The 144,179-nt window shown below is 42.0% G+C and overlaps 1 protein-coding gene across 1 annotated transcript; it reads left to right on the top strand.

Annotated features, from left to right (window-relative positions):
* The first annotated feature begins 28,650 nt into the window (after positions 1-28,650).
* PAPSS1 (3'-phosphoadenosine 5'-phosphosulfate synthase 1) lies at positions 28,651-92,624 on the top strand. Its single transcript, XM_063135384.1, has 12 exons — positions 28,651-28,885; positions 36,832-36,946; positions 38,348-38,583; positions 42,172-42,310; positions 47,536-47,654; positions 56,576-56,689; positions 60,171-60,282; positions 63,454-63,659; positions 67,794-67,929; positions 70,270-70,538; positions 82,070-82,299; positions 91,977-92,624. The coding sequence occupies exons 1-12, from the start codon at positions 28,826-28,828 to the stop codon at positions 92,113-92,115; spliced, it is 1,875 nt and encodes a 624-aa protein (XP_062991454.1). The 5' UTR covers positions 28,651-28,825; the 3' UTR covers positions 92,116-92,624.
* The last annotated feature ends 51,555 nt before the right edge of the window (positions 92,625-144,179 follow it).

Below are 144,179 nucleotides of genomic sequence, written 5' to 3'. Positions count from 1 at the left end.
CCAAATAGGTATCTAGGCCACAATTATCATTTCATTCGGAGTGCTAATATTGCCAATTGTTAATTTATTCCACTCCTCACAGCAGGCCCTGTATCAACATATATATATATATATATATATATATATATATATATATATCTGTAAAGCAAACCGAAAAATATGAATAGAAGTTAAATGTACCAACCCTTGTCAATAATTTGATTAAATTCAATATATTTCTTTTTATCTATTTACTTCTTTTCTTTTTCATTCTTTTGGTTGATTTTGTTTTGGAAAATTAATAAAATTATTATTTTAATATATATATATTTAGATATTTAATCCAAATATGTTTTTAGGCCACAATTATCATTTCACTCAGAGTGCTAATGTTGCCAAAGCGTTAGTTTATTCCACCCCTCACAGAAAGCCCGGTATCAACATATGGGTCCCTTGGACAACTGCCATGGCCCCAGCACCCTGGCAGGACTATTGCTGCATGTCCGTCTTCCTTGTTCACAATGTGAACTTGTGTGTGTACACATTTAATGATTGACACAGGTCTAGGGAGACCTTAACTGGAAGTGTGGTGCGCACACAACATGTTTATGAAATTGCGGTCCCATGGCTTGGGACTGCAATACCTGATGGAACGCCTCTCCCGACATGAACCTACCTGTACACTGCGCTCAACATCTCCAAGGTCTTCCTCCAAGTGCATACTCCAAGGGAAGCTCGGAGGATGGCAACAAGGGAAAGGGCCTTTTCGGTTGGGGCCCCCCGACTGTGGAATGAGCTCCCTGGCGCCGACACTGTTATCTTTCAGGTGCCAGGTCAAGACCTTTCTCTTCCCCCAGGCATTTAACAGCATTTAACAACACTAAATTTGTTTTCTAACGGACCCCAGAACTATTGTTTTTAAATGGATACTGTTGTTTTGATACTGTTGTTTTTATGTTTTTGATGGTTTTTAAATTTTGTATACTTTTTTTTAATGTTTACTGTTTTTAACTTTTGTAAACCGCCCAGAGAGCTTCGGCTATGGGGCGGTATATAAAAGTAATAAATAAATAAATGAAATACACTGATAAAAATGAGGAACAGCTACTTTGAAAATGGGGAAAATAGCTCCCATTTTTGCTTGCAATCTCTTTTTCTTTTCTTTTTAACAGAAGAATTGTGCACTTCAGTAAGCATTTTTTGAAAGTGTGTTTCCCAACACGCAAGAATTCTGTTGTTATCATTGCATATCTGGCTTAAAATTACCATGTATATGAGAATTGCAGTTGGGAATAATGTGTTCCTTTTTACAAGACCAATTCTCCTTGAAATCCAAATATTTATCTGCTTACTCACATTTCAAGCCTGTTGGCTTGGAAAAGAAAGTTTGCTCATATTTCCCCTTTATTAGCCTTTTAAAATAATGTACTATGTTTCAGTCCCAGAAATAATCACTTAACTGTCCATCTCTTCTAATGAGATTCTTCTTTCCAGTATATAATCAGTCTGACTGGATATAAAGTTATTATTATTTCCCTTTTTATTGTGAATATCAACAAAACAGAACAGAAAATACATTGTGAAAAAGAAAACAGAAACACACACATTACATTTTCCCATCATGGGTACCGTTCATTAAAAAAGAAAAAGGTACCTTCACAGGGCCGGCTCAAAGACAATTTGCGGCCTGAGGTGGAGCAGCCAGTGGTACCTTCCCCCAAGTCAAGGTGCATAGTATCCGAAGCCAGCAAATTTATTTTGGCACAATCTCACAATTACTGCCCCCATCTGTCAGGGATAGTTTTGGCACTGCTGTGGGGTCTTGTTGTTATTAGCTAAGATTTAATTAGAAGTAGCTTGGAAGGGTTTGGGCTTATTTGGTTTCTGAATGTTAGAATCTGTGTGAGTTGATCTTTGTCAGCGTTCTTAGAGCAGGGATGGGTGAGTTGCTCTACTCTCTGCAGCTACCTGCTAGCTTCAGCTTTGGAAAGAAGAAGCTTTCGGTGAAAACCCAATAGAAAAAGGGTGCAGGTTTGCAGAAGGATCATTCAGACTGAAGCGTCATCTTGGTGGGCTGAGCAGTGCTGCTCTGTTTACTGAAAAGCCTCGGTTGGTCAAGTGGTCTGGAAGAGCCTTATGCTTCCCTTTTTCAGCTGATGCAAAGGTGCGGAGTACAAGCGTTTGCTCTCATTTGTGCTGGGGTAATGGAATGCAAAATTGACCGAACAAACTGTTATGAAAAGCCTATGTTGTATCTGTACTGTATGTGCAAGAACATACACTATTTTTCTTTCTTTCACTGAAGAACAATGTGGTCTCCTTTCATTATGCTAAGATAATCTATCTGAATGTGGGACTGCTAAACGCTCATTCTATTTTGCCTTTCGTTTTACTTTAATAGGAGGCAACATTACTAAATAATCCCATCAAAAACATGCAGCCTCTTGGATTGGAAAATCTGAAGGTGTTGGAGCTAGAACTCTTTGGATTATAACTGGTGCTGGCTCCAGGTCTTTGAGGGTCCTTGGGCAAGAAACCCTCAATGGCTCCCCTCCCCATGTGACTTCCTTAACAGGCAGTGGCATCTGCATCTCCTCCTTATCACCACCACTATTGTCTGGGCCAGAGCGAGAGGCAGGTGAACAAGCAAGTTGCATTGATGAAGAGCAGAAGCAACTGGGGGGAGGGGGCGGTACTGGGGGAGGCACAGATTACTCTAGCTTGAGGTCTGAATGGATGGCTTGCAGAAGGGTTTTGGGGATATCCCATGAAGCTGATTGGTGGGAGATTCAGGACAGATAAAAGGAAGTACTTCACACAGCGCAGAGTTGAACTATGGAATTCACTACCACAAAATGTGGTGAAGGCCATCAATTTGGATGGCTTTAAAAGGGGGTTGGATAAATTCCTGGAGGAGAAGGCTATCAATGGCTACTACTCCTGATGGCTCTATATTACCTCCTGTATCAGAGGCAGTAAGGCTATGTACACTATGTTGTGTTTCTCAGAAAGCTCCTGTTTTCGATGGGAGACAAATGATGAGGCCTGCTAGGTAATCCACAAAGCTTTTATTAAGCAGCAAACATCTCTTCTACTTGAAGAGAGTCTAATCTCTTGGAAACTTCCCCCTAGGCAAAACTATGCAAACTAAGCGAGACAATTGTCCGATCAAGGAGAACAGGAAGCCCCTTCCCAAACGCCTGTAACCTCAGAGAGCCTGGTGCGGAGGCAGGTTCTGGCACAATCTTAGTCGGACCAACTTTCTCACGCTTTCCTTCTGCTCTGTGCATTTTAGCTTCCGGTGGACCCTAGCATCAGCTAGCTTGACCGGATGCTCTCCTCCGGAAGAAAGCTCACTTCTCACTGAGTGTATAGGATTTGGTCTTGAGGAGATAAGCTCTGGAGAGGGCTGACTCTCAGCTGGTGAATCGCCTGTGAGAGCTTCCTCCCCCACTGGTACAGGCTGTCTGGTGCCTCTTCCTCAAGGTCCGAATCTGATTCTGATTGATTACCTGAAACACCTCCCAAAACAGGTTAGACATGATACACTAATTGCTGGGGAACATGGGTGGGAGGTTGCTGTTGCACCATGTCCTGCTTTGTTGGTCCCTGTCACTTGTATCTGCTGCCCAATTAACCAGGAACATGTTTTTAATTATTCAACAGATGTTACTGATTAATTGAATTGATTAAATGGGCAATCCTATAGACTGCATCCTTGCTGCTCAGATGCCCCTGAATTTGGAGTCTTCCGAGATTCCTAGGCCCTGCCAGGCGTAAGCAGGAGGAGTGGTGGAGGCTAACTTCCCATCTAGCAGTGGTGTTTCAGATGAGGAGGGAAAGAGACTGTAGGAGGCTCAGGATATCCTGGCTTCTCCAGTCTCCTCCCCTATCCACTCACCAGAAAATCCCCTTTCCTGCTCTTTCATTTTTCCAACCTCAAAGCAGCAGATGGTGAGGTCAGAGGTCAGATCTATGACTCCCCCTTCCGAGGTTGGAACACTGTCTCCGACCTCAGAGGTCTGCAACCAAAGACTATTTTAGCTTTTCGGGATGCTGAAGATGCTGGGTGCAGCCATATGGATAGTTGTAGTTGTTGTCATTTGCTTGTTATTTCTTAGGGAAAAATAAAACCTTCAGGGATTGTACCAAAATTAAAGACACATGGTCTGGTTTTCTTTGAAATGTAATGTCTTTTTCCATTTAAGGAAAAGATCAGAAGGTTGAAAATTGGAAGACTTGTGAATTTACTTGCAACCTCCCACAATGTAATGAATGGTGCAGTTATTTCAAAGGCTTCCCTGAAAGTGGGTAACATAAATTCTTGAAAAACTGAAGGAATGTATTACCAACGATTGAAAGGTCTTTGCTGGTTGTAAGTGAAAAAAAAAGCAGTCCAACATTTATAATAACACACCAGTCACGAAAGGGACCCTCAAGATGTGGCGATTGTTGTTTCTCTTTTGGTGGGGGGTAGGGGGATGAAGAAAGGGTAACTGTTGGCCCTATTCCTCCTCAATGTGTAGGCACAGTCGCTAATTCCTGCACATGGTGACCCTGTTTGGACTTCTGTCCACTGCCGTGAGTGAGGTCCCAAAAGAAGAAGTCATCAATGGGAAAGGACCTGCAAGGAAGCTTTTAATTTACATTGCAAAGTGAACAGTTCTTACTTAAAAGTTAACATTATAGAGGGCCTTGGACTTATAGAAGGGTATTGCTTGGCAGGATAATGCCATATTAAGTGCTGCTATCAGTAGAGCTCACTTACCTTGCACCTTGAGAGCACCTGTTCTCTTCTCCTGCTCCCAAGGGCCCACAAAGCTTACCAAGCCCAGGAGAAGGGGAAGACTACAAAGGTAGGTGCTCCAGTTCCCTGGCAGAGTGTCCATTCTTGCTAAGGACAAGACTCATACTACAATTCCCTGTATCCCTAGAGGGAACAGGATGCTCATACAGGGCCTTCAATAACATCTGTTGCAACTCCTATCCCTGACTCCTCACAATAGCTAAGTAAGCCATAAAAAAGCCAGCTTGTCATTTAAGCCTTGTCAGTATCGTTATTTATTTACCTACTAAGGATGCAATCTTCTGCATATTTAGACAGAAAATGTCCCACAACTCCCAGCATCCCCTATCCCCCCAAAAGTCCTCCAACTTCCATCATTCCCTAGCTAAAAAAAAGGTTCATCAGCTTTCAGCATTTCTCAGCCAAAAATCTGGGGAATGCTGGGAGCTGTAGGACCTTATTCTGTCAAAACATGCATAGGATTGTACCCTAACTAATTATATTTATATACCACCTTTCTGCCAAAACACTCAAGGTGATTTCTAGTTTATAACAATGACATACAATCTAAGACAGATGGTGCCAAAGGTGTGTGAGTGAGACGGGGAAGAATGATTTAAGGTAGAAGGGAAAGAAGGAAATTCAAGTATTCCAGTCTTTACACAATTGGTCTGTTCGGACAATATGTTAAGTCATGGTTAGGCCGCTAACCCTTTTGTAGCAATTGGTTAGTGAGTGTGTTTAAATTGTGGTTATGTAGCCATCATGGTTAGGAATGGTTCACATGACACACTAAGTCATAATGTTTAGCTCAAAATGTTTCACCACTGTGGCTTAGCGTGTCAGACAAGCAGGGTCACAGAAATTACAAATTACCAAGCGGTCTCTGCAGGAGGAAGTTCTGAGAGGGGAGAAGCTATGGAGGAAGCCTTATTGTTTCATCTTGGTCTCTCCTGCAACCAGGTGGAACAGCTGCTGATAGATACATTTGTAGGAAGGGAGGAACCAAATGGCAGTTGGTTGAGGGACAACATGGTTAGGGGTAGAACACATGCTTTGCATGCAGAAAGCACCAGGGTCAAGCCCAGATGTTTCCATTTAAAAGAAATTGGTAGCAGGTGATGGGAAAGACTGAAATGTCTGAGATCATCTCTACATTAAGGGAAATCATGTTGTTTACCTGGGGCTGTTATGCTTCCTAGTTCTTTGATGCGATTGATATGGGCTACATTACATGGGAGGAGAGGCGTAGCAAGGTAGAAGATCCTGCTGTTTCCCAGGGCTCCTTTAAACAGACACATTTGAACCAAGGGAGTGCCTCCATCCCTCCCTGACTTGTGGGCAAAGGAGCAGGGTTGGGTGGGGAGTCTAGTTTTTTCCCCTGCTGTTAGTCTGCAACTCTCAGCACACTTACTTGGGAGTAGGCCCCATTGAACACAATGAGACCTACTTCTGAGTAGACATAAGGGGAACTACTAGCACAAACCAACAGAAAGAAGAACAAAATTAAGAAGAATCACGTTGGATTTAAACCTAGCACAACTATAATCTAGCACAATGTTCTTGTGGCCTTATACGTCCCCACAGCACACTTACTTGGAAGTAAGCCCCATTAAACACAATGAGACATACTTCTGAGTAGACATACAATCACACTGTAAGTCTGTAACTCTCAGCACACTTACTTGGGAGTAAGCCCCATTGGACTTAAAGGGGTGCTCTTAGTTGGTTGGGGGATCAGATCTGTCTCCCTTTGTTCAGGGAGGCATTTCACCCTCTTCTCCCTCTGACCACAGACATCGAAAGTCCTTCCTTGGCAAATACATAGCACCACACAGCTTTACACACTGCCAATTTTGTACCATTATGGTTTTTTTTCCAACTCATCTCTGAGCCTTTTGAAAATGGGATAAGGGGGGATAGGGTGGAAGATGTCCTGGCTGTTGCCAACATCATTTAATCAACTGTGCTATAAATCGCTTGCTTAGAGAAGCCCTAAACCCCTGAGTGCCACTGCAAATCCGAGTAGAATACACAACACTTGGTTAGATAGAGAAATAGTCTGTCCTGGTTTAAGGAATCTTCCTATGTTCCTAGGCAGTTAGATCCATGCCAGTAAAACACACACACACACACACAAACTCATACACTGAAACAAGCCCTAACACTCTGTTCCATTTTGGGCTGTGCAAATATTTAAGCAACGTTCTAATTTTAACAAGGGTTGTTTAATCTAGTAAGAAGAACTGATTCATAGGGTCACCTTTTAGCAAGTCTTCACTGTACTGTTGCTAAAAGCCAGCAATTGAACGTTGGCTGCAGAAATATATTTTAAACACTCATCTGTACTCTATAGGGTGCGATTTGAAGGATACAAGCCTAGAAAAAGAGAACTCTGTGTTACACGTTGGATGCATCAAATAGCTCTGTATTCCCCCCCCCCCCCCCACTCACCAAGAAGTAGAAAACTATCTGGGGCAGTTGTGAAGGACAGTTAAATATTCTATGCTATGAAAATTGTTATAAAATCATCAATAATGAAAATACTGAGTGCTAGACATTAAACAGAAGTAGAACTTGCCTGGAAAATTAATAATGAGATGTTTTTATAGTAATATAAAATGAAATGATACAGGGAGTGAGCAAATGGAACTGCTATATACTAAGGATAGGAAAGAAATTGTAATTGTACAAAGTGCAATGAAGAAAAACACACATATCTCACAATCTGAACAGCCTTTATCAGCCATCCTCGACCAGTTGCCCTGCAGATGTGTTTGACTACCACTTCCATTATCCACTGCCAGCTTGCCTATCGAAGCTGGTTGGGGATGATGGTAGTTGTAAGCCAACACATCTGCAGGGCACCAAGAGCTTCTCTACACAAATCATTTATGGTGCGCTCATCATCCTCTGCTCACGGTTGCTTTCAGGTTTTTTAGACAGCATCATGACCCTCCAGTTTTGCTTTTATTTGGAAAGAGCATTTCTGCAAACGTTTTTAGGACAGGTAAAATGGGGTATTATTTCTAATGGTGAAAAAAGCACAATTTCCTTATTTGCATTTATTTGCATTGAAACAGCGGATTAACAGTTTCGTATAGAAAAGCCCCAAGTTTTGGAAAGTTGGTCTTGGTGCTACTTATATACTTTTCCACAACTCTGTAGCTAAAGTGTGAAAAGGTGTTCCCCTTTTCAACATTATGCAGCCAGCCTATTAATATTAAACTACACTGATGTCATACCCTGTCATGCTGTATCATTCAAACTGGAGCTGTGATCAAGATCACCATGAATGAAAGCATGTGGCTTTCATTGCCAGTCGTGAAAATAGAGCTCCATAAATGTGTATCAGTAGCAATGGGGAAGCCCCAAGTGCATTTATAGGTCTGCATTGTTGCATTGCATCCCACTATATAATAGCCTGCCTGAACCTGGTGCCCTCCAGATATTTTGGACTTCAACTTCCATTAGCCCCAGCTAGCATGGCTAATGGTCAAGAATGCTGGGAGTTGTAGTCCAAAACATCTGGAGGGCACCACATTGGTGAAAGCTGCCTTATAGGTTAGACTGATGATATACATGTTATAAACCAACATTATTCCAAAGGTACAAGCCTCCAGTCTGCTGCAGTTTGCAGTTTGCAACTTGAAGAGGAGAAGCAACTTAGCTCTCTGAGAAGCCATTGAGCAACATTGACTAACTGCCATTGTTCTGTTTGACTTGCAGCTTCTGCTCCTCCCCCCCTCCTTTTCAGGTACTTCAAGCCTCCAGTCTGCTGCAGTTTGCAGTTTGCAACTTGAAGAGGAGAAGCAACTTAGCTCTCTGAGAAGCCATTGAGCAACATTGACTAACTGCCATTGTTCTGTTTGAATTGCAGCTTCTGCTCCTCCCCCCCTCCTTTTCAGGTACTTCAAGCCTCCAGTCTGCTGGAGGCGCGAGCCTTCGGCGCGAGCCGAAGGGCGAGAGCACAAGGGCTCTCGGCCTGTGGCTCTCAGCCGTGGGGCGAAGCCGGTCAAGCGGATCCTCTACTCTGGAGGAAAAACCCCAGCCACGGTCCGGTCGCTGCCACTCTCTGATTCAGGTCACGATCTTCTCATTGTCTCCTCTCAGTTCTTTTCTCCTCATATCTGTTCCTTATGGCTCGTTCCAATCTCGTCTCTCCTAACTTAGTTCCTATCCGGTGTCTCCCCTCTTCTCAGCTGCCTTTTTCGTGTTCCTTATGGAACTGTCGCTCTCTTGCTTCTAAGGCCCCTGTCATCCAGGACTTGTTTATCTCTAGGTCCCTCCACCTCCTTGCTCTTACTGAAACCTGGCTTCCTGCCCATGATACCGCCATCTCTGCTGCCCTCTCTCTTGGAGGACTCTCTTTCTCTCACGCTAGTCGCCCAGAGGGTCGGGGTGGTGGTGTGGGTCTTTTATTATCTAGTTTGTGCCAGTTCCAGCCTCTTTCCATTCCACCTTCACATTGCTTCTCCTCCTTTGAGGTACATGTGGTGAGGCTCTTCGCTCCACTGCGACTGCGGGTTGCAGTTCTGTACCGCCCCCCAGGCTCGTCCTCAAAATTTATCTCTGATTTTGATTCGTGGCTGTCCTTTTTCCTCTCTGACAACTGTCCTACTCTTATCCTGGGTGATTTCAATATTCATGTGGATGACCCTCAAGATGCTGCAGCTCTACGATTTCGCTCATTATCTTCCTCTTATGATCTTAAGCTTTGGTCTGATGCCCCCACACATTCCCTTGGACACTGTCTGGATCTTGTTCTCACTCGGAATTGCTCTGTGTTGGACTTTTCTACTGCTCACTTTCCGCTGTCAGATCATCACCTAGTTTCTTTCAATATTACTCATAATCCTCCTCCTTCACGTCCCGCTTCTCGCTCTTGTCGTGACTTGCAATCTATCAATTACGAGGCTTTTTCCCAGTCTCTAGCCTCCTCCCTTCCTTCTGTCTGTTCGGCTGTCTCCTTGGACTCAGCTGTCTCCTTCTTTAATTCCTCCTTATCTTCAACTCTTGATAATCTTGCTCCATCTACAACTCGGATAGTTCGCCCTTCTCAACCCCAACCGTGGCTCACCTCTTCCCTCCGCTACCTTCGCTCTTGTTCCCGGGCAGCTGAACGCCTTTGGCGTAAGACCAGGGACCGGGCAGACTTTGTCCATTACAAATTTGTACTCTCCTCTTTCTCTTCTGCCATCTCACTGGCCAAACAGCAGTACTACTCAACGCTGATCCAGTCAAATGCTAGGCATCCTCAGCGGCTCTTTGCGTCCTTCAATTCTCTTCTGAAGCCTAATCCGCCATCTCTTCCCGCCTCTCTGTCTGCTAATAACTTTGCCTCTTTTTTCAATGCTAAAATCCAAACTATCCGCTCTGATCTGGCCAGCTCTGCTCCTCTTCCAGTTCCTGTTCCTCATCTGTCAGCTCCTCCTACAAATTTCTCTGCGTTTCCTTCGGTCTCTGCGGATGAACTGTCTACAATACTGCGCTCTTCGAAGCCTTCCACTTGTTCTCGTGATCCGATTCCTTCTCGCGTCTTTATTAATCTTATTCCTGCAATCCTCCCTTCCTTGGTACATATTATTAATCTTTCTCTGTCCTCTGGTTCATTTCCTTCTGCTTTTAAACATGCTACAGTCTCTCCCATTCTCAAGAAACCTACTCTTGATAGGCTATCTCTGTCTAACTACCGACCTGTCTCTTTGTTGCCGTTTGTTTCAAAGATCCTGGAGCGTGCGGTCTACTCTCGCTGTCTGGACTTTCTTTCTAGTAACTCTCCTTTGGATCCATTTCAATCTGGATTCCGTCCTCTGCATTCCACCGAAACAGCCCTTACTAAGATCACCAATGATCTCCTTACTGCCAAGTCTAAAGGCCATTATTCCGTTCTTATTCTCCTTGATCTAACTGCAGCCTTTGACACGGTTGATCATGATCTTCTCTTAGATTCCCTTCATGACCTTGGATTTTGTGGCTCTGTCTATAACTGGTTTGCCTCCTATCTAGCGGGTCGCTCTTTCAGCGTGTTGACTAATGGCAGCTCGTCTTCCTCCTTTCCCCTTTCAGTAGGGGTTCCGCAAGGCTCGGTGCTTGGCCCGTTGTTGTTTTCCTTATACATGTTGCCCTTGGGCAAGCTTATTCAATCTCATGGCCTCCAATATCATCTGTACGCCGATGATACACAACTATATCTGTCATCTCCGGAACTTTCTCCTGATGTTCACGATCGTATCTCGGCATGTCTTTCAGATATCTCAGCTTGGCTGCTTCATCGTCGCTTGAAGCTTAACATGGCAAAGACTGAATTGCTTGTTTTTCCTCCTAAACCTTCTCCTCATCTCTCATTCTCTCTTACTGTCAATGATGTTACGCTTACTCCGGTCAAGGAAGCTCGTAGCCTTGGCTTTATCTTCGACTCCTCGCTCTCCTTTATTCCTCATATTGAGGCAGTAGCTAAATCTTGTCGATTTTTCCTGTATAATATTGCCAGGATTCGATCATTTTTGTCTGTCTCTTCTGCCAAGACGCTTGTTCATGCACTGGTTATTTCACGGTTGGACTACTGCAACCTTCTTCTCTCTGGCCTTCCTTCTTCTCACATCAGTCCGTTGGTTTCTGTTCACCACTCTGCCGCAAAGATCATCTTCTTGGCTCGCCGCTCCGACCATGTTACTCCGCTTCTGAAATCTCTTCATTGGCTTCCAATTCACTTCAGAATCCAATATAAACTTCTCCTGTTAACCTTCAAAGCTTTTCACGGTCTAGCTCCTTCCTATCTCTCCTCTCTCATCTCACACTATTGCCCTGCTCGTGCTCTTCGCTCCTCTGATGCCATGTTTCTCGCCTGCCCAAGGGCCTCTACTTCCCTTGCTCGGCTTCGTCCATTTTCGTCTGCTGCCCCTTACGCCTGGAACGCTCTTCCAGAACATTTGAGAACTACAAGTTCAACCGCAGCTTTTAAAGCTCAGCTAAAAACTTTTCTTTTTCCTAAAGCTTTTAAAACTTGATGTTGTGCAGACTTCTACTGTTACTTTCTACTGTTAGTTTTTCCCTACCCTGTGCCTGCTTACCCTTCCCTGTACCTGTTTGCATTCTCTTCCCCTCCTTATTGTTTTACTATGATTTTATTAGATTGTAAGCCTATGCGGCAGGGTCTTGCTATTTACTGTTTTACTCTGTACAGCACCATGTACATTGATGGTGCTATATAAATAAATAATAATAATAATAATAATAATACATGATTAGTGCAAATATGGCTTAAATCAGCCTTCCTCAACCTGATGCCCTCCAGATATGTTGGACTGCAACTCCCATAATTGTTGGCTAGCATGGCCATTGGCTTAGATTTACCGGGGAGGAGCAGTTTATGGAGTGGTGATGCTTGAAATGGCAATCACCGGGTGAGTTCTCTTTATGTTCAGATTAAGGACATGTTGAAGCAAAAGGGCGAATAGAGGGAAAACGCTTGGGCACCTGTGTAATAGTGATTCTGCCAGGTGACACGTCCGGCCTCAAGCTTGCTTTGTTCTTTAATGTGTTTACTAACTTCTTTAATACCTCTTCACTTTCTCTTCTTACAAGTTACTGGCAAAATTAAATTTTTTTTTATTCTGCCCTAGCATTTTGAAACGTGATTCCACACTATAATTTTCTGGAGAACAAAAGCTCTCTATTGAAACATTCTTTTGCAATGTTCCCCTCTATTTTGGTGGAGTATTGCAAGCTAACTCAAGGTAGACATTGATTAAAAACTGATAGGTACATGCAGCATCACTTCCACAAAGCACAAATGATGTATTTGTGCACCTTTATTAACAACTAATTCATTGAGGGGATATGACTGAATCTGAAAGTATGTAGATAACTGAAAGAGGACATAGTTACAAGAGCAAAATGGGCAATTTAACCAGTGATGTGGATATACTACCCTTGCTTTGGGACACATAGAGCTGGAAAAGGGAATAAGGCACATTGGGGACACATATAAAATGCTAAAGCACCATTTATTTATTTAAAATATTTCTTGGCTGCCTTTTCAGGGCAGCTCCCCTCCCAACAATACCCGCCAACAATAAAAACACCACCAACATCAAAAGCAATAACAGCAAAAACAGCAGTCATATCAAGCGAAGGCCAAGGTAAAATAGTATGTTTTCAAGGCCTTCTTAAAAGCTTGCAGTGATGGAGAACAGCGGGCCTCCAATGGCAACTTGTTCCAAAGGGGCCACCACGGAGAAGGCCGTCTCACTTGTGGTGAACTCCCTCATAGGGCAAATGAGAAGGGCCTATCTTTCTGATCTTAAATTGTGGGCAAGCTGATATAGGTGACTTGGTCCTTCAAGATCAAAACCGGCATTTTGAACCGGGCTCAGAAATGCACGTTTAACCAGTGCAGCTGGTGCAGTATAGGCATTGTGTGATCCTCACCCTGCATTAATACTTGGGTTTGCACATTCTGCACCAGCTGAAGTTTCTGCCCTGACTGGGTGAAAAAATAGCTGGAGTTCTTCTAAACCATGTATTGCTCCTTTTATTGTGATTTTTGGCATACTTTTATTACTCCTATTCTACAAGGAATACCTGGGAGACCGGATGTGTTTTACACAGACTATCTTTTGGCTCACCAGAACTCTCAGATAACCTCCAAGGTGGCTAAATTTTGTGCTGCTGCAATTGCTTGTCGGCGTGGGATGATATCATCTGATTGTGATAATGTTTTAATCTCTTAAAATATTTGGGACATGCATTAATTAATTGTTATTGTCTACTGTTTTATTTATAGTCCCATTTTATCCTGTCAGTTTGGGAATATTATATGTGCTCACAGTGTTGTCCTGTTGTGCTGGTCTTCAAGTAATAAAATTAATTGAATTGAATTAAAAGAGTTGGGAAAGCTCAGGCAATCTTTGCCCATTAGTGTCGGAGAAAGATATGGGACCAAGAAAGGTGTGACTTGGAAGATACGAGGAAACAGAAGTGCTTGGCTGTGTTGTTGGAGAAAGTGATGGTCACCTAGTCTGTATAGAAAAGTTTAGACAAGATCGATCCCTCACCAATGTCAGAGGGTGAATGTGATGACATTTAGATCCTTTCCAGAGTCATGTTAGGTGTGCCTGCATTAACTCCTCCGGCCTTGCTGTTATCACTTTTCTTAGAGAGACGGATGTATCTCCAATCCTCTTTAAAAGGTCTATGGAATAAACTGTTTATCCCTCAGAGATAAATGGTTGTTCCAGAAGTGTTCTGTTTTGTATAAACAAGCATGGATGCCAGCAACGAGATGTTCCGAAGAGTGAAGGCAGCTCGCAAGGTGGATTAAGGAAAAACAGTGAAGAGAACAGCAGAAGGGAGAAGGAGAGAAAATCCAGACTGAAAGAAGGAATTATTGCAAGCTTTTTCTCAGCTTCAAAGTGGAGGATGGAAAAAAGAGAGGGGAAAAGATTTTGAAGAAGTATTCTATACTATAAATAACCAGTACCCTTTGTGCACATTCATCTTCCAGGAGGCATGATATATTATAAATTGCTTTTTCTTTTCTTTTTTGAAGGGACACGGAGCTCTCGTACTATCTCCCATTGCCTGATTCCCCTGTGACTAGTTATGGGCCAACACCTGGCAATTATTGTTGCCCATGGACTGTTTTTAAAAACAAACAAATGGTCTCTCTCCAGGGTCTTGTCCACCAGGCAGTTCCTATTATGTAGCCAGTAATCACCCCTGAGATCTGGTACTTAAAATCCAAACCCAAACAAGTTAGAGCGTCCATTGTTTTAGGAAGGACTGTGAGTGTAGTTTTGTAATTAGAAGTGTGTGTGTGTGTGTGTGTGTGTGTGTGTGTGTGTGTGTGTGTGAGAGAGAGAGAGAGAGAGAGAGAGAGAGAGAGAGAGAGAGAATATGTGTACGTGGAAGGCTTCACAGACCCCAGACACAAAAACAGATGAACCTGAAGAGCACACAATGTAAGGGCCATGCCCTTGGAGACTAGCAGGCCTTGTTCTATGCAGTGACAAATTATGTTACAGCAGATAGTGTTTTATATCTGTCCCAGTATGCCAAGAAATGCAGCACATCTAGTACTCGGTTTCCAGGTTGGTGATGCTTGTGGGTTTGATTTGGCATTTGCTTGTCTAATAAGGGAAACGTCACTATTCTTATTTCATAGATCCAAGCTTCCAGCCTGTACAATCCTGCATTTGTCTATTAACATAGAGACCATTTCTTGTTAATGCAGGGGCCCTCCAGGTGTTTTCACCTACAACTTCCATCAGTTAGGCTGACCATATGAAAAGGAGGACAGGGCTCCTCTATCTTTAACAGTTGTATTGAAAAGGGAATTTCAGCAGTTGTCCTTTGTATGCATGCAGCACCTGGTGAAATTCCCTCTTCCTCACAGCAGTTAAAGGTGCAGGAGACCTACTCTCTTGACCAGATACAAAAGTAGCGTGCAAAGTAACACCCTTTATTTCATTTTGCATCCCAGGCTGCCTCGCTTTCCCACTGCTGTCTCCCATCTCAGATCAGATGTAGCAGCAAGTATGATAGGTGTTGGGATGTAGGAATCGCTTGCGTGCAACGAAGAGTGGATACTCCCCTCCCCTCCCGTGCAGGTAAGTTGTTATTATTATTATTATTATTATTATTATTATTATTATTATTATTATTATTATTATTATTTATATAGCACCTTACCAGGGGATTGGGACCCACCTTTGGGGGGGATGGGGGAGAGTGTTTACTCTCCTCCCCTCTGCAGGCCAGTCAGCCTCAGACCACCCGGCATCCTCACTGCTATCGCCAATTGGTGATAAACAGCAGGTGTTCTGTTGCTGGTGCTTCGTGGCAGGGGAATTCCCGCAGTTATTGCAATCTAAGATTGGAGATAGTGTCCTGTTCAGCTTCTTGCTATGCAACCACACACACAGTTAATTGCAATGAGGGAGACAATTAAGCAGGCCAAGAGTAAAGTACAGTTTTTGCTGGCAAACAAGAATTGTCTAGAGGTAAGTCAGGGATATAGCCAAGGTCAAGTGCACAGTATAACAAGTAAGTATAACCAGAATTCAGATGAAACGGCACACAGAAGTCCAAGGTTGATAACACAGATGTCTAAATATGAGCTAAAGCTAGGGTGCGGAGCAGGTCAGATCACACCAAATTGGAGCTGAGAACTGGTGTTGTTTCCAGCAAAGTCCAAACAGAAAATACAGGCTTATATTTCCAGAGCCTCCTGAGCCTCACCCACAGCTCAGCTGTTGTATGTTACACAGTCTTTACCCCTGAGGAGTTCTTCCTTGGAGTTGGGCACTTCATCTTAAAGGAGCCTTATTGCTCTGCTTCTTAAAGTGATGGCAATCTCTGAGACTGGGTGGAGGCTTAGCCTCTGCCTCTGAAGCAGAACTCCCCTCTTCTGGCAGGAGCAGACTCGTGGGCCTCTCCCCTAAGGGCTCAGGCTTCCCAGTGTCTTCTGACAGAGGTGGCTCAATGGCTTCATCTGTCTCAGGGAGTACTAGATGGGAAGGATCCCTCCAGCAGGGGCATGACAGATAGCAAGAGGGATGCCCTCCTTGGAGTCTAAGCCCCACCCCCTGAAGGAACTCCAGTAGGTGGCATGGGCCAGATTATTCCCGAAGAGTGGAGATTTTCTATCATTTGAAGTGTTGTCCAATCTAAGTTCAGTTGAAACATCACGAACCATAAGGAGGAAGAGCAGCAAGGAACTTGAAGCGGCCCATGAACAGTTAGCACCTGGAACCAGGCTGAACAAGGCACACTGGGTCACCTGGTCACAGTTTTCCCCACCATGTACTGCATTTCTTTAAAATTATAACAATTATTTCTAAATGTTCTTAAATATGCAAATTGTATGCAAATCAATGTCCTCTTTTGGGTGATGCATTTCCTTTTTGTCCAAACATTGATGGCCACCCTAAGCCACCCAGTAGCCATCTTAACAAAACAAAACAAAACCCATTAGAAGTTTCTTTTCCCCACACTGTACTAGGATGCAGATGCCGAACGCCAAATATTTACTCTCTGTTCCTAACAAACCGTTGCATATTCTCTTACCATACACTGGAAGCAGACTCAGGGGCTCATCCACATGGATGCTTTTCGACTCTGCTTTTTGGCATAAGTGGTTTTGCTTTCTGTTGTCAGGGCCTATTTGTTTCAAGCATGGTCTGCTTTTATATTTATAAAAGAAACAAATATTTCTTCAGTACTCTCTTGTCTAAGAGAAACGAAATCCTGTAAATCTTTGGTTTGCAACTACTTGGGGGAAGTATAACAGAAAAGCATAACATTAGAAAAGATAGATGTTCTTATAAGAGTCACATAAATATATTATACATTGATTTCTGTTGATTTCTTCTTTGATAGAAAATAGAGCCTGTACATTGATAAATGATAATGGACTGGTGTTGAGTTTCACCTGATCAGTCCTTGGATTACAGTATCATAAATTATTGTCTAAGAAATGTTTGATTGCATCTTTCACCTTTGATACTTGGCTAAACTTCATTGCCATTCCTATCAAGTGTTCTGAATCTCAAAAGAAGATTATGAAAAACAACATGTTATTCTCAGTATTTCTACAAAATTGTCCATGCTGGGATCTTAGAACTATAAAGCAGGGGCAGGGAAACTTTCTTTCTTTTTCTATCAAGGACCACTGACCCACAGGTGGAAAAAAAATCAAAGGCCACACTTGAGTATCAATAAATCATTTGTATTATAGGTTCTTAATTGTATTATCAATTTCAAGAATAGATCAATAAATAAAAATATTGTAATACGTAAGAAAATAGTGCTGGGGGCCATCTCCTGAAGCTCTGGCTACTAAGGTTGCAATCCAATGAGTAAAAGGAACAATGCTATGCTATACATGGAGAGGCAGGCAGGTATAAACTAGGAGCTCCGCCAGACGAGCGTTTTATTGCAAGCTCGTTGCAATAAAACTCATGGATTTTCGCGGGTTCCCCTCATGACGTGCACATTTCTCCAAATTTATTTATTTATTTATTGCATTTATATACTGCCCCATAGCCGAAGCTCTCTGGGCGGTTTACAAAAAATATATGCATTTTTGCCTAATATGCACATTTCTGCAAGCTGTTATCCTAACATAATGCATATTAGATCTCCAAGGTATCTTCCAACTCTATGATTCTGTGACTGTAAAAATAAATAAATGAAAAACATATTTCACAATCATTACTTCTTCTTTCACTGTTCACAAGGTCACACTGGAGTATAAATAGACAAATGTCATAAGTGATCATCTGTTTTAATTCTGTCTTTTTTTTTTTTTTTTTAAATGCAAGTCACAGTTATATATAGTTAAACACACTGATGTCCATTAATGTCAATGAGCTAGTGGGCCTAAATGTGGTTGATTGAGCATTGCCATGTTTGTTTGAGACATGTGTCAGTATACATGTCTGAACCCTACTTTTCCATGTTAAGAGACTATGCTCTTCTGAAACACAAAAGGCTGGGGGAATTTAGCTCTAGAGATAGGGGGTGCACTCCCCTCTGGATTAATGCTATCTGTGGGAGCGGTAGGTAGCGGACTGTCCTCATAAAGTTCTTGAGTAGAAGCAACAGAGGCAAGATCAGAATTTTTCCAGAAAAGTTTTCATAGAATCACAGAATAGCAATCATAGAGTTGGAAGGGGCCTACAAGGCCATCGAGTCCAATCCCCTGCTCAATGCAGGAATCCACCCTAAAGCATCCCTGATAGATGGAACTAAACCAAAAGGCAATTCACAAGTTGTGGCTGGGGGTGGGGGGATAAAAAGTGAGAGGAGCAAAAGGAGGCTTTGTGACAATGCTTTGACATTAAGGGGGAACAGAGGGGTATTAAAGAAGTAAAAGCTGCAAAGAAGAAAAATGAGAAAGCAAGACCTATCTCTTCTTCTTTGTGATTTGTCCAAAACATGTCAAAAGGGAGAAATGAATTCAAAGGATCCGAAAAACCCAAACTTTCCCCAGCCAGTATTAGGGCATCATGAATCTGCACCAGCAAAATCAAAAGACCAAGGCAACAGATAGATCAGTTTAATTCTGGTTCACAAAAGCTTCACAGTTCTCAGTATTAAGTCTATTCTGTCCCATTTCTGCAGATTTTTAAATAAAGAAATTGGCACGAAATTCCATCCTACATCATATAACATACCAGCATGTTGTGCAGAAAAAGTGATGGCTGCCTCTATTGATCCATAACAGGAACCATCTCACCCCCCCCCCCCTGTACATCAAGGGCCAGGAACCTCTTTCAGCTTGAGGGCCAAATTCAATTTCAGAGAAGTTCACAGGGCCACAATCCAGTGGTGGGCGGGGCAAAAGGGGTGTGGCCAAAATAAAAAAAACCCACCAGCATATTTTACCTTTAAAGGCCTATAACTAAGACTTAGGAGAGGCATTTCAACCTTTTAGAATGGGGGGAAACAAGCAAAAGCTGGAAAACCACAAAAGATCAGCAGTCAGGGGAAAGGGAGAATGGCCGTCTGGAAAACCCCAGAAAGCAGGTTTTGACTCCCAGGAGGGCCATTTTTGACCCCCCCGGCCTGTGATTCCCACCTCTGCTGTATGATATTACAGCATGTCATTTCCTCCTGTTGTAACTCAGAGGCACTTGTTAGCTGCTACAAACAGCTGTTGATAACTAAAAAAGAAAAAGGAAGAAGTTTAAAAAGGCAGCCCTTCAACCACCTGGTTGCAGTGCAGATGTCTCAGGTGAACTGTGTTCTGATCTGCACATTAATCCATGATGGACTGATCAGTTGTATCTGCTTAGGAATGCAGACCCAATGAATTACTTGTCCAGCCCTTGGTAAAAGTTGCTTATAAACATTCTTGAAGATATTTTTCCACATTTCCTGCAACAGCACATTTTGTGCTTCTTTGGTTAAATAGCCCAATCTTGGAAAGTGTCTTGCATTTATTTATGTCTGAGATGGAAAATGTGTCAAAAACGGCTGAACATGGGAGTGGAAATGAGAGCACACGTAATTCTTTTTGGTTTTGTTCATATCAGTGGTCTCATTTTCAACCCACTGAGTGAATATATTTGAAAGTTATGACATTTAATAAACATCAACATGGAATGAAACTGCTTAAAGAATTTGAAAACAAATATATTCAAGATCAAGAGCCATTTTAAAAATAAAATCCATATACTTTTTAAAAAAATGCCTCTGAACTAAGAATAAATTATAAATGGCTTTCTCTAGGCATTGGAATGGATACATGTTGATATTACGAAATGGGGATCCACAAATGAGCATGGTGAATGTAGTGTAATGAGAATAAGATCATAATTTGATCTCATTTTTTGATCGGGTAACCTCCCTTGTGGACTGTGGGAATGCTGTGGATGTCATATATCTTGACTTCAGCAAAGCTTTTGACAAAGTGCCCCATGATATTCTGATTAACAAACTAGCTAAAAGTGGGCTAGATGGATCAACTATTAGGTGGATTCACAGTTGGCTACAGAATCGGACTCAAAGAGTACTTATCAATGGAACCTTCTCAAACTGGGGAGAGGCAACGAGTGGGGTACCGCAGGGCTCAGTACTGGGCCCAGTGCTCTTCAACATTTTTATTAATGATTTGGATGAGGAGGTGCAGGGAACGCTTATCAAATCTGCAGATGACACAAAATTGGGTGGGATAGCTAATAACCTGGAAGAGAGAAACAAACTTCAAAGTGATCTTGATAGGCTGGAGTGCTGGGCTGAAAAAACAGAATGAAATTTAATAGGGATAAATGCCAAGTTCTACATTTAGGAAATAGAAACCAAAGGCACAGTTACAAGATGGGGGATACTTGGCTCAGCAATACTACAAACGAGAAGGATCTTGGAATTGTTGTAGATCACAAGCTGAATATGAGCCAACAGTGCGATATGGCTGCAAGAAAGGCCAATGCTATTTTGGGCTGCATTAATAGAAGTATAGCTTCCAAATCACGTGAGGTACTGGTTCCTCTCTATTTGGCCCTGGTTAGGCCTCATCTAGAGTATTGCGTCCAGTTCTGGGCTCCACAATTCAAGAAGGACGCAGACAAGCTGGAGCGTGTTCAGAGGAGGGCAACCAGAATGATCAGGGGTCTGGAAACAAAGCCCTATGAAGAGAGACTGAAAGAACTGGGCATGTTTAGCCTGGAGAAGAGAAGATTGAGGGGAGACATGATAGCACTCTTCAAATCCTTAAAAGGTTGTCACACAGAGGAGGGCCAGGATCTCTTCTCGATCCTCCCAGAGTGCAGGTCACGGAAAAACGGGCTCAAGTTAAAGGAAGCCAGATTCCAGCTGGACATCAGGAAAAACTTCCTGACTGTTAGAGCAGTACGACAATGGAATCAGTTGCCTGGTGAGGTTGTGGGCTCTCCCACACTAGAGGCCTTCAAGAGGCAGCTGGACAACCGTCTGTCAGGGATGCTTTAGGGTGGATTCCTGCATTGAGCAGGGGGTTGGACTCGATGGCCTTGTAGGCCCCTTCCAACTCTGCTATTCTATGATTCTAAGAAGAGCCATGCTAGATCAGACCAAGAGTCCATCTAGACCAGCATTTTGTTCACAGAGTGGCCACCCTTCAAGCAACACATGAATGCAACAGCACCTACCTGACCATGTTCCCCAGCAATTGCTGTACATAGATTTACCACCTCAGATATTGGAGGTTACATATGGCCACCACGACTAGTAGCCATTGATAGCTGTCTACTCCATGAACTTGTGTAACCCTCTGCTCATTATCTATCTCTGTTTGCTTCTAAGCGTCACCCACACCTCCCTTCCTTTCTCCTTCCCACCCCTCACCCTGAAACCCACTAAGGGCATTTCCCCAAGCCAATCTGAGTGTTGGGAAAAGCTACCCACCCATTTGCTCCATCCCTGCTCATACACAAGTGAAAAGAGAAACTTTGTTGCATTCACTTGCATGTTGGTGGGCTCAATAGGAGTAAAATCTGAGGGGTGGGGAGGGGACCAGCACTTGGATTTAAACTTATCTATGCTAATTTTAACATTGTGCCGTTAAAATCTGTTTTTATATTGTACAAGAACATTAAAAGACATTGTTGTGATTGTTGGGTTTTATTTAATAGTACAAGAAACATTAAGAAACATTAGATATAAATAAATGAAGATAGAACTCAAGAGGCCAGTGTTATGAGGAATTAGACAATTAATTTTTTTTGTTTGAGTGACCCCTAGTGGAAAATAGGTACCAATACAGATCTGAAATTGCTGGAATCTGTCTGGCTCCAGGGATCTACACTACAGCTTTAAAGCGCTTTATAACAGTTTTGACAAATGTTGGAGCCCAGGGGGGGATCTACACTACTGCTTTTAAAGCGCTTTAAAGCACTTTGAAAACGTTTTGAAAACTGTATATGCAGTGCGTTCTGGGCCCCAACAGTTGTCAAAACTGTTATAAAGCGCTTTAAAGCGCTTAAAGCAGTAGTGTAGATCCCCCCAGGACACACTGCATATACAGTTTTCAAAACGTTTTCAAAGTGCTTTAAAGCGCTATAAAAGCAATAGTGTAGAACCCCCCTTATATTGGGATCTCTTCGATATTGGAAGCTCACTTGGTGAAACAATCATATAAAACATGCATATGTAAATAATAAATGCTTAAGGAAGCTCACATTCACAGAACTATAGATTCCAAGGGTGCCATGTAGATCTTCTAGTTCAACCGACTGCTTGAACATTCTCTTGTGTGGATAAAAAACGGGGACTGAGATCACACATTTGGAACCATTTACTTGTAAACTTAAAAACCAAGGATTGGGGGGGGGGGGGCGGTGTTAGCCATTTTCAGCCTGAGGGCCAAATTGGCTCCAGGTCAGCGTGTCTGGTGCCAAAAACCAGTTCTAGTAGTTTTCATCTCCATCAGGAGCAAGTCTTTTGTAAAACTTCTCCTCCTTCTTCTGGTTCCTTCTGCTATTGGAGGTTAGCTGTCATTACAGCTATTTTTGTTTTGACTCCGCTGCTCTAAATAATTGTATAGAAGTACAGCTATACTATTCCCTCAAGTTCTTTAGCCATAACGTTATTCTTCTTCCCACTGGTCTTTTCCCTTCAATTTCCCCTTGTATGGAGTATGGTGTATTTTTCTCCTTGAATAATATGACCCAAATATTCTAATTTTCTTCTTTTGATGGTATTCATTATTTCTGTTTGTTTACCCTACATAGTACATCCTCATTTGTAAAGCTGATGGGTCTTAATTACTCATTCAAGACTGAGACACCCCAAAACACTTTGCATCAAAACAGGAAACAATATATGTGAAGCCAACTGGACCGCAGCCTCCAGACCTATCGTTGATATTTTGAGGCCTCTGGTGGCCAAAAATAAAAACTGCAGATAAATTACCTATTGATTCCCCATCACTCAAAAGACAGACAAGTCTGCAACTGAAGGGCACCAATTCAGAAGCAGTGCAGCTTATTCTACAGAGCACGCAGTAGGCTGAGCTGCCATCTTAAGTGAAAACAACTCAGCCAATTGCCACCTTTTTTGGGGTCGCCTTTTAAGATGGGAGTTCAGGTTTTTCTTTAGGCTCTGAGGTTCCAGTGATAGTGCCAGTGCACTAAAAGAGTGCAAAAAAGAAATGGAAAGATTTGGAAGAGCTGTTGCCTGCTCGCCTCGGTGGATACGGCACTAGAACCTGCACAGTTGTAAGGTGGAGGAGCCTTGGACAAGCCTCTTACCTTTGTCGAGGAAATGAGTATGTGGGCTATTTTATCTGTGCCCACTCTGCTTTACTGTAAGCTCTTCTATTATAAATTAAATCTTCTGTAGCAATTTGATCAAAGCTGTAATTGAAAATATATTGAGTAACACTTGTTCAACCAACAAGAAGTGTTGACACATTGAGTGTGAGCTTCCCGGTGAGTACAGGAAGAGTAGTAACCACAAAGAAACAGATGTTCCAGGATTGCAATACCCATCAACGTCTTGTTTTCCTATCCTTGGAACTCTGCACATACATATCAATCCTTGCCTATCATTGGTTGAAAAGCTTACCTAGTACTGTACTATGATTGGTGAATTATATGAGGAAGTTCTGCTGTTGTTTCTGAGGATGTTACCCTATAAGTATGTTGCCACCTTGCAGTGCTGCTCATAATAAACTTTTTCTAAAATGAGAGAAACCGTGTCTTAGAGTTTTTGGCTGCCACTCAACTAATCCCAATTAGAGGGAACTTGCCTTTTCAGGGTTCCTCCACACCTCTCAGCCTCATTGGTTTTCAGTCTGTAAAATGGATGTTGCAGCAAAAAATGTGGGGTCAAAGAAGCTGGGCTGGTGCTTTGTCAGTGCTCAGACCTCACTTGTTTCCTTGTAGGCACAGATGAATCTGTTAATTTTGCTTTCTTTCGCTTTCTCATTTTTTCAATTTTCAGTTCATTTCAACTTGTTTCTGCCTCAGTTTGTGAATGTTTAAAAGAAGTTTGTATGAAAATTTGCATGTATTTTTATGTGCATTTCTCCCAATATATGCATTATTTTCCTATATTTTTCTGCTAGTATATTATTATTATTAATAATAAACTAATAATAATATTAACAATAATAATACATTTTAATTGAATATGTTTTAATCTTGTAAACCGCCTGAAGTCCCAACATGGGGGAAAAGGCAGGAAATATAATAATAATAATGTTTAAAAGAAGTTTGTATGAAAATTTGCATGTATTTTTATGTGCATTTCTCCCAATATATGCATTATTTTCCTATATTTTTCTGCTAGTATATTATTATTATTAATAAACTAATAATAATATTAACAATAATAATACATTTTAATTGAATATGTTTTAATCTTGTAAACCGCCTGAAGTCCCAACATGGGGGGAAAGGCAGGAAATATAATAATAATAATAATAATAACAATAATAATAATAATATCATCATTTCTGTGCCACTGTATAGCCAAAGCTTTCTCGGCGGTTTACAATAATTCATAAAAATACAAAATGCAACACAATAAAACAGTTAAAAACAATTTAAATAAATAATGTTTTCCCTAATAGACCTGTTCTAAAACAGCAGACATAGAAGTCTTTATGTGTTCACTTTCCCCATATATACACATTTTAAAATTTATTTATTTATTAAATTGGAGAACTGCATTGCAAAAGTAGAAGTGCAAATACTGAGGGATAACTGCATTTCGGTTTGCGTATTGGTTTAGGAAGTGTGAATTAGGTAGCTTTGCATTCAAATGTGACCTGAACAAATTTCCCCACCATCCCTCTCTCATTGTACTGTTTGTGGTTTAGGGTAAGTGACTTGCCCCAAACCCCCAGTGGCTTGCCAAAAGCCTCAGAGAAGATTGCAAGCAGAGCATGAGGGAAATAGGTACGGCTTGCTCTGTTCTTTGTCTGCAACAGTTCCTGTTTAGAAAATATTTAGCTGTCCTTGGTGATATGAGGCACTTTCCATGGGCGGAACTGGGGTAGAGTAGGTTGGAGGAGATATGGGAGGTAGAACTGAGCCAGTGTGGTGTAGTGGCTAAAGTGTTGGACTGGGAGTTGGGAGATCTGGGTTCTAGTCCCCACTCAGCCATGGAATCCCACTGGGTGACTTTGGGCCAGTCACAGACTCTCTCAGCCCAACCTACCTGACAGGGTTGTTGTTGTGAGGATAACATGGAGAGTAGGAGGATTATGTACGCCGCCTTGGGTTCCTTGGAGGAAAAAAGGTGAGATATAAATGTAATGAATAAATAAATAAAATAAAAGCCCCTCCAAAAATGTGGTTGTGTAAGGAAGCCCTGAGTGTCAAATCCCCATTATTTAATTTGGATCAGTTATCTTTAATATATTTTAATTACATTTCTCACAACTGGTAGTAAAAGGGTGGGAATATAAAGATATATTTAACTTAATATGTATTTAAAGACCTATTTAGCCTAATGGAATAAGTGCAGAGGTGAAAAAATATTAAATAATAATAAGTACTTTTTGAAAGTTTGCTTTTCACTGCTATTGAATTATTACTCATATAACGGTTTGAAAGGCATTAGGAAAGAACTTCCTATCTGTTAAAGAGTAATTGTGCAATGGAAGAGGTAATGTGGTGAAGTCTTGAATGCCCTTCACTGGAGGCTTTAAGAAAGAAAGTTGATCAGCGCAACAACGCTGAAAACGGCTGGTGAAACCTTAGGAAAAATCTCCCGTTCCATTCTGCTTCAGTGAAAACAGGTGAATATCTCTGATTTCACACAAATGTGTGATTTTTTGGGGGGAGAACTCCTATGCTTCTGTGGGGGAAAAATCTACTAGAAGGGCCAGTACTTGTAAGCCTCTGAACTCTGAGGCTTACGAGTATATCCAGTGTCGAGCATTTTACCTAGACGGGCATTTTCACCTGTCTAATGGAGGATTCTGGAAGGGGAAGGGACAGAGGCCTGGCATAGCTTGGATCCTTGCATCCCCCGGTCTCCTCCACTCCCCATTCACTGACACGCCCCCTTTCACCCCTCTACGATCTCATATTTGCAAGCTCATAGAAGCAAGAGGTGTGTTTCTCTCTGTGCTAGCTGTAAGGAGGTGGAAGAGTGGGCAGGGAGCTTGGTTTCTTGGCTTCAAGGTTGGAGCACTGTCTCTGGCCTTGGATCCAGGAATCCAAATTATCCTATGTCCCCCAGATTCTGTCTGGGAGCATAGGATTGCTCCCTAAGAATTGTAATGCATTTAGATGTCATGGACATCTTTGGTAACTCACAGATTTCTGCCACAATAACATATGTGATGTTTGAAGACCTTGAGTGACTTGCTGCTGTGTCTTGTTGCTTGGGGGAGTAGACAAAGCTCGAGAGTCAAAATAGCATCCTCAAAGTAGGGTGGACACTTGTGAATTGCCAAAAGAGAGGACATGCAGCAGAAACTAATTTGCATAAAATGTGCATATGTTAGTTTATATGTTCAGATGCAAATTTAGAAATAATTATTATAATATAAATCTAGAAAATATTATAATTTAAGTAGAAATGTCCCAATAATGGCAATCAAAAAATGAAGGAATGAGACCTCCCAGTAATGTGCGGCAATAATCTGAGGCAACTGGTGAAGGGATAAATAATGAGAGCATTCAAGTTCTAGCAAGTAATCGCTGCAATTACCACATAAAACCATAGCTAAATTTCTCAAGCTGAGAACACTGCATGACACCCCTGGGCAGTGTCTTCCATTAACCAAACAAGATTATCCAAGATAGAAAACAATTTGTGATGGCCCTTGTGAGTTCACCTTTATGTGCCTTTAATCAATGGCTTCTTGGAAAAAGATTAGAGAAGCAATTTTCCCTCTCTGTTTCTTTAATATACATTTAGGTTTTTTCAAATTTAACAAAGAACAAGAAATCAAGCTGGAAGATCTGCCTCCCCCTTTTCCTTATGCTGGCCAGGTGGAAGGTGGTGGGGATTGGGGTGCATGCATGTTTTTTATCCTTTTTCATTTCACTATTTAGGGTCTTTAAAAAAACTGTTTCAATTGCTTTCCGATAAGAAATAATACAAGCTAAAGGGTGGATGTAGTCCCCCCCTGGAACATGAGGACTTTGGATCCTGTGGATCCAATGCCCGCCCCGCCCCCCACAACATGCCCATGGAATGCCTCCTTTTTGCCCTCTCTAATGACAGAGGAGCACTGGCTATGAGCCACCTCAAAGCCTCATGAAGCAGGCTTACAAGGTCACACCTCCCACTCCAACGGTGGACCTCTTTCCACCCTCAGAGAGGGAGACCTGAAAAATGCTATGGTGCCTTGCACAACCTGCTAGGGACTAGATCGCATCCTATGTCTTCCACACCCATCAAGGTGGTTGCCTCAGGCAGCAGTTGCTGCGAGGTGGCACCAAGGTGTTGTGGGAGACAGCTGTGGGCCATGCTGGTTACTCTGTGTCCCCTAAGTTATCTTGTTACCTTGGAGGGTATTATCCCATCATTACTGTGGAAGACAGATTCATCTGCCAGTCCAGTCAGCTTTTGTACATGGAATGGGAAGGGGGTGCCATCTTGTTCATCATCTCAGGCACCAACATATCTTAGGCAAGCCCTGTTATTCATCATTTGCTTTTTGGTTGGTAACTAGGGGGCAGATTTGACCTGGATGCTTCTAGTTGCTGACATAATCAGTTGGACGGGTCCTAAAAGGTCATTTTGTGGTCTTTCCATGGGCCACAATACTAGACCAGATAGGCCTTTAGTCTGATCCAGCATGGCTCTTCTGACGTTCTTATCTAGTCCAAAATCCTGCTCACGCATGTTATTCACTACTGAATAAGTAGTATTCCTACCTACCTACTTACCCCTGGTAGGTGTCCATCCAGCATCTGGCTGGAGCATGCTGGGAACTGTAGGACTTTATTCTGACTAAATAGGCCTAGGATTGCACCCTTAGAAGCGGGTTGTCTGCGATAAGAACGTTGCTTCTTTATTGCTAAGACATCCGTGCCTATTTTCTGCAAAACCATCCGGAGACCTATCAGAGCAGAAGCTAATTTCCCACCCCGCCACCCTCAACCGGCCCCTTTCCCAGAGCCAGACCTACCCCCACCCCCGACTAAAGAGAGGAGCATCTGTGAGGCTAGAGCGGCAAACCCGGAAGCACTGGCCGACTCCTCTTTCTCTGTATGCTGGAGCCGTTTTGACGCCGCCCTTTTGCTGCTTGGCGTCAATGTATTGCAAGGCAGAGGTGTGGAGGGGGCGCGCCGGGTTGCGTGGCAGTAGAAGCCGCGGTCGCTCGCTGGCCCAGGGAAAAGGGAGCGCGCAGCAGCAGCTCCTCCTTCCCCCCCCCTTGCTCCTCCTTTTCGGTCCCACCTCCTCCCTTGACGAGCCGGGCTTGTGCGCAACCCAGTTAAGGATCTCCAGCGCCAAGCCGGCTTCTAAGCAAAGCACGCGCACCAAAGCGCATCTTTTCTTTCCTCTCTCTCTCTCTCTCTTCCTCCTCCTGCGCAGCGTCGACGCCTTGTGCCCGGCGCGTCTGCCCGCTGCTTTTCGCCTCTCCCTCCTCCGCGCTCGCTGCAAATGGATGTTCCCACCAGCCAGTGCAAAAAAGTCAAGCTGAGCAACAAAGTGCAGAGTTGGGTAAGTCCGAGCTGATGGTGATGGAGATTTTGGAGCTGCCAGTTGCAATTTTGGCAAATGCAGCCGTTGGGGGAGAAAGAGAACTGAAAATGGGGAGAGAGAGATGCTTTCCCGTCTGCCTGTCGTTTCTCTCTTGCTTTACTGAAGGAACCTTTGCGCGGGGGTTTGGTGGGTTCATGAAGGGGGTGGGGGGTCTCGCTTGCCCCCTCCCCTCTCTCTGTGCAGGCTGGCGAAGGGGCGGTGTCTGGGGGGGGGGGGATAATACAAGCTACTTGGGACGTCAACGCTTGTTCCCTTCAGCGGGAGGATTACATTTCAGTGGCCTCCACTGACGTCTCTGCATTTTTGCTTTGAAGAGGGAGAGAAAGTGTGTGTGGGGGGAGGAATATCTCAAATGTTTCTCCTGCTTGCCTGTCGCGTGTCGGCTTATACAGAGTCCGCCTCCATGAATGGGCTGCCTATCGTTGCGGTGGCCTTGAGGAACGTTTGCTTTAAAAGTTGTGGGTGGCAGAAAGGCTACGATGCGGAGGGAGGAACGCGCTCGCCTCCTCCTTCGGCATCGTTTCCCTTCCCGTCTATTGGAGGCAGGAAAGGATGGGGATCTCAAGTGTACAATGTGACCATTCATAAATCTTGGGCAGCCCGAGAGACTGAGGTTCTTTGTGGGCCTCTGGTTGAATGAGAGCACTGTCGGAGCAGGCAGGAACACACTTGGGTTTTCATTGCAAAGGTGCCGAAATGGGTCAATTTACAGTATAGGCCAAAGGCTAGGAAACTGCCAGGCGCAGCTAGAGAAGTCAGAGGCCTTTGCTAGAAAAGAGGTGGCGGCTTTAATGGTCTGTCATAGCTGCAGTTATCTGGAAACAAATGTATGCTGGTATCTAATATGTTTCTTTTCTAAAAGCTTATCTTGAGGCAGCTCAATTAAAAGGTCTGGCTTAGAGCTGGAGTTGAATTCTGCTCTGAATTGTCTTCCAAGAAACTTCTGCTTTCTTTTTGGAGAAAGGACAACACCACACGGTCCGACTTTTGCACCTCACAATGAACACTTAACACAAAGTTTTTGGATTTGATTACTCCTGACTACCGTGTGTTTCCTGTTTTCAGCAGAGGATAACAATGTTTTCCTTCTCTCTCTATTTGCAGAAAGTAGCATGTGCATGTATATATAGGAGCACAGGAAGCTGCCTTATACCGAGTCAGACCAATGGATTACCAAGCCCAGTATTGTCATCACTGACTGGCAGTAGCTCTTCAGGGTTTCAGGCAGGATTTTTTTAAAGCCCTACCAGGAGATGCCAGGGATCGGACCTGGGATTTTCTGAATGCAGAGCATGCGCTCTACCCCACCCACCCCACACAGTGGTGGCTGGTGGGGAGGGTGACAGGACAGCTGACTGCAGGCGGAGCCAGGATTAGAGTAGGTGGAGCCAATGGTAGGCTGAGTAAGGGGGTCATAATAGATGAAGGTTTGGAGGGGGGGAGTATGGTCCACACAACAAAAATCACTCTTTTGAACCCAGGTCTTTCTGCTCCAGAAGCGACCCATTGCATACAAAAGGCAAACATAGTCCAATAAATAGATCAAGGTCCTGTGTGGAAAGCAGAGAGGAGAAACTAGACAACAGAAAAGCACTCCTTTCAGAGTTACAACCTATGCATCAGCAGGGTTGGACAATAGATGTTCAAAGTTGAAAAATGATGCCTTTGTCTAGAAAAACGAAAGAAAACTACAGGAAAGAACAGGAAGAATTTTAACACCGTTTCTTACATTTTATGAAATGCCACAAATCTTAATGTTTTCCATCATAAATATGCATTTATATTAAAAGTAAAGGTAGAAAGATTTATAATAATAATAATAAACAAAAAAAGACTTAAATAAAAAAGCATTAAAACTTGCCATGGCTTGCTATTTTAGTCATGATGTTTTCCACATTTATTGATCAATAAATCAAAGAATGATAACTTCATGAAAGTCACAAATTTACTTAAGCTACTTCCAGCCTCCATTGCTTCTGAAAACATTTTTATTTTTTTTTAACAATGTCTCTATTCTGTTTCTTAGAACAGAGGTGGTGGACAGCAAAAATTCATACATTTTGAAGGACTCACCCTGAATGTTGAAAAGCCCATTGGCCCCTCAATGTCAAACATATTTACCAGGAATAAAAAGCCCCAGTGATTCTAACAGGACACACTGTGAGCTAGAATAACAACTTAAGGATCTGGAAAATGTGGGCTGAGGACAAAAATATTTTCTACTCGCATCTTTCCAATGCATCTTTCCAGGAGAGGGAGGAGGAGGGCAAAACTGTACATGTAAGAGACAAGGTAATTTCATCCTCCATCACGATAATGCAGCTATTCCTGTCTGGGCTTATTTGGAAAGAGCAGGTTTCTCTTTCACGACTGGACAGATTATCGCCAACGCTACTAGCACCTTAAACTTAAAGACAGAATGGCAGGGTCATACGGATACCTAGGAAGGACGACAGACCAAGAGAAGTGCGCCACTGGTTGTCACCTACAGCCCCCAATTGAAACCACTGCAACAGATCATCAGTGAACTCCAACCCATCATCAGCACAGACACTTCTCTCTCACAAGCCATGTGAGGCAGACCTGTCCTGGCCTACAGACCACCTCACAACCTGAAGCAGATGCTAACCAGCAATAGTACACAGGACAGAGTCACAGGCAGAGGGACCAGACCAAGCAATAGACCCAAGTGCCAACTCTGCCCCCACATCTATTCAGGCAACATTGTCACAGGACCCAACAACATCAGTCACAACATCAAGGGCTCTTTCACCTGCATCTTTATATAATTTGTGTTCCATGCCATTTCTGACTTTGTCTATTCTTAAGTTCTTAATAAACACTTAACACATAACATGTCTTATTTTTTTCGCCACTTTTTTCAACTGCATATTTTTTCCCAGTTGGAGATTTTGTGTCCAACTGCACACTAAAAAGAAAACCTGTCGTGGCCACCATGGAAAGAATCACACCTACTGCTTCCCAAGGTCACAAATGCAGCCTCAGAGGGCAGGAAAAGGGGGAGCCCCATGGGGAGGGGAGAGGTTGGGATAAGCAAAATCCTATGGCCTCTCCAGTTCAGCCCCCGGCAGCACACCTTCTCTAGAAGCTTGTCTAGAGGAAAAAATTGTAAAAGGAGGATGGAGAGGCAAAATTGTCTCTGGCGTTCCTCCCATCCTGTCAGCAGGGCATTGGCTACTCAGAAGCCTTCAAGGCTTGCTTTGAAGGGGAGCTCTTTGTGATAAGTACAGACAGAATTTTCAACCATTATATGCATTCATTCCTGGTACCCATCCACCCTAGACACTAGTCTCTGCTGCCAGCATTAGGATGCAGTCAGGAAGACCAACAAGAGTGATGTTGGTGTGAGGTTTTTTTTAACATCAGGTTATAATGAGGCTATTTTTTATGCTCTCACTCTAGTATTAAAAAAACACCCTGTAGGATTATGGTAAACAGCTTTTCCCAACCTCCAGATGTGTTGGACTACAACTCCTAGAATCCCTCATCCAGCCATATACTAGGTTGGGGAAGGCTGGTTTATAGAGAGATGCCAGAATTTTAACCTTTCCCAGCATATTTACAGACTCTGCATGCGTGTTATAACTTTGCTTGCCTTGTTGATCCTTCCATCTGTGGGGAATAAGTGTGGTTTGAAATAGCATCATCCTGGGTGAGTTGCATCTTTTGAAATCGGGCAAACCTATGTGGTGCTACATTCCATGCTTATCTTAATTCCTTTGGAGGAGCAGGACATTGCTTTTGTTGTTTAGGGCACAATCCTATGCATGTTTAGACAGAAAAAAAGTCCCAGCATTCTCCAGCCAGCCATTGTTGTAGGGCTTTTTTCTGTCTAAACATGCATGGGATTGCACCCTTAGGTGCTTTGGTGTTCATTTCTAACATTGCTTATCTTGTCATCGTGAGTGTCCTATTGTGTTCAGGTAAGAGGAGCCCTTGCCTTCCTCTCCAAGTATCTAAGAAGAAAGCATCATAGAGTCACGGTTTGAAATCTGCAGATCAAAGGTCTTGTGGGATATTCAGGGTGATCGGTACTTTGTCCCTGATTACTGCAGCGCTTAGAGCAAGGTGCCCTCATTTTGGCCATTTACTAGTAACTCCATAATAGTATAAAAGAGGCAAGTTGCCATCTACATGGTGACATATTTAATCAAAGAATAGGTGGTCAATTGGCAATATTTGACCAGTGAATTGACTAGTATGCCAACCCATCACAAATGTGATTGCAACACAGGGAAGCAGACTTATTCCAGAGTATTGGCTGATATTTCTTTGTTAACCATATACTACATACTTGTTATTCCTGAAACAGGAATGTTTGTGTGTGTGTGCACAAGTGCCTTGCAAAAGTTCTTGTTTAAACATGAAAAATTCGGTGCAGATTAATTGCATGCTGTTACTGTTCCTGAACGCTTCTCTTGCGGAGTCAATGTCTGCCCCATATATGTTGCCAGTCTAAAGAGGACGGCAAAATGCAGGTGTAGTTTTCCACTCCAATGCTTGCCTGGGTGCAATTGTTCTTTACCCTCAGGCAGACATCTAATTAGAAGTCACGAGTCCTTTGTATAGAGAAAAGGAACCTAGCCATTGCCTCTGTTGTTGGTTTGTTCATTCCTGCCAGGAAGTATTCCAAATACTGCTCAAATTTATTATTATTATTATTATTATTATTATTATTATTATTATTATTATTATTAATCTTTTTCTCAGGTGTTTTAACAGTATTAAGATATTTTAAACATGTGTATGTTTTAATAATTTCTCAGCCTTCTGTATAATGAATTAATGATTGTGTTTTTACAGTCTTAATGGTGTCTGCCACTGTTTCTCATTGGGTCTGTGACCGTATAATAAACGATAATTAGAAGTCTGTTTTTATTCTCAATGGAATATAAAACATCAATATTTTCCCTACAATACTTTTTAACGGTAGAACTACATGCTAAATGCAAATATGTATGCACAACCTTGAAGGCTGCTCCTTGCAGGGGGGAAAAGACAGTTTTGAAAGTGGGTAGTTTTAAGCAGAGAAGCAAATTGCTTGTCCTCCCCAGCTCCTGATTCCAGTCATGTGTTTGCGAAGCTAAAAATGTAGGCTTGCTCTAGGTTGTGCGTATTGCTTCAGTTGACTCAACTCATGCCCCAACCTTGGATGTCTTCACTTGACAAACTTGTGCCTCTGGTTGTTTAAACCTTCTAAACCCTGGGATGTGACTTGAATGGGAATGATTCCAGTTCTCTTTAGTTTCAATCAAACAAGGCTGGGGGTGGGGGAGGGCTGTACAAAATTGGCATGAAGTTGTAGTATGCTACAAAAGTTTACCATAGCATAGTTCCAAGTAGAACCTTGTAGTTGCTTAGAGATTGTAATCCCTTCTGCAAATATCTGAATGCCTGTTCTAATATTTTCTGGTAGTTCAATCTGAACTAGAGATCAAAATGTGTAGGAGCAGGGTCATGGTGGTGATGGAGAAGATTTTTTCCCCAGTCTTCTTTGACTATTTGTGCCATCAAAATATTAGGGCAAAAAGCTGAGATTACTAATAGTTAGGGAAATAGGAGACAAGGAACCTGTGTAGAGAGAAGGCAGCTACCAGTCTTATTCTGTGTTGGATGCTTCTTCTTGTTCCCTTTTGTATTGTGAATAGTTCTCATTTATCTTGCTTTGTCATCACTTCCACCTCCAGACAGTACTATGCGGAGGCGTCATGGTGAGATATTTGTATTGCGTATTATTGCTGGAGTTTACTGCCACGTGATCCTTCTCATTTTAAGGGTTGCATCTAAATTTGGAATGCATGTAGGATACAGCAGTGGTGTCTCTTCAGCAGAATTTTAAAAATGAGCCTGCAGCTTCTATCATCAGAAAGTTTTACAGAAGCGTTAACTGTAGTTTCCTTCAGCAGGGTGTAACATTTATAAACGTGAGAAGACTTAGTTACGAAAGCAATCAAGTTACTGGATTGACAAAGTAAAATAGAGAATACCAGGAACTTTGCGTTTGGACATTCATCTAAGCTGGCTCATAGAGACCTGGTAATGTGCACTTGGAGTATATGTTTAATGTTTCACACCCTCACTGCAGCTGAAACGAGCCAGAGTGCCTTGTTTAAGCAGCAGTGCATGCTTAAACAAGCATGCATGTGCCGCCGCCGGGTGCCATGTGCCCAACTACCTTCCCAGGAGCAACTTGCTGCATCATCCAAACCTGGGCGGCATGGCTTGTTTGAGGGGGAAACAACCCTCAAATAATGCATGGCCTGTTGTTGCCGCTGGGCAGGTAATTAAGCAAATGGTTCCCTGCATGCACTGTGACTTAAACAAGCCACCTTTGTTTGTTTAAGCCATGGTGATCATGTGAACTGGGTGAATGTGCAAAGTAGATCACTTCATCTAGTAACTGCTTGCCTTTCTTAATAAGTTTCTTGTTACTGGGAGTAAGTTCCATTGAACTCAAAAAATGGAGCTTATTTCTGAGTAGGCAATGCTAGGATTGCACTATTAAAGAACTTTGGTAAACAGCCATTTATAGTCTGTCAGTTTCAAAGAGAGAGAGAGGGAAGGAGAACTTTACTGGGTGATTAGACTAGAGATAGTTGCTTGTTTTTCTGCTTGGCATGCCAGGTAAATATTCTCTGAAGTTGGGAGGCAGGCACAGCCAACTGGCTTTCTGGACCTTCTCCAATTTCTGTACAAATGAACTGTTCTGTGTCCTGAATGTTAACATCTTGGCTTACAGTCATAATGGTTATTGTAGTCTAGGAAAGCTTGAACATTACCTGCTGCTGTTCTCATCACTGTATAGAACTCATGCTTCTTATCTCATCTAGTGCAGCAAGATTTCAGTTGAAAAATGTTTTAATTTACTAAACTGGCTATTAACTGGCTGCTGGCGTTTGTGGGTAAATTTGCCTTTGTAGGTGTGAGGTGCCTGTATATGAAGCCTGGGTCAGCAAGTAACACAGAAGCTAAAGCCTTATTTAGACCTGGTTTGCACATAACAATCCATGGCTGTTGCGCATGAGCGGGAGACAGCAATCGTGCCGACTCGCATGTGCCTGCCACTTCCGCTTTTACTCAATAACCTATGATTGGCCCGTTCTTAGTTTGTTGAACGTGATGTGTGGACGCAAAGCGCGGGGTTATTTATTTAACCAAACCAGCAGTTAACCTGTGGCTTGTTGTTGGTTTCGTCCCTAAACAACCCAGCAGCCTGGGATCACAGATTATGCCAATTGTGGGTTGTTGATTAAAAGCAGAAGTGGCTCCTGTGGTGTAAGCAATGCACCCACTCATCCCCAAGAGCCCATGGGTTGCTTAATCGATGGGCTGTCATTACGTGCGAACTGGCTCATTGCGTATGTGACAGTCCCTGTGTCTCCCTCCCTACTTAGGGCCATGTTAGAGTTCCCCACATAATTGTCAACTCACTTGTATGCCGTTTCTGATTGTGTGCAGTTACCAGGCTGGTCTGAATGCATTTATGCCTTTTTTGGAGGCCCTGTTTGAGGTGGCAAGGGAGCAATCAGTTTTTTGCCAAATGTATGCGTGCTGAACTGAGCTTCGAGTTCCCTGTCTAGGGCCCTAAACTGTTGCATTAAGTGCCTTTTAACATAGTGGGTGAGAGCAACAATAAGAACGTGGATTGTAGCAGGAAGTGCTTACGTGTTTTTAAAATCCAATAACCCAAAGATCATTATCTCCTGGTTTGCATGTTGCTGTGTTATTTTGCATACTTGGGGGAAAATGAGTTCCTCTAGGTTTGCCATTGTTTTGGGTTTCATTGAGCTTTCTATCAGGGTGTTCTTTGTTTATGCCTGTTTGCTTCCTTATTAAATTTATATGTGGCAGTAGATTTTATCTGTTTATCTTTTTTTTTTCAGGGAATGCAGAGAGCTACCAATGTCACCTATCAAGCCCACCATGTCAGTAGAAATAAGAGGGGTCAAGTGGTGGGGACAAGAAGTGGTTTTCGGGGCTGCACAGTCTGGCTAACAGGTACGGTATTGTTGCTTGCAAGTTTGCTCCATTTAGTTTTGTTTCCTCTCTGTCATTTTAAAATGCTGGCAGTGGCAGGAGGTGCCAGCTAAAGACTTGTCCAGTTTCCTCTTTCAGAAGAACAACATTTCTCTCAATTTGGCTACCTCCCACAATGCCCCTTTCTCTGTCCCTACTGCTCATTTGTTCATGTACTCTTCATGTAATCTTCAGAGATGGCTCTCAGGCTTGCCTCTTTATTGCCCGTTAGGCAAATAGTATGAAGTTACTAGAAATAGATCATAAGACTAGCTTAGGAGTTACTGGCCCCATTCAGAAGACACCTTAAACCATGGTTTTAACCATGGTGGTTAAGCCAGAAAGCCAGACTGTGTTCAGAAGACACCTTAAACCACGGCTTTAACCACAGTAAATAAAGCAAAAAGTGTTATTCATGATGATTAAAACCATGGTTTAAGGTGTCTTCTGAACACGTCTTAGCTTTCTGGCTTAAGCACCATGGTTAAAGCCATGGTTTAAGGTGTCTTCTAAATGGGCCCACTTTAAAGATTATGGCCTGGATTCTTCATTCAACTCACCTATTCCCAGGGGTCCCCAAACCTTCACAATCGGATATTCAGAGGGTCCAGAGAGAACTCTGTTCTATTCACTGGAAGAAAGTTAGGATCCAAACACATACTTTTCCCATATGGACAGCACTTTGGCTCAGGAAAAATGTGCAACGCTTAGCTTGTCATGTATAACTATCACACTTGCATGCATTGCATGCAGTTATACACATTGGGAATCTTCACGTTTTAAGCACATATACATGCACATTTTCACGTACAGAAGTGCTCTCCATGTAGGAGATCTGTAATGTTTAAAGCAGCTAATGTTCTTAATGTTATCTTAAAGAGGGGAAGCTATACTAATAAATTTTTAACACGAGTAAGTATCCACTTTATCTAGATTGAAAATGGGAGTGAAAAACAGTTACGTCTTAGTGGCCCTCAAAGAGATAAATCTTTTGACTTCTAAGACTGCCACACATATGTTGAACTGTATGCAACTTTTTAAAAAAGGAACTGTAAGCACACAAAAAATCTCTAGAAACTGTTTTGTCAAGTCTGCAATCCTAAGCACACTTGATTTGAATCCCATTTGTGTGGCTTACTTTGGGATAAACATGGTTACGATTGTGTTTCCACTTTTACAGCCTTCATGATATTTTAATGTCAATTCAACAATTGCTTTTATATATAAGATATCTAGACTTGCAATAATAGTTGTGCACACTTATTTTGTGACATTTTGGTTGGCCTAATAAAGCTGTTGCGTTAATATGGATTCTCTCTCTCTCTTTCTCTCTCTCTCTGTGTGTGTGTGCGTGTGTGTATGTGTTTGTTTAAATGAATGTAGGACTGTCTGGAGCTGGGAAGACCACAGTTAGCATGGCATTGGAGGAGTATCTAGTATGCCATGGCATTCCATGCTATACATTGGATGGTGACAATATCAGACAAGGCCTCAATAAGAATCTAGGCTTCTCACCAGAAGACAGGGAAGAAAATGTCCGCCGGATTGCTGAGGTTGCCAAGTTGTTTGCAGATGCTGGCTTGGTGTGCATCACTAGCTTTATTTCTCCTTATGCACAGGTGAGCATCCTTTATCATCATTATATAATACTGGGACTGTTCAGAAGACACCCTAAACCCTGCTGGTTAAGGCTTTTGGTTAACTAGAAGGGTTTAAGGTGTCTTGTGCACTGTGTTTTGCTAAACCCTGCTCACTCACTAACTGCAGCTGGACCGTTTGCAGCTGGGTTAGGTGCTCTAACTGTGGCTTATAGTGTTGTGTGCAACAGCACGGCATGTGGTTAGTGCTAACCCCAGAGAACCACAGTTTCACTAGCCACAGAGCCTGAAGTGTCCACTGAGTTTGTATTTTTCTATTGAGAGTTTCAAGCATATGGTCCATTAATTCATCCCTTTGTTTTAAAGGCCTATTGTACAGCCTTTTCAATCCAGGCCAACAGGTTCAGAATGCAATGGGTATGTTCATACAAAATGGCAAGAATACAGATAATCCTGGCTTATGGTTCATGAACCATAGAATCATAGAGTTGGAAGGGACCTATAAGGCCATTGAGTCCAACCCCCTGCTCAATGCATACCCTAAAACATACCTGTGCTCTTCCTTGGTTTTTCCCACCAGCAAAATACAAGAACAGAATGGTAAACCAAACAATAATGCTATGGCTGTTCTAAGGACCTGATATTCAATATTAAAACATAGTTCCAAACAACTTTGGATTATCCGGTGTTGCCTGTATTTATTCCATTATTATTATTATTTATTTATTTATTTATATAGCACCATCAATGTACATGGTGCTGTACAGAGTAAAACAGTAAATAGCGAGACCCTGCTGCATAGGCTTACATTCTAATAAAACCATAATAAAACAATAAGGAGGGGAAGAGAAAGCAAACAAGCACAGGGTAGGGTAAACAGGCACTGGGTAGGGTAAAACTAACAGTATAAAGTCAGAACAAAATCAAGTTTTAAAAGCTTTAGGAAAGAGAAAAGTTTTTAGCTGAGCTTTAAAAGCTGCGTTTGAACTTGTAGTTCTCAAATGTTCTGGAAGAGTGTTCCAGGCATAAGGGGCAGCAGAAGAAAATGGACGAAGCCGAGCAAGGGAAGTAGAGACCCTTGGGCAGGCGAGAAACATGGCATCAGAGGAGCGAAGAGCACGAGCGGGGCAATAGTGTGAGATGAGAGAGGAGAGATAGGAAGGAGCTAGACAGTGAAAAGCTTTGTAGGTCAACAGGAGAAGTTTATATTGGATTCTGAAGTGAATTGGAAGCCAATGAAGAGATTTCAGAAGTGGAGTTACATGGTCAGAGCGGCGAGCCAAGAAGATGATCTTAGCAGCAGAGTGGTGAACAGAAACCAACGGACTGATGTGAGAAGAAGGAAGGCCAGTGAGAAGAAGGTTGCAGTAGTCCAACCGAGAAATAACCAATGCATGAACAAGAGTCTTGGCAGAAGAGACAGAAAAAATGATCGAATCCTGGCAATATTATACAGGAAAAAACGACAGGATTTAGCTACTGCTTCAGTATGAGGAATAAAGGAGAGCGAGAAATCAAATATAAAGCCAAGACTACGAGCTTCCTTGACTGGAGGGTAACATCATTGACAGTAAGAGAGAATGAGAGATGAGGAGAAGGTTTAGGAGGAAAAACAAGCAATTCAGTCTTTGCCATATTAAGTTTCAAATGACGATGAAGCAACCAAGCTGAGATATCTGAAAGACATGCCGAGTTACGGTCGTGAACATCAGGAGAAAGATCCGGAGATGAAAGATATAATTGTGTATCATCGGCATACAGATGATATTGGAGGCCATGAGATTGAATAAGATTACCCAAGGGCAACATGTATAAAGAAAACAACAATGGACCAAGCACCGAGCCTTGCGGAACCCCTACTGAAAGGGGAAAAGAAGAAGACGAGCTGCCATTAGCCAACACGCTGAAAGAGCGACCCGCTAGATAGGAGGCAAACCAGTTATAGACAGAGCCACAAAATCCAAGGTCATGAAGGGAATCTAAAAGAAGATCATGATCAACCGTGTCAAAGGCTGCAGTTAGATCAAGGAGAATAAGAACGGAATAATGGCCTTTAGACTTGGCAGTAAGAAGATCATTGGTAATCTTAGTAAGGGCTGTTTCAGTGGAATGCAAAGGACGGAATCCAAGGGGAGCAAATTATGTACAAGAAGCTGCGAATCCAAACAGGCACCAACACTGATATTTCTGTTACTATAAGTAGACACAGAAGCACCTCTCTCTAGACATGGTCACTTTTGTCTCTACACTGTTAACTGGAATATCCCCTTTCTTAGAACTTCTCTTTTCTGTGTAGGAAGAAACAATGCTACTTCTGCTAATTTTCTTGGCATTACTGCTTATGGCCTAGTCTGCACATGCATGGAAAGCAAAAAGAAAACATGTTCTCAAATGTGCCAAAGGGGGAACTTGTTGATTTAAGCTTTTGTCTCTGAAATGTGTTGGGCTTAAATAACGTTTCCCTTTGATACCCTTGAGAATATGTTCTCTTTTTGCTTTCTCTTCATCCCAGCTTTCCACTATCAATAGTGCTTGAAGAGGATAACAACAATGAAGTGCAAGACAAAATTAAAAAGCCAAACAGTTAATACATATTTCAGCAAAAAAGTCTCCGTGCCCCACTAACTCGAGATATACACTACGGTGGGACATGGAAGAGGTCTTTCTCTGTTGTAGCACCCTGGCTGTGGAATGCCTGCCCCCTGAAGGCCGACTGGTGCTGGCACTGGTTTCATTTCGGCGCCAGGTTAAGACTTGGCTTTTTAACAAAGCCTTTGATGGCTAAATCCAACAGCCTGCACACTGTCTTATTTTAATTGGATTTTACTGTTTTAAAATTTCATATTGGTTTTAGCATATTACTGGTTTAATTTATTTTAGAATTGTATATTTATTGCTCTGTTTTATATGTATGATTTTATCTGAGAACCTTGTGATATAGGGCAGGATATAAATGTTTTAAGAAATAGTAAATAAATAAATTCCAAAAGCCTGCTGAATAAAAATGTCTGTATACAACTAGAACTCTTCTTTGCCTTGGCCACCAGCAACAATGAAACAAAAGTACACTTTCCAGCATGGTCTCCCATTTTGCACTCTTGCCTGAGACTTGGTGGCTATACTAGAATTCCCAAGCTAGTGCTGTGGTGGTAACCCGGAATTCATGTATATTTGTGTGAGAGAGTGCAAAAAGTGTCATATATAAGGCCCTAAATTCATGTACATCAATGACAACCTTTCTCAACCTGGTTCCCATCCAGATGTGTTGGACTACAACTTCCATCATACCCAGCCAACGTTGAGCTTGGAAGGGGTGGGGAAATTATTCTAGCAGATACGCTGTTTAGGAGGCTCCCCGGAGGTCTTCAAAGCACAGTGTGGTGATCTCACACCCCTTCCCAGTCTTGAAGTATGAGAGAAGGGTTGTGTTTTACTTCGGAGGCAGTGTGCCACAATTGTATTGCTGTTGGATCAAGGCTACAAGGTACTCTGCTTGTCTTAAACCATAGTTTGCGCATAGGTACATATGTATCTCAGCCATCGCTGGATATGGTGCATGTTGTAAGATTTTGTTTCTGTCATTTCTTTTCTCGCTCTGCTTTTTCTCAGGATCGCAACAATGCGAGACAAATTCATGAAGTGGCAAGTCTGCCTTTCTTTGAAGTGTTTGTGGATGCTCCATTGTACGTTTGTGAGCAGAGAGACGTGAAAGGCCTCTACAAAAAAGCTCGCGCTGGAGAAATTAAAGGTGAGTCTCAGTGTCAAAATTCTTCTATGGTAATGATGTAGTTTATTACACTTTTATTTCACCTTTCCCCCAGGGAGCACAAGGTGATGTACATGTTTCTCCCTTCCTGTCTTTGTCTCACAACCATCCTGTGAGAGACAGTCACTGATCTGAAATCACTAAAAGAACTTCATGACTAAGTGGGATTTTTAACCAGGATTTTTAACCAGGACTTTATTTTAGGTTTTTAACCACTACATCATCCTGGCTCTTGATTGCAGAGGGAAAAGTAACTTGTCGACCAGATTCTAGTTTAGTGGCTGGGGTACATTTCTTTCTAGAACTATTAACCTCTTTATTTCTTAACAGCATTGTCACTTCAGTGTCTGTACCAGGGGTGGCAGAAGGTAGGCCTGGATCTAGTAGTAAATCACTGGATAATTTGCAGTAGATCAGCAAGGGTATTTTGGCTCCATATTTTTTTAACAAAAGCAACAACGACAACAACTCCCTTTCTAAATTAAGTTATTAGAATCTCTGCTCTGAAATAACTCAAATGTAGATTTGTAGTTGTTTATATGAGTATAAACAAGTACAAGTATAAACTAGTATTTGGCTCATGAGTTGCAGTAGGTAACTAAGTCCACCCTCTGAATTACCGTTTTGCATGTGGCTCCATTTATTGGATCTTGGGGTTTAATTAAAAATAAAGTAGATCTCACAAATTTGATATCTGCCCACACCTGTTCTGTAGAGTGCTTGTGCAATCTTTGTGCCTGTTTCGCTTCTATTTGTTGTATATCCATTCTGGAGTTTTCATCTTGATACTCTAAGGGCATATGTCATGCTAACTGTATGTATACTCCCTATAGTGATGTTTCCTTTGTTCTAAGGAATCTAGCCATTCATTATACTGATAATAATAGTCATAATGTAATCTCATGCAGTCCAACTGTTATCTGTAATACTAGGATACCAAAGGCCCTATTTAAAAATACAAGGTGGTTATTTACAGTGGTGATGGTTCTAATGCCTTAAGGACATTCAGTATTGCAAAGAGCAACTTGTCAATTATTATCTGGTGCTGGGATCAACTCCCCATATCTCTTATTGTAATGTTGGGTAGCTTGTGAGTCACAAGGCACTTCCCTTGATGGAGAAGTGATAGATACCCATCACTTCCCTTGATGGATATCTATGGAAACATTATGTATGCTGTTGGCTCTCCGGAAGTATAACATTACAAGTCTTTGATACTATACAGACCAGCAGTAGCAGTACTGCTAACAAAGTATGCCTACATAATAAGAATTGGTTCTCTTTTAATTCTGTGCCATTTTCTCTTATTGTCATGAAATAGAACCAGATGTTGCTTCAAAACAGACTTTAGGAATTTTAATTGGAGTCCATCAAGAAACTGTGCCATGTTTACAGGTGATGCTTGAATGTCAGGCATTATTGTTGCTCTTTGAGTACTTTGACTTTATTCCCAACCCAAAACAACTGGAGAAGTTGCATACTGTAAACCAGAGGTGGGCAACTTGTCAGGAAAAACATCTGGAGGGCCACAACTCCCATCAGCCTTCACCATTGACTATGCTGGCTAGGACTAAAGGGCCAAAAATATGGAGGGCAACAAATTGCCCACCTCTGCCTTAAACAGTGGTGTATATAAGTATTCTACCCTTCCAGGACTAACAACCAGAGTTAATTTCTATTATGTACATGATGCAAATGATTTATGCTTCTTCCAGCTAGTGCAGAGGATACAACCATCTTATTCATGTCAGTGCAGAACAATGAGTGTTGGTACCTCTTCTGCAGGCAAGAATGGGGAAAGTTTGTATTACTGTCCTGTCCTGCTTGGAAGCATTGTGTCTTGTTGGATATTTTCTACCCTTGTAGTGATGTGGGTTTTCCAGAAAATATTGAACTGAAACTTTTTCCAGGAATTTTTCTTACCAAATTAGGTTAATTTGCATTGAAACGTTTTCAGTGTGCATTGAGAAACTTTCTGATGCCGTAGAGAGTGATCTAATTTAGCATGTTAATTTTACTTGTATTTAGTAAGCAACAAAGCTAAAAAAAATGCCCGAATGACCCACCTCAAGTACTTGATCTGAAATATTTGTGATTTTTAAAAGCATACTCAATGTGATTTAAGTGTTATATTATGTAGATATTTTTATTGGAATGATTGTAATAAATTAAAGAAAAATAGTATGTGCTTTCCTTACATTGATTAAATTAAAGACACCCCCCCCCACACACAAAGGTATTGAAAACTGTTGACACACAGAGGGAGTGATTCTGTGTCCCCAAAGCAGCGTCTGGGGGGGATATATGATTTTTTTGGTTTTCTGGTTCTGAGTTCAGAGACAGCGTTCTGGGTGTGGATCCAGGAAACCACGCTCCCTGCCCCTCGCAGCTGGCATGGAGTGATCTGAGGTGGCTGCTTCTCTGTGCTTGGTAAACTGAGCATGGAGAGAGCGAAAGGGGGGTAGTCCCAGGGGCAGGGAGGGGAGGGGAGGAGATTGCGGAAGCTGGTTCCGACAGCTTCCTAAATGCTACATGGTCTCCTCACTCCCACTCTGAAGCTCCCAGCCAAAATCGGCTGAAAAAGCAGGTCAGATAGCGCATGGGGGAGAGGATCCTCTCTGTGCTACAGCCGCCCTGCATTAGGTAGTTGTATGTCCCTGGGTTCGGGGCTTTACAAGTACCCATAGGATTGCGCCCTAATGCATTTTAGCAAACCAAAGAGCTGTGTATGATATGCTGGCAACTATTCACCTACAGCTTTGAAACTGCCAAACTTGCCTGACATTGTATTTTCAGTTGGCATCCATTCACTGTTACTTGTGAACTTATGAAATGGAAATTTTTCCACAGGAAAAGAATGTAGCACTGGAAAATTTTCCAGATTTTTTTCCCGCTCCGCATCACTGTGTGCAGGCTGAGAGCAGATAATATGCTTGCTTTTCTGAGTCAAATGTCCTGAGGGAGACTAAACAGATCATTTTCTTCACTAGAAGAAAGAGTCCTAGTTCAACTTCTTAGTATGTTCCCAACTGGTTATCTCCATGACTTTGTTTCTTTCTAAATAACGTAACGACTATCTGTAAGCAAGTGCATCTGATAAACATTTCTAATCTTCCTCTGTTCCTAGAACACTCAAAGATGTTACATTTCAGAAGGCTGGGTGCCACATTAAGATGAGCCAGGACCCAGAGCCATCAGCTCATGAATCTCATTAAGCTTTTTGCCCGTTAGTTATGTCTCTTAGTCACCATTTGTGTAGAACAGGGGTAGGCAACATGAGGCCCGCATGTGGCCCGCTGTGGCCAATTTGATCCTGTGATGTTAGTGGTGGCAAAAATGTGGGGATTTTGCCAGGAAACAAGGCATGCTTGCAAGTGAGCATCATGCTGCTGCCCCTCCCAGTGGGTGAGGTGGGGCAGTGTGGCACTCTGATCATTGATGTTGCCCACCTCTGGTCTAGAAATAGGATGGGTTGGAATTATGGCGGTCTTACTCCTGAGCTCCATCGTGGATGTCTGTAATTTAAACATTTATGCAGACATTTGCTGAACATGGTGTCCTTAAAACCTTTTTTGATAATTGATATAAAGCACACTGGCTTAAACAGATTACAAGGGTGCTGCTAAATATCCATGTGATCAGAAGCGGAAGTGGCAGGCCATTTTCAGAGCTTCATAATATATTTAAAAGTATTAAAGACTTCTTCGCCCAAATGGTTAACATCTCATCACTTCAAATACTTTGTCTGTTTCAGTTTTAGGAACTTTGCTAATGTTTTTAAACACTCAGACTGGGTGAGTGTACATTAAGCACATTAATGTGCACTGACCCAATCCAAAGTTTGGCACATTAAAGCAAAATTGAGGTTAACCATTTTTGTGGAAAGAATCATAACTTAATACTTAATTTTGTTCTAAAGCAGGCAGAGTATAAATGAGGCATTGGGTACTGGAAGGGATGTAGTGGGTATCTTAATAACACTCCAAGTAAACATTGTATGTGGAACTGGCAGAAATAATTTTGTCCTAGCCTTGCATGGGGGGGGGGGAGGGGGGACATTTCAGAACTCCTAAGTTTTCATGCGTTCGGGATTGTTCCAGCCTTATTTGTAATTCTGCAAATCCCTTATCCAAAGACATACATATAATCATACCACAGAAGTATCTTGTTCTGTATATAATAAAGAGACCAAGGTGCCCTTCTTTTATAGTTTCATTATTATTCCTGACAGGGCCAATAAAGGACAAGCATATTAGATGCACCTGTCCAAGCAGGCAACCATTTCAACTAAGTGTCAATGTATGTGTTACTTTAATTATGTAGCACACAGTTCACTTTTTTCTTTACTCTAAGGTAAGTGTGTAGAATTCAAATCAGGACTGTAAAGGATGAGGAGGGAAGGTTTAATCCTTCAACAGCTGCTTACCTCCTGAAACCTCCTTCTCCGTGCACAAAAGTTAAAGGGGAAGAAAAGCTCAATTAACACCAAGGGAGACTCCCCCCCCCCTTTGTGTGTATGCATGGAAGTGGCTAGGAAACATTAAAATCTTCTCCCCATGTGTGGTAGTCCCATTCTAGATTGGGATCCTGCACATTTACTTTATTTATTTATTTATTTATTTATTTATTTATTTATTTATTACATTTTTATACCGCCCAATAGCTGAAGCTGAAACCATAATAAAACAACCAACAGGTTAAAAGCACAAATACAAAATACAGTATAAAAAGCACTTTAGAGTAGCGATGGGTGACTTTGAGAACTCTGCAGGTCATTTCGCCACCTGGATCCTGCCATCAGACTGCAGTCTACTGGATCTCTCACACACACACCAATATGGGCAAACACGGCTTCTGGGGCATTACAGAGAGCCATGAAGGTAAAATGTAACTTGTTCGCAAGCTAAATTTGACCCTTTAGCAGCTACAGAGCCCTAGGAGATTCAAAGCTAGCTTGCAAACAATCTAGATTTGACCTTTTTGGCACTCTGTAGTGCCACAGACACCGAAGGAAGTGGTTACGCATGTTCATCTCTGTTTTAGAGCAAAGAAAAACCCAAAGAGCAGCTTCATGTGATGCAGTTAATGTAACGTGTAGGTTGACCCAAAGGTTCTAGGAGAAAATTTTAAGTTCTACCAGCCTTCAGCAGGAAAGTCAAAAGCCAATCTGAAACAAAGTAATGTATTAAGTTCTGTCCTTCATGCAGGTTTTACTGGTATTGACTCAGAGTATGAGAAGCCTGAAGCCCCTGAGCTGGTACTCAAAACGGATTCGTGTGATGTCAATGACTGCATTCAACAGGTTGTGGAACTTCTGCAAGAGAGGGTATGGAGTATTGTGATGCTAACTTCTGGGTATCCTGGGCAGCTTAATATTGGCTGCACAACTAAATAGCTTTTTAAAAAAGAGGGGTACAATGTTTAATTAATTCTTGTTTGCTTTTTACTAAAATTAAAAGTGCCTGTGACTAATTGGACAACAGGTTTTAAAAGCAAGAACAACTTAGTTAAATGATCTTTAATACAAGAATGTTCAAAAACTTTAGAGGAGACTGTGGCTGGGTTCACACAACATGACAACCCATGGCATGTTGTATATTGTGAACCCAGCCAGGCTGACAAACCGTGGTTTGTTAATCATGAACACACAAAGTGTCGCCTTGTTTCATTGCATACTGTTTTAAATCAGTTATGGCACTGACCTGCTCCACCATGATGGCTCAGCCTAGAGGCGGTGTGTGTTCCATTCTGTTCCCCATTTTGTAATGGGAAGGAGAGTGAAATGTTTTGAAGTCTACAGGAAATATTGCTATTTAGACCCAAAGGAAAGAAAATGGTGGATCCTGAACATGCCTGTACATTTGCATGTACATGCCTGTACATGCAAATGTTCTCAACTGAGTTATAAACACTGGTTTCCCTTTGTTTTATTACTCAAAATAAATGGCGAGGTAAAGTTCCTTATTACTGAGTCATCCAAACTCTCTGTCTTTGTTCTCTAATGTAACTGTTACACCTTCTAGGATGTAGCATCCTGGAACTGGCCATCTTTCAAATAAACATTGTTCACTTGGCACCCTCCGTTGCAGACCTCTAAAGGATTCTTCAAACAGCCAGCAGCTGAAAGAAAGGCTTATTTTTTTTTATTTGTGTGCATTCAAATAAAACAGTATGAAACAATGTTCTTGATGCCTTTTCAAAAGCCTCCACAAACAAGTCAGCAAATAAAGAAATCTAAAGCTCCAAGTTAGCAGAGTTAATTATGGGCAGTTCATTCAAAGAAATCTTAAACATTTCAAAATTTGAGGGTTATAGTTTCACATGGGGTGCGTGTGTCCGTCCATCCGTCCCTTCACAACAGAGATTAATAGTTAATATTTGTATGTGATGTCTTGGGAAGCTAACTTATTTTTAAAGGAACATATGCACAAATGAAAGTCACTTTTTCTGAAAATTTGACTTTAAAATTAATTTCTGTCACAATTGCATACTTGGATAGCCACCTGAAAGAGCTTTCTCAAGTGGTGAAGGAGTTGTTATACCTAAACCTTGCGAAAGATATGTTGGAACCCTTAAAGACCTACTATGACAAATTTGCTAGGCAATTTGAGGGTAAAATCACTATCACTGATACAGTTCCAAAGGAGGTGTCCAGAGCACAATCTGGTCTAGTGTTGTAGCATCATTTTCAGTTGTTGTGACCTCAGGAAATGGACTGGTGCTTGAAGAGGTTCACAATATGACGTGTTCTCAACCCTTGCTCATGTTGGTTTCTTGCAACTAGCTGAAGGGCCTTGACTGAGTGAAGCCCCTGTTTATTAGTGCCTCATTGAGAGGGAGTGGTCCAGCCAGCTTAAAGGGATGCGCTTGTGAGACCAGAAATCCTTGGGAGACACGTAAGATTGTGACTATTATTGCTCTGTTGGAAATATCTCTTTTTGGACAAGTTACTCAAGGATGATGGTGGGGATCCAATTCCAAGCATTTTTGATGAAATTAATTATCTAGACCCATTTCACTCTGGCTTTAGGCTGGATTTTTTTTTTTTTACTGAAACAGCCTTAGTCATCCTGCTGAATGACCTTTTTCAGGTGAGAAACTGGGGAGTGCAAACCTATTGATTCTCTTCTCAGCAAGCTTTGATATCATTGACCATAGTATCTTGCTGGACTGTCTTAATAGAGTGGGTGCCATGATCATTTATATCTGGAAGGTTGGTTTCAGTAAGTAGTACTGTGTGGTTGCTCCTTGACTCCATGATATTTGAGCTGCAGGGTCCCACAAAGTCCCATCTTGATCTTCATGCTTTTAAATGTCTGCATGAAGCTACTGAATACAGTCATCCAAGGATTTGGAGTGAGGTGTCGTCAGCATACTGATGAAAACCAACTGTTATTTCTCTGTGTTGTCTGAATCCAATGAGGCTGTGGAGGTGCTGAACCATTGTCTGGACTCGGTAATGAATGACTACCATTGTCTGGACTCGGCCTTTAAACTGAAGCTAAATCCTGACAAGGTTGAAGGCACTGTGTGTAGGTGGGTCCCAGACACAGGAAGTGGGTGTTCAACTGGTTGTGTATGAGGTGGCACTTTCCCTGAAGTAGTCTCCCCCTTCCCCCACTGCACCTATTTTTTCTGAGGATTGACAGATGTAATCCCCTCACAAAGGGTTACAATATTTTCAAGTATCATCCAATTCTAAGAAAGCAAAGTTAAGTTATAGAAAAGTTATTTCCCATGATAAATCAATGAGAGGCACAAAGCTTGGCTCGGGTTCAGTAGCTGGGTTGAAATGGACAGCCTCTGAACTGGCCAAGCAGAATTGGGCCATTTTCTGAAATGCTGCATCATGGTCCCGAGTCGAATCTGGGGGTTAGTGCAGATTCTAATTATAAGAACTGGGCCTGGATAGCAACAACTTGAGTGACAAATACTTCAGTGAACAGAGCATGCGCAACTCTTAGAAAACTACTCTTTGCTTTGCAGTGCTTTCCAGGTCATCCTACAGGTTTATTTGCTTTTGCTTTGAGTTGTTAAGTAAGATGCGTTAGAGTGCAGAATGAGTTTTAATTGGAAGGCCTTTCAAGTGCTGCCCCCCAAATTTTTAGCAATAGGGTGTGAAACCGGGGGGTGATCCACAAAGAACGAGCAAACCAGAAAAGTTTTCTCCACTACAACAAAAGTTTAAATATTTCTGCCCCGAGTCCTACATTTGTTCCACTCATGTGACAAAAAGAACCAGATTTTTTTTGTGGTAATCCATCACAGGCTGAAATCTGGAGTTTTTAAGCATGTCTAACTTTGTTAACTTGTGGCCTCTGACTATTTACACAATTGGGTCCACTCTGCCCATGTAGGATATGCAGGGCTGTTAAGGGATAAATATCCTTGGTTTGAAAACAAATCCTTTGTTAGATTGGTTTAACTAAATCTAGGATTTTGCTTATGTAGTCCAGTGCGTGCTGCCTGGTCCGTGGGTACAGATATACTAAATATTCCATTTATGCCTGTAGTTGACTATGTTTTGTGCTATCTTCCTATGTATGTGTTGATACAGGCACAGCTGGATTGTCGTTGAGATCTGAATAGCACTTAAAATGTGCTTGCAGTTCTCCCCCACGTTGACAGTGCTGTGTTCAGTTTTAATAGATGCAATAAATATCATTTATTTCCTAGCTCTGAATACTGAATCAATTAATAGTGATTGTAGCAGCTCAGTAAGACAAATGACAGTACACAAGGCATTGCAGCTATATGAAGTTAATAGAAGACTTTCCTTTTTCCTTAATGGTACGTGTGGTTTTAAGTTTTCAGAATTGACATTAACTAATGATAAATGGATTTGTGTGTTTGTCAAGTGCACTGAAATGGGGAGCGATGAAAGTATTGGATATATCTATTTGTTTTTTTAAGTGACTTCAATAATCACCAAGTGAAAGTTCTGCCTTCAAGTCGTCGCTAGAGGGCCATCTAACATAGCTTTTTCATTGAGTTGCATTGTGAGTTGCCTGTGTTCTTGCCTCTGTTTTTAATCTAAAGCGATGTTTTAAAAGCTGTCTCTATTTACTAATCCTATAAATTAGTTAAATTTTTTTTTATCCTTTTCACGAAATAATGGTTTAAAGGTCCGGAAATATGTTTTATACTGTGGACAAGACAAACTTCCTAGCCCAATTTTAAGGTTTTGTTGAGGTGATGGTAAAATGCAGGCATGTATGCTGACAATGCATAGTGTGTTACATATGTGTGCTGCAGTTGAGATAGCAGACTTTGTAGTAGTTATAGAACATGATTAATTCTCATGCTTGAAGCAAAGTTGAAATTATGAGAAATGCTTTGTAATGCACAAAAGCAGAATGTTTTAATGAATTGCTGAAACATTTCATAAAACGACTTTCTCCTTCACCTTTGCTCTTGCATCCAAAGCAGGCATAGCAGAAGGTGTTTTTCATACTCCATAGCTTTCAAAAGTTCGAACCATTACTAGCAGTTTGATTAGAAAAAATATATTTAGCTGCAGCCATTATCTTCTCTTTGAAACACAAACCCACATATTTAGATGCCGTCACTATATCAGTCCTGTCCATAGGTCTTCCGGTCATAAAATATAAACATTAAAGTAGAACTTTATTGTTATTAGATAAGAGTAAACTAATGACATGTGGTTATAATTCTTAACTGGATCTTTATCCCCGTGTAAAACTGACTTTATGCAAATGAAGCCCTTTAATATAAAAACACATTAAAATGTTTCATTTTCTGCAGTTTTTATTCATATACATATTTTTTGAAAATTAACACTTTCAAGATGAGAGATGCTTATGACAGAGGAAGCTTATTTCTAGGCTCCTTCCACTAGAAGTAAAACAAAGCAGTATTAGTTTTAAAATAGATACAAAGCCTTGTAGTAAATCAATGGAACCTTGTCATTAATGGAAAATGTAATTTGTCTGCAAATTTGATGAATATTTGTTCTCTTGTGCTTTTTTGAGTTCTTTAGTAAACACGGTAGAAGCAATATTAATTTGCATCTCTTCATGGACTAGAAGTGTTGCATGTTGAATGCATGTATCTTGTCTATGCTTGAATTTACCAATTCTAGAGTGGGTTTTTTATGATACAAATCTGTCACTGGCTGGAACTTGTGTTAACATAGGGTTATATCCTTTTTTTCTTTTTTCTTTTCTTTTGCATGTAAGAAGAATAACAACATTAGGTGCACTTTGGGATTATAGCTAAGATTAGAGCTTTTACAAATGCTGCCCCTAAATAGTACTTGTTTCCGTAAAGCTAGCATATTCCTGCAGTTCTGTGGTTGCAATTCTGTACAGGCTTATCTGGGAGTAAACCCCATTAAATGCCGTAGGACTTGCTGCTGAGCAGACATGCATAAGATTGCACTGTTAATCACTAAGCCTTTTCCCAGCCTTGGGTACCCAACATCCCTAGTCATTGATCATGCTGGCTGGGGATGATAGGAGATCTAGTTCAACAACGTCTGGGAACCCAAGACTGGAAAATGCTGCTCAAGGATCTTATAACATGGTGGTGGCGTGAATCCTTAGGATGCTATTCCTTTATTTTGGCTGCCTTTGCTAGCCATGCCAAAAATTGATTGCCAGATCCTCCAAAGAAGCTCACCTCTAGTCCTCCCAGCCATCCCAGTTACCTTCGCCCACCAGCAACCAAGCCAGCCCCTGCCAGTCTTTTCTGCTGGAATATCAACCAGTTTGGCTATTGCTGGCCAGTGGTTTTGGTCTCTCCTGTGGGTAAGGGATGGATGGGGGTTGCCATTTGGCTGCTCTGAAGCAAGGTCTCCTTGCTTCACAGCAGCCAAACTCTGAAGCAAGGACACAAACCCCATTTGCAACAGCCTTCCTACCAGTTTTGGAGCTGGGGAGAGGGCAGGGATCACCATAAAACCAGCGGAACAATATGCAGCTGCCTCTGCCGCTTCGAAGATGGGAGTAAGGCTTGTTGCTCACCAGATTCACAGTCACCACAGCAACCATGTCAAAGTACGGTTACTTGGGAATAAGAAGCCGTGAAATCAGTCATGAGAGAGCGCTGAGCTGTTAGACTGGTTTAGCCCTAATAAAATGAAAGATGTGACACTTTTGAACCCTTTGGTTGTTAAAACTGGCCTTGGCTATTACTTTGTTTCTAAAGTTCCCCCAACCAATTTTGCTCATGCTTAACAATTTTTTTTTTGATGAAGGGAACATGCCCCTGCCACTGAAGGCAGCAACAGTGGATGTCTTGAAGTCCACCAGTAGCTAAAGGTCTGCGTGTGTGTTTCTATGGCCCCGTTCAGACAACATGCATTCCATTAACCATTTTATGGTTAAGCAGCATGGTTTAGGCCTATGTCTGTCTTTAGAACACCAAATTTAAACTGCCCAGATGTTATGAGCTGAAATCTCTGTTTACCAAGTGGCAGAATTTGTGTTTTGTTTAATTTCTAATTGTTTTCAGATAATTGCTGCCCATAGACCATCATCTTCACATGACAGTTGCTGCTGTTTCTTTTAATTTCGCCTCACACTCATTTCTCAGTGTTGTACCCAATGTATCCTATTAAGTTGTTTACCCCAAACAATGCTAATTTGGTTTGGCTAGAAGATTCCCAGCGCATCTAGTTCCTGCACCTCTTGACAGATTTCTAGTATATTGCCAAAGATGTTCTAGCCTCTGTCTTACTTGTAAGGAATGGAAGAACATAGACGCAGACTTCAGTTTTTGTTATGTTTTGTGAATGGCTCCCTTACTTTAAGAAACTGCAGTATATTTTCCTGTTTCAAAATCAAAGCACGATTAACAATTTTTTTAAGAACATAGAGCTCGTCTTGAGGAGGGGAAAAAAGAAAGAATAGAAGGCTGCTTAGGCACCAACCACCTAAACTGTTTTTAGTTATGAATAATTTTTAGACACGTCATTGGCGAGAAATTAACTTTGTGGTGACTCCATCGCGTTCTTTTCCCACTTGAATGTTGTTCTGGTTGTCTGCGTACTTCTCTGTGCAGTTTGGCAAATGCCGTGTTACACTGTTTCTATCCAAAATGTGTTCTTCAAAAAGGCCGTACTGTTGTACAGCCTTATGCCAAGCTGTTGGGTCTTTCTTGGCTGAGTTTAGGCCGCCATACTGTGGAAGACAAATTGATGATGATACAAGGTTTAGAAGGCGAGGTGGAAGAAACACATCTTGTATTTCCTTCGTTGCTAGTTTTGGGTCTCTCATAAAGATGGGATTAGTGGGGAGTGATGCCATGGATGTCTGTTCTCTCCATATATTAAAAGAATGAATATATCCCTTTGGGAATGTGCACAGCTCTTCCCTTTCCCGCCCAATTCAGAAGCATTAACAGAGGAAGTGTGACCCACTTGTTCTTATGCTGTAAAAAGAGGATATATTAAACTGAACTTGATGAATAGTCATAAGACATTTCATTGTCTTTAAAGCAGGTTAGTTAATCTTGCAGTCCCTGGACTGTGTTATTGGCTATTGAGTGCTCCGGAATTGCCTTTTTGGTGGGTCGCGTATATTTCTAAAAAAATAAATAAAATTTTACACACAAAGTGTAAGACCCAGCATAGACTTAATGCTATTTTGGTTTGTTTTCTTTAACCACGATTAAGCGGAACACCCGAATACTTAAAATTTGGTTAAAGATTGGCCACAGATTTGACGTGAGTGCTCAACCACTTTGACGTGAGTGGTTTTGTACTGACAATGGCTGAATATGACATCTGTCCTGGGCCTGTGTTGACAATGGCCTGGTTCAGAGGAGACTGATAGGCTTCATAGACAATGGTGTGCCTCAGTGTGTTCCAGGAACTCTCCTTTCCTTTCCACTCTCTGTTGTAGTCCAGGAATTGCCTATACTCACCAGCAAAAGCTCCTAATTGGCTGTTTTTCTTTCAAAATAAAAGTGGCCGTGTTAAACACAGTGTTTTTATTTTATTTTAAAGCATGCTTAACTTAATATGTAGTTTGACCCTTGGTCTCCAGTGTTGTTTCAGTGTTGTTAGAACAGCTACGTAATAGGAGTTGGATTTCTGATGTTCTCTGAAGCCAGTTTTGGTGGTTCTTTAGCTTAGATGTGGAAGCATATGGCAGTGCGGCTGCATCACAGCTACTCAGGGCTTATGTAATGTCCGGCCCTTTGCTGTGGTCCCTCTGAACAGTTTCTATCAGGTTAGCATGAAAAAGAGTCTTGGGACACCTTAAAAGAAAAAAAAAACACCCACCACCCATTTGTTACTCCATAAGCTTTTGTGGACTACACCCCACTGATGGCTGATGCCAGCCTTTCTCAGAGGAATTCTATCTTCAAACATATGAGTCAGTCCTGACAGAGTTCTCTGAAAGCTTTTTAAAGAATTCCCCAGAGGAAGGCCATTACTAAAATACTGGGCTGAAACGTGTTAGGCTTCTTAAAGAATGAAACTTTCAGCATCTTGAAACTAGTTCTCTCTTTTTTGGATCTATTGTGGATGCTTTCCAGTTCTCTCATATTTTCCTTATGCCAGTCTTCCCCAATCCAGTGCCATCCAGATGTGTTTCATGCTGTCACTCCCATAATTGCCAGCCAGCAAGGGAGTTGCAGCCCAACACATCTGGAAGGGGCAAGGTTGGGGAACCCTGGCTTATGCCATAATAAATGTGTTTGCATCACAAGGTGCAGTTTTTGCTGCAGCAGACGGACATAGCTACCCCTCTGGAAACTCAAGCAGCTTGGAATTCAGTGCTTTGCACTTAACTGCTGCATCCCACACCCCACTCTTTTATTTCTGGATTTGGTTTCCCATATAGGCTACTGATTACAAGATGACTTAATATGCATCTCACCTGCTTTCTCCCCCTTTTCAAGCATAGTGCTTCTCCTTTTCATGTTATTTTGTATACTCTCATGGAGAAAGAAGGACGCCATGGGTTATGTGTGCCTTTCTTTGATTAAAGAGATTGCTTCAGCAAGTTATGGCTGTATGGGAAGACTGAATTAGTTAACACATTTCTCCAGAATTTTCCGAGCTATTGCTGGATTTTCCAGTAATTTTAATCCCAAGTAAATGTGTTTCTGCAGATAACTCAAATGAAAAAACAAAGTTGCAAGTTAAATCTGATTCTGGCTTGGAAAATTAGTTTTTAATTTTAAAAGACTGTGTTTTACTGAACTGCAACACCACCATTTCAAAATGTTAAAATTGTTGTTTTATCTATTAAGAACATGTGCCTTTTTTCCTAGGACATTGTACCAGTGGATGCTTCTTATGAAGTTAAAGAGCTGTATGTGCCTGAAAACAAACTTAAATTGGCCAAAACAGATGCAGAGACTTTACCGGCCCTGGAAATAAATAAGGTAATACAGATTTGCTTATAAAGTACACAAAAGTAACTCAACTTCTTTCCCATGTATAACCTGTATTAGCCATTAGTACATTGAAAGTTTATATGAAAAACAAAAACAAATCCTCCTCCCAGTAACTTCGAGATTGCAAAAGTTTTCTGCTGGATTGGCTTGGGGGTTCCTCTTGCCCACCTGAGGTGATCAGGTGTGTATTTTACAAGCCTAACAAAGTTGGGTTATGCTTCTATGCTTCAGTTTTGAACAATAAATAATGATTCACAGGTTATTCTAACTTACATTTATTATCACATTTCTCTTTTCCGAAATCCCAGTGATTCAGGAAAATTGTCTTGGCTTATTTTCTCTTCTAATCAGTTTCACACTTTCTCCAGCAACTTTTTTTCTACAGCATTTTTACTGCCTGTGGAAGTTGATTCTCTAATTTCATTCTTTCCACCCCCACCCCCAACATTCTCTGTGTTTTATGCCTTTTCCTCTTTCCACATTGGTTAACTTTAATTCCTGCTGTTTTACAGATTTATGCCTTTGGGTTTATGGATTTATGGCTGTACTTCACTTGATTAACTTCTCTTTCTATGATGCTGAATTTAACTATATCCCCTTGTAGTACTAATGCAATTTAATCACTTCTGCCCCTTCTATTAGGCACACCAAAGCATCTGATGAATATTGTCCTCTAATGAGTACAAATGCAAACAAATTTTAAATTAGATGGCTGCTGTAACCACCCAATCCTTAAAGTGTTTGTATAGTTTCCCTCTTTTTTCAATAATGACATAAGGTGTACCATAGTTTCTCCTTATGTCTTGGTATAGCCCTTTATGTGTCTGCCTGTTTATAATTCTGTTATTTTGGTGAATTAAAGTAATTGGTCGTAACTTACCAAGTTACTCTCATATCCCTTGGAAACCACTTTCAAAGAGAAAGATCCCGGAATATTTGTTCATTGATAGCTTAAATGCCCAGCAATTGTGTGAGGTGGGTGGAATGAAGCTTAAATGTATGTTTAAACTGAATATAAAGCTTGAGAATGTGCTAAAGTTGAGTTTTCCCTGGAAATGAACTATAAGTACTGTAGAATTTCTTTATTCTTGATACAATATGTAGTTTGCTCACAGAGTTGGCATTATGAAGTATGCATCCATCATATTTATGGTTGTAATATAGTGGGACCTGGATTGGGTGAATCAAGAGTAAGAGGCTGGTAGGGTGGATTGATTTAAATTAAGGTGGTTTAAATCAGCAAGAAAAATGGTTTATTGAAATCACTGATTATTATAATCAAGTTTCCCATTTAAACTTTTGCATGGATCTCCTGAACAATGATACAAATCTGATTACAAAGAAATGTTAATATACAAGTTGAGCATTACTGTTTCTTTCTTACAAGCACAATTTACATTTCTTTGACTCACTGTGTATATTTTCCATGGTTTCCTTTTACCTATGAAATGGGAGACCCATTCCCACTCTTATACAACTAGCTTGTTCCTCTTCTCTGAACAGGTGTGTCTATGACTCACTTGACCAAGAGAGAAAACAGTGGCTGTTTGGACAGACCCCACTCAGCAACAGATGTATGAATCCCAGCTGAGTGTTCTAGGCTCCAAGAAGTAATTAATATGCATTTCACAAACTCTCCTAAATGCATGCAAGTTATAATACTAAAAGTATAATGGAAACAACAGCAAGCATAGTTTTAACTTAGGGCCTTGCTAGACCAGGCCAGCTGAGCCGGCCTGGAGGCGGGGCGATGGTGCGCTAACTTTAACGCCCGCCGCCCAGCCTCCTAGACGGCCGACGCGTAGGGACGAAGGAAGCCCTGCAGCGTCGGCCATTTTTTGTTTGTTTTAAAGGGGCCACGTGCCCCCCGAAGACTGCGGACAAGGTAAGCGTTTTTTTTAAAAGATTAAGCCCCCTGCCCCCTCTTTCCCCGCCCTCCCTCCCCCTCCCCCTCGTCACCTTGTGCCAGCTCTCCCTCTCCCTTGTCGCCTTGTGCCAGCTCTCCCTCCCCCTCGTCGCCTTGTGCCAGCTCTCCCTCCCCCTCGTCGCCTTGTGCCAGCTCTCCCTCCCCCTCGTCGCCTTGTGCCAGCTCTCCCTCCCCCTCGTCGCCTTGTGCCAGCTCTCCCTCCCCCTCGTCGCCTTGTGCCAGCTCTCCCTCCCCCTCGTCGCCTTGTGCCAGCTCTCCCTCCCCCTCGTCGCCTTGTGCCAGCTCTCCCTCCCCCTCGTCGCCTTGTGCCAGCTCTCCCTCTCCCGTGTCGCCCCCCAGGATCCCCCCCTGGCCCAATGTAAGCGAGTAGCCGCAAAAAGCCATGGAAGTCTCTAGACGTTCCGCAGCCCCGGCCTCAGGCCGGAGCTGCGGAAAAGGCACGCCATAAGCGACTTCGCTTATGGCGTGTTAGAGGAGGCTTCAGTGCGGCCTGGGACCGGATTCCCCTGTGCGTCATGTGGACGCACAGCAGGGAAACCGGCTCTCAAAGCGTGCTAAGGCCTCGTCTAGCAACGCCCTTAGTAAAATTTAAGTTCTCTAATCTAGCAGTTAATATAAAAAATCCGTATTTACCTAAAAGGAAAGCTGGGTGGATAAAGCCAGCATAAGCATATTTGGTAGGTTTCTCATTCTCTCAGGATCTTTCTCCCAAACAGCTCAAACCCTTGTCTTTTATAACCCCCATGATATTAATTACCTCATCCCAAGTTTTGGACCTAGTTCGAAGCTCTTATTTCTCCCAATGTAGCCAGGTTTACCATTGACACCAGTAATACCTTAATGAAGGTATCTATCTAAGCTAAGCAGTTTTCTGCTTCCAATGCTTAAACAACCCACTTGTGGCAACTTTCTTACCCCAATATATAAGAATATATTCCATTACTCACAGTTATCTCACAACACACAGAACTAATCACATCTATTATGAATAATACTCCTGTGTAATACAATGAATTCTTATCAACAATACGTGTTACATTTATCCTTTGATACCTATAAAGGGAATGTCTTTAACATATTCCCAGATAGGGTCTTTCTTATGACCAGCATTTATTTATTTATTAAATTTATATACCGCCCCATAGCCGAAGCTCTCTGGGCGGTTTACAAAAGTTAAAAACAGTGAACATTAAAAAGTATACAAAATTTAAAACCATCAAAAATATCTAAAAACAACAGTATCCATGTAAACAACAACAGTTCTGGGGTCCATTAAAAAACAAACAAACTTAGCATATGTTGTTAAATGCTGTTTAACAACATGGCAGTTTTGAGGTTAATAGTACAATCCTATACGTGATTCCTCAGAAATAAATTCTATTGAGGTTCCACCATCATGTCACTTGCAATTTGAGGAGCTGCCCAAAGCTCTAATAGGTCCAGCTGTGCAAAAACAACAGTAGGGAGAAAAGAGCCCTGCATCTTGATTTGGATTTTGTCAGGGTGTCTGGAACTGATCAAACACTATCCTTTTGTTTGCAGGTGGATATGCAGTGGGTGCAAGTTCTGGCAGAGGGTTGGGCGACTCCGCTTAATGGCTTCATGAGAGAGAGAGAATACTTGCAGTGCCTTCATTTTGACTGTCTACTGGATGGTAGGACATTTCAGATTTTAATATAACAGAGTCCACTTGTACTGGTCATGAAGGGAGGCTGTGGATAATCATTAGTCCTTAAAAAAACCCCACCCCAAACCAACAGCCATGTTGGGTCAAATGAAAGATCAAGGGTCAATCTGGACTCTGACCGTAAGCAGTTAAAAATATTCTTGCACTTCCTGCCTTGGTGTTCCTGCTACACTTCTTCTTTCCTCGGCTGTTCCCTCCCCTGCGCAAATTGGTATTGTTGCTTTTGTTCTTTTTTCCTGCCTTATTTCTCCCTCTGTCACTCGCCTAACAGCCATAGAGTGTTGCGCTATATCAGCTGCCAGGCATTATCCATCCATCCTTCCTCCACTCCTCTCTCCTTTGTTTTGTCTAGTAGATACGGGGAAGAGGGAAAGCTGGACTAGATGTCATTACTGAAAAAAAGCTAACCAGAAAGGAACTTGCCAGGTGGCCAGAGGTCATAGCTTTACAAAGGAAACAGAGATGTAAGGAAAGTGTTGATGCGTCGAATGCTTGGATCATCATTTGCAAAATGTGTACTCCATAATCCTTTTAACTTCACATACTAAAAAAATATGTTTCTTTATTGGAAGCAAATGCAGTTCTAAGAATTCCAGGTAATAGCATCTTGTAAATATAAAAACAATTGAACTTTGGCAATCATTGAATTATTAAGTGCATAAACTTACTTTATAATGATGTGGTTTTTTAAAACAGACCACACACCTATACTGTACCAAGCTTCTGGGTGTTAAATTCACAATACATTAAATTTCAGCTAAACAAACATTTAACAACTTCACAACAACGTAGCATGAATTTAAGTTCTTCAGCTTGAATGTATGTTTTGCCAACATTAAAGCAGTAGATTAACATCTTGCAATAATAGTTGGTGTACAGTTAACTACTTTGGCACTTTGGTCATTTGGGGGTAAAACTTTGCTAAATATGATTGAGAAAAGAGTATTAACATGGTTAGGCATCTTGAAAACTAGCTTTGTTCCCAATAAATCTGTAAGTCTCTATATAACAGAACTGCATTTCTGTGATTGACTTTCACAGATGAGATGTGTGAAAAGGTCCTGTTTTTGACAAACATGCATAGAATTGCACCCTAAGTATGTTAGTGATGACAATAGAGCACATTCTCCCATATGAATCTGTGGGTATGTTACGTTCATCCTTGGTGTCCTTTGCTGGTGCCTTTGCCTCCAGAGGTCAGATGAGTAACTGTCCCAGAGTGGGTGTTCTCATTTGTGGTTCCTTCACTCTTCTCCAGGGACTTTGGCTTGGTACCTAGTCATGTCCTTTCTTTTTCTTTTGCTAACCACCTTAAGAATAGCAGCACAAGGGTATAAATAGCCTAAATAAAAATAAATGTATGTGTATTATATATGGACATTTCCCCTTAGTCACACCCTTTTCAGTTTCTCTTAATGATTCAAGAGTTGTTTTAGCTTTCTATTGCAGTTGTGTATCTCTTAAGCTTCCAGTCTTGTGCGTCATTAGAAGGAGAGATGAGCCTCTCAAAGTGTTATCTCTTTTGGCTATTAGCTTGGGCCTCATGATTCCCCCCCCCCAGGCAATTTCAAGCTTATAGGGTAGGAACGGTGCTGGACACAGTCATGGTTCTGTAAATGCTGGAACCTTCTTGAGTGCTTCCTATAGTAGTCAGCGGTCATTTCCATAAGGAATTCTTCTGAGTACAGTTATGACTTGACGAAGTAACATCTCTAGAGAACCAGGCTGCATTGCCATGGCAGCCCAGCTATTTGAGTTTGGATTGTGCAGTTGCAGTTTGCTTTGTAGAGGGAATGAGTATTGGCGTGAGAGACTCTTGGGAAACATGATTTGCCTCCCAGCACAGTGCAGTGGTTTTTCCCACTCGCTGTCATAAAGAGCTGGGTTTATAGACCTGTCCTCTGTGCCTTTACCTAGATGACAGTGGGGAGGAGTGAAAATCTAGAAGCACTGCAAGAATTGCTGAAGCAGGCCTGCCATCACTTTTTAAAAATTCATTTTTATTGTGAAATTTCAACTTTATATAGATACATATATAAAGAAAAGACAGGGAAAAAGAGGGAAAAAATCACATGCATTTGTATATATCCGTATCAATGAATACATACTGTATGAAATGTATATATATATACACAACTTTTTAGTAATTATACCTGAGTTTCAACAAAAGCAGATGTGATATCCAAATAAGTATTCATTTGAATGTGGCGTCTCTATGCCAGAACTGAAAACAAAGTAAGTTTAAGAAAACAGATACAAACAATATATCAAATTTAGATATAACTATGCTTATTACAATAAAATAATATTAGTAGAAAATAGTTTTAATCTTAAAGCAAATACATACATTTAAAATTTAAGCAGAATAGTCCACATCAAACTTCAAATAAAAATCCCCAAACGCGTTTCAACCATACAGGTCTTCATCAGTGGGAAAAGGATATGTGGATTTTTTTAAAAAAAATATATATATACAGATATTTAAAAACAACTTTTTATGCCCCAGATATAGGGAGTTCCTATTGGTGCTCTACCCCCTTTCTTTTGAGCCCAAGGTTTTACTCTAATAATGATTATTTACCCAAAGTTGGCTCTTGTAAATCTTCAAGCTTGTAACACGAAAGATAGGGGACTAGATACTCCCTCCTGTCTTCAAGAGGCTGGTGGATAAAGACACCTAATTAGTTTGCAAAGTTGGCATAATTGAAACAACACTCCCACAACTTGCTCACTCTTAGAGAAAAGTATATAATATTGAGTAATCTTACCTTGGCCGTCTCTACGCCATCCATTCAAATATCGAAAGCGTTATTTCGATATTTGAATAGATCCATTGCATTACAGGAGGAGAGCTTTTATCTTTCCAGTGTTGTAATATGAGTCTTAGTTGTCAAACAAGCACAGAAAATCCATTTATGCTTAACTTCCAAGAAGCAGGTAGATAAATTAAAAGGACCTGCACACTTCCTTGTGTACCAAGAAAACAGGAGGCAAGGAACTTCTCCTATGCGTTGTGGAAAGGCATGTTCTCAAAGCATTAGGGCTTAGAACAGATCATTCTTCAAGACCTCTGGAGGATTTGTCATCTACATGGAAAACAGCTATTGTTTTATTTCCTGTTTTGTTCATTCTTTTTAGGGGGAATTATTAACCTATCGGTACCTATAGTGCTGACAGCTACCAAGGAAGACAAGGAGAGACTAGATGGCTGCACTGCTTTTGCTCTGTTGTATGAAGGTCGGCGTGTGGCCATTGTCCGCAATCCAGAGTTCTATGAACACCGAAAAGAAGAGCGTTGTGCTAGACAGTGGGGGACAACTTGCAAGGAGCATCCCTACATCAAGGTAGCTTTTGCAAGCTGGTTCTCCTTGCGTGTCCTTAATGGGGTTCTGTAATAGAAGAGGATTCTGTTTAAACCAGAAAACTTCACTATTTTTCAAGCGGGAGCCGCTTTGCCTCTAGGCACCACCACAGAGGCCACTTGGGGGCTGTGTGAGGGCCCTCTGCTCTTCTCCCCTGTCAAGTGGTGCACCGGATCAGGCGGCTTTTTGAGGCCTCTCCTCTCCATTTGCCGCCATGTCAACCAAACAAGGCCTCATCATCAGTCAGTCACCAGGCAGGCAAATTTGAACAGGCTCACTTGGTCCTTGGATTGTGATGGATCTTTTTTTCTTCACTGACGGTGTACTAGTCAGTGTTGCACAGTCTCCAAGCGCAGGTCCTCATTGCTGTCTCTCTTTGTCCTACACATTCATTTCCCCCTCTAGCACCTATGCAATGCACCACTGCATCTAGCCAATCATGTTGCCTCTTGGGTTCCTCCCATGCCACAACTCATTGGTCGATTGCTCCTGTGTTCCCTTCCTCTCTTCCACTCCCAGCCACCTTACAACTGACAAATAGCAGGTCTCCTGACTCTCCACCTGCAGAGCCTGCTCCAGTAACCCAGATCGTAGCAATCAGCCCACCGCTAAAGTAAACAAGTTCTCTCCTGCTGAGAGTGAGCATCTGTTGCAAAGAGAGAGAGTGAGTGAAAGGCAGAAGGTAGAGAGCCACACTTGAGGTAATTTTGGAGCTGCCTTCACCTTGGGTCTTGCAGTGAAGAACACTGATGCAGACTTTGACCCATGTTTCCTTGAGAATTCTCCTTCCTGTTTTCATACAGGAACTCTCTCTAAGAAAACAGGGATTCTCCCTCCTGATTTGTCACTTGTTTATGCGTGTTGTAGCTCCTCAGTGTGGAAGCCTGACTGGAAGGATATATGTGTGTGATGTGAGATATATATATATATATATATATATATATATATATATATATGAATATGAATGACAGAACAGATTTAGCATGAGCCCTGTAGACTGCCAGTGAAGATCAGAGAGAAGTTTGTCCTCTCCTGTGGTTTATAAATGTAGCCTTGTGTGCAAGAGACATACAGGAAGTACACCAAAATGAATTGCTCGGCGGTGATGACAGGAAAACAGCTGGCCTCTCTGCCTCAGGGCTTGGCTCAGCCAGATCAGAGTACTGGAGCCCAGCTTTCCGCTTGTCCTTTATTCTGACAAACAATTTTAATACTGCATTTAATGTGATCTCTTAACTGTTACTGTGACCCGAATTCAGGTCATAGTTCAGATCTGTAAAATGTGGTAAGAACTCTGGCTTTTGCTCCTGGCGTGCTCAGACTGCTGAGCTGCTAAATATCAGATCGGCAAAAGTGCATTTCCATCCACTGGTCAGAGAAGAAGCGGCTTTAGAGAGTTTACTTGCCCACTCCTTGCCAAAAAGTGTTTACGGCTCCAACTGCCAGTTGCCCTGGTAACTGGAGAGCAGAAGGGAAGCTCACACTGGCCTCTGCTATTGGCTAATGCAGCCTTTCTCAGCCGTCCCCCCAGATATTTTAAGTTACAGGTCCTGTCATCTGGAGGGCATCAAGTTGAGGAAGGCTGGGCTTACAGAATCAGAGCTGTGTGTCATCTGCATACTGATGAGACTTTAGTTCAAACTTCTGAACGATTTCTCCCAGTAGCTTCATGTAGATGTTGAACAGAGTGGGAATCAAGATAGAATCTTGAGCTATCCCAATGGCCATGGGGTGGAGCAGGAGTCCCTCAACAGCACCTTCTGGCAATGACCCTCCAGAAAGGACGGCCACCATAACACCATTCCCCTGCCCCCACTCCTACCCTGATTAGGCAACCCAGAATGATAACCTGATTAATGGTATTGAAGACAACTGAGAAGTCCAGTAGAACAAACAGTACTGCGCTCTCCCTGGCATAAGTCATTCAACACGCTGTCCCAAAACTGGGCCGTAAACCAGATTGGAATGGATCCAAATAATCAGTATCACCCAAGACTGCCTGCAATCACCATCTTTTCTGGTATCTTACTCAAGAATGGTACATTAGATACTAGGTGATAACTGAATCAAAGGATCCAAATTTAGTTTTTGATTTTATCAATGGATCCAAATTTGGTTGTTTCTATAACAAAGGTTTAACCACTGCCTCCTTATAAGTGTAGTAGGAACTACATTCTCCCTCAGAAAGGCAGTAACCTTTTGGAGCTCTCCTCATGTTTACCATCTTGAATAATTTGGCAACACCAGCAAACCCTGGCCACCTCATTGCTCACCCCTAATTCCAAGTTAAAACAAATTAAAAAGCACAAGTCCCAATTCAATACTTGGGAGCAGGGGACTCTTCTTACATCCTTTCATTATGAGAACTGTTACATTTGTTCCTACTCTCTGCTATCCATTCTTGATCCAGTTGCCAATCTATCTCGATGGCTGCTCCAGTGCTTTGGAACTCTCTTCCCAGGGAAGCTAGACTGGCTCCCTCCTTGATGGGCTTTCGGAAGCAGGCTAAAATTTGTTTGTTCCAGCAGGCCTTTGGAGAGTAATTTGGTCCTCCATCTATGTTAATGACTTATAATTTTGTTGTGTATTTTAAACGTTGTTGGTTTTTTTTTTCTTTTCCTAGGTTTTACAATGTATGTTTTAAACTTTGTAAGACCGCCTTGAGGCCCAGTATTGGGCAAAAGGCGGGATAATAATAATAATAATAATAATTAATAATAATTTTAACCTTTAAAACCCTAAACAAGGATAACTAAAAGTTCCACATGAGCCTGCCCTAAGATCCTCATCAGAATCCTCTTTTGGCACTGGAATATCAGGAATTCAATTCAAAGTCCTGGTTCTGACTTATGAAGCCCTGTATGGCTTGAGACAAGGTTATCTAAAAGAACCTTCACCCATATGAAACTGCCCAGGTATTAAGATTTTTGAGAAGGCCCTTACCTTGGGACTGCCACCATTTGGGGCATGTTTGGTTGGGGATGTGAGAGGACCTTCTCCATAGCTGTTTCCGGGCTTTGAAACTCTCTGCTGAGGGTGGCTAGTTTGGCTCCCCTAGTGCCCTTCTACCAGCAGGCAGAGCCATTTTTATTAGGGATGTGCTCCGCTTCTAATCGGACCGCCGAATTAGAAGCGGAGCGGGGGGCTTCGCCTGCCCTTAAGGCGGAGGTGAAGAGGATTGGGGGGCCGGCGGAGCGTGGCGAAGAGGATCGAGGTGAAGGCGGATCCTTCGCCTCGATCTGGAGCTCCGCTGGAAAGGTAAGTGGGGTTTACCGGGCCCTGTCGCTGTCGCCCATGCGGCGACAGCGGCAGGGCCCGGTAACCCCCCCCGCCCTCCTCTCCCTTACCTGCCTCCATCCGCGGTCCGTCGGCGTCTTCAATTGAGCCCGCGGTTCAACCAGGCTCAATTGAAGACGCCGACGGACCGTGGACGGAAGCAGGTAAGGTCCCCCTCTCCCTTGGTCCCTTACCGGGCTCTGCCGCCATCGCCGCACGGGCGGCGATGGCGGCAGGGCCCAGAAAACCTCCCGGCCTTACCTGGCGCCACTCCCCTCCACTGCGGAGATCCAATTCGGAGCTGGAGCTCCGCGGCGAAGAGGAGCGGAGTATGGGCGGAGCGGCGCTGAGCGGTCCGATCCGAAATTTTCGGATCGGCCCGCGGGGCGGAGCGGGGGGTCCGTGCACACCCCTAATTTTTATTCAGGCAAGCCTGTGGCATATAAGCTCGTCTGCTGATGAAGGATTTTTAAAAATTGGCCTGTGTTGCTTATTTCTTTAATTCATTGTATTGTGTGTTTTTTTAATTTATTTACATTAAATTTAAGTTTCATTTAAATTTGTATTTGTGCTATGTTTTAATTAAGATTTTGTTTTAATTTGGTTTTTATTCTTATTTGCCTTGAGTGCAATAATTTGACAGACAAGTAGTATATAAAAGAATTAAAGAAATAATTCAGTCACATACCAGTGGCTTGAGATAGTAACCCCTTTTAGTTCCTAGTACATGTATGTGTCTGGCAAACTAACTCAAAGCAACCGACCCTCTGTGCATATTGCTGAACTGTTCCTCACCTGAATTCCATCCCATCGAACAATTTGCTTCCTTAAATTTCCTAGATGGTCATGGAACAAGGAGACTGGCTTGTGGGTGGCGATCTGCAAGTCCTTGATCGTATTTATTGGAACGACGGCCTTGATCAATACCGTCTCACACCAGCTGAGCTAAAGCAAAAGTTTAAAGACATGAATGCTGGTGAGTCTTTTGTAAGAAGGTGGGTGGTATGAACGTGAAATCCCTCTCCTGTTTTCTGAAACGTTCTACCCTTGCCTCTTCCAGTTAAGAGCAGCACAACCAGTAGAATGCAATTTTTGTTCTAAACAACACAACAATTTCTGTATCTGCAATCCTAGAAAGCAGTAGTGCTGATTGGGGAGACGTACAACCAGAACAGTTCTTACAGTTTCTGCTGCCGCCGATCATACTTTCATCCAAGCAAGCTTGGCGATTCCAAAGGGGTGAACAGCAGCAGTAATAAACTTCAGTCACCTCACTGGCTGTGTGTGCTCATTTTTCTTGCCTGCTGTGATTGTCTGGGATTCAGCCTATGTCACCTTAAGCCTGCCAGAGAAGTCTTGATGTATTGTGTCGTCTGGCATACTTTTTAGTGCTTCAGCTTTTTTCTTCCCTCCCTCCCCCCCTGTAAACTGTACTGAATTTCTTTTTTAAAAAAGAAAGACCCAAGGGAACAAAGCACATGAGGCTTGAGAAATTTCTAGTGTGATGAAAGGTATCTCAATTTTTTTAAAAATTTTATTTGAAAAATAGCTGTGGCAGTAGTTCTACTAGCTTCACAGTATGTTTGTTTGTTTCCATACTAGTGTTTTGCGTTAGAAAAATATGTAACAGACCAAGTAGCAATAGTCTGGCAGCTTACTTGTTTGTTCTGTGCTTTTCTAGTTGGAGGAGCGAGAGCATTCTCCTGCCTGACACTCAAAGATGTGGAGGTTGAAAATGGAGTTGAGATACTACTTTAAATATCATAAGTAGGGCTACAAGCATCAATCAATTACACCTTTAGCAATAAAGTAGCAGGTGCATATCTCAATGGGTAGGGTTGAGATTGAAGGGTGCATCTTTCCCCCCTTTGAATTAATTTTGTCACTGCAGTGGAATGAAAAAACAGGGAAAGGGCTAAGAGACATTTCCTTCTAATAATGAGAAGTAGGTTTTGTTCAAATTCTCAAAAGTTAATAGGGCTAATTTACACCAAGCGGGATACTGCACTATGAAAGCAGAATATAAAAGGCAGGAGCCACATCAAGCAGGATATAGTGGAATGAAAGCGGTATATGGTATGTGTCAATGGGCCCCAACAGATGACAGTGCACTTCAATACCGCTATAAAGCAGTAGTGTGGTTCCTGCCTTTTATATACTGCTTTCATAGTGCTTGGTGTAGATTAGGCCATAGTCTCTAGAAGGTATCAGAACTGAAGATTTAGTAATAATAAATGTACTTCATTTGACCAACTAATTCAATTGGCTAGGCGCCAGATCTTTAATCAATGAAAACCTTTCATTGCCGAATAAAGAATGCCTTGAGTATTGTGGCTCTTTAGTAGTTTGTGGGAAAACCAGGCACGAAATGAGCAGTGAGCTGCTGCACTTCTCCATAGTAAAAATGAACATTAATAGGCAAATGTAAACGGGATTACAATTTTGTTTAGCAATCCACGTGTGGAAAGAGATTTCTGTGCATAGTTATGCTGGACTGGGAGCACAACGGCCAGCGTAGGGGGTGGGAAGCTAGGTTTTGAACATGGTGCCCTCACCGTGTATCTGGGTCATTTATACTATAACGTTGCTGAGTTTGATAACTCCTAAAACAGGTTTGGAGGTGCGACTGGGGGAGGTGGTGCTGCTGCTGCTGCTTTAGCCAGGGATCTTCAATTCTGCATTTTGGGTTTATTGCCTGCAAGAATTCCCTTGTAAAAATACATCTTGCATGCACCTAGCATTGTTAGACAAGCATCTTGCAGGCACATAGCACGGGTTTGGTTACTTTTCATTTACGGCCATTTCCTAATTCATACCTATTCAAAACATTCCTGTTTGGGCTGTACTCAGGCATTACATGAGGAGGAGTGGCAGGCCTACACTGCTGGACCACAGTTTGAAGGGACCTTGGCACCAAATGCAGGGAACATAGCATTGGCAAATGTCATCTTTGGAGAAGATGCCAGGCAGCCAGTCACTGACAGAGACATTAAATATTTCCAGTGGGGAATATTTACAGCCCAATGTAGCAGAGTTCACCGTATTAAGTTTGCACTCTGATCTCTCAAACGTTTGGCATACTCAGTCAGGCAATCCATTGACATACCTCTCTGCAGTTGTCTGAACTCTCCCCCTCCTCTTCCCACCGCCATTCCCACAACTTTCCCAGCTGCGTTGGGAGTAGAGCTTTTCTACAATTGATGGTCCATGCAGTTATTGATAGTGTGGTTCGTACTGCAGGCTGTTGGTCACTGACCACTTCTGCCTAAACTAATAGTCCTAAAACTTGTTGACATCTCTCTGTTCTTTTGTTTAGATGCTGTCTTCGCTTTCCAGTTACGCAACCCTGTGCACAATGGACATGCCCTGCTAATGCAAGATACCCACAAGCAGCTTTTGGGTCGAGGTTACAGGCGCCCAGTTCTGCTCTTGCATCCTCTGGGTGGTTGGACGAAGGACGACGATGTTCCTTTGATGTGGCGAATGAAGCAACATGCAGCAGTGCTGGAGGAAGGAATATTGGATCCAGAAACAACTGTGGTGGCCATATTTCCCTCTCCCATGATGTATGCAGGGCCAACCGAGGTACAGCAAGTTGTCACATAATATAGCTTGCTAATTTCTTTTATCCTTTTGTTCTGTTCTTAGTTTGCTTCAACTAATTTCCGGAAGTTTATTGATAATATAGTCTCCTTTGGAAATAACTGCTTTACTACAAAACCTTTGCACGGTTTATGGGCAGTCAGGGCTGTGTTGATATAATTTGGTTTGGAGGCCTTAAAGGAGCTATCCTTTTATGTTGAACTTCAGGAACTGTTTGTTTACTGTTAAAGTGTCTTGTAATGCTATCTCTCTCCCCCACCCCCCTTTATTTCAAGTGAGTTACAAGTGCTTTTAACATATTGAACCATGGCCAAAACTGAAGAGTTGGGATCTTTTGCTCTTCCCACCCCCTCAGTCTTTATTCCAGTGTTTTTCTTCTGATCTACATGGAGTTGAGACAAGCGTGAGCAAACAACTGAAAAGAAAACATGCTTTTGGCAGACCCCTTGGCTGAGCAAATGGCATGAAAGCATGACATACAGTGCTATAAACTGGCTTTCTTTCAATATTTGATTTGGAACTTTTGAGTTGCTTAATGGTGGGATCTTAGTTTTTATACCACATTGCCTTATTCTCTCTCTCTTTGTATGTGTATGTGTGTGTATTTGTTTCCTAGAGCATTGAGGTCATTTCTCTCCTTTAGCTTGCTTGTGCAAAGTCCACTTGCCTTCAAGCCATTTATCTTGCTGGGCATGGGGTGGAGATGGATGGGTAAAACACACACAGAACATAAGGCAGTCTTAATCCAAGGATTGAGCTGAGAGGCGAGCTGCCACTTCTTTGATGATCTTTTTCATCTGTGACCTATCTATGTTATGAAAGCATGGACTTATTTTTTTGGACTTGTTAGCCTAGGGGTGAAGACAGCCACACATTAAGAAGATTCTTGTGAACTGTCTTTGATCTCTCTTCTCAAGATTAAGTAACACGTTATGCTAATTACGTAGCATATAGTTGACCGCTCTCTTGCTTTGTTACTCAAGAGCAAATCACGTAGCCCTGATTCAGATTGGGACCAGCATACATCAGGAAGGAAGGATTAAACTTCCCCTCCCTGCCGTGTGCTCCCTGAAATGCCCCCTCTCAGCACACAAAAATTAAAAGAAGAAAAGGCCTCCATTGAATAAAAGGGTCTTTGCCTGGCATCAAGAAGTCAACAAAATAGGCATCAGGCAGACCTCTCTAGGGAGGTCATTCCACAATTTGGGGGCACTACAAAAAAGGTCCACTCACTAGCCTCCCACTGAATCTCAGCCCCTCGGAACAGGGCCTCAGAAGATGGTCAGGGTATGGAAAGAACATATGAGATGAGCAAGTCCTTTAGGTACTTTGTGAATTGCCCAGATAGTATCGGCTATTGGGTGGTATATAAATAATAAATGAATAAATGCCCCAAGCTCTAAAGGGCTTTGTAGGTTCACACCAGAACATAATGTGTGTTAAACATTATAAACTGGGAGCAAGCAATCCATCCCTCACCATTGGCTATGCTGGCTTGGAATGCTGGCAGCTGTATACCACTTTATGTGTCTTTTATCTTGTATATCACCTTGCGAGGGGTTCACTCTTAAAATTGGCCTAGAAGTTATTTTAGATGGGACAAGTTGCTGACTCCTGCTATAAATCAACCCTTCCATTTGGTGCAAGCTGTCTTATTGTGTAGGACCATCCTGGTATGGAAATCTGAGTGCCCACTCTGTAGCGAGATTGTTATTTATAGCTGAGACATACTAATCAAACAGTATGAGGAAACTGGTGTAGCTGCCTGTGATTGGAAGTTCTGCAAATGTGTACACAATAGCAAGGGGATCTTGTAATTCCCAAAGAATCCTTAGAATATCCACTTTTACATTAAACCAAAAAGGATTCCTTTCCAAATGATTGCTGAGCAGTATTTGGAATACTTCCTGGCAGGGATGTACAAACCAACAGAGGCAGTGGCTAGGCTCCTTTTCTCTGTACAAAGGACTTGGAAGACGATTTCCCCAATATAATTGCAACTTCTATCTCATTGTTGTTTTCCTTTTTTTCTCTCTTTGTCTCAGGTGTCTTAACTATGTTACGATATTTTAAACATGCGTATGTTTTAATAATTTCTCTGCCTTCACCATAAAGATTTAATGATTGTGTTTTTACTGTCTTAATGATGTCTGCCACTGTTTCTCATTGGGTCTGTGAACGTATAATAAATGAGGATGAGTTTGCAAAATCACCAAGGGAAAGCTTTCATCATAAGGATTCTAATATTTAGGTGAGGTAAGTCTCTCAGTCCTGTTCATTCATTCCTCTTTCATTGATTACTATCGTTGAGAGGAAGAGTGGGGTTGTGCTCACTGGCTCCATGTCCCCTGCTGCCCTTTGCCCTCCATGCACTGGAGAAGCTCTGAAGGTGTGGAACATAGAAGGTGGCCCATCCATCAGCCAGAGAAGGAGCAGGTGCAGGGAGCTCACTTCCCCCCCCTCCAGGCCAGAAAGAACACTCAGCACCAATGGCCTGTTGCCCTGGGACTGCAGAAGTAAGGGGAAAGAATGCTCTGGCCCCATCCATTCACCAAAGCAACAACAGCCACCATTTGCTATTCAAGCAAGAGCATCCACAAGGGAAGATCAGCCTGGCCTAAATTGCATTTAAACGCCTATTTATAGCTCACCACCTTGTCTGGCCTTGAAAAACTGGTCTCCTTCCTCCTCCTTTTCCCTCCACTCCCCTTCCCTTGAGTGTCTTAAGAACATAAGAAGAGCCATGGTGGATCAGACCAAGGATCATCTGGTCCAGCATTCTGTTCACACAGTGGCCAACCAGCTATCCATGGGAAACCCACAAGCAGGACTAGAGTGCTGCATTCTCCTTCTGCCCATGTTTCCCAGAAACTGGTATACAGAGGCATACTGCCTCTGATCCTGGAGGTAGCATATAGCCATCAGGACTAGTAGCCATGAAGAGCCTTCTCCTCCATGAATTTGTCAATCCCCTTTCAAAGCCACACATATTATCTTTTTAGTTTTTTTTTAAGCCTGATAGTAGGAGGGCCTTTCTCTTTTTTATTGATGTGCATCACTTTGGAAAGCAATCATTGGCCTGGTTCAGACAACACTCTAAACCATGCTGCTTAACCACAAAATGGTTAATGGAATGTGTGACGACACTGACCTCACACAGAAGGCCTTGCCTTGCACACCCTTCTCAAGCCAAGCGCCACCTCTTGAAAAGCCTGAGGAAAGGGTAAAAACAACACAACCTTTTCCCTATATGTGAGGGAACAAGGTAAAGGGTTTTGGAAAATAGGTTCTATTGTTGAGGTACTGAACTGCAGGTGTATTGTTAGATGCTTTTACACTGTGTAATATAGCAGGTAATAAATCCAAGCTGACATGTGGTTTGTGGTAACAACACAAAGTAAAGTTTATTGAAATTTAACAGATCTTTGGTATTTCAATTTAGATCAAACCTGCTTATTTTTATATTTAAAACTACAATCCCAAGTCCCTTAAAATCCTATTACTTCTCACTCCTCACACACCACACACTCTAATGAAGCACAAGCCAGACTAAAACTCCCAGACTAAAACCAAACCTCAAACTAAACACACTAAACTAAACTCACAATCTCCTCAGCCAACCTATTTATACTCCTCCCTCCCCCTTTCTCACTGCATCACTAGCCACACCCACTCAGTCAAACATCCCACACTCACTAGACATACAAACTCAGACATACCTAAGGGGCAGAAAGGTAGGTATCGCCACAGAATGCATTAAAGTCAATGCATTCCGTTAACCATTTTGTGGTTAAGCAGCATGGTTTAGCATGTCTGAACCATGCCAATGTCTGAAAGGCGGGATAAAAAGGAAGTCAATAGATGTAGGTTCCCACATGACTTAGAATTCTGATCATGCAGGGATCTCAGTCACATGGGGGAACAGACTTGCACAGGGCAGGCTCCTTGCATTAGATCTCCAGCCCCAATATGTGGATGTTGGGGTGTGGGGTCAGTAGGGGATGCCAGAGCAGTAAGCAGATTATGGTAACTGCATGAGGGAAGAACAAGTACATAAGGCATAAAGCCATTCTTAATCCAGTCTCCATCTTGCATCCCTAATATGGTGGTATTCTCTCAAAGAGCACTGCTAATGCATATTTTGAGTAATTCACACTTTGGCCTGCAAATCTGGAACATAGGCTGATTATATCCCATTTATTTTAGTGGAAATGAATCATGTGCCAGATTGCATTGTTTGGCTACTTGCCATGTTTCTTGTGGTTTCTGAAAACTGTGCATGAGTGAATGAAGTCGTGTATGTGGACATGTTTTCCCTTACGAACTTGGGATTTGTATTCAGAGAACATGGAAGCAAGGAACTGAACAAAACCTGTGCCCTGCAGTCTTCAGTCATGAATACAAACAAAATAAGAAACATTCCTGATTTTATGCTGTGTTTTCCAATGACCTCAGAAAACCACTTGCCAATAGTGCGTTTTAGCAGACTAATAAAAGACAACTCTTCCTTTAATCATTTTCTGTAGGTCATTTAGAAGACATTGGTACCAGATTTGTTTCTGTAGCACAAATGACTTGCAGAACAACAGACAGCTGCTAAGCCAATATGGTTATCAACTGTCTGAACATGGTTTTTCAGTCAGTAAAGATTTAATGGTCATGTTTTGTAAATCCCAATCTAAACATTTTTTGAAACTTTTAAAAATAAAATTTTATGGGGTGTTGTCAAATAAGCTAGGAAGTTATGTTTGCAGCCTTTAGATTGTTACCTGTATGATAGCAAAGTATATATTTAAAAGAACAGATGCTTTTGGGGGGGGGGGGTTTGAGGGAATCCTGATTGCTAAAATCACTGGGGAGGATGAGTATATAACTCACTTACGTCTAGCTCTGCTTTCACAAGCTTTTTGAAACTATAGTTTCTCACACACATTCTTAATTTTTAATAACTGCAGGATGAAATGCTTTCTTGCTTGCTTTGCGTTACGGCAGCCTGGAACATATAATTATCCAACTCTACCCAAAATGCCCAGGGATGAAGTGGCACAGCTGCATATCCTTGTATAAATGGGTGATACTAACGTAATGCAAACTCCTAAAAGATTAGGATAACAAGGAGAAAACCACATGTTTTTGCAACACACCTCGCTCCATCAGCAGCATAATCTGGTGCATGTCACTTCTCTCTGTGGTCAAGGTGAAAATGTTTACCACTTGTTCATTCTGGCAGTGGCTCAGTTTGCTCCTGGCTGTAATATTTACATGCTGATGTGCAGAGGACTTGTGTTTAAATTTTTTGTAGTACTTTGTGCTGTTTAACTTCCCATTTTCAAGGTTTTTTTTTAAAGCTGTCAGTGTGGTAGTCTTGTCCGAGGCCCAATGTCTGACTTGTCCTGGGTTTTATTGCATTGCAAGACTGAATCAGCAATGACTTTTATCGGCATCCAGAGATACTACTAGGTATGGGCCTTTAAAGAATTGTTGTAAACATACTTGTAGTGATTTGCCTTTTTTTGTTGCTATTTTTATATGCAAAATGCTGCAGTTGCTGCCTGTTGCAAAATTTTCAAAGCCTACAATAGGCAGAAACCTTCAGAAACAAAATAGGGGGAATGGAATACTCTTTGCGGCTTGGGGAAGCATTGGTGAGAATTCCTCTGGCTTTCACACCAGAAATAGGCAGCTTTTCATGCTGCGTTTTATGATCTGGGTCAAATACCCTAGTGTACAATACAAGAATATCCCATCAGTGGTGAATGCTATATGCATGTAGAATTTGCTGGATTTTTTCTTTCCTTTTCTACTTCTTCCCTGATTTGCCATTTGCTATTAATATAGTGCTGCCCTTTTGCCTAAAGTTGGGTTCATATAGTTCTCCCACCTCCCTGCTGACAGGCGCCTTCGCCCCATTCTTTTTGAATTTTGAAACTAACTATGGTTACGTGTGCACCAATATTAATAAACCACAATTTTGTAAACCTGCTTGGTTATAAACTATAGTTTACCGTATTTTGAAGTAGTAGTAGTAGTGGCAGCATTTCATTTTTTTCAGAAATAGTCTTAGAATCACCACTATTGCTGTTAATTTCATAGAGCTTCAGGGAAACAAAGGTCAAATTCCACAACAGCCCTGTGAGACACATTTACTGTTGTATGCATTTTACAGATAGTGGCTTAATCATCATCATCAACAAAAAACTATACAGAGAACCTTCAGAAACTGGGCCTACCAATATACATCCACACCAACATCCATAAACTGAGACTAAACCCTGGCAAGAGGGAAGCCCTGTGGGTGAGTGGTTCCCAAGTCAGGGAGACAGGCTCTGCCTGTTCTGGATGGGGTTGCACTGCCTCTGAAAGAACAGGTTTGTAGTTTGGGGGTACTCTTAGACCCATTTCTGTCATTGGAGGCTCAAGTAACCGCCACGGCTCGTAGTGCCTTTTACCATCTTCGGTTGGTTCGCCAACTATGGCCTCTCCTGGACAGGGATAGCTTGACCACGGTGGTACAGGCATTGGTAACCTCAAGATTGGATTACTGCAATGCGCTCTATGTGGGGCTGCCCTTGAAGCTGCTCCGGAAGCTGGAGCTAGTGCAGAATGCTGCAGCTCGGCTGTTGTCTGGAGCTGCCCCTTTCCAGCATGTAACTCCTCTGCTGAGGGAACTGCACTGGCTGCCTATTCGCTACCGGGCCAGGTTTAAGGTTCTTGTACTTGTGTACAAAGCCCTAAACAACTTGGGACCAGGATACCTGAGAGAGCGCCTTCTCCCTTACCAACCTGCCCGGTCACTGAGGTCATCCGAGGACCTGCTCTTGGTGGTTCCACCTAGATCCATCCTCTGATTGGAATCCACCAGGGGAAGAACCTTCAGCGTGGTGGCGCCCCTCCTGTGGAATTCCCTGCCTCTGGAGGTCAGGCAGGCGCCAACCTTGTACTCCTTTCGGCGCCTCCTGAAAACATCTTTATTCCAAGAAGCCTTTCTTTAACATGCAGCCTTGGATTTCTGTGTTGTTGGGTTTTTTTGCTTCTTTTTAAATTTTGTTTTAACTGTTTTATTCTGTTTTTATTTTCATTTTACCTTGTACACCGCTCCGAAATTTTTTCAATGAGGAGCGGTATATAAATATTCTAAATAAATAAATAAATAAATAACATCCAGAAAGCAGTCATACTTAAAACATGCTCAATTGTCAGGAAATTCCTGAACCAGTAAAAAACAGCAGGACTTGGTAAAGCCTGTCATGTTCATCTAGAAAAACCACCACAAGTGAGAAAAGAGACAGTGGCCCCATTGAGAAGACACCTTAAACCATGGCTTTAACCATGATGGTTAAGCCAGAAAGCCAGGCTGTGTTCAGAAGACACCTTAAACCACAGCTTTAACTGTACTTAACAAAGCAAAAAGCCTTATTTGCCATGGTTAAAGCCATGGTTTAAGGTGTCTTCTGAACACAGCCTGGCTTTCTGGCTTAACCACCATGGTTAAAGCCATGGTTTAAGGTGTCTTCTCAATGGGCCCACTAATAATAAAATTTATTAATATAGCACTTTGTTACAAAGCACTGTACATGAAGTAAAATAGGTCAGCAGTTTACCAAATACAATAAAAAAATAGTTCTAATAAAAGACCTTAACTGGATTTAAAAGAATAAAACAATAAAATCTTGTCATACAAAGGCTGTACTATTTTATTTATTTTATTAAGACATTTGCATCCCACCCTATATCACAAGGATCTCAGGGCGGTGTATAGATGAAATCATACAAACAATATAAAACAATAAATATACACAGCTAAAAACAAATTAAACCATTAATAAGCTAAAACCAGTACAGAATTTAAGAACAGTACAAACAATTTAAACAATTAAAACTATGTACAGGCTTGTTGAATTTAGGCTTTGTTGAAACATACAAGTCCACCCCTGATGTATTGAGATTCTGTTACTCAACATTTGATGACTTGCAGTTGAATGGGGGAGTGTTTCCCTTTTAAAGTATTGTGTTTGAAGTGAAGAGATATGAAACCTGCATCTAAAATTGCATTTCGTGATGGCTGTTTGTTATATACAATTGTCATATGATGTTTCTGGTATTAAAGTGATTAGTTCAGTTTTGTCTGTTGCTTACTGTGCTGTCTTGTCCCCAACATACTAGTTTTCCATGTGTGGAGAGTTTTTGATGTAGAGGAACATTAAAATGTGACATTAACCTGTCATTCTTAAGTTGTATAGTCCTGGAAGGATTATATTGCATGTCCCTGTCCACACACACACACACCCCGGAATGTTTAGGAAGAGAGGAAGCTGCTTTAGAATAACTCTGACAATTTACCCATCTAGCTCAGTATTGTTGACACTGACTGGCAGCAGTTGTTTCCCAGCTGTAGCTGTGATGACTGAACCTGGGTCCTTTTGTGTGCAAAGCATGCGCCCCAGTACTGAGCTACAGCCCTTTCTTAAAAGGATTCCATGACAGATGTTTGAAATGGCTTCTGTTGGCTATGGATTGCAAAGGACTATGTGCCAATCAATAGCAGTCAATGGGGAAAATCTGGCTACATTCTTGGCACACTCTTGCTCAGCTACAGCCATTAACACAATTTAAAATGGCTTGATTAGACTAGTCAGATGCTACTCCAGCCAAACCTTGTCTGTGGTTTCTGGCCCAGGACTTCATAGTGGTCAAAATATCAGAGTCGCACACTGCTTTCGTAAAGCCACATTTATCCAGTCAGCCTAGGAAGAAAACAAAATACATATTTGGGAAGATGCTAGATGAAGGAATGTATGTGCTGGTAGGCATGCTGATTTAGCATACTGTCACCCAGAGGCCACAGAAAGGCTGTAACAGCCTCTGTGGTAGCCAGTGTGGCAGAGAGCAGGGAATTAGTGGTAACCACTGTGTGTTGCACAATCTGGCTTGCTAAGGAATAGTAACACAAAACTCCACACATCTTTTATGGCTTCATGGACACTGTTTTCAGTGATCTTACTGTTTAAACTAAACCAAGCAGCAGACACTGTTGGAAGCTACCATCTGGATGTGCAGTACCTGATGAGATCAGAGTCATTCTAGGGCGGATAGAGGGAGAGAATCTAATGGTGTGTATTCAGGGGAGAAATGATAGGACTCTTCAAGTACTTGAAGAGTTGTCATACAGAGGGCCAGGATCTCTTCTTGATCATCCCAGAGTGCAGGACATGGGATAATGGGCTTGAGTTACAGGACGCCAGGTTTCAGCTGGACATCAGGAAAAAACTTCCTGACTGTTAGAGCAGTACGACAACGAAACCAATTACCTAGGGAGGTCACACTAGAGGCATTCAAGAGGCAGCTAGACAGCCATCTGTCAGGGATGCTTTAAGGTGGATTCCTGCATTGAGCAGGAGGTTGGACTTGATGGCCTTATATGCCCCTTCCAACTCTACTATTCTGTGATTCTATGATTCTTTGTTATGGAAAACATACAAGTCAGGAAGTTAGACAAGAACTTGATTATCTCTCTCCAACAAGGACAGAACAACAATAAGAAACTCCAGACTTTACCCAGACATCCTCATCATCACACTTCAGGGAAGTTCTCTGTAAGAAGATGTCAGACTGTGGGGGCCTGTGTAATATCAATAGGTGAAGTGTTCCAGAGAGTGGGTACTGCAACACTAAATGCTACAAGAGCTCCTGAGGCAGCCCTCTGGAGCATATGGCACCCTCAGAAGTGCAGGGATATAAGGAGTGAGATGGTCCCTGAGTTACAACTAAATCCAGTGCCACCTAGTGACTAAACTATATATTGACACTATTCAGATATAGGACTTAATTAAAATAAAATACTCCATCTCTTCTGAAAGTTGTGTCTTGGCCTTCCTCCCCCTCTTTTTCATGTGGCTTTTTTTGCTTTTTGCTTTGGGCTTTCATTTGGGGGAGGGAATTCTGTGATTTTGAATTTTGCAGAGGTGTTTGCAACGAAATGGGCAAGGAAGAATTTTGTGTGTGTGTGTGTGTGTGTGTGTGTGTGTGAATCCTATAAATCTTCTGTAAGCTTTTTGTGTTTGCATCTCTTTTATACTGGGAGTGATCTTCCTGGCATCCAGCTTAAAATAAAGAGTTTCTTGTTTAAGTCATTTTTTATTAGTAAAACAAATCACTATGTTAAAAAGACACGAATTTTGAAATCTCTTGGCTAGAATGATCAAGGCAATTTTTCTTGGGCAGAGATTCTGGAAAAAATTAGGAGGTCTCAGTTTACTCCTTCTTTCCTCTGTGGTAGTAGAGAAGCCTTGGAAACTAGGAGATGAATAAAATATCTTGAATATTGTTCATTAATCTCATGATTCATGCTGCAAAGTTTAATTGATAGGTTAGATTAATCCAAAAGGCCTGTTGTTTGATGCTCTGACTTTGCCCTCACCACAGTGTGGAAAACTGGGAACAGGTGACCTGTGTGCCTGCTCAGTCTGCTGTCCAGGTGCTAACTCCTGATGGACAACTTCAAGATCCCTTCTCTTCCATTTTATGCATCTTTAAGCTTGACTTGAACTGGGCACCCCTTCAAATAGAGGGCTGTTCTCTGTAACTAGGATACATGGCTACGCTAGTTGCTTGAATCTAGTAACTGTTGTCTAGGAATGTGTCTTCATGTTCATGAGACCAAAGAGGAACTCATTAACACAAGTTTCTAGCCTCCCTCAGGAGTGATAGTCTATTAGGACTGTTGGCAAAAAGTAGCTGACTATAATATGATATCCTGTTGTTTGGGAAGCTGCTCTGCACACGCTTTTTGCAACTGTGTTTGTGTCCGAGCTTCACATATTTCATATATTTAGTGTGTGTGTGTGTGTATCATACACACACACACACACACACACACACAAGTTACAAACACGTTGATGACCACAGTAGCTATGGTTTTGGTGAGTATATGACCCTGTAGTTTAGTTTAGAGATAGAGAGATATTTTTCATTTTGTATGTCTAGAACTAACCATCTTCTGCTGTTCTTGTTGTGGTATTGAATAATTTTCCAGAGCGCGTGCTGACTGCGAATAGCTGGAAGCACACTGGTTACTAGCTCTTAGAGTCTTACTTGAGGAAGAAATCAAATACTCACTTCACTTTGTCAGTAAGAAACTTTACTGAAAACAAAACTTTTCCTTTACATATGGTCATAGGGATTTACAGCATACTTCACCAACAACGACAATGACAACAGCTTGACAACCTGATAACCTGACAACAACCTGACAACAAGATGCCTTTAAACATGGACATCTTAAATACATTTTCCCCTTGGCTCAATTAACCAATTGTCTCTATTCCAGGTCTTGCATGTAGACCAAACTGCCAGGCTCCGGTCTGGACACCTGCTGGCATTCCAGAGACAATTGTGCCAAGCACATTAACTCCATAAAGTCCTTTCTTTCCTCTGTGGAGAAAAAATATCCCAACAGTTCTCGTTGTTCTTTCTTTGTTGCTTCTTCTAAATTTGCCTCTCCGTTCTTGTTCTAGGTTCAGTGGCATTGCAGGTCGAGGATGGTAGCTGGAGCAAACTTCTACATTGTGGGCCGAGATCCTGCCGGCATGCCTCACCCCGAGACTGGAAAAGATCTCTATGATCCAACCCATGGTGCCAAAGTGCTGACGATGGCGCCAGGCTTGATAACGTTGGAAATCGTACCCTTCAGAGTGGCAGCATATAACAAGAAAAAGAAATGCATGGATTACTATGACTCGGAGCAGTAAGTTATTTTTTGGTTTTAAAAATTGAGGAACGTCCCACAAAATTCTTTGGGGATGGTGTTTGGGATTTGGTTTTGCATGCCAGCACGTCTCAGCATATATTAATTTGCTTCCAAGTAAATTCTTATTTCTCAGGACCCAGGTTCGGTTATTTTTGTCTGATTTGGGAACCCACACTCTCGGTCTCACCATTAGTAAATTTTAGTTTCTTGTATCTTCTGACCTCTATGTAAAGAAATCCCAACAACTTGAATCTCCATTGCTCTGAAGTTGTTTTGCCACTCTGGGTGGCCTTGGAATGGAGCCAAAGTGTGTTCCCGCATCTATAATAAAAAAATATTACTTGTCATGATAGTGTAGATCATGTTGCAATTTTCGTTTTAAACCTCTTCATTTGGGAGTTTAGTTTCAGGCTATATTTGATACTGTTGTACAACTTGACAAGTTTCTAGATGCATGTTTACATTTTAGTATGTTTATAATTACAGAAATTTCTCCATCTGTGATAAGTATATACTTGTCTAAAGCCCTTCTGCTTAAATCTTTAATCCTTCATTTTATCTATCCGCACTTTGCTGCTGTTTTTATGTGGAGTGCTGAATAAGAAGCTCATGGGCTCTAAGTCAAGCACAGTTTTCCTTGACTTTGGAGAGGGAGTGTGGCACTCTTAACATTCATGTGTTTATTTTTTTATTTATATTTTTTTATTAACTACATTATTATATTGCCCAATAGCTGAGGCTCTATGGGCAGTTTACAATTAAAAGTCAAGATTTAAAATTTAAAAAATTTAGCAATGCCATATAAAACCAAAATAAGTTATAGTCCAAGGAAAGCCTGTCTGAAAAGATATGTTTTCAGGAGACGTTTAAAGGATGTTACATTTTCTGCCTCCCAAACCACACGAGGAAGGGTGTCCCAGAGCACCTGCTGCCTTTTAATGTAGCACAACACAGTTTCATAACCGGAAAAGAGGACAATTTACATGTGTTCCTTTTTACATTTGCTGTGGAGGAAGATGCATTCTATAGTAGTTAAAATTGTTGTATTTTTAGTTCGTTTTTAATTATTATTGTTGCTGATTTTAAATGGTTCTAAATTCTTTTTGTTATATATTTTTAATTGGCTTTATTCTATTTGGTTTTTTATTACATATGTCACTCTGAAAGCTTTGGCTATAGAGTGACTTATAAATTGATTGAATGAATGAATACATTTAAGAAAGTCTTAACATTTTAGGCAGTTTCTGAGAGACAGGCAAAGTTTTTAGTAGCATCTTAAAGTATTCAAAATCTTTTAAAACAAAGAAAACGATAATGAGAGAATTGGCCTGCTTTATACTATTTATTTTATTTTATTTTTTTGCATTGGTGCAGGATAGATATAGAAGAGAATTCAAACACACATTCTCACCAATGCAGGCTTTACTTTCATATTGTGGACTGATTTTAAGGGAGTCTATTTAAGCTTTAGAAGTACACATGATGAGTACTGTTTGGCTGCTTTTGCCATTGTTGTACTTAATGATTTCAGTGTTAGTTTTTATTGTTTAAACTGCTATTTTACTATGTATGTTTTTATTGCTTTTTATGTTTTAAACTGTTTTTATGTATTTTATGTTGTAAGCTGCCTTGTTAGGGCTTTTGCCCTGAAAGACGGCCAAGAAATGTTTTAAATAAATAAATATTTATTTATTTTATTTATTACATTTATATGCCACCCCTTTTCTCCAAGGAACTCAAGGTGGCATACATAATCCTCTTCCTCCTCTATATTTTATCCCCACAACAACAACCCTGTGAGGTAGGTTGGGCTGAGGGTCTGTGACTGGCCCAATGTCACCCAGTGAGCTTCCATGGCCATGTAGGGACTAGAACCTGGATCTCCCGACTTCCAGTCCAACATCTAGCCACTATGCTACACTGGGTGTCATAAATAAAATAAAAGGCTCTATTAGCACTGTAAATAAAGAAAACGTAAAAGCTAGAACTCTAAACACACAATTGACATCTAGTTTGCTCAGACACGTTTGCCTTATGCTAGAAACCTAATGCAAAATCAGGACAGATTCTGTCTCTTCACCAGCAGTCATACCAAGTAGTGAGTCAGAGTGAACACCTGTGAAAGTCAGGAAGGGCTGTGGAATGCTGCAATCCAGGCCAGCATCTGAGGACCATGTGCTTCTAAAACAGGGGTGGGGAATGGGCCCCCCTCTAGATATTGCTGGACTGCAGCCTCTGTAAGCCCTAGCCAGCATAGCCAATGGTGAGGGATGATGGAAGCTGCAGTGCATAAAGTAAAAAAGAAAAAAGATCTGGACAAATATCAAAGTTTACTCAAAAATATCCTTCTAAGAATAAATGAATTTATAAACAGAATAATAAAATGGCAGTGTATACAAATTCGCGAGAAAGTACAATCCAAACATTTTTCAGTTGCCGAACGGCAATAAAACAACTTCTAAACTCCGTGATTGCATACCGTGGATTTTGAAAGGCCGAGAAAACAACCTATTATAAGCGACCAACACTTTAGGTTCTCAAGAAGATGAACACTATCAATTGTCAGACACGTTTTGACTATGTAGTCTTTGTCAATGGTACATCTGAGAACTGAAACTTGCTTCAGAATGAACCCAGAAGATCCAGCATCCAAACTTATTTATATATATTCTTTGTTATGAAGAGAATTAGAACCTGTGTGACATACAAATTTCTCATGTCTGTAGTTCTTGAAAATCAGTTTAATAGGTTCGTTGCAGAGGTTCCATGGCACTGCTGTACATAGGGAAAAGGAGCTTGCAGGAAAGTGTTTGGGAATAATGTTACAAATATGCACACAACCGCTTGCAGCCCTTCACCTCTAGAATGTGTGGCTCGCTTTCCTAAAAAAGAGAGAAAGGTCTTTTGAGTTTCAGTTCTGAAACGCTTTTGCATTCAGCTTCTCAAGTGGAATAAAATCACTTAGGATAAACTGAACGGTGGATTAGGGTTTGTGGTTAGCAAGCCAGGACTTTGTATTAAAGAAGCACAGTTGCTAATTAAGTGCATATGAAAATTGTGAAATGTCTGACTAATAGAAATCATGCTGGGAAGTTTGTGAATAATCACTGATTTTTATCATTTCATATTTGACAAATTAAGTACTCCCACAGGCAAAGATTAAAGTGGCGCTAAGTACTTTTGAAATGGGCTGATTGACTTGCTGAAGGTACATTTGATAAAAAACAGCATTTGAGCCCTGGGTGGCTTGTATGCTTCATGCAGTATAAGGAGAAAGCAAAAGGATCTTTGTAATACTGGAACAATGCATTGTTTAAGAGTTTTGCACGCTCTCAATAGTTACGAGCTTCCTCTTCTTTTAGATAAAGAGTTGTTTAGAGCAAAAAAATTGAGATGCTTAAATGTGAAAAAAAATCCATCTTATTTTAATTCTTTGAAGAAGCAGCCGTCTCATAAAGTCTAGAACTTTGCAAAACTATTAAACTTTAACTTGGCTTAATAAAAAGTATTTATCACTTACAAAATGTCTAGCATTTACTAAGTTTAAAGAACTTTTAGATTAAAGAACAACACAGGCCCAGCCTGGCCCAAAAGTTTACAATCCAGTAGGCGTGATGCAAGGGAAAACAGAACAGGAAGGAAAGAAGAAAGAAAACAAATTCGGGTACCAATTTTTAATTATGGTTGAGATAGTATTTGGACATACGTGTGCAATTATAGCTACATTCTCAGACATCTGTTAGGGTAGCAGGAAGCATTAGGTGCAGCTGTTAGAAAGCAGGACCAGTAAACATGCTGTCCTTTCTGGAGAGGAGCCTCTTGCCAGTTTCTGGTAGTGCCCAATCAGGAAACGCGCAGCAGGGAATTGCCATTGCTGTATTTACCTTGCTACTTGTGTGTACACTAGCGTTGTTTGGCACATGGATAAGCACTCTGAATGTCTGGAAAGTGGATAAATTATGCTCTTGGGGTGCAATTCTATGCAACTTTTTTGTTTCAGCAGGCTTTTGGAACTATACTGGGCCTGTGTTAACATAGTTATTTATTGATTAAATTTATATACTGCCCCATTGCTGAAGCTGTCTGGGTGGTTTACAAAAGTTAAAAACAGTGAACATTAAAAGTATACAAAATTTAAAAACATCAAAAATATAAAAACAACAGTATAAAACAACAGTATCCATTTAAACAAAACAGTTCTGGGGTCCATTAAAAAAACAAACTTAGCATATGTTGTTAAATGCTGTTAAATGCCTAGGAGAAGAGAAAAGTCTTGAGCTGGCACCGAAAAGATAACAATGTTGGCACCAGGTGAGCCTCATTCCATAATTGGGGGGGCACCACTGAAAAGGAACACCAAACAGGTTGCAAAGCAAAAACAATGAATAGTCTTAAATGCTAACAAATTTATCATGGCGTACACTTTTCTTGCACAATCAGATGCATGGGGTGTTCTCCTGAGTTATAGGTTGACATATGTATGGGATGGGTGGGGATTGTAAACAGTGAGGTCAGACTGAATTGACCTCACCACTCACAATTCTCCCTCCTGCAACTCTGTCTGTGTGTGTGTGTGTTTTTATATCTATATCTTGGGGTAACCCTTGTAACTTGGGATAACCATTCATGCATCTGAAGAAAATTGGCTGCAGTCAGCATAAGCCATCATAAATGTTAGTCTTTAAAGTGTCACAAGACTCTTCATTGTTTTTTGCTGCAACAGACTTACACAGTTACTCCTCTGGAAATTATTTCAAAAGCATTTTGCCACGAAGCACACGCAGCTGCTTTGTAAAGCGCTGTAATTTCAGCTCGCACAAAGGGCATGTCCCTCTGGCCTGAAAATGCAGAAAAACTACCTTGCTATATAAATAAATGACTGTGCGCTCTGGCCTTTTCCATCCATGAGGCACAGTGGTGGAAAAGCATATTTCTGAGCAAAGTCTTCCAAGTGGTTCTTAATTAATTAGGCTGTAGATGTGTTTACTGTAGCTGGATTGGAAGGAAGATGGCTGGCAACATGTGGAAGCAGAACTTTCATTTTGTGTGGTGTCTGTAGCATGCAGCACAGATGTAGGGTGAAATGTTCTCAGGAAAAAGGTGCCGAGGGAGCTGTGCTTTAAATCTGCCTTCAAAGGGAAGGCATGCCAGCCGCCCGGGCTTCACACACAGAACTTGGCGCTCTGGGGGAATGTACGTCTTTAATTGGTCTGCTCCCCCCCCCCCCCCATTTAATCAAAATGTCAGAACATAACAAACTTGTAAGCTTTTATTGTTCCATTTTTCCTTGCCAGATAGCAGGTCATGCTCGGATTTTCTACATAAATATGGGTATCATCGCTTGAGGAATTTTTGATTAAATGAAGTACAACTTGAACAGTTTATTGCCTGTAGAGACAAGAGATATTAGCTCTGCTCAGGGCAGGGCTGGGTGACAGGGATGCAGCAGAGGGAGGAAGGGCTGTGAGTTCATCTCCACTCTTTTAGACTGTACAAGTTGATCCTTCTTTCTTAGAAACGTAGAAAGCTGCCTTATGCTGAGTCAGACTATTGAGCCATCTAGCCTGCTATCGTTGACACTGACTGGCAGCAACTCTCCGGGTTTCATGCAGGAGTTTTTTCATCTCTGCCTGTTGATGCTGGGGATCAAACCTGGGACCTTCTCAATGCAAAGCAGGTGCTCTACCACAGAGCTTCACCCTTCCCCTGGCTTAGTACCGTTATATCTAAATTTGAAAGTCTTCATAAAAATCCTGGCAGGCACCAACTTTTTTCTTAGGCCCATGTGCAAAAGACTGAGTGCATAGAAATCTGGAAAGTTGAAAATGTGTACAATCTTCCCACCCACCCTCATGGTCCTGGGATGCCGTTTAAACAATTGGCTAGCCCATTTTCAGATTTTGTATGTGGCATTTTGTCACGTGCCCTCCCACAAACCAGGGTGACTGGAGGTTTCCTCATAAAACGTGTCCTATGATTAGAAGGTTGACCTGTCATTCATATAACCCCTCTTTTCTCCTCATCAGTATTGAGAAAAAGAGAAAACATGCTGTCTGCCAATTTGGGTTGCTTTGGAGGAAAGCCTGTCGTGGAAGCACCAGAAACATTCTGAAGGGGCCCCATTTGGCTTTGGCTAAACAGTCCTAGAGAATAAAAGTTGTTCGACATACATGTTTCTTGCTTGACGACTACAGTTTAAGGGGAAAAGCTTTTACCTCAGTGGTAGAGCGCACGTTTTGCATACAGAAGGTACCAGTTTCAGCCCCCGAAACATCTCCATTTAAAAGGAGAGGGTGACAGGTGATAGAAAGACCTTTGCCTGAGACTGGAGATCCGTTGCTGGTTAGAGTGGACAATGTCATCCTAGACAGAATAGTCTGACCTGGTCTAAGGCAGCTTCCTTTGTTCTAATGGTGATTGCATGCGTGAACTGGCTATCACAGCTCAAACACTAAAGCCAAGAACTTCTATGTCATCTCGCACAGTACTTCTTGATGAAGGTGGTTCACATGTTCAACTGCAAGCCCTGAAGTGATGAACACATGTGCAAGTCATCTGAAAGAAATTACTTGCTGGAGTTGAACCAATAAATGGTATTAAATGTTTAGGTTCTTGAGTTCGCCAGGACTCTTCACAAGCAGGATGAAAAACTAGCTCATCCTCCAGCTGTGTATGGGGCAAATTTAATTACAAATACAAATACTTTATTCCTCTTTTGATAGTGATCTAATTCCCCAAACATTGAGCACACAATACCATTGATAAGTATAGAGATACAGGACATTGAAATGCCCCAAGAATCAAAGAACTCTGTTCAATCTATTTTTTTTTAATATTCAAAGACTTCAATATTCTAGTTATCAGTTTGGACTTCTAGAAACTGCACAGTTTTCTTTCAAACATTTACTTCTATGGTGAAATAACCTGGGTTGTCATTTCTGAGGCTCTAAAAATGGTCTGTACTTGTGCTATTAATCTGGAAACTTGTTAGTCTTCAGATTTTCTAATGATACAAATTAGCTATAGCTACTGGACAGTAGACAGTTGTCTGTGTTGCATAGAAAGGTTTTAATAAAAGCCATATTAACAGTACCAACAGTATCTTGTGCTGTTTGATTCATTGTTAGTTTGCCGGCAGGGTGGCGGGGGACATCGTTAACTGCACTATTTAATTCTGTCTCAGATCTTCCTTTAAGCTTCCTTTTTGTATTTCCTAGTATAGCCTATCCCTCAAATTAAGATACATTTTGAATGGCAGGCCAAGTGGAAAATAAACTGTTTCTTATTAATATGTATTATTAGATATCCTTTTGGCTGTTTCTGAAAGGCTGCAGAAATCTTTATTCCTCGGGGATCTGCATTCAAATACAGTTGATAGCCATTTTTTTAAAAAGCATACTGTAGTGCGACCTGGCTCAAACTGAGCAATGTATTTATTTACTTTATTTGCAAATATAACAATATTTTTTTTAAAAAAAAAAAAAAAGGCGGGGGGGAGCCACCAAGGAAAGAAAAAAATAAGGTAAAAAAGAAAGAACATAACATAAACATATCCATACATAAAATTACTTTATAACACCATTAATAAAGAAAAGGAGGGTGGAGGGAATGGATCTGACAATTCTATTTCAAATAGACACTTTAATATGAGCAGTCCATATATCTAAATAAGCATCCATACAAAAGTGACAGCTGTAGGAGAGAGGGTCAAATGTAACAAGACCATTGATTGAATGATAAGTAGTTGGTGGTTATCCTTACAAGCTTGAAGTATGTGTCTCGTTGCAACTGTAATGGCCTCTTAACAAATTTCTGTGGTGTCCAAGCAGAGCTATGTATAGTTCTATCCCACAGTAGCTGAATTGCTTTCACATATTGGGCCCACAAATGAACAGGTTGCAGAACAGTTTCAAAACAGGTGAACTATCAACATGGCAAACTGAACCTGTTAACAGTTGAGCAGCAGCCTGAAGTTTCTTCAAGGGCACCACTATACAGTTCCATTGGTTAAGCATAAACCTACAATCAAAGAATTATGATAATCCAAGCTAAAATTGGATTCAAAATAACGATACTGGACATTGCAACTTCATACCCAGGTAATAGAATTGAGGGTTATGTTGCTTATTTGTTGCATAGAATGTGAGAGACTGTAGTTCTTTATTTGTTAAGCTGTGCTGAACGTTTAAGCAAACAACTTATCCCTACATGGATTTGGCTTTCATTGTTCCCCCTCTCCCCGTCCCCATCCCCCCCCCGAGCCACATCCAGCTGAGGTCAGCATCTGGCTTATATTTCAAACAAACCAGCAGAGGATGAGTAAGAAGTAGATGTTGCAAATTGAATAAATGGAGTCGGTAAAAATGTTGAATTTTATTATTATTATTATTATTATTATTATTATTATTATTATTATTATTATTTATTTATTTAGCACCATCAATGTACATTATGCTGTACAGATTACACAGTAAATAGCAAGACCCTGTCGCATAGGCTTACAATCTAATAAAGTTGTAGTAAACAATAAGGAGGGAAAGAGAATGCAAACAGGCACAGGGAAGTGTAAACAGGCACTGGGTTATTGCTGGGTTAATCACTAGTGTTTCAGAGTACTTACATATTCTTGTCTCTTTGCATCCTTGCTCTTGGAGAATGCATATTTTTATTTGCATTAATATCCAATCTAACTACATTCTGGTTGTGTTGCGCTTATGGGGGTGACCATTCATGCAACAGTTCTTTTGCACTTCTAAAAAATAACCCCAGAAACAAGTGGAAACACTCATTTCTGGATCAGGTCAGGTCAGAGGAGCTCCGCTGACTTGCCCCGTTCTGGAGGTATTGTCAATCTCTAAATTTCTCTAATAGTTCTAAAAAGTCACTCGGTTTCATGGGTCTTGCAGCAATGAACTCCATATCGCTTCTATTAGTAGGTCGTATGGTTAAACTTGGCAACCTATGTACTAACGGAAAGGGTCATGTGGTAGAGCTCATGCTTTGCATGCAGAAAGTCTCCAGTTCAATCCCCGACATCTCCAGGTAGGGCCAGGAAAGAATCTTGTCTGATCCAGTGGAGATCCACTGCCAGTCACTGTTAATAATACTGGGCTAGATGGACCAGGGTCTGATTCAGTATAAGGCATCTTCCCATGTAACAGAATATGATAAGAATATATACTAATAATGAACTCCATTCTCTGAGTGTGGACCCTTATGGTAGCCAAAATGGCACCATCCACATACAAGAGGGGAGGTAGCCAGTTCAGGGGGAAATTTGCGGAAGTACTTTTTTTTTTTAGAAACCTCCCCCACTCCCAAAATAACAGCCCAGTGAAGACACAACATTCTCATTGGCATCTTGGAATGCAGCTTGTCTGTTGGAGGTGGAGAAAACAGGAAACCGGGAGATGGGGATAAAATGGAGGATCCTGGAAAAGGCACGGTTCAGTGGCTGGCATCCTGAACTGAAGCACTCCATTTTGTCGTGTATCCCCCTTGTCTGCATGATTTTTCAATTGTGTGTCCCAATGTGCATAGTGAATCTCACAGTTTATACTGCTCAGCTGGAGCACTTGTGGAGGAGAACGTTATATTTTTTATGTACAAACCAAGTTTCAGTGAAACTGTTAAATCGTCCTGCTAAAATGCCTTTCTTTTTCCTTTCCTTTCAGCTCTGAAGATTTTGAATTCATTTCAGGAACTCGCATGCGCAGACTGGCTCGAGAAGGGCAAAATCCTCCTGAAGGTTTCATGGCTCCTAAAGCATGGACAGTGCTGACAGAGTATTACAAATCCTTGGAAAAAGCTTAGGCTGCTTATTAACTGCAGAAGCAACCTTTGAGGCTTGATTTATTAACGAGAAGTGTGGGGGGAGGGACCACACAGTCACCGTTTGGCACTGCTTTGGGGAGTGTCTGTAAGGAAGTTTCCCCCTAAAAAACAGACCTTTTCTCCTTAACTTAGCATCATTTTCTGCTTGTCTTATGGGTTCTATTTCATATTGGCCCTAACAAACGGCTGGTTTTAATGTCTTCTCTTTTATTACAGTTAATATTTTTGCGGCAAGATTTTTAAATCTTGACTTTTTCAAAAAAATATTTTTATGCTTCTGTGCCCTGCAGTTCTCCATGTTGTTCCAACATTTTTTTTCTTCCTTTCACACGATTTAATGTAGTTCAGATTTGCTTTGTTTTTTTTGAGGAGGGGCGTTGTTCCATATTTTTGCTTTTCATAGTTTACAGGATAAATATGGCAATCTTGATTATATGAGCTAGACATAGGTGCTAAATGTAATCAAAACGAAATAGATTTTTTTTAAAGATACTACACTTGTACTTTTCTGTCAGTGGTCTTTGAAGTTCTTGTTTAAATCTCCAAAACGGACTCCAATGGTATTGCAAATTAAACTTTCTTTATGGAATGTGTGTTTCATTTGTGTAGTCTCTTTGTAATAGTGTAAAGAGATCTGGGAAATACAACAAAACAGTAATTTTGAAGTTGCTGATCTTTCAGATCCAACCCCCCCCCTCCCATATGTTTGTGGTAAGTATAGTACCATTGCTATTTTTAAAAGTGGTGTGGCTTTTGTTTTTTCCATTGTTTGACATTGTGTTAATATTTTTCAGTTGCTGAAGACTTAAGTTATCACTTCTATTGGTTGGATCTGAGTTAGGCAGCAATCCTATATCCAGTTACCTGGGAGTTAGCGCCATATGAACTCATTGGGACTTACTTTTAAGTAGACACATATAGGATTGTTTAGTCACACTTTGGCATGGCAGAAAGCTGTGACAGATACATACCACCTACTTCACTGATACCTTCTTTAACCTATCTCATTTCCCTATTCAAAACACGATGAAAGAGGTTCCAAGCATTAACATAGCGGGAACTGAATGTCTATTTTAACATCTCCTTGACATCATAGGTGATATAGTTAGGAGTGTTGACTTTTTGCTAATTACTAGCTCCCTACCACTTAACAGCAAACTTTGTGTCCTCAGAGTATGCTACGGTAATTGTACACTTCAGTTAGTAGTTTTAAAACCAGTGCTGAAAGCTGGGCATAGGTCAGTAGCAGAGTGCACCTCTTCACATATTGAAGATCCCAGGTTAGTTCCTGGCATCTCCAGGTAGGGCTGGGAAAATTTCATGTCTGAAGAGAGTTGGTGGTGGACTATACAGAGCTAAATTAACTAGTGGCCTCAGTATAAGGCAGGTTCCTGTGTTCCTTCCAAGTCCCGATGACTTAATTCTAATTCACTAGGATAGCATATTACAGCTGTAGGTGCATAAAAAAAGCTGAAATAAACCACGCAGTATAAATACCAATGAAAGGGAGAACGTGGCCACACGACGTTTTCTCCATGCATTTCACAATTAAATGAGCAATTAAATGAATTGTGGCCAGAAATATGGCAGTGCAACCCTCGTGTCATATCCAACAAAAGATTTGAAGAGGACGAAGGTGGATAGAATGGATTCAGAGTCAAAATTAGCTGATATTCTGATTGGGTAACGTCAGAAAGAAAAAGACAGCAGTTAGGATGCTGTGAGAGGTCTGCAGTACTGTGGTTAAGAATATGCATATGTCTTCGGCTCAATTCCCGGTGTCTCTAGTTAAAAGGATCTCAGGTAGCAAGTCTGGGCAGGATTTCTGCTTGAAACCTTGGAATAGTCCAAGTCATAGACAGTGTTGGACTACATTCGTCAGTGTCTGACCCTATATAAAGCAATTTCATATAGTCATATGAACGTCATAAGAGACTCATGCTCTTGACAGAGTTTGCTTAGTGTAAAATGCTGGTAAATCGCAGCATTGTGTTTTTATCCTGGTTGTACTTTTTATATTGTATTTTGTAATGGTGTTTTTAGACTGTTGGTTGTTTTATTATGCTTTTCATGGTTTTAATTTTTGTGAACTGCCCAGAGAGCTTCAGCTATAGGGCGGTATAAAAATGAAATAAATAAATAAGATTTAGCATTGTCAGGGTTGAACCCAGGGGCCTTGAGATTTTTTTTAAAAAATTACGTTTTTATTGATTTTCAATATTAAAACAACTTTACAAACAATGTTAACATAACTTCATGGGTAAGTATACCAAACCATACATTATATAATACATTTCGTTATGATATTTTTCAACTTCCGGAAGAAAGATACAGAAATATACAAAGAATTTGTTTTTTTATCTCATGCAGGTAAGTTCAATTAGTTATCAATATACTTTTTTTCTTATTCATTGTAACCACAAGTTTTGAAAGGCAGCTTGGACTTGTATTGTGGCATCATCTTGAGTTGTGTATGTAATAAATTCCCCCCAACCAGCAATGAATGTTTCGCTTTTTTTCTGTCCCCTCGACACTCCTATTTTTTGTGTTAGTTTTTTTGATAGTGCAAGCTCCCATACTATATTGTACCATTTTTGTATCATCAATCCTGTTGCATTTTTCCAGCATTTGGCTATTAATAATTTGGCTGCTATCACCAAAAAACATATTAAAAATCTTTCTTAGTAACAGTTCATTAGTATCTTTGAATATGTGCAAAAGGGCTAATTCTGGGGTCACATTAATTTCTGCTCCAATTATAGTAGAAACTTCATGATAGACCTGATTCCAGAAGTTAGCAACTCCTGCACATTCCCACCACATGTGTTGAAATGAAACAGCCAATCCACACTTTCGCCAACAGAGTGGTGCCCCTTGAGATTTCTGGTGACTCCAATTCTGAGCTGGAACAGCTAGATCACAGAACAGGGCAGAAATTTCCCAAGGCCTTGACAAACAAATGGCCCTATCTGAGTTGCCACCCACCCCTCCACTGTGGGGACCCAAGTTTTCAAGGAGGAGGATTTGAGAGATGCCAGGAGTATGTCGTAAGTTGAAGCAGGTGGACTTGGGACTCTGCCAGGATAGCCATTCTTGGAAGCAAACATAGAAGGGAGCCACCCAAAGAGAAGGACGTCACTGTGAGGCAGATCTGACCGTCATTGTCCACGAGCAAACTTATGGCAACTTTAGTACCCTATGGATTGTCTTCTGTAATAGTGGTTTAGATCTTAGAAGAGTCAGTTGGAGAGCTTCCTTGACTTTGAATTGTGGAAACGCTTACTGTTAGCATAATAAAGCTGTAAAAGCTTGAAGATTCGAGTCTCTGTTTTGTTGATCATGAAGGGGGAGGATGGTCAAACATGACAGCTGCTTTATTCTAGCAATTGAAGATCCACCATTTCCTTAGAGCATGTTTGGGTGTTATATCTTGGATCTCGAGAAGGAAGTGATTCCTTTTTCTGGTTTCTGCATTACTTTTGTGAACCGCCCAGAGAGCTTCGGCTATTGGGCGGTATAGAAATGTAATAAATAAATAAATAAATAAATAAAATACTTCTGTCATGCCAGAAGAAAGTTCTTGCACACCTAACCCATAGTTAGGGATGTATGAGAAATTCATTTCAGTTTATTTTTGATCAGGTTTACCTAGGTGGCACCTTCTGGACTGAACATGGACTCAGAAGCAATGTGTGGTCAAACTCCACACATTTCTGAGTTTGCAATGTAATCGGTGGACCAGTAAAACTGCATTCAACAGCATTTATTTATTTATTACATCTTTATACCGCCTAATAGCCGAAGCTCTCTGGGCAGTTCACAAAAATTAAAACCATAATAAAACAACCAACAGTCTGAAAACACAAATACAAAATACAGTATAAAAAAGCATACACTTGGAAATGCACATGAAGAAATGTGTACTTTTGAAAAATGTGGTCAAATATGCTTTGATAAATGGGGAAAGAATATGTACATGTCAAAGGTGCACAATTGATGCGTACATTTGGAAGCATGCATGAAGCTCTGCTCAGATTTTCATGGAGAAAAAGCAGTGCTCATGATCTGATATGGACTTGAGTTGGAACAGGCTTCAGAACAGTGGAATTTGGAGAACTTTGGTGAGCTTGATTTCTCATCCCTGCCCATAGGGAGCCAATACAAATCAGTATCGTACTGCCTTTATACGAATCTATGGTGCGACCACACTTAGAATACAGTGAACAGTTCTGGTCACCACACCCAAGAAAAAAATATTGTAAGAGCTGGAAAAAGTGCAGAGAAGGGCAACTAAAACGATTAAGGGGCTGAAGTATCTCCCCTATGAGGGAAGGTTACAACAGGTGGGATTGTTTAGCTTGGAAAAAAGGAGGCTAAGGAGAGACCTGCTAAGAGGCATACAAAATTATGCATGGTGTGGAGAAGATTAGTAGGGAGACATTTTTCTCCCTTTCTCAAAATACTAGAACCTGTGGTCATCCCATGAAGCTGATTGGTTCAGGACAAATAAAAGGGACTACTTCGCACAGCACATAGTTAAACTATGGAATTCACTACCACAAGATGTATGGCTTTAAAAGGTGGTTAGATAAATTCCTGGAGGAGGCGGCTATCAATGGCTACTAGCCCTGATGGTTGTGCGCTATCTCCAGTATTTGAGGCAGTAAGCCTGTGTGGACCAGTTGCTGGGGAACATGGGTGGCAGGGTGCTGTTGCACCATGTCTTCATAGGTCCCTGGTTGACAGCTGGTTGGCCACTGTGTGAACAGAGTGCTGGACTAGATGGACCCTTGGTCTGATCCAGCATGGCTCTTCTTATGTTTTTATGTGTCTTACCTTGTGCTGGATGCATACTTCCACCCTCACTTCAGGCATTGCAGAAAAATCCTGTATGACTGCACTTCCAGTCATCCCAGTTAGATTTACTGCTCCAAATTGTTTCTTGCGAACCAGCAACATTTTCCATGTATTTCATCTGAAGCAGAATTTTTTTTTAATTGTTACTAACGCTGTTCAATATATAACAATCTATACAAAGGACCTCTTCTCTAGGATCTTACTAAATCTTTTCAAGTAATAGTTTTAGATTGCTAACTTCACATTTAAACACAAAATTCACAGTAGTGATTCTTTTTTTAATCCAGTCATTGCTCCTTACCAATGTGCTGAAATCCCCTTTTCTTAATCTTATGCAGAAGGACCATATGTCTCTTCTTATTCCACTGTAACCTTGGAACTTTTCTTTGTCCCTACCAGAAATCATTCTGACACATGAAGCGTGATTGTTTCAAGGGGTGGGTGGAAAGCAATAAAAGAATCTCCTGCTGGTTTTGAAGAACCCTAAAATCAATGAAGCAATGGGGAGGGGGCATCTCTTTTCCCTTCCTCCGAAACTAAAGTTAATGAGGTGGATGGAGTTTACTAAATCTTGGGGTGAGGAGTTGAAGAAGTGCTATAAAACCATTACAGTTCATCAATGAGATATCTGTTCCAGATGATGCTTTCTTCTCTAAACTACTTTAAGTGACGTCAATTATTCCCCTGAGGTCAACAAAAAACCAAAAGGCTAGGTATATGTGATTTTGCAAGATGGAGGCTCCAGGTTGTTTATTTTTAAAGCTATATAAATTCACATTGAGATTCTGAGGTCCTGAACTTGGATGGAGAAGTTGCTCTCTTAATGAAGATTAAGGATAGTGGATTAGATCTGGGATGCTCAGTTAGAGATCTTAAATTCTGGATTGCTCAGTAAGTACTACCAGACGTTAAACCGTTGCATACAGCTATTCAAGCCAAATCCTGGAGCCAATCCAAAGGTCTACGTTGCAAATAATACCACCAATAAAAATTGGTAAGGAGAAACCACAATGGATGTCTTCGTGGGTTTCAGTTTTGTTATCTTTGATTGTCTTAGGAGATTTGCAAGCAAAGCATTAAAATCTGTCCCATTGACTTTTTTAAAAGGTCACGAAGTGTGTGCTATAAAGACCCTGGTAAGCAAATGTTTTCATAGGAAGAAAGCTCAAAAGGATACTGTCTTTTGATACTTTGCTGACAAAGTGACATAATTCCTTTTTGGTTTGAGACTGAAGGCAGACTTGATTGGGCAAACGTGGGCTGTTTTTAATGGCCTGTATCTGGGAGACTTGCTTCTTAGGGCTATTTGTTGTAAAGTGACAGCATCTAGTGTGAGTGCTAAACTAAAGTACAAAACGAAAGACTGTTAAACTAAAGGATCAAAACCGAAAAGGTTCCCTAGGTAGATCTAAGAATCCTGGGCTGCTTACTTCCCTTCTCATTCTTAGACTAGTGCAGATATAATGCTGCTCCTGGGAGCCAGAGCAGTTGGTGGTTCACTGTGAACGATTTACTTCATTTGATGTAGATAAAGTTGATCACGTTCTACTTGTTTTGGATTCCTATATTAAGGCAGATCAGAGTGATGTAACCTCAGGAAGTGCTTATCTGATTGTTTTGGATGATTTTCAACCTGTGGATCTTGAGAATGTGAACAGGTTGTTTGGAGCAGGGAGGAGCCTGTGTACTCAACCCTTGCCCTTCTTGGCTGATTCAAGGTGAGACTGATGCTGTGGATAAAGGAAATGATTAATACATCTTTGTAGGAGGAGTTGTTCCCTCTTGCTTAAAAGAGACTGGGTTCAGAAAACACAATAACTAATGGTGGTTTAAATAGTTGACAGTTGGCTATTCAACCCACCATGGGTTATCATGTTGTGTGGTGGGAGTTTTTTTTAACTAATGGTAGGTTATTTGGCTGCAATAACCAACACAAATAACCAAAGCTGTGCAGAGTTGCCTATTTGAACCCCCATTGGTTATCATGTTGTGTGGAGGGTACCATTGGTTATTTCCTTGGCCATCATTTTGTCAGCCATAGAGTCACGAGGCAAGGGTGGTCAAAGTGGTGGCTGCTGCTCTAGTTCAGCTGGCAGGATAGATTTTCGGCAGCAATCGCTGATGGGATACAAGTGGGAGGACTGAGGGGAGAGAGAGGGTGGGGGTTGAGTGAGTCAACTCAGCATGGACTAATAATTAACTTAATGTTGATCCTAATCCACATCATGGTTGATTATTATCATGTTGTGTGGGGAGTACCCCCTAGATAAACAACTGTTGAGTTGAAATTTACTCCACTGTTAACTATCATGTTGTTTGAACACAGTCAGAGGCAGTAATAAGACCTTTATTAAACCTTTGCATGACTCAGGAGTTGTCTAATATAGGTAGTTTCAAATGTACCATCCTTGGCTAGGCTGATCAAGAAGGTGGTGCTATTGCAACACCAGACACATCTGGTTGAAACCGATTATCTGGATCTTATTCAATAGGGCTTTTCGCTGGGATACAGGACTGAGATGGCTTTGAATGCTTTGGTGGATGGTGTATACCAGGAATGGAATGTGGGGAACACATCTCTATTGATAGAGGTGTACAAAATTATGCATGGTGTGGAAAAAGTAGATATAATACTAGAACCTGGGTTCATTCTATGAAGCTGAATGTTTGGAAATGCAGAAAACATAAAAGAGAATACTTCTTTACACAGTGCATAGTTAGACTATGGAATTCACTACCACAAGATCTAGTGATGGCTGCCAACTTGAATGACTTTAGAAGGGGTTAGACAAATTCATGGAGAAGAAGGCTGTCAAGGGCTATTAGTTACTATGGTGATATGCCACCTCCAGTACAGAGGCAGCATGCCTCTGTATACCGGATGCTGGAGAACATGAGTGGAAGGGGGGTATTGCACTCATCATATCCTACTTGTAGATTTCCCACATGCACTATACTAAATGGGCTCTTGGTTGGATGCAGCATGGCTCCCCTGTTCTTATGGTTCTAATGAGGTGGGTAACTCCATCTCATAAACCATTCTGGAGGCAAAAGAGACATATGAAAGAATGACATTGGAGGCAGAAGGCTGCAGTCTATTGGACTAGATCCTTGGCCTACAACCTCCACTCCCTTTTCAAAGAGGCTCTTTGACATAACTGGTTGCTGACCAGAGGAGCAGAGACTCCAACTGGAAGTTCCTATAGCGTTCCATGGAAAATGCTGCTCCTCCGCATCTCGTTATTGCAATGGGCAGGGGGGAGAAGGAAGCACGAGGAGAGAGGGTGGTAGGTGAGCAAAGTTCATTCCTATAATGTCACAACTGATTGTCCTGCAAACTCCAAATTTATACCGCTTGAAGTCTGAAGCGAAGCGGTGCTGTGGGGGGAGGCAGTTCCCCTGTAAACTATCATCAGGCCTTAAAGTCACATCTGCAACTCCTAAAAGACAATAAATGTCTCCAAGTCTGAATCACTGAGTTCACCCCACCCCCATAAAATTCAATGAGGCTTGGATGCAATCAAAGCAACCTTTCTGCAAATTCCAAATTCCTTATGCGCAGGACCATTGTGGTGCACTAACTATACACAATATGCCTTACCCTACATAAGTAAATAAATCCCTGTGGGGGTTAAACAAGTACTTGAGCCTTGAGCTGAGCCGAATCTCTTCATTAGGGAGAATTTCACCCTCAATACCAATTTTTATATAGCCATTAAAGAGCAGCTACGTCATTTGAAACCCAATCCTTGCATTTTCCCGTTTTCCCACCGTCTGGTAGGTTGAGAACACAGCCTCTTGAACGGTGTCTTTCCCAGATGGTTATTTGGACAGCACCCCGCCTTCCATTTCCCTTGATTATTGCTGCTAAAGTGTAATCAAGAGAAATGGTTGCTTCAAATGTAATTAAGATTAATCAGAAAGGCTCTGATGTGCTTCTTTGGAATTTAATAATCCAGAGGGAGGTTCCAGGACCTGGGATGGTGAGAGATGCCCTTGGCAATTTAATCAAGGAATCTATTTGACTTGTCCTCCAGAAAAATATAGATTTCCCCCTCTTTTTTTGGTGTGTGAATTACGTTATTCCCTCCCTCCTGCACTTCTGATGTCCAGTGTAGAACTCACTCAAGAGAAATGTGAAATGTACATGACAAGACAGGTTGTACTATCACATAAAAACGACTGTAGGCATGTTAATGACAATAGCCCTACACACTTTAAAACAGGATTTTAAGTGATTAGTGCCCTCATTTTCCATTCTAAGAAACCATTAGTTTCAGGAAGGCAGTTATTTATTTTGCTAGAAGTAAGCTTTATCTTCCTGTTTCTGCAAAGGATTCCAACAACTGTTCTCTGATTGTGCTCATTTTCTGTCAAATCTTATGAAACATTTGATATGTGGAGATCACGTGCAAACAACTTATGTTACATGTTCAGAATAATTTAATGATAGCCTAATTTCCGGCAGAGAAGGTAATGGCCAGAGTAGAAGCTTGATTAGGGGTACAATCCTATGCATGTTTAGAGAGAGACAGAGAGAGAAATCCTACAACCCCCAGCATGCCCCAGGCTGGGGAATGCTGGGAAGTGTAGAACTTTTCTCTCTCTAAGCATGAGCGGGATTGCACCCTTAAGCTCTTAAAGGGGTCATAGGTTAGGCTGGATTGATCTTGTCATAGGTGTTGTATATGGGGAACTCTTAAAGGTGTTGGCAAAGTTGTTTCTGTCAATGGTTAATTCCTTAGAAGGATGTTCTAGTCCTGATGGCTATGTGCTACTTCCCCACTGCTAAATATTGGTAGCGCAGTAGCACAGGTAGAGTTGCAGTAGACGCCAGGAGGGCACTAGAGACCCCCTGGTTTATTCTGATTTCAAGGGTGGGGAGAAACCCGTTGGTACTCACTGTAACTCCTTGCTGCTGCTGGCCACCATTTTGGTTTCCCCAGAAGAATGCTACATCATGACATAGTGTCATTCCAGGATATTTCTGAAGAAAGCAAAATGATGCCTGTCAGCAACAAGGAGCCAGGAGGGAGCTGGTGAGTTTTACTTTCTGCCCTGAAAATTAGATCAAATAGACTCCCCCAGTTTCACAGGAGGAGGCAATTTTCTCTCAACCCTAAGTCTAAGCTTTTTGGGAAAGGGAACCTGTTTCTTTTTCCTTTATCTGTGAAATGCCATGCACATTGATATGAAATGATGTGTGTGTGTGTGTGTGTGTGTGTGTGTGTGTGTGTGTGTGTGTGCGCGCCTTTGAAGGCTACTTGAATCAATTTTGAATCAAAGGGTAAAATGAATAAAAATTGCTGAACAAGCTATGATAGATTTCAGTGACAGCTTTGCAAAAATTTGACCCCTTGGCTCGGGGCTCTTTGCTTTTTCCAGCCACTAATGTCAGAACTTTGTTTTTCTAAGACTATTCAGCATTAAGTTAAACTCTCACAGCATTCAGGGTGTGTTCCCCCACTCACTTCAATCAACACCATTTTTCAATTATGAGAAGAGTGGGGCTGAGGCAGAGAAAGCATGTGAATTGGGACAGCTACTAATGGGTTTTCCATTAAAATAATAATAATAAAATTTTAAAATAGCAAAGTCTCATGTTTGCACACACACAATGCACCCCCCCCAAAAAAACCCTGTGTAAATAAAATGGATGTTTTGGCGGAGACTTTTAACACCAAACATTGTTTTACATTTTTGTGAATTTTTAATGCCTTTAATTTTGAAACTAGTTGGGAAGCTGAATCCACCAATGATTCGCTGGAAAGTAGGGAGAAGTCCAGATGGCGGAATGATTCTTCTCACCACCATCACCAGTGCTTGCACATTAACCTGGAAATGCATGAAGACAGCAAAGTGGTTATCTTGCAAAATCAGTTACAGGTGCCAATTTGTTTTAGAGGGTTTAAGTTACAGGAGGATAGATCTCAGTTGAACATGAGGAAAAACATCTCGATGGTGTGAACAATTCAACATTCATCAGACGGTGTTGGGCTCTCTTCTGTCTCCGGAGGTCTTTTCACCTGTGTGAGTGGCTGAACTCACACTGTTTCCTTCAGTCAAATTGAGCAAAAATGAATACAAAATTATTAACTCTAGCTTTTTATTCTACTGTTATCTTGACCATAGATAAGCCAGAGGAAAACTTGATAGTCTTCAGCAGATTTGGGATATTGAACTTCAAAATTATTGACGTCTAGAGATAATAGAGGGGCAATTATGACCACTGATTACTTGGCCAATTTGACCATCCCCAAACTCAGAAAAGAGTTTATGTTAGCTAAGTTTAATGTTTTACCATCTGTGTTTCTGGAAGATAGATGCAAAAAGATCCCTTCTAGTGAACAGTGATGCCCCTATGAGGTGGAAGAGGTAGAGAGAGTGGGATACGTTCTTTTTTCAAGACCTCTTATCTTTTCTTATAACGCCAACTATACAAAAAAAATTCCCAACAGAACTGATGAATTTTATTTACAATATCTCTAGTTTGATTAGAATACTCAGGTAATGATTAAAGTGAATAGATTGTGCACTGTGTCCACCATTGGTCAGAGAGAAGTTGGATTTTTCTTGTTCTTTCTTATTAGAGTTTCTGTTGGATGTGCTCGGCCTGAGGGTGGACCTGTCCCCAAGCACTCATGAGCCCCTCACATGTGCTCAGGCACGGGTGCGCCCTGGCTCTCAGCATTGCGTCCTTTCCCCTTGCTGCGTTAATGGCGGCTGTCATTAATGAAGCAGGGGAATTGCATACTTTCCAGATGCTCCAGAAATTGTGCGACCCCCCTGCATCAATGGGCCCCCAAAGGCCTTATTAATGCAAGGGTACCCTTATGTTAATAGGGTCTTTAGTAGGGGTGTGCACGGACCCCCCGCTCTGCCCTGCGGGCCGATCCGAAAATTTCAGATCGGCCCGCTCCGCGCCGCTCCGCCCATACTCCGCTCCTCTTCGCCGCGGAGCTCCGGCTCCGAATCGGAGCTCCGCAGTGGAGGGGAGTGGCGCCAGGTAAGGCCGGGAGAGGAGGGCGGGAGGTTTACCGGGCCCTGCCGCCATCGCCGCCCGTGCGGCGACGGCGGCAGAGCCCGGTAAGGGACCAAGGGGGAGAGGGGCCTTACCTGCCTCCGTCCGCGGTCCGTCGGCGTCTTCAATTGAGCCCGCGGTTCAATTGAGCTTGCGGCCCAGACTTCCTGGTTGAACCGCATGCTCAATTGAAGATGCTGATGGACCGCGGACAGAGGCCTGTAAGGGAGAGGAGGGCGGGGGGGGGGGGGTTACCGGGCCCTGCCGCCGTCGCATGGGCGACAGCGACAGCGGCAGGGCCCGGTAAACCACACTTACCTTTCTGGTGGAGCTCCAGATCGAGGCGAAGGATCCGCCTTCACCTCGATCTTCTTCGCCATGCTCTGCTGGCCCCCCCAATCCTCTTTGCCTCCGCCTTAAGGGCAGGCGAAGCCCCCCGCTCCACTTCTAATTCGCCGGTCCGATTAGAAGCGGAGCACATCCCTAGTCTTTAGGGCCTCATTGGTGCAGGGGGAAGGGAAACATGCCATTTCCCAAGGCTGGGGAAATCGTGCATTCGACCCTTCCATGCTAATGGCGGCTGCCATTAATGTTGAAGGGGGAAACATGCAACTTCCCCATCCTTGGGAAATGGCACGATTCACCTGTCTGCACCAATGGGGGCCTTAAAGGCCCTAGTGTTAATAAGGCCTTTGTGTTAATAAGGCCTTTGAGGCTCCCATTGATGCAAGGAGGAAACACGGGATTTCTGGAGCTGCCGGAAAGTGTGCATTTCCCGCCTTCCATGCTAAAGGCAGCCGCCATTCACGGAGGGGGGAAAATGCGCATGTTCTGGAGGCTCTGTAAATTGCACACTTCCCCTGCTGCATTAATGGTGGCCGCCGTCAGTGCAGCAAGCCAGTGCGGGGGCTGCCAAGCACTCAGCAGAGCTCACATGGCCTGGTTCATGGGGGCAGCCTGCAGGAGAGTCCGGGGCTGAGCCCTTGCCTGGCGAGCGCTTGGCGATTTTGGCCACTCATAGCCCTGATCTGGGTTAGGACCCTAGCGAGGAGGCTTTAGCCCTTCCCCTGCTATGGGCTCAGATCCCATTGGGGATCCAGTGCCTGCTATTTATAATTATTCGTAAAGCAAAGAGGTCACTATCAAAGGACTTGCAGGAGTTCCTCCACCCCACCCCCCAAATCTGGATCACATCCATAGCAGGAGGGGGAAAGGGTTAAAGCTCCCCCCTGCACTGAGATCGAAATCTGGATTGGGATCCCTGGACTTATTCTAAAGTAAAAATAGGAAAAAAGATGCAACTTTTAGTGAAGTCTTCAAAGGAATGTTTATTTTCGCCCTCATTGAAGCAGCCTTTCTTGAACAGATCATTTGCCTGAGTTGGGTCCCATATGCTCAAAAGCCGGCTCTGCATTTGGTTCCCATCCCTAGATTCCTGCATCCAGCATGCTGTCTCAACCTTTGTGTCCTCTTGCAGTGGAAGCTGGGCCCCCCGATGTCGGTGGGGTCATGAATCCACTCCAGGTTTCAGTCAGAACTCTAAAGAAGCGATCCAAGGTGCTCCATCCCACTGACGTCGGAGCCACCAGCCTTCACTGTTTTCTTGCACAACAGCCTCTGCGGTGAACAAATAGTCGCTGAACAGGAGGCAGAGGGAATTCAATGCTCTCCTCTTTCTCAACACCAGAACAGGTGAGTGGCCGTGTCAAACCTGAGCACAAGGGTATATAGACTGAGCTACAAAAAATTACATGGGCTCTGGGCAACAGCCAAAGAATGGGACTTCCTATTCCTGACAATTCTGAAACAAGATCAAGGGGGTCCCCTCACAGTGGGGAGGGGGGTTCTCCCGGGATCTGGAACTGCCTGCGAGGGAGGCTAGGCTGGTCCCTTCGCTGTTGTCCTTCTCCCAGCACACAAAGACATTTTTTAAAGCAGGCTTTTGGCATATAAAGTGTTGCTGGAGGGTGATTAAATTGGCTGGTGCAGTTTATTGCTTTTATTGTATTTTTAATGCATTTGGTTTTGTGCTGTGTTTTAAATAAGATTAAGTAACAGTTAATCTGGATTTTATTGTTAGCTTCCTTCGGTGCCAATTATTGTTTTATTATACATTTTGCGTGTGTGGCAAGATGGCATAGAAATTCAATAAATAAAAAAAGAAATCCCTCTCACTAAAATTAGCCCAAAGCTCTAAGCTTATTTCAGAAACAAACAGCGATGTCAGTACCGTATAGTGCAATTTAAGTAAGCATCTCATAGCAAATTGTTGTTGATCATTCCCATCCTGCGATATGTGGAAGTTAAAGCATTATTCTAGTAAAATGTAGAGCTATAAAATATCAAAATGGGGCTATTCCTGACCACCCGACTCCACCTTACTAACATTTATAAAAGTCTCAACAGCCATATTTATTTATTTATTACACTATTTATTACAAATATACTTGGCTGCATAAACTTTTAATTCGTTGGACACACATTCAATTTTAATAATAATAATAATAATAATAATAATAATAATAATAATAATAATAAGCCATCAAATGGCTTTAAAAGCATGGTATTTTTAATATTTTTTGTAGCATTTTTATCCTGCCCTTTAGCCAAAAAGGCTTCCAAGGGTGGTTTACAAAGATAAGAAATAAGACAGTCCCTACCTGCAGGCTTCCAATGTAAAAGACATGACATAGAAGGAAAAGGAGTTTGGAGAAAGGAGGAAAAAAAGCTCTTTGTTACAACGTTCAGCAGCGACAGTTGGTAGCATGAGGTAGATGCTTCTCATCTGGGACTGATGAGTCCCAGATGAGGCATGATGGAGGTCTGCCTGATGGCTGAATGACATGTGGCACTAGACGCATCACTGCAAGCAGCGTGATTAAAACATGACAATAAATAGAAATAGCAGGTGTGGCAAGGAGGTGATGTGCAATAAGTGGAGCAATGGTGCATGGGTGTGTGTGTGTTAAGAACTCCCTCCCTTGCTGCAGTCCTACCACTGCCACCCCAGCCCACATGCACATGCTGTTAGTGGTGGGAGGGATGCTGACGTTGGCACATGGATTTCCATTCAGTTGCATGGATTTCAGCCAAATTAGGTAGTAGCCCTTGATTTCTACATTATTACATTTGTTATGGTGTTTAGTTGTCTAGAGCTCGTGTGGCGCAGAGTGGTAAGCGGCAGTTACTGCAGCCGAAACTCTCCCCACGGCCTGAGTTCGATCCCAGCGGAAGCTGGTTCTCAGGCAGCCGGCTCAGGTCGACTCAGCCTTCCATCCTTCCGAGGTCAGTAAAATGAGTACCCAGCTAGCTGGGGGAAAGGTAACTGCGACTGGGGAAGGCAATGGCAAACCACCCCGCTACAAAGTCCACCGAAAATGTCAGCAAAAGCAGGCGTCCCTCTAGGAGTCAGCAATGACTCAAGTGCTTGCACGAGAGGGTCATTTCCTTTCCTTTCCTTGTCATCTGTTCCTTTTACTCCTGATAATGGGCCACATAGTGTTTTTGGAGTTCAGCACTTAGGGCATGTCTACACCAGGGAAGGGAAGGATGTCGCGATATGCTGATCACGAGATCCTCCCCCTGGGTTCACACGTGGTGCACGATGTCCAGGGAGGAAGCAAGATGTCGTGCCCACCATTTTTTTTTTTTTAAAAAAAAGACAGGAGCTGATGTGTAAGTAAGTTAAAAAAGAAGAAGCCTTGACCCCACTCCCCATCCACCCTCGATGGCCTGGATTCCCCCCAGCCTGGCTACCTCCCTCTGATGACCCCCGCTACTCATGGGGAGGAGGGAAGAAGTTGGGATGGCTGCCCACACCACCCATGGTCTTCGGGATCGTTCTGGGACCGCGGGAAAAATCGGGCTAAAAGTGCCTGCTGATATCCCGGGAAAATGGAGGGATCATCCCTCACTGCTCCCAGGATCCTCTGTGTGTCATGTGGATGCACAAGGATGATCCTGTGACAACGCCCGGGATATCAACTGGTGTAGACATGCCCCCATCCTCTGTCTGGCTTTTAACTGATCAGTGGATGACCAATGCTAAGATATTTGCTAAAAGGTTCACATCCTACAATTTTTACAGTGCAATCCTATACATGTCTACTTAGAAATAACTTCCATCAAGTTCAGTGGAGTTACTCTCAGGTAAATGCCTTAATCTCTGGTCTTTGTTATGCTCCCTGATGATCTTATTATGAACTTTGCTTGGGGTGGGCTGAAATTATATTTGAAGGGCTGAAATGCAGGCGTTTGACACCTTACACAGGAATTTGAGGTCTGCAACTCACCAGCTTATTTTCTTCACTTTTAAAAAAAACAGTGTTGAGGTTCTCTGATCTGTGAAGTTTATGCAGCTTTGCTTTGAAAAGACTAGCACTCAGCTATAAGGTTTATTCCATTAGCAAGCACAACCTTTGTAGATCTTTAGAATTCATTAGCGAAAAGTTTCAGAACAGCTGTTTTATTGAAGGTGAATATCTTTCATATTCTCTAACATACTCCGTACTGAAAGGGTGGGGGATCAATAATCCTGAACGGTGGTGGGCGTTTGAGCCACAGAACATGGAGATCATTCGCTTCAAGTGCCTCGTTGTAAAACTAATTGCTGCTGACTGTAGAGCTGTAACTAAAATGCCTGACACAATTGCCAGCTGCCATAGGTCAATGGCTGATGGGATGTGGGGAGGAGCATTCGGAGGACTCAGGTGCTCATCTAACAGGTTTGTGGTTAGCATGTGGTTAAGGGAACCGGACAGGGTTTACAGTGTCGTGTGCGACCGTTCGGCTCAAGGTTAGTGCTAACCACAGAGAAGCACGGTTAAGCTAACCACAGAGCTCTCAGTGTCATCAGAGCGTGCTGACTGATTTCTACTACTTGGAACTGGCCACATCCCTTCTTAAAGGTTTTTAAAGCCTAAGTTAGCCTTTGCCAAAATGGTGCCCTTTCTCAAACATGGTGTAGATGTTTTAGACTACAGTTTCCATCAGACTTAGTCGGGGATGCTGGAAGTTGCAGTCCAAAACATCTGGAGGGTACCAGGTTGGGGAAGGCTCTTGTGTGGGTTTTAGTATAGCAAGAGACCATTTCCATGTTGTAGGTGATTGGATAATTTCAGTTTAGAAATATAACAAAACCATATAGAGATATTCCTGTGGTCTTTTCAGCATTGGGTTAAAACCTCCTTATTTTAAATTTAAATTTGTATTTTTAAGCTGGTTAAAATAAATGTTATGCTTTTCAGTTTTACTGTATTTATGTTTTATACTGTTTCTATTACAGTGAATATTTGGGTTTTGTGTGTGTCTACCACTCTGAAATCCTCTTTTGGATGAAGGCAGAGTCTATAATTAAAAACAACAACAACAACGAAAAACAAAACAAATTTTGGTTGATCAGTTTACCTCTTTTGTTCTATAGGGCCAATATATAGCCAGTATTTTATTATTATTATTATTTTTAAAAGCCTTCAAAAAAAGAAAAGAAAAAAAAGACAACAGAATAAGCTTTGCTTTGCCAGCATTTATGTCTTTTTTTAAAAAATAAAAAATAGGTGACTGGAAAATTGCCCAAATGTCTAAACAAAGCATGTTTTGGATGTTTTTTTGGGGGGTACTGGTTTTCATTTGTGTATTTGCTGAAGCTATAAAATTCTCAATAAACGATATAAGTTGAACTAACAAACTTCCCCCCCACTGCCCGCCATCATAAGCCTTTGTGCTGAATGAGCAGGATTGTAATAGTTTTTCCCATCATCAAACTCCAACCAGACCTGCTGTTCAGATGTGACACACTTCGTTCCTTTTACTCTGATCTCTTGCCCAAAGTTGGAAAGTAGAGGCTGAAGGGAGTTTAATTATATCTCGATTAGAGATGTTCTTTTAAAAAGGCAGCTATAGATTGCCAGTGCATTATTGCATTAAAGACCCAATGCATTTCCCCCCTATATGTTCATCTTGTTTGTTTCGTCAAAGGTAGCCAGCTGCTGTTGTGGATCATATGCTGTGGGAACATGAAAACGTTAGGCAACTCTTCGTATGCTTCTACTTGAAGCTATTAAAATACTGATGCTGTTTCTTAGGATATATGCAGTAGTAACAAGCTGTCAAAGGGCAAATCATAATAGAATGTTATCTTTGGCATAAAACTCCACACCCCATAATACCCACAACAGCTATTCATTAGATTTTATTCTCTGTGCTTCTCCCCCACCTCTGCTCCTAATTCTGTAAAATCTATTCAAATACCATGCATTTATGCACATTTTCTTATCTTACATCAAATAGCTCAAATTGCATGCTTCATTCTAGATGTTTATAAGAGAAGCCTTTTTTTGTGATGAGTAAAAATATATAGGCAACTTGTACTAATACAAGTCCGAATAACCAGATATTGTGCTGAAAGCACTGAGATTTCAACCCATCTCCAAAACACTGGAGTAGTTTGCAAATAATGACCAAGCGTTTTCAAATTGTACAATAGGAAACTTTTTTTTCATCATTAGCAATTGACCTTTTCAGCAATCTGCTCCAAGTTTTAGATTCTGTGCTTCATCCTAGTGGTATTATTGGGATTGTAGGTGATTAGCAATCTTGGCCTTTAGGGGCCAAGCTACGGTAAACAACCCATTACATCAGCCTTTCCCACCCTGGGTACCCTCCAGATGTTTTGGACTACAACTCCCAACACTCCTGACCATTGACCAAACTGGTTGGGGCTGATGGGAGTTGTAGTTCAAAACATCTAGAGAGCATCCAGGTTGGCCAAGGTTGAGTGACAACTTTCTAAAAGTGTGATGCCCAGAACTGCACATTTCTGTGGGTAACCTGGTGCGTGCTCTGGTGGTGGTAGAGATGCCACCATTGGGTTTTGCCACTTTGGGCTCCAAAATGTCTTGGGTTAAGTATCTCTATAGGCAAGTGTGGGCATGTGATGGTGCAAGTCATTGCAGGCCCCAAGCTTGTACAGGTCTCCTGGGTGAATTTCCCTTAAGAAAATCAGCTCCTTCTGCCTTCCAGGGTGATGTCAGTATTAAAGTGTAGCTCTACACCACAGACTATGCAAATTGCTAAAGGGGAAAATCATAACCATACAGTGAGAAAGGAAGCATATAGTTCATCCTTCCTCGTGTCGACATTCAAAGCGCAGCAGTGCCCATGTCTAAATTTAAAGCACAGCACTAGTCTTAACGAGAAGTGATTCGAAGGCAGCATCTTCTCATGGGGTATCTGATTCTCATCTGTTTTCTTTTCTCAAAAACCAAGTGTTTACTTCTGTTGGCGTTGCATATTGGTAGAGCGGTGAGGAAGCCAGCTGGACTCCATTCCACAGCCCCTTTTGCCAGGGCCAAAGCCAGCATTTTCCAATTGGAAAAACGATTTGGAGATTAAATAGTTCCGTTTGCTAGTACACGACGGCTGCAAAATTGGGTTGCTAAAAACATTGCCCAATCGTTCCATGCTCTCTGCAAAGAAAAACATTTCTCAAAACATGGATTGTCAATACCAGTTCTCCCATAGCTGATCTAAAGTACCTTCATCCCTTGGATCAGTAAATAGCATGGCCATAATCTAGGGTGGCCATATGTCTGTTTTTACAGAGAAATGTCCTCTATTTTGAAGGCATCCTCTATTTGAAGAGCTACCCTGTCCATGTTGGCCACTTCATGCTGGCCTGGATTCATTTCCCCATGAGACATAGGTGACCAATGCTTGGTCTAAGGGTACCACTTGTGGAACACAAATCTGTTGACTTCTTGAATTTGCTATGTGGCTATTTTTTGCTTAGCAGTGGTTTAATGCATAGCTCTCAATGCACACTGGATATAACTAAGATATACTTTCAGTTCACAATACTGTGAGCTAGAACGGATTTACAACAATGGAAGTATTTGTAGCAATAACTCCTTGGATATGATTATATTCTATCTGTCTAAAATATAAGAGGTATAAAATAAAATGAGAATTAGAGCTGGTTCTCTACCCATGGAGCAAGCCCAGTTTCCTCTTGGCTTTCATAAACCCTTCATTATATTATTGATCTTAGGTTGTATGCAAGCATCACTTGTAGTTGCAGATGCTGATTTACTACTTTGTAAATGGACACACTTCTTTTCCAATAGGATGGAGAAGCTGTGGCCCTCCTGATGTTGTTGGGCTGCAACTCCCATAATTCCTCACCATTGGCTATGCTGCCTGGGGCTGATGGGAGTTGCAGTCCAACAGCATCTGGTGGAAAGTTTGAAAACGGCCAATTTATTCTTCCTCTGTACCAGAACTACTGCCACCACCACCACCACCATCATCTCATCCTCCTTCATAATCATGTTCACTGTGCAAAGGAAAATGGTGGCAAAATAATCCAGTATAGTGGATTGCGCCCAGTATCTGCCATGCACAGATGACGATTTTCATTCTTTTATTGGGCGACTTTCATAATGAATAAAGGACTTCATTTAAAAACAAACATAGTTTTTCATGGACCCCTGACAGACTCCGCGTTTTCCACCAGTTGACTCGATACTCTCAGGAAGACATTTCTTTGAACTCCACATTGTCCCTTGTCCAATTAGAAAAGCATAAGTCCTCACTTCAGATGATGTTCTTGGAAGCAGGGGTGCAGCCATTCGCGCTGGAGCTATAGGACTGAGAAATGCTTTCCTTTAAGGCCTGTGATGATAAAGAAATGTTAATTGCTCTGCTCTTTCATTACTGTTCAAACTTTTTCAGAGCCTGTTTTGAATTCAAGAACAGGCTTTTCTTTTCTTTTTACTGTGTATTGAAGCACAGTCATGGTTTGAATTAACATTTATATTTATGCAGAATATACTACACAACCATCCAGAGTTAACCCTTTCTTTCCTTCCTTCCTTCCTTCCTTCTATACCCTGTGCATTCTCTGGGCAATGCTGGGGACATCTTCTGAAGTTCTTGAACACCTGGGGGAAGAGAACAGTGATCCTTCTGTGGCAGTGCATCCCCCTTCTCAAATCAGTCTTCTGCTAATTGAGTGAAGGTGGCTCTTCCCCAGAAGGAGAATTCTGCATATATATGGGCACACATATGCCTTCTGCATATGTTGTGCATGTGTGTCATTTTTATGATTTGAGATGCAATAAGGAGGTAAGAGATAATGAAGATTTGATTGTGGCTCTTTTCCCATGTAAATGGTTGTTCTGAGATTAACTGTGGGTTGTGCTGGGAAAACAGGCTTTCCTCATCAAAGAAAGACTTGGAGAAAAAAATGAGGGAAAAGCGTGAGTTAAAGATTGCTAACAGCAATAATAATGATAATGATGATGGTGATGTCACTGTTTTTCATGTTGATGTTCTTACTCCTCCAATCCAAGCTAATCATGCCAGCCATTTCAGTCTTCTTGCTTAAACTGGACAGGGCCAAACTGGCCTGTTGCCTGCCCTTCCCTTCCCTACCCTTCCCTTCATTTATTTTTTCTTGGCCCAGAACTGCTCACAGATTCCTCACTCACGGTACTTTGTGGGTGCTTTCGACGATGTCACAATCCTCCAGGACCTCTCCCATACTTTTGATTGGGGAAAGTCCAGTATTTTGGGAAATGGTGGAATGAAATGCTAGCACAGTTGTGCAGTTTTGCAATACCACAGTGCCACCTAGAGGTTATGTGGAGTTTATGTAGCATAATATATAGAAAGGCAGAAAAGGAAAAGTCCAAGGGAAAAAAATCTGTGTAGAGGGTCTGATTGTGATCATGATCCCACAAAGAATCTGGAAGCGTAAGGCAAGATAGAGTGGTGAGCTCAAAGCCTCATCTAGAAGACCCCTAACTTAAATCCTATTCATTTCAATGAGTCCACTCTGAGTAGGACTAAGCTGGATACAACCTAATAGGGCCACTTCATGCATTTTGCAGAGGTGAATCCAAGCTTTGCATCAAGCTACCATTCCACAGGGAGCTCCAGCTTGTTGTCACTTGCTGGCATGTGCACCCATACGATAAAGGGCAGAAATGCAATGCAGTCACACCTTACGTCCCCCACCCCCGCTACTGTATACTTAACCAGTCTTAAGGTGTGCAGTTAAAAATTATCCATGTGTGAAATGTCTCTAAAAGAGCACAAGATATTCCTTAACTCTAACATCTGGGACTACATGTATCAGTGCAGCCTTTGGCATATGAAAACAAGATGGAGTGCAGAGGAAAGAGATGATAAAGATCTATTTGTGGCTCTTTCCCCATGTGAATTGTGTAGAGATGATTGCAGAATAGTTGTGGTGGAAAAACAGGCTTTCTTCTAGTTCAGTTACAGTAAACAGAGGTGGTTTTAGATGAGCAACTCACATTGCTCTTGTAAACTGAACCACTGTTAATGTCGGCTGAGGATTTGCTGAAGGTCCCCCCCCCTTATATGCGCCCCTCCGCCCCATGCTTCATGTTGTACTGTGGGTGAAATTCGCCACGTGTGAGTCAGCAACTCCTTCAATACATTAAAGCTCTTCCTCTTTTTAATGAACCATATGGTTAAGGCATCCATGTGCGTATATGTATTTATTATTTACCTTTACCTTCAGGCACTACTAAGCAGCTGGTCTTAATGAATAAAAATAGCCAGTGAAATCATGCCATGTGGTTGCTGGGAAGGAAGAATTTATAGCTAGCAGTATTTATAGATCATGGGGTGGGGGGCAGGGTGGGGGGAGAAGACCGCCCAGCACTAGAAAGCATGTACAAATCTCTGCATTTTGTGTAAAGGGAAGGCACCTGTACTGCTCAAGGCAATGGAATGCTGGGCTGATTAGTAAGTATTAATTCTCTTCCTACTGCTGATGATCATGGGAATTGGGAATCTGAAATGAATATTAGAGATCTGCATGGGTTTCCTCCCCCTCTCTATACAAAATTTAAAAAAATCCCTCCTTATTAGCATCCATAACCTAATCACCTGGAGCATGATGTCATTCACACCGGGCATGTAGAAAGGAAGTTGGTTTTGCTGTCCCATTGGTTCCTATCCAAATAATGTTTTGCATGCGGCCAATAATCCAGGCGTAACCCTGAGGGCAAGGTGGCTATTATACGACTTGCAACGGAATCCAAAGTGACTGAATTGCATGACACTATTCAGGCGGCAGAATAGCCCTGAGTTACATTTTCACACCTTTCCGTTGAGTTCCACGGAATGGTGGATGACTTTAACTGCTAAGGATGCAAGGGGATAAGTTGCCGGACCAAATAACCATTGGAATGTCAGGAGGGAAATGGGTTTCAGGGACGAGTGGAACAATAAGCTGGAGGGACCAGCAAGGAAGGAGGTCAGGGCTCCTCTTACTTTTCAGAATTGGGTAGAAGAGGGAATTTTGGCAGCCACCTGCACCTACCTTTGCGTTACACCTATGCCAAGTGGCACCTGTCCAGTGTCCCTCTTCTGTGCAGCTGCACAGACCCTGGCTTGCCACCTTCCGCATCTGGTCACTCAAAACCTGATCTGAAAAGGAGAAGGTTCTCATTGTCAAGAGAATGATGAATTAAGAGAAGGGTGCAGCTCAGTGGTAGGGTGCATACTTTGTGTGCCAAGGTCCCCACTTCAATGCCTGGCATTTCCAGGAGAGCCCCTGCCAGTCACAGTGCAGCCAATACCTAGCTATATAGGACCAATGGTCTGTCTCATAAACACCCAGTACAAAGATGCATCTATTGGAAATTTAACTACTGGAGACTTGGGGGCAGTGGCGACTGGTGTGTCCAATTTTGGTGGGGTTATGAATCCATTCTGGGCTTCAGTCAGAACCAGCCAGAATTCTAAAGGAGCTATTGAAGGTGCTGAACTTATTTTGGAGATACGTTCAGCACCTTGGCTAGCTCCATTAGAGTTCTGGCTGGTTCTGACTGAAGCCCAGAATGGATTCACAGTGCCACTGAAATTGGAGCCACCAGCCTCCACTGATCTGAGGATAGCACCCAGTGGAATCATTCCACCTCCGCCGATCCCGTGGTGCTTCTGGGAGGGACCATATGTGCCACAGAGCTTTCGTGATTCTAAAAATACCCCCGGAAACATGAAGAAACACTTGTTTCTGTGAGCTCCACTGCTCTGCCTTGCCCTGTTCAGGTTATTTTTAAAAGTGCAACAGCCCTGTTACAGAAGCGGTCGCTCCCACGAGCACCATAGGATACTATCCTATGAACCAGACAAAATGTGGTATGAAATACATCTTTGCATCTTTGCATTTTAGCAACTCAGTCTTGTAAAATGCAAAATAAAACCTGTGGCAATGTGTGTTCATAATTATCAGGATTGCAGCAGGTGGAGAAGGAGTTTTCCACCATCCATGCTCCCTCCCTCCGCCCCATGGTTCTGAGATAGAGTCCCTTTGAAGCTGCTCTTTGCGTTGGGAAACTTCCTACTGGTGCCAGTGCTTATTTCCTCCCGATGCAAAGAGCACGTCTGGAAGACCAATTTTTGTCAGGAATACAGCAGAGGAGGACAGGGTCACCTTCTCCTCTCCCTGCCTGCTGTGATGCTGATAATCATCAGACCCTCTCCAAGGGCTGCTGTTTGCATTCTATAAAAATGTGCACATTAAATAAAGAAGACACATTTCACATTGCACCTTTGTTTGGTGGTCAGGAGGAAGCTAAATCCAGAGGAATAACGGTGACACTAGCAACATCTGAGAAGAATTTCATCAATTCATCTCCAAAAGGCAAAAACGGGGGGCAAAGTATGTGTGTGTGTGTGCCACATTGGGACTAGGGAGAAACTAGATTCCTGGTAAATAGGGGCAGTGGAAGCCCATATTCAGGCTTGGTATGTTACCTGCTACAGAAAGGATTATTTGTGTAGCATCTTTTCAACTGAGTCGTATAGCCGCTGCAAAGCATTAGTACTAGAAGATGAATAGGTTGGCCACTTACATATTGCCCAAAAAAAGGGGACCCAAATTTGCGTAACCTAATTTATATGTATAGATGCAAATTTAGAAATAATTTTAATTTAAATAGAAATACAGGATATCTCAGGACAGTGGGACCAGGTTACCTGTGTGCCTGCTCAGTCTGCTGTCCAGGTGCTACTTGTCAAAGGGAAACTTTAAGGTCCCAGCTCTTATGGTTCTTAGATAGCCTTTCAATACAGGACTGTCCTCTGTAAAGCGGGGCACACGGCCACCCAAAAGATGAGTGTATTTTATCAAGCACATTTCCCCCCCACTTCTTTTGAAAGTCAAATCTCATGCAAAACCTGGTGCCCCCGGGGGCCACTTTTCTTGGTGACCTAGTTTTCCCCTTCCAGCTAAGCCATCTGCAGAATACAACAAGTGGGAGGTTTGGTGGAAAAGCATGAAAATTGGCTCCATTGCAGGAATATCTTTTGCCTTAGTGAACAAAGGCATGAGCATTGCAAAAACAAAAGTTGAGGGCACTGCTGTTTTTTGCAAACAGGTTCCGCTGGAGGCGACTTTAATTAATTCAGCCTCCCAGTTTAAGATGATTTCACATCTGTGTTGTCACGTATCGCGAGCACTATTGGGTAGCCTTGATGTTATTTCATATTGTTTATACTGGGTTCTTAATGAAAAAGAGCTACAGTATATCATGGTTTTCCATAATCACTCTCCCACCTCATGCTTGGCAAATGTGTGGACGTGTCTGGATTTAATATGTATGTGGGGGTTTTAAATTAAGGAAAAATCCCACAGCTTTACCAGGGCTTCATCTTCCAGAGTCTTTGTGGGTTTACAATGGGCACAATATGCGCCATTCCCCATGTTGCTTGCTTTTCTTCATTCCTTTGTGGGCACCTCCATTATTTAATTAATTATTATTATTATTCTAATATCATTTTTCATTTATACAACCAGTAGATGGCACTGCAAGTTCTCTACAATATCATGCAATTTTTTTTATTATGCCACCTCTTCAATTGTGTTTTTGCAGGGTTTTTTGTTATTGCATTTTGGGCAATATATAAAATGGTGGAATAGACCTAAAAAATGATGGGAGATGTCATAAAAGGGACCCATGAACTTCTGTGAGTGAAAAATGAGCACCAATTTATTATTTCATTTCTTTAACAGTTGTATTGAAAGGAGAATTTCAGCAGGTGCCATTTGTATGCATACAGCGCTTGGTGAAATTCCCTCTTCATCACAACAGTTAAAGCTGCAGGAGCTATACTAGACTGACCAGATACAAAAGAGGGCAGGGCTTCTGCAGCTTTATCTGTTGTGATGAAGAGGGAATTTCACCAAGTGCTGCCTGCATACAAATGACACCTGCTGAAATTCCCCTTTCAATACAACTGTTAAAGATACAGGAGCCCTGTCCTCCTTTTCATATGGTCACCCTAGTGATGGTCCCCTTTTGATCTGGTAGCCAAAAAAATAGAGTTACAAGTTTTATGTGGGAGGCAAAATTTTAAAGAGTGAGGAGCACTGAGAAGTGCAAAAGAGTTAGCAGAAGGGGCTTTGGGAAAACATGAGTGGTTTACTTGCTTATTCCTGACCTAGTCACCTTCTTCCAACTTGTCACAGACAGTATTCTTTGAATAGGCTGTTGACTAAGCAAGCAATAAGAGCGGCAGTCAGCAGGCATTTATTTGTGGTATTTATATACTGCTGAATATATTAAAATCCCTCAGTGGTGCACAATATTAAAATACATTTAGATATACTATTAAAAGCACAATATTAAAAGCACAACATTAAAACAACTGCAGTAAAAACTGTTTAAAGAGCAGCAAAATGGAGCACCATGATTAGTTTACTTACAGTCCAGGGAAAGCCTGGGTGAAACGTTTTTAGGAGGCCTTTGAAAGATGCTACATTTTCTGCCTTCTGAACTGCATGAAGGGGCGCGGTTCTAGAAGGTTGGTGCCACTACAGAGAAGGCCCACTGTCTGGGTTCTTTGCATGGTGCATGTGTTGCTCTGTTCACATGACACACCCTAGTGTGCTGCATTACCACATTGGTTCAAGCGAGCAGTTGCTGGAGCAGTGATGTATGGCAAGAGCTGTGTGCCACAGGGCCTGTCTTGTGCCCGTATGCTAGATCGCCCCCCTTGGTTGCTGTCACTCCTTCTGAAGTAAGATTCAACTGCCAGTCCAATTGCCTTCAGCTCAAGGAACTATGGGTGTGGGTGGGGAGGCCTTTGCCCTTTGCCTCAGGGAGCAAAATGACTTGGGTCTCTTTGGTAGGAGAAGCTCAGCTGGTGCAAGTGAGAAGATACAAGAGGTTGTGAGCATATTTCATTGTCAAGGACCTCTTGTCAGCCACTCTTTTGACCAAACATACAACTATGATGGATTTATATATTTCAGAGGAAATTTTGACAGATGTAGTAGTTACGAAACTTTTTTAAAATGTTTTTACAGTTGTTGTAGTATGCAAGATTGGCACTCCATTGTATGTGTGTGTGTGGGGTCATGGAGGAGAAGCCCAATACTGATAAACAGCTCATACTGTCAAGCAATTTCTAATGGCATACAGATGCGTGTTGACCTGCTAATGTGCCAGCTTTTAGTATTCTTTAAAAGCATTTTAATCTGCAAATTTTCTTCAGAGAGAGTGACAAACTGTTTGGGGAAAGTTGTCAGGACAAACAGTTCAGGATGAAATGAGAAATCTTGCACATTTCCTAAAGGGAAATAGCCTCACCCAGAAAATATTTTATTCATAAGGGTGATGCCTTTTCGTACCTGACCTTAGTATATTGTTTTTCTACACCCTCCTTTGCTTCTAGATTAATAAACCAAATGCTCCACAGATTTAAGTGAAAAATCATGTAACATTTGCAGTTCTCTTAGCTGTTGCAGAGGCTTTCACATGCAGGGAAATTGCACAGGGTGGCCAGATATAAAAAGAAGACAGGGTTCCTTTACCTTTCATAGTTGTTGAAGTGAGTCATGAAGAGAAGGCTACACACAGGATGCAGAACTAACCAAAACTATATTAAATAAAGCTTACTGAGAACAGGCCATGTAGCATACTTCGACAGTCAAAGGTAGCGAGTTAACTGAAAGCCCAGTGCCTGAGAGCTGACTCAGGCACTTGCTGATATGGCAAACCAGGAGGGCCAATACATTAGGCTTGTGTAGAAGAAGGAATTGCAGCATGTGTAGCATGAGTTGTTGGAAGTCCAATCTACTGGTAGAGATGAAAGAGAAAATGTGATTTCCCACACAACTACAATGTTATGTGGGCATGCAGTGTTGCACGGATTATGGACAAGTGAACCTATCACTAATTAATTAGTGCTAGTGGTGTTCTTGATGATGAACAACACACTTTAATCCTCACTCAGTGCTGGCATCAAGGATAGGCATGGTTGGGCCCTGGTCAAGGGCCCACGTCCTAGCAGAGGCCCACTGACAGGAGTCCACTAGGGTTGCTCATCCTTTTCAGCAATGTAACCTGCTTGTTCACCTGCCTCTTGCTGTGGCCCAGACAATGGTGTTGGTGAGAAAGAGGAACAGTGGATGCCACTGCCTCTTTGCATGCTGGTGCTTTGCTTGTCAAACAATGGTAGCAATAATGAGAAAGAAGATGAGGAGCCATAGCAGCTGGCGGAAATGGCTATAAGAAGATTGACTCAATGAGGGAGGCAATGCATTGAGGATGTCTTGCCCAATGACCCTCAAAAACCTGAGACTGTCCTCACAGATGCCTTTTTATACACTCTTTAAAAATCTCTTTACCTCCTTTAGATGCTGATGCTCCCTACTATGCCACTCCATCATGGAAGTCTTCATGTAACCATCTCGTTGTACATTAAAAAAAATCCAGCTAAACAACTGTGGTAAACATCATTACATGAAAGTATGGTAAACACAGGGAACATAATATATGCCCCCTAACGATGTGAGCAGACTCACTTTCCAGATGTTTATATTTGTCCTTCTGTCTTAAATTCAAACTGGATATTGAGCTAATTATTAACCAAACATGTTTCCAATAAGAAAATCAAGACAGCATAAAGATGCATCTCCAGTGTGTGCATTTTTACATGCCAAGTGCAATTTGAGTGCATGGTTGTCACATTGTCACTTCCTGGAGTTGACTTGTCAACACCTGCCTTTGTTACAATGCCCTGTGCAATACCGTTGAATCTGTTGTGTAAACTGTTTATGTAAAAACGATAAAAAGTCTTGCCGCACCTTAAGGATGAACAAATGTATTTTAAGCATAAGCCAATGGTCAGATGAACTCATTTATTATGCCATAAGCTTCCCTCAACTTGCTGCCTTCTAGATGTTTTGGACTGAATCTCCCACCATTCTTGACTATTTGCCATGCTTGCTGGGACCAATAGGAGTGGAAGTCCAAAGCATCTAGAGGGCTTGAAGTTGGAGAAGACTGCTTTATGCCATAGTAAATGTATTCATTGTTAAGGCACCACACAAGACTACCATGTTGTTTTTGCAGCAACAGACTAACATAGCTGCCTCTCTGGAAAAGTGTTATGGAGGTCTTGTATGCTAGGAAGAAAATATCTACAACTAGCAATAGCTGACCCGGACAACTTGTGACCCATTAAGTTGAAGTCATATATAGGGTTTGCCAAGGGTTGATGCGATCTCCTTTTCTGGAAATCCTCAGCAGGCAGCAAAAAAGCAGGGTTTTCCATCACATGATAGGCTGACATCCATGGCTGGAGAACTGCTTTCTGCTTGGTGAGTTGCAACTTGTGCAGTTCTGAAATGGAATCATTAAAATATTATTATTATTATTATTATTATTATTATTATTATTATTATTATTATTATTATTATTTAGAATATTTATATACCGCTCCTCATTGAAAAAATTTCGGAGCGGTGTACAAGGTAAAATGAAAATAAAAACAGAATAAAACAGTTAAAACAAAATTTAAAAAGAAGCAAAACAACAACAACTCAGAAATCCAAGGCTGCATGTTAAAGAAAGGCTTCTTGGAATAAAGATGTTTTCAGGAGGTGCCGAAAGGAGTACAAGGTTGGCGCCTGCCTGACCTCCAGAGGCAGGGAATTCCACAGGAGGGGTGCCACCACGCTGAAGGCTCTTCCCCTGGTGAATTCCAATCGGAGGATGGATCTAGGTGGAACCACCAGGAGCAGGCCCTCGGATGACCACAGTGACCGGGCAGGTTGGAAAGGGAAAATACTCTCAGGTATCCTGGTCCCAAGTTGTTTAGGGCTTTGTACACAAGTACAAGAACCTTAAACCTGGCCCGGTAGCGAATTGGCAGCCAGTGCAGTTCCCTCAGCAGAGGAGTTACATGCTGGAAAGGGGCAGCTCCAGACAACAGCCGAGCTGCAGCATTCTGCACTAGCTCCAGCTTCCGGAGCAGCTTCAAGGGCAGCCCCACATAGAGCGCGTTGCAGTAATCCAATCTTGAGGTTACCAATGCCTGTACCACCGTGGTCAAGCTATCCCTGTCCAGGAGAGGCCGTAGTTGGCGAACCAACCGAAGATGGTAAAAGGCACTCTGAGCCGTGGCGGCTACTTGAGCCTCCAACGACAGAAATGGGTCTAAGAGTACCCCCAAACTACGAACTTTCAGAGGCTGAGCAACCCTATCCAGAACAGGCAATGAGCTTGTCTCCCTGACTCGGGAACCACTCACCCACAGGGCTTCCGTCTTGCCAGGATTTAGTCTCAGTTTATTGGCCCTCATCCAGCCCATTACTGAGTCTAGGCACTGGTACAGGACTTGCACAGCCTCACCTGATTCAGGGAGATAGAGCTGCGTGTCATCAGCGTATTGATGGCATTTAGCTCCAAATCCCCTAATGACCGCTCCCAACGGCTTCATATAGATGTTAAATAACATTGGGGACAAGATGGTGCCCTGCGGCACTCCATAGCTCAGTTGCCAGGAGGCCGAGGACTGGTCACCCAATGCTACTCTCTGAAAACGACCCCGTAGGTAGGACCGGAACCACTGTAAAACAGTGCCTCCGATGCCCATCCCACAGAGTCGATCCAGGAGGATACCATGGTCAATGGTATCAAAAGCCGCCGAGAGATCGAGCAGGATTAACAGGGTTAATATGACACCCTTGAGACAATATATATTGGTGTCTCTATAGGCAGCTGAATGTAATTCTGCCAGCCCTTTTAACCTCTGAAAAAATGCCAGTTTGTATTGTTTATAAGTAATACTGTCTTTTAATTTCATACTGGAAGCAGTCCTAGATGTGATATTTTGGTAGTCGGGACTATGATAAGCCCAGATGGGTTCCATTGTTTTAAGACCTGTCCTATGTAAACTTACAAAACTGTCCAAGAAATGAAGCATTACAAATTATATCAATGGCCCAAGTCATCTCCTACTTCCATGTGGAGACCAGACCTTCAGCAGGACCACTGGTTAAAGATGAGGACCTTGGAGGATTTATAAACATGGTCAGGCTTGCTGGATAGTCCTAGGAAAAATCTTGTCCATCAGAACAAAATAAATTGAAGGGAGAGAAATTGGAGCAAATTCTTTCCTTGTGCCTTTTTCTCGAAAGCCCCATGAGTTGTACTTTTATTTTAGAATCATAGAATCATAGAATAGCAGAGTTGGAAGGGGTCTACAAGGCCATTGAGTCCAACCCCCTGCTCAATGCAGGAATCCACCCTAAAGCATCCCTGACAGATGCTTGTCCAGCTGCCTCTTGAAGGCCTCTAGTGTGGGAGAGCCCACAAGCTCCCTAGGTAACTGATTCCATTGTCATACTGCTCTAACAGTCAGGAAGTTTTTTCCTGATGTCCAGCTGGAATCTGGCTTCCTTTAACTTGAGCCCATTATTCCGTGTCCTGCACTTTGGGAGGATCGAGAAGAGATCCTGGCCCTCCTCTGTGTGACAACCTTTTAAGTATTTGAAGAGTGCTATCATGTCTCCCCTCAATCTTCTCTTCTCCAGGCTAAACATGCCCAGTTCTTTCAGTCTCTCTTCATAGGGCTTTGTTTCTAGATGCCTGATCATCCTGGTTGCCCTCCTCTGAACACGCTCCAGCTTGTTTGCATCCTTCTTGAACTGTGGAGCCCAGAACTGGATGCAATACTCTAGATGAGGCCTAACCAGGGCCGAATAGAGAGGAACCAGTACCTCACGTGATTTGGAAGCTATACTTCTATTAATGCAGCCCAAAATAGCATTTGCCATTCTTGCATATTTTATTTTATTTTATGTAAAATATTTCTTGGCCACCTTTTGGGGCAAAAGCCCCCACCCCCCAAAGGCGGCTTACAGCAATAAAGTATATAAAAACAATTAAAATGTTAAAAGTGATAAAAGCATGAACACAGTAAAATGGCAATAAAAACAACCATGAAAGTCAACAATAAAACCAGCAGCAACAACAAATGCAATAACAGCAACAACATCAGTCATATCAAGAGGAGACCAAGGTAAAAATAATATGTTTTCAATGCCTTCTTAAAAGTCTGCAATGATGGAGCATGGTGGACCTCCAATAGCAAGTTGTTTCGAAGGTGTGGGGCCATTGTGGAGAAGACCCTCTCATGTGTGGTCACCCACCTCACTGTGGTCTGGGCAAATGAGAATGAAACAAACAAAACACTTCATTAAAAGAATCCTAAAAGCAGGATACACTGTAAAATAATAAGAACATAAGACCAAGGGTCCATCTAGTCCAGCACTCTGTTCACACAGTGGCCACCAGCCATCGGCCAGGGATGAACAAGCAGGACATGGTGCAACAGCACCCTCCCACCCATGTTCCCCAGCAACTGGTGCACACAGGCTTATTGAACATATGGATTCAACACAGTCAAGAAGGCATTGTGTGAGTCATCAGTGGATCTGTAGCTATCATTCTAATGCTCTTCCACGGTGTTCCTGCCTCAGAACCATAAACATCTTTTTTCTCCTAGTCTCTCCCCAGCCTTTCACTTTTCAAAGGTGGAACTGATTGTCTTGGAATACAGATTTGCCTCTTGAGAAGAAATTAAGTAGGTGACTCCTTGATGACTGTGGAGATATGTCACACAGTCATGTGAGCAGCCAGATGTGTTCTTTGGGTTTTGTTAGAATGCGTGTCGGATTATTTCACAATGTGGAATTTGTAACATGCTGCATTAGTAGATACATCAGTAAACCATGCAGTCCTACCCGACTCTCTAATTGCTTATAACTAAAATGCTATTTTAATATAAGCATGCTAACAGATACTCTTAACTCATTTAATGAGTGATGATGACTTTTCTTGTTTATGTGAAGGAAGGCAACTTAATCCTTCCCTCTTTGTGTCCTCCTGCCCCCCCAATAATATTTCTTCATACGCTCTCAGTATTTTATAAGCTAATGAGTCCCTGAGTCACTATTAATTCCGGGTAGATGACATCCAAAAGCAACAAGCTAAACAGTTTGGTCTCAATCCAACATTTATTGGTATACTGAAGAAATCTATGCATTGCTTTGATTTAGTATTGATGTTGAACCACTTCATTTTCCTATGAAACTCAGGGGGAGTATTGAAATTTGTCCACATTGCATTTACATGATTAACTTCCTTCTCTTTTTAGCTACAGTCTCATTGCATCTGATCCACAAGGGAAACTTGCATTGGTTCTGAGGACTGGGGTATTTATCATGATCATCCAACACGGAGACCATTTGAAACACAGCCTGTGTGGTGTCCATGTCCCTGACTAATTCTTTCTGGGCTCTGAGACTTTGAGAGCCCTTGGGTCAGCCATCCTGACCTAGGGCTTTCTTTTAAAGGAAAATGTGGAACTGCACAGCAGTATATGATGGCAATTTTCATGTGCATTGTTTGTCACCACAATACCATTGTGGATTTTCCTTCTCTCTGTGTGGTGCACACTTGCTTTGTTGCTTAGAAACAAATTCTATAGTATTTAGAAGCATGAAAAGGGTGACAGAAACGATGTTCAAACTTCATACAAGATGCAGCACGCACTCCAAGGAAACCTTATTTGGAGTGAAGGATATATTACACCCCCACCCCCAAAACAAGAGAAGGTAAAAACCTGATGTATGCAATTCAGCTGACCGGAAGACTACATCAGATTATATTTTCAGGCACAAATGGTTCACATAGCTTTGCCCCAATTAGAATGTCACGTTCAATATCTTCTGGCATCACTGTCCTTATTATAATATTTACAACAACATCACATGACTTGTCTAGAAAAAGGCCCCGATCTTCTAGAATGCTTGACCATTTTGGTACATGGAATAACCTGCTTTGCAGAAAGCATGTGAAAGGAGTCTTTAATGTGCTCTGTTCTACATCTGTGAACAACAGTTTGACCTGAATTGCAATGCCAAAAGTGAAGATTCTTATTGGAGTTAGGAAGGCTTTGGTATTACAAGCAACTTGTAGCCACCAGAAAAGGTTCACATCTGTTGTAAGGCTGTTGATTCCCCAAAGGCAAATGTTCTGATTCAGTTAAGGACTATGCAAGTGTGGGAATGAAATTCTGCACAAATGTCCATAGCTGTGCAGACAAGTGGCATGTATAAAATTCCATTGCAATGGGTAGAATGTGCACAAGTAGCTCTTTACAAGGAACAGAAAACTTGCCAGTTAAGAGGAGAAGCAGGTGCCGGATCCAATCCTCCCTTCCCTGCCCTGCCTAGATGATTTCAACTACTCTACATGTGCTCTGTTGGTTTGGAGCCAAAGTTTCTCATGCTTGTACACATGATAGCAGTTATTTGTAAAGAGTACTTCCAGTGTTCAGCAGTGGAGCACCTTTACCTTCTGTTAAAATGTTAAGAGATTTTTAAGTAGGGGCTGGATGGCTACAAGGATGCCAGAGTGATGAATTTCCTGCATTGGTGGGGAGCTAAGTTAGATGACCTTTGAGGTCCCTTCTAACTCATGAATTTATTCCTCCTTATTTCTCCTTGATGGCCTTCAGCAACTTTCTCGTAACTATAGGAGACCTATTATCTGTGCCTCCTTGGTGCTCCTTGCAACCAGGAACAACTCAGTTCCACTTCTAAATTTATTTGTTTTTACAGTGGTGGTGGTGGTATCCCCTTTGAAGGTTGCAAATGTTTATATAAAGCTAATTTGCATAGTGTGGTTGTGATCCAAAGAGCCACATTATGTATGTGGGGAGAACCATAACTCAACGGTATTGCTCCTGCTTTACATGAAAAAGGTCCCAGGTTCAATCCTCGACTTACCTGAAGCACTGGCTTCTTCCATATAAGCCTGACGGTTCCTTCAGATCTTCTGGAGAGGTCCTTCTTTTGAAATCACCACCATCAGAAGAGAGAGGGCTTTTTTGGTGGTCGCTCACAGGCTGTGGGTTTCAAAATGGGGCCTGAGGTCCCTGGTTTGGTATATTTCTGGGGTCCCCAATATGTGCCCATGGGCAACAATTGTCAAGATGGGGTCTGAGCTCCCTGGTTTGGTTTAAGATGCTGAATCAGACTCAGAGGCAGAACTAGAAGAAGCTCAGTAAAGACAGAGAGAAGGGGAGGAAATTCCACAAGACTCTTCAGGAGTTGGAGAGGAATCTTCCCAGGAGCTTACCAAATAGGAGGCCATGATTCGGAGATCGTTATCTCCCCTCCCACCACCTTGGGGACTCAGCCTTTGTCAGAGGGGGAGGGAGCTCAGAATGGACAAATACCAGAATCTGCCACAGGGTCAAGTGGGTGGAGCTGAAAGGAGATGGGAGGCAGTCTGCCAGACTAGCTGCAGAAGTTGCTCTTACGCAGTGTAAGGCAGCTTCCTATGTGCTGAAGCACTTGCGCTAACCCACTGAGTTTTTTTAGTTTCATTTCATTTTTCAAACCTTGTGCTCTGTCATTTCGAATTGGTTCAAAATCTTGGTCCTAAGTGTCTAGCATTGCCTAGCTATTTGATTCAACACAGGCTTCTGCAACCTGGTGCCCTCCAGCAGTGTAAGACTACATTTCCCATCATCCCCAGTCAGCAAGGCCAATGTGTGACCATTGTAGTCAAATACATCTGGAAGGCACCAGGAAAAATTTGGGGCATCCCCCCCCCACCCCATGGCCAGCATCCTTCTCTTACTTGTGTCTCCAATAGTAACACTGGAACCCATGCCAGGAGCTAGACAAGATCTGGGAAGACCATGAAAGTGTCCTGCCTTGCTCTGTTTCAACATCGTTGCCAGATGTTGACAATGGGGGAAATGAGTTGGAGTCATTCCTTGCAAGAATGAGTAAACAACATTTACTTATTTATTTAAAATATTTATATCCTGCCTTTAGAGGCCTAAGCCCCCAAATGCTTAACAAAACCAACATTGAGAACAGTACAGAAAATAAAACCACTAAGCTACTTATTCAGCTACATTCATCTATGAAGTGAACTTACCTGCTTCCCTTTCAAGTTTGGCTGATATATTTGGAAATATTGCAATGTTGGGTCATTTGGAAGCCTGATGTTTCATGTGTCAAGTAAATGGCAGGATGTGAATTTTTTTCTTCAATTGGATATTAAAACAATTAATTTAGAGTATTGCTGAACTGACTGCTTATCATGCCCCCCCATAATAAAATAAAATAAATTTGTGCTTGGATCAAGGGATATAACAACACAGATATGCCCTCAAGTAGGTAAGGAAGGATCAAAAGAAAAGACGAGCAACTTAATACTGGCTACAGAAAACCTAGATGCTACAAATAACAGAATTAAACCCAGGATCACTTCAAAGGGGATTGTTGAGGAAATGGATAAATAATAAATCTGAACACATCAGAGGAGTCCAGAAGCAAAGCTTTAGAAATATGCATTAGATGAACAAGAATTTTATTACCATAACAGTCTAAACAGTTCAGAGCCCTTTTGTGTTTGCTGGTTTTCATTTCTATCCATTTAACTAATTAGGGTGGCCACTTACGCATTGCCAAAAAAAGAGGACACAGACTTTCATAAAATTTACATGTGCTCATTTTTATGTATAGGCGCACATTTTGAACCAATTATTATAATGTAAATAGAAATACAAGATATCTCATCAGAGTGGAGAAGACGGACCAGGTGACCTGTGTGTGCAGCCTCCTGACCAGGTGCTCACAGTCAAGGCCGCTGCTGCTCTATAATTCTTTATCTTTACACTGGACTTGGACTGGTGTAAAGAGGACTGCTCTCTATAAAGTAGGATACGTAGCCACCCTATATCTGATTGGCATTTGACATACCATAAAGAGTCAAGCACTGCAAAGCCAAAGACTTGGCTCATAGGTGTTAGTTGATCTCCACAATCGTCTGTGGCTTGGATGTGATTTCAGTCCCTGGAATCCTTCTTGATGATCCAGCTAGACTTCCATAGGCAACGTGGCTCCAAAGCCACTGCTGTACAGCAGCAAGGAAAAGGAAGTACTCTTAATAGCAGCACATAGATCAATGCAAGCCACAGCTTTATTTAATAGAGTACTAGGAGGTCCAAAGTATTTCCCACAGGGTAATTCTAGGCTGTGAAAATAGCTGGCTGTTGTGCTGTGTAGTGAGATTTGCTTGGTATGCCTCCTAGGAAGAACTGGTAGGCCCTCACAATCCAGGATAGACTATGAATCTCAAATGCTGGACATTATCTCTCTAGGTAAATGGTATCAGGCCATGGCACCCTAGACAGTACCATGGGTTGTCCGCAAACCGTTATACAGAGTTGAGACTGTCTTCCACTGGGACAGTTTTGCTATCAGCACATGGGTGAAAAGCCAGGTGCTTCTTAATATTTTGACACACACCTCACAGACTCACCTTCTGTCCACCATTTGTACATGGCCACTCTGTCACATCTCCAATTTATCTTGCATAACTTTGAATGTGAATCTCCTACCCCACTGAACTAGTAGATACATTGATATTTTCCCCACGTTCCATAAAGTAGCCCTTTACTACTCCGTCTGTCTGAACTGTCCTGCATGGACAGATGAAATATGGCCAGGATAGCAATGGTGTGTGGACATCTCATTTCGGCGCTGAAATCAGCAGTTGTGATGGCAGTTCTCCTCATGTTTAGGGAGTACAAGGGGCGGGGAAGAGAAAGTGGGGCGTCCTACCATAAGGAGTGAGTTGCTGCATGTGATGGTTAAAGAAACACCCTGCTAATGTGGTAAGCAAAAGAGAGTATGTCCTGCTTAACTGCTGTTTTAACAGGTAAAAGGAAGAAAAGTAACACTATAGCGAATGAGTGTGCACCGGGACATAAAAAAATGGGATTGAGAAAAAATGTCATAAGGACTCGTATACATTGTTAGGAGCACAAGCGTAGATTCGGCCCTGGTTGACCACTGTGTGAATGGAGTGCTAGACTAGATGGACTAGCAGGGCTCTTAGATTCAGTGGAAGGCCCTTCTCACTTGTAGCATTCTATGATGGAACTCCTTGCCAAGAGAGGTTCATCCAGCACCTGACAGGGTGGCCAGGTGTCCTACTTTACAGAGGACAGCTGTCTATTTTGGAGAGCTAGCAGAAGACATTCCTCTGTTTGAAGATGTCTTCTATTTGATGGGCCATCCACTCTAAGTCTTGTTTGGAAGTCAAACAACCATAAGAAGGGAGAGCAGCAGGGTCCTTCAAGTTGCTTAACTGCAATTAACACCTGAACAGCAGATTAAGCAGGCACATGGGTCACGCAGTTCCCCTCACTACGTTCAGATGTATTCTATTTCTATTTAAACTACAGCAATTATTTCTAAATGTTAAACAAATTGATGTCCTCTTTTGTCTTCTTTTTTTCATGATGTGCTTCCTCCCCCTGCCCCCCATGGTTATTTTCATTTCAGGGCCGAGTAAAGCCATTTAATTTTTATTTGATTGCTTTTTTAAAAAAATTCCATGCGTTTTCATGTTAGCATTATATTTATTTTATGCTAGAGGTAAAACCCTTTTTAGGATCTTGGCCATAGTGCTGCTTTTTGTTGTGGTCTAACAGCTGTGCTTTTATGTGTGTGTGTGTGTGTTTAAAAAAATTATGGGATTTATTATTTGTTATAATGAAATTGTTGTTATGGAATTATTTGTTTTATGCAAGATGCTTTGTCGGCCTGGTTGACTGAAGCACACGGTAAAAAATACCTAAAATAAATATTGAGCCTAGTTGGAGAGAATGATAGCACAACCCTATGCATATCTACTCAGATGCAGGGAGCTTCCTTTGAATACAGTTTGGAAACTTCAGGTAGTGCAAAATAAGATTGGGAGTGTTGTAAATGGGACCAGGCACTAAGGTCACATTATGCTGGTCATTTTTCTTTTTCACTGGTTTCCAGTTGGTTTCCAGGCCTAATTCAAAGTGCTGGTTTTGACTTAATAAAGCTCCATATGGTTTGGGATTTCAGTACCTGACAGAATGTCTTGACCAATATATACCTGCCCATGCTTTAAGTCCATCTATGGAAACCCGTCTTCAAGTGCACTCTTAATGTGAGGCTTGAAGGGTTAGAGACAAGAGGAAAGGATTTTTGGTGGTATCTTCTGCCTCTAGATGGCGCTCCCTGAGGAAGCTTGCCTGGCACCCACATTGGGCCTGCTTGCATGTCACGCTAAGCCAACGTGGCTTAATTAACCCTTGGGGTTTAGCAGCATGTGTGGGCAGCCATATTGAATATACAAGCCGCATCTGCAGCTTGTCATGTCATGCAAACCCAGCGAAGGTAGGTTGTTGCCATGGTTAACAAACCACCCAGAAACCATGGGCTGTTTTACATTTGTGGGTTTCTTAACCATAGCAAGAACCCACCCTCACCAGGTTAGCATGACATGATATACCATCTGGTGCCTGAATAATAGTCACCGTGGCAGTACTCTTCATCACAATAGCAGCACTCTTCATCACAACAGTTAAAGCTGCTGGAGGCCTTCCCTCTTTTGCATCTGGTCACTCTAGTAGGGCTCCTACAACTTTAACTGTTGTCATGAAGAGGGAATTCCACCAGGCGCTGTATGCATACAAATGACACCTGGGCCAGATCTACACCTGGGCAGGATCTACACTACTGCTTTAAAATGGTTTATAACAGTAGTGACAACTGTTAGGGCCCAGGACACACTCCATATGCAGTTTTAAAAATGTTTCCAAAGTGTCATATCCTGCTTGCTGTAGATCTGGCCCAAGCAGGCTATGACACTTCAAAAATGTTTTGAAAACTGTATATGGAGTGTGTCCTGGCCCTAACAGTTGGCACTACTGTTATAAACCATTTTAAAGTAGTAGTATAGATCCTGCCCTGCTGAAATTCCCTTCTCTTTATAACTGTTAAAGATACTGGGGCCCTGTCCTCCTTTCCATATGGTCACCCTACGCCACAGCCACTTGGGCCTCCAGTGATAATGGTGGATCTAGGAGTACCTCCAAATTATGAAGCTGATCTTTCAGAGGGAGTGCAATCTCATCCAGGACAGGCAATGGCCTCTCTCCCGGACTCGGGAACCATTCACCCACAGGTTTTCTGTCTTGCCAGGATTCAGCTTCAGTTCATTGGCCCTCATCCAGCCCATTACTGAGGCCTTAGCTAGATGGGGCTTTATCACAGGGTGAACCCCGGGATTGTCCCTGTGCATCCACATGACACACAGGGGATCCTGGGATCAGGGAGGGATCATCGCTCCCTTGCTCCAGGGTAGAGCCCTCCCCCTTGGGCCCACTTTTTCCGTGGTCTCGGGCTGATCCTGAGACCACGGAACATGTGGCCCGTTGCCTTGGTTTGACCCGGCTCCACGCACAGGATGCAGCGCTCCTCAGGAGTGCTGTGCCCATCGGGGATAGGGTGGGGGGAGTGGGGAAATTAAATTAAATTTTTTAAAAAACTACCTTTAGCGTATGAGCGTTCATGTGTAAATGGAGGGATCTCGCGTTAATTGCAAAGCGAGATCTTCCCTCCTCCATCACGGACTATCAGGTAGGTCTAGCTAAGGCCTGAGTTTAGGCAGTGATTTTAAGTTACACGATTTTATGGTTTTAAGTCTTGCATTGTGAATGGCCCAGACAGCTTCAGCTATTGGGCAGTGTAGAAATGTAATAAATGAATAAATAATAATAAAAACCTTCATGCTCTTTTCCAGCTGCTATGATCACAGATGTGGGTGCTAGGTGAGTCTGTTTATCAGTCAGTTCACACTAACCCCTCCATAGTGTTTAGCCACAGACCTTATTACATGGCGAAAATTAGCCATATAAACCAGCCCAAGAGAGAAAAAGGATGTTGAAAAATTGATAAAAGACCCTCAGTGAGGGAACAATTTGTACAGATTTGTCTAATGAAGGGTAGTATAAGATATCAAAAGGTATCATCAGCTTGATTATGAAGTCTGCTTTCCAAAATGTGTCTGAGGTCCTTCTGAACTCTTTCATGGAGACTTCATTGGGTTTAATGAATCAAGTAATATTGATGGTGCACGATACCAAAGGTTGATCATGGAAAGATATCACAGGGAGGGATCTGCTGTTGCTGCTAAGTGCAAGCACCTACTGAGATCTATAAAATATAAACAAGCGGAAGGCTGCAGAGTAGGCTGGCCACTTACAAATTACTTTAAAAAAAAGAAGGCATGCAGCATCACCAAAAAAGGCAATGAAAGAGAACACCCTTGCATATGCTGATTTATATGTATAGATGCACATTTAGAAATAATGATTACTAAATAGAAATTTACCACATCCCACCATAGTGTGGAAGACTGTTGACCAGGTGATCAGTGCAGTCTGTAGTCCAGGTTCTGACTGTTGAAGGGCAACAGGTCTCATGGTCCTTTACTCAGAATTGGAGAGGATAGTCTTTCAAATGGAGGATGTTTTCAAACAGAGGATGGTCCTTCAAATACAGGACTGTAAAAGAGAACACATGACCACCCACAGCTGAGGTGGCCTCTCTAGCTTGATCCTCTGTGGTCTAGTGCTTACAGCGAGGCTTGTGGAACCTGAACAGGGCCCCCATCTATACAACAACAGGATTGCTCCTCATTAAATATAAACCCGAATTGTCATTGATTTGAATGTAGGTAAAGAGTGTCACACTGCAGAGGCAACACTGATTTATTTCCTGAATTTTTTTTATAGTGAGTTATAAATGCGCACATGCGCATTATCATATATACAATGATACGACGCTACGGAGGAGAGAGGAGCAAAGCTATAAATTTTATATGCGGAACTCCACAGATTCATAGAACACACAAACTGGGAGCAGAGGTGGCCGGGGGAGGTGGGAGGAATGAGGCAGCAGAGGGAAAGGAACGAGGCAGCAGAACACGCCTCCTTCGTCTGGCTGCCCATTTTCCCCTCTTTCTTTTTGTGAACTGTCCAGAGAGCTTTGCATATTGGGTGGTACAGAAATGCAATAAATGTATAAATACAGGAATAAATTTGTTTTAAGAAGCTTTCTCTGTGGAGCTTCACAGAGAGACTTCAAACTAAAATTGGCGTGAACGAATGAGGCAGCTGATTGGTGTGAAATCGGGAAATTGGCCCATCAAGTTGTCCTACTCTCAAAGCTTCACCCACATGTCAAAATCCAATTTAACTCCACCAGAGACACATAGCCATAATGCGGTGCAAACTCGGACGAGATCTAAAAGTCATGGTAAATCATGAATGTGAAGATGCGCATTATTGGGTTAAAAACCTAGCACTGCGGCGAATGGACGGCTGCGTCATGTAACCTAAAATGCAAATATGTGCATTTAGGTCAGGGTAAACAAGCTGTATAGACAAGCCCAGGGTTTGAGGAAATTGCTGGGGAACCTCAGGCCCAGAGTTCCAATCCAGCTTTCTTGGCATCCTAATCTGGCCCTCAGGGTTTCTCACATGACCACACCGTCTTAGCTTGCCCCCCCACATTTCCATTAACAGATAATTTGGTGGTTTCCACGTTTTTGGGGCAGTCCCCACTCCCCTTCTAAATGGTTGAAGCGCCTTTCTGTAACATGATTAGTGGAACTGAAGTAAGGACAACAGGTTCCCTGGGGGAAACCTTTAAAAGCAACCCATCTCAGCTCTTGGGGGCAGGGACGCTGAAGCATCTTCATTTTCAATAAAGCATTAGTTACAGGTCTAGCTGTTGTTGCATCCTCTTATTTACCACATAAACACTCTCCTAAGGCTTAGTTATGGCAGTAACAGCTTAAAGGCACAATTCTAGGCCTGTTCAAATTCTCCCTCTCCCATTGTGCAATATCCTGCTTGGTGTAGATTAAGCCTAAATTGCAAGAGGACTAGCAAAACAACAGTTGAACAGTATTTGGAATGTGTTAAAAATACGATTGGCCTTGTTTTCAGTGAGTGCTGCTGATGCCGTACATTTTGTAAATAAGATATTCCTTACATGAAATTATTGGGGCTATATATTACCGGCACTAATGCCTGGGCCTAGATCATGACATGCATGATATATTTTGGGTTGAGGGTGGGAATATTTTTATTATGGTGATTAATTGTGACAAGGCAAAAGGAAAGGGATAAAGAAAAAAGGCTTTAGGAGAGTGACATACTTTATGGAGAGTCCCCATGGGATGACCGTGGAGATCCACGTAGAATAAAATGTGAACTCATTGAGATTTATTACCCTGCCTATTTCCATGGTTAAGAGAAAAGGAGATTGGGGTCGGAAACAGTGTTAAAGTGCTGCAAGATAGAGTCAATGCAATGAGAAATATTTGTAAGAACATAAGAACAGCCGTTTTGGATCAGACCGAGGGTCCATCTAGTCCAGTGCTCTGTTCACACATTGGCCAACCAGCTGACCAGGAACCCACAAGCAGGACATGGTGCAACAGCACCCTCCCACCCATGTTCCATAGCAACTGATGTCTATAGGCTTAGTGCCTCTGATACTGGAGGTAGCACATATCCATCAGGACTAGTAACCATTGATAACCTTCTCCTCCAGAAATTTATCCAACCCCCTTTTAAAGCCATCCAAATTGGTAGCCATCACTACATCTTGTGGAAGTGAATTCCATAGTTTAACTATGCGCTGTGTGAAGAAGTACTTCCTTTTATCTGACAGGAATCTCCCACCAATCAGCTTCATGAGATGACCCCTTGGATTGTAGTATTATGGGAGAGGGAGAAAAATGTCTTACTATCTGCATCTCAACATGGTACATAATTTTGTACACCTTTATCAGGTCTCCCCTTAGCCTTCTTTTCCCCAAGCTTCCTCTTAAGGCAGAATTAGGGCTTCCATTCATGGCTGCCAGGAGGACTGATGTGCTTTATTTCAGATACTGGCTGAGGTTGAACACAACAGATGATGCCTGTCTTGCCAAGCAGGGCTACCTTGAACAATTGAGCCTTAGAGGATGAGCAAAGCATTGGCAAGCGTTGGCAACAAAATACAACTTCCGGTTTTGTGGATGTTGTGCTGTCCTGAGGACCCGGCACTACAGTCATGATCCAGACCAATATAGGGGAGACAATTCCTGTTTCTTACTCTCATTTCTCATCTTTTTTTTTTTTTTCTAAACGCAGGAAATCAGCCAAGGAGGGAAAGATGCAATAGCTGCACAAAGTGTTTTGATTGGTAGGAGACGTCTGTTTGAGTACAACCAGCAACTATCTTCATTGGCTGCTTGTAAAGTAAATCTACAGGGGTGATGCAGCCTTTAAAATAGTCCTGAAGAAAGATGAGTGCAGTCCATTAGCCATGTATTGTGGCCTGACAAGTACTTGACAACCACTTCAGCAGTCACAAACAGCAAAGCAAAGCATAGTTTATTGAGACCCTTGTAGTGATGCTTCAGGTTGTTGTTTTTTGAGGGTCCTTGGGCAAGTCACTCTCAGTGGGCATCCTCCCTCGGCGAATCCACCATCTCACTGCCATTGTGAACAGTTGGTATTGCTCTTTCTCATCATTGCTATTGTTTGTTTGTCAGACAAAGAGCTACTGAGCAAGTAGGCCATGGCATCTGCAGCTCCTCCTTCTCACCACCACCATTGTCTGGGCCAGAGTGAGTGGCAGGTGAATGAGCAGGTTGTAATGGTGAAGAGGAGTTCTTGTCAGTGGGCTCCTGCTGGGATGTGGGCCCTCAGCAGGCACCCAACCATGCCTACCCTGGCTGGTATCAAGATGGCCGGTAGGCTTCATTCAGCTTGGTGGATTATAAATTGTGCAAACTGTTCTAAAATTGAATGACCTTATGTTGGACCTATATAATTTTAAGAACTTGGACAAACTCCTTGCATGTAAAAAAAAGTTTTTACAAATGAGTTTGGATAGGGATTGACCTACGTCGTAAAAAGAGCTGAATGTACCTTGTAAACATTGACCTCCCTCATTATCATAACTGGATTATGCAGTAATGAAAGCGGTCTGGATTCAATTGTTCATTCTTTCTCATGAATTTCCTTACATAACCCTGTCAAGTTACTTCGGTTGCATCTGCTGTGCTAGTGTAGTTTTGCAAAAACCAGTATATGAGAAGAAATATTAGTGCTATACTATGTACCTGTTTAAACAGAAGACCTATAGAGTTGGGCAATCTCTGTGCTTGCATCCTTGACAGGATGCAAAGTGCTCTAATCTTTCATTTAAACAAAAAACAAAAAACCCAACTATCAATGTATGTGCAAGAGTCCTTTAAAATTATGTATCTGCTTTGGATTCTCTGAGGCTGGGAACATCACAACAAGCTTAAACAGAGGGCTGATCTTATTGGGCAGTCCATCCTTGCAGTGAGTTGGATACTGGAAGAAATTGTGAGGAATTAGACCTGGTGTTGAACTTACACAGTGGTCCTATATGGTGATTATTAAATGCATTACGGCCTGTTTAAAGGACAGTTTTCTTGTTTCTTAGAGTAGGCCCTAGATATATTGAGCAACTCTGTGGCTTATCAGAGAGAGAGAGAGGCATCAAGCAAGCAGACATCAATAGACATGAAAGATAGCTAGTTGTCTGACGCTGATAAGGGTGCTATCCTCAAGGAAATTAGCTAGTTGTCTGACACTGATAAGGGTGCTATCCTCAAGTTAAGCAGCTGCCTAAGTTATTCTGTTTGCTTTACTGTTCTATCTTGCTAAGGAAATGAGGAGGATTTCTCTCCCCTGACATGTTGGAATGTTGGGATCTGTTAGTCATAGGCCAGGTAACTCATCACCTGCCTGCAATTCTTTGGGACACATACTAGAATATTAGAAAGAATATAAATGATGGCCCTGAAGTCTAAGCAATTTGGCCTCACTCCAGGGGGAATGTGCACATCAACCTGGAGAACTTGGGTTCGAGGGATGATCTCTGTTTACTGTTGATTTGGGCCCCCAGCAAATGTCTGCCCTTTGGGAGTTGCCAGCTTCATGAACTGCAGAGATGTGTGAGCTTTCTCTGCATTGTTATTCTGCATCCATTTTCTATCAATAAAACTGTCATTTCTTTCACAAGTGGTCGAGTTTCATTTTGGCAACTCAAAGAATCTACTTTGGCTGGTTCCTCCAGAATAACACAGTCCTTATTAATGTTTACTTGGAATTTCTGCTTGTGACAGATATGGTCCCTCTTTGTTTAATTGAGTGTGTCAGCCTTCAGGAGAAGGAACAATCTGGGTTGTATCCAATGAATTTTAAGCAGGGAGCGAATAGCTACTAGCACTGTTTGTTTGTGAGGTGGTAGTATAATGCATACTGTCGCATGTTTTCTATTTCCCCAAGTGGTGAGAAAGGTTCAGGGGCAGTACTGCCCAAGGTTGATCTCCTTTGGAGATAAAACAAAATGTGTGTGCATTAGAGAGGTGTGTGTGTGTTTTGTCATATATATTTGCTTTCTTTACAAATATACAAGCAGAGTTGCAAGTGGAGTCAAAGTGACCTCTTTCAAGGCAGCAGATCTATTACTCTGGATCAGATCAGAAGAGAGAAGCCCTGAACCTCCAACACGACTCCATCTAACTCTCAGCTCTTCTGCTTCTATCTCTTCCGAAACTGCGATTTCTTTCTCTTTTGGACACACAGCATGCCCAGGCCTCCAACCCAGCTGCAGACCTGTCACATTCTCTAAGTTCCAATGACTTATCTCATTCAAAAACACACAGAGATTCCACTATCAGGAAATCATTTCCTAAGCTTTAGCTCCCATCATCTGAACATACTGATTCTTTTTCTTCATGCAACATCTCTGACGTTCCCCCCCCTTCACTATCAATTGTTTAAAAAATTATTCTGACAACCCTGATGGAGATGTGGCACTCACAAATTAATGTAAAAGAGCCAAATTTTCCTAAAATATTTACAACTCAGACCATCCTGTTAGAGACCACTTTGAAAAGAGCTGTAGCCAGGAAAAAGCAAAACCAAACCCAGCTTGCTCAGCTAGAGCAAGGGATTATTTGCCAAACTATCAGCTGAAGCAGGAGGTTCCAATTTTGTAAAGCTTTCGGGTCTCCTGGCAGAAAACGGAAAGTTGTATATATACATGCTGACAAGTACAAGATAAGCAACTTTTCCACTCACTGCAATGTTGTCAGTTTAATTACACTCCAGTGCCTATTTGTGGGAGCCACTTGGGAAGCCTATGTCAATGATACAAATTTAAGGCAGGTTCTGCTAGTTATCAAGGAGCCACACCTTTCAAGAGAGGAAATGGGACCCTGATTAAAATAGAGAGTGAGAGTGAGAGAGAAAGAGCTACTGTGGCAACGGGCCACAGAAAAGTGTTGTTCTAACTACTGCCTGAATATAGACTCAGTAAGTAATACGTAACTTATTAAAGTTAATAAGTGACCATATGTAGTTATCTCACACATCATTAGGGTCCATCAAGCATGTAGAATCAAGTAAATGGAGAAGGTTTTGCTATTTTTAAACTGTGGAGGGAATATAGAGTTTTCCTCAAGTGCGTGAATTATTTGGAGGTTTTCAGAATCATGTGGTGCAGATATAGGTTTGCACCTTTGACCTCTCACCTTGAGTTTAGCAAGCATGTACTTCTGTCTCTCTACTTTCTCCTAGAGCGAATCTACACCAGTGTTTATCACGTTGTATATTACCGCTGAAAACGTTATATTTTCTGGCGGTTTTAAACATAACGGGGCACACTCAGGAATTAAACCGTTATTTACCTTTCTCTTTGATGTTAGTAAATCATTAAAGCAGGACACACTGTATCTTGTGTCGCTCTAGTGAGGAGTTTCTTTTCATCGTTTGTTCCAGTGATCTGCCCACTTCCTGTTCTCCTGCCTTCACCCTCCCCACCTATTAACATGAGAAACGCAGGAAGCTGTTGTTTTAGGCACCAAAAGGAAGTATACACGCCCCCAGGAAAGCGATTGGCTGAACATCAATGTTTGAAATATCAGTGAAACAAAACAATAACGAAGTAAGGGGGCACATACGATGTCGTGCAATGCTTTTAAAATGTAACAAAACAAAAAATACAAGGAAAGAAGGAAGGGAAATACAACAAAGATAAAATGTTAAAAAGTAGCATCATGCGATCCAATAAGTAATTGTAACCCTTCCTTAATGTTTTAAAACATAAGTGTAGATCCTGCCCTAGTTGTCAACATCACAAATTGAACACATTGAAAAAAGAATTCGGTCGTATCCAAATATTTCCCTTTGTTCCATATGAATCTGCCATTGTTGTTGATCTCCCAGGCTTACAATGTTCAGGCACATTTCAACCCCCTCCATCACACAAGAGTTAGCCCAGTTCTCTGCAGCACCTTCATGGTTGACTGATTTGCACATTATGCCCATGGTTAAAATCTTTGGCCCTATTCTGATCACATCTTGTTTGCTTAGAATATCTCCCTACTTCAGTCAGTTCAGAGACTAAATTCCAAGGGCATGGTCTAAAGGCACATGCTGAAGCTGAATGAGAACCATGAGTAGCCACCTTCAGTTCCATGGTGGAAGAAAGGTGGGATATAAATGTAATAAATAAATAAATTCTAAAACAGTCTTATGTTTCACATTCATATGATCACATTACCCTTATTCTTAAATCTCTGCAGAAACTGCCTACTGTCAGTGTATTCACTGTAAGTAAAAAGGATTTTACAGACCTGAATGGTAAGGGTTAACCAAGCTCCTGAAATGAAGAGAGCTAATTGCATCAGCCAGGGTGTGCTGATTAGCAGCACCTGGGATGTTGCTGGTCAGGTTGAAAACCCTGTGTATATATTCTGTAGGTAATGTTCATGTTGTGGTTGGGTAGTTGATGTAGTCGGTGGTGGATGGTTGCTAGAAAATATATTTATGATTAATTGGACCAGCAGACTCTGTGTCTTTCTTTGGACTGGAAGAAGGGAAGCGCGTACTCTGTCAGGTTATGGGCCCAGAGCTGACTTGAAAGCCCTGATTCTGTTTGAGTGGATCCACTGGTGAGCAGTGCTTAAGGCATCTTCTTGAGCTGTTGAAGGTTTTGTAATGAGGCCTGAGAACACCAGAAGATATGGAAGCTGAGGCAGCAGTTGCGGTGAGTGGAGGAATTCCTTTGAACCGACTAAATGAACATAACTACCTAACGTGGTGCATTAAAATGGAAATGTACCTCCGGAGGGAAGGTCTCTGGGATGCAGTCAGTAATCCTCCAGTAAACCCTACTGCAAGAGAGCTGAGAGCTGATGAAAAAGCTAAAGCATGTATAATTTTGGGTCTGGAAGACAGCCAACTTGTCTACATTCGTGGGTTAACAACATCCAGTGAATGCTGGAATGTTTTGCAACAGATTTATGTCCGTGACACTCCAGGCAGCAAGATTGCTTTAACCCGAAGGCTATACAAAGCTAGCTTGAAGCTGGGGGAAAGTTTATCTCAGCACTTGCAAAACATGAGAACTTTGTTTGCAGAACTGGAGGTAAGAGGAATGACTTTTTCAGAAGCAAACAAAGTATATATTATTCTAAGCTCCCTAGATGATTCCTGGAATATGATTGTTGCCAGCTTAGAATCAATGCCAGAAAGAGAGCTTACTTTGCATTATCTTACTGGGAGGCTTCTCGAAGAGGAGCAGAAACGGACTGATAAAGCACAGGAATGTGCCCGTGCAAAAATAAGCTTGCGAGGAAAAAAAGACATGGAGGAGGCAGCAACCAGCGGAGGAGTAGAGAGAGCTCTGGCTGTAAAGCGTTGCTACAGATGTGGATCAACACAGCATCTGAAAAGAAATTGTATGGCTCAGCTGCAAGAAGGGGCTGAGAAACCCAGGAACCAGCGATTAACAAGAGGCAAACGTCAGCAGTTTGTTTCAGTGGTGAGAGCAGTTGATGAGCTGCAAAAGGAAACCTGGCTCCTAGACTCTGGATCCAGCCAGCATATCTCCAACAGAAAAGAAGATTTTGTGACTTTGAATCCAACTTCTAAAGACCATGTTAGTTTGGCAGATGGAAAGAAATCTGCAGTTCATGGTCAAGGGCAAGTGTTTGTGCCAAGCATGAACAAAACATTTGATGGGGTATTACTGGTGCCAGGCTTAGAGTACAATCTTTTAAGTGTTTCCTCTCTTACACAGGATGGATATTCTGTGTTATTTAAAGGAATGTATTGCAAAGTAGAAAAAAATGGAATTCTCTGTGCGAAAGGTGTGTTAAAGGACAAGCTGTATGTCATGTTACCTAAAGAAAATATCTCTGATAATGTAAATACTGCAATGTATAACAAACCAGTGCATGATAATTGTATACATTTACTTCATAGAAGGTTAGGTCATGCAAATTTCAGAGCTTTGGCCAAAATGCCTGAAATGTGCGAAGGGTTAAACATAAAACAGTGTGGCAAGTATTTGGATTGTGCTGCGTGCAAAGTATCAAAATCAAAGGCTTACCCTGTTAGTAAACAGAGTAATAGGTCAACGAAAAAACCATTTGAATTGGTGCATGCAGATTTAATTGGTCCACTGCCACAAAGCCTAGGAGGGGCAAAATATGTACTGGTAATAGTAGATGATTTTACAAGGTATGGGTTCTGCTATTTGCTCAAATCCAAAAATGAAACATTTGAGACATTTAAAAGCTGGGTTGCTTGGGTGGAGAGGAGGTTTTCCTACAAAGTGGCTCAGTTACAAACAGATAGAGGAGGAGAGTTTCTTGCAGGTGTTTTTCAAGGTTGGCTGAAGAGGCAAGGCATTTGGCATCGCAAAACAAACCCATACTCCCCCAGTGAGAATGGTGTGGCAGAATGGAGGAATGGTGTGTTACAAACCATGAAGGACTCACTGTTACAGGATTCAGGATTGTCAAAGCATTTCTGGGGGGAGGCTATCTTAACAGCGAATTATATACTGAATAGATTATGGAGTTCTGTCATGAACAACACTCCATATTATCTGCTGTTTGGAAAGAAACCAGTGTTGTCTCATTTAAGAGTATTTGGTTGTTACGCATGGGTGCATATACCAAAGGGACAAAGAAGAAAGGGTCAGTCTAAGGCAAGGAAACTGAGATTCGTTGGATACCAACCTGGTTCTAAGGCATATAGATTTGCACTTAACAATGGGAAAGTTGTAATTTCCAGGTCAGCAGAGTTTGCAGAACAGGATGGTTGGGAGAGAATACATGCAAACACAGAGATAATCATGCCACTAAGTGATAGTGAGGAGACAGAACACAGTTTGCAGCCATCACAAGAATCAGCAAAGAGTCCAGAAAAGAAAGCAGACATTCTAAGTCCTAAAGTAGAGAGAGAGGAGGGGGAAACTGAAATCTTTGTACCCAGACGTTTTGAAAGGGCAACAAAAGGCATACCTCCAGAGCGATTCACTGTGGGGGAAGTGAGAGTGTGTCATGTAAGTTATGAACCTCAATGTTTAGAGGATGTGTTGGAATTGCCAAAAGCTGAATCTAAAAAATGGTTTGAGGCAATGGATGAGGAAATGCATTCAATGGCAAAATACAAGGTCTTTACACCAACACAGTTGCCTAAAGATCAGAAAGCAGTTGGCTGCAGATGGGTATACAAAAAGAAAGTTCTAGTGTCTGGTAAAGTAAAATACAAGGCACGTTTAGTAGCACAGGGATTTACACAAAGAAAGCACTTGAACTTTGATGAGACCTATGCACCTACTGTTAGGTCAGAGAGCGTAAGATTAGCTTTGAAATTGGCAGCATTAAAGAAATTTGAAGTCAATCATTTTGACATCACAACTGCTTACCTAAATGCAGAACTAAAGGAAAATATTTTCATGATGGAGGCTCCTGGGTATGAAAGTGGAAAAACAGGAATGGTGTATAAATTGAACAAAGCCATTTATGGTCTAAAACAGTCAGCCAGAAACTGGAATCAATGTTTAGATGAAGTTTTACAATCTCAA

The sequence above is a fragment of the Elgaria multicarinata genome, chromosome 10, assembly GCF_023053635.1.
Source record: "Elgaria multicarinata webbii isolate HBS135686 ecotype San Diego chromosome 10, rElgMul1.1.pri, whole genome shotgun sequence".
In the NCBI taxonomy this organism is placed as follows: Eukaryota; Metazoa; Chordata; class Lepidosauria; order Squamata; family Anguidae; genus Elgaria; species Elgaria multicarinata.
The sequence above is the reverse complement of the archived record's forward strand: the minus strand, read 5'-3'. Positions and strand labels throughout refer to the sequence as shown.

What these genes read in the sequence shown, in the direction of transcription:
- PAPSS1 (XM_063135384.1), top strand. Translation starts at nt 28,826, where the DNA reads ATGGATGTTCCCACCAGCCAGTGCAAAAAAGTCAAGCTGAGCAACAAA. An exon ending in TGGAACTTCTGCAAGAGAGG is followed by an intron (nt 47,655 to 56,575) that starts GTATGGAGTATT and finishes CTTTTTTCCTAG; the next exon opens with GACATTGTACCAGTGGATGC. An exon ending in TGTATGCAGGGCCAACCGAG is followed by an intron (nt 70,539 to 82,069) that starts GTACAGCAAGTT and finishes TTCTTGTTCTAG; the next exon opens with GTTCAGTGGCATTGCAGGTC.